Source organism: Budorcas taxicolor, chromosome X (genome assembly GCF_023091745.1).
Source record: "Budorcas taxicolor isolate Tak-1 chromosome X, Takin1.1, whole genome shotgun sequence".
Classification (NCBI taxonomy): Eukaryota; Metazoa; Chordata; class Mammalia; order Artiodactyla; family Bovidae; genus Budorcas; species Budorcas taxicolor.
The window spans coordinates 138,682,287-138,817,838 of NC_068935.1; positions in this window are offsets into that span (position 1 = coordinate 138,682,287).

The window sequence follows — 135,552 nt, forward strand, 5'->3', positions numbered from 1 at the left end:
AGCTCTGCCGTACTGGAGGCTCACTGGGTTCCGCCCAAGGAGTGATTGCAGACGCACGCAGCTGGGCTGCCTCCTCTCCTCCCAAGGAGGCTCGCTTCCCGCGTGCTGTGCACTAGGCTTCCAGGCGGGGGCGCCCCGCGCCTCCTACAGGTCTTGGCTCAGGGCCTGCTTCCCTGGAGCTGGGGCTGCCGGCGGGAGCCCAGACACGCAGGGGCAGGCCCCACCACCTGCACACGTCTCTGCTGGGGAGCAGAGCGCTAGGGACATGACGTCTGTCAGGCACCTGCTGGGCGCCCACGGAGTCAGCCTCCGGGAGTGTGGGGCTGCAGACCAGAGCCAGGGGACCTGGGAGCCTTGTGCTCTCCGTGCGGCGCTGAGTCTGGGCGGCCAACCAACCGATGGAGGAGCCCTGCACTTGCCCTCCCCTCCCCTCTACGAGAGGCCTCACTGCTGGAGGGCTTGGCAGTGTGCAAGCCACCGGCTCCTAAGCCTTCCCCAAGGACGCCCGGGGCCTAGATGCAAAGGCAAGGCAGGAGTGGAGCTGAGGCCAGGAAGGCGCCAGTGGCCTCTCCCAGCATCGCACAGCCTGCTCCTTCCTGGGCAGCAAGCCTAGCAGCGAGGCAAGCCTGGGCAAGTCTCGCCCAGGGCAGAGCAGCCTCGCGCAAGGCACTTGACTAGATCCGGCCTCTGAGCAGAGCTGGAGCTCTGCCGTACTGGAGGCACACTCGGCTCGGCCCAAGCAGGGATTGCAGCTGCACGCGGCTTGGCTCCCTCCACTCTTCCCAAGGAGGCTCGCTTCCAAGCGCACTGTGCACTTGGCTTCCAGGCAGGGACGCCCCGCGCCTCCTGCACGTCTTGGCACAGGGGCTGCTTCCCCTGAGCGGAGGCTGTGGGCGGCAGCCCAGACACGCAGGGGCAGGCCCCAACCACCTTCACAGGTCTCTGCTGTTTGGGAGAGCACTAGGGAAATGACGTCTGTCAGGCACCTTCTGGGCGCTCACGGAGTCAGCCTCCGGGTGTGTGGGGCTGCAGACCACAGCCAGGGGCCCTGGGAAGCCTGGTGCTCTCCGTGCTGTGCTGAGTCTGGGCGGCCAAACGACCGCTGGTGGAGCCCTGCACTTGCCATTCCCTTCCCTATGACAGACCTCTCATGGCTGGAGGGCTTGGCAGCGTGCACCCCACCGGCCCCTAAGCCCTCCGCAAGGACGCCTGGGGACTAGGTGCAAAGGCAAGGCAGGAGTGGAGCTGAGGCCAGGAAGGCGCCAGGAGCGTCTGCCTGTCTCGCGCAGCCTGCTCCTTCCCGGGCAGGAAGCCTAGCAGTGAGGCAATCTGGGCAAGGCTCGCCCAGGGCAGAGCAGCCTCACGCCAGCAACTCTGTCAGATCGGGCCTCTGAGCAGAGCTGGAGCTCTGCCGTACTGGAGGCTCACTGGGTTCCGCCCAAGGAGTGATTGCAGACGCACGCAGCTGGGCTGCCTACTCTCCTCCGGAGGAGGCTCGCTTCCCGCGTGCTGTGCACTAGGCTTCCAGGCGGGGGCGCCCCGCGCCTCTTACAGGTCTTGGCTCAGGGGCTGCTTCCCTGGAGCTGGGGCTGCCGGCGGGAGCCCAGACACGCAGGGGCAGGCCCCACCACCTGCACACGTCTCTGCTGGGGAGCAGAGCGCTAGGGACATGACGTCTGTCTGGCACCTTCTGGGCGCCCACGGAGTCAGCCTCCAGGAGTGTGGGGCTGCAGACCAGAGCCAGGGGACCTGGGAGCCTTGTGCTCTCCGTGCGGCGCTGAGTCTGGGCGGCCAAGCACCCGCTGGAGGAGCCCTGCACTTGCCCTACCCTCCCCTCTACCAGAGGCCTCACTGCTGGAGGGCTTGGCAGTGTGCAAGCCACCGGCTCCTAAGCCTTCCCCAAGGACGCCCGGGGCCTAGATGCAAAGGCAAGGCAGGAGTGGAGCTGAGGCCAGGAAGGCGCCAGTGGCCTCTCCCAGCATCGCACAGCCTGCTCTTTCCTGGGCAGCAAGCCTAGCAGCGAGGCAAGCCTGGGCAAGTCTCGCCCAGGGCAGAGCAGCCTCGCGCAAGGCACTTGACTAGATCCGGCCTCTGAGCAGACCTGGAGCTCTGCCGTACTGGAGGCACACTCGGCTCGGCCCAAGCAGGGATTGCAGCTGCACGCGGCTTGGCTCCCTCCACTCTTCCCAAGGAGGCTCGCTTCCAAGCGCACTGTGCACTTGGCTTCCAGGCAGGGACGCCCCGCGCCTCCTGCAGGTCTTGGCACAGGGGCTGCTTCCCCTGAGCGGAGGCTGTGGGCGGGAGCCCAGACACGCAGGGGCAGGCCCCAGCCACCTGCACACGTCTCTGCTGGTTGGGAGATCACTAGGGAAATGACGTCTGTCAGGCACCTTCTGGGCGCTCACGGAGTCAGCCTCCGGGTGTGTGGGGCTGCAGACCACAGCCAGGGGCCCTGGGAAGCCTGGTGCTCTCCGTGCTGTGCTGGGTCTGGGCGGCCAAGCAACCGCTGGAGGAGCCCTGCACTTGCCATTCCCTTCCCTATGACAGAGCTCTCACGGCTGGAGGGCTTGGCAACGGGTACCCCACTGGCCCCTAAGCCCTCCACAAGGACGCCTGGGGACTAGGTGCAAAGGCAAAGCAGGAGTAGAGCTGAGGCCAGGAAGGCGCCAGGAGCGTCTGCCTGTCTCGCGCAGCCTGCTCCTTCCCGGGCAGGAAGCCTAGCAGCGAGGCAAGTCTGGGCAAGGCTCGCCCAGGGCAGAGCAGCCTCACGCCAGCAACTCTGCCAGATCGGGCCTCTGAGCAGAGCTGGAGCTCTGCCGTACTGGAGGCTCACTGGGCTCCGCCCAAGGAGTGATTGCAGACGCACGCAGCTGGGCTGCCTCCTCTTCTCCCGAGGAGGCTCGCTTCCCGCGTGCTGTGCACTAGGCTTCCACGCAGGGCCGCCCCGCGCCTCCTACAGGTCTTGGCTCAGGGGCTGCTTCCCTGGAGCTGGGGCTGCCGGCGGGAACCCAGACACGCAGAGGCAGGCCCCACCACCTGCACACGTCTCTGCTGGGGAGCAGAGCGCTAGCTAGGGACATGACGTCTGTCAGGCACCTTCTGGGTGCCCACGGAGTCAGCCTCCGGGAGTGTGGGCTGCAGACCAGAGCCAGGGGACCTGGGAGCCTTGTGCTCTCCGTGCGGCGCTGAGTCTGGGCGGACAAGCACCCGCTGGAGGAGCCCTGCACTTGCCCTCCCCTCCCCTCTACGAGAGGCCTCACTGCTGGAGAGCTTGGCAGTGTGCAAGCCACCGGCTCCTAAGCCTTCCCCAAGGACGCCCGGGGCCTAGATGCAAAGGCAAGGCAGGAGTGGAGCTGAGGCCAGGAAGGCGCCAGTGGCCTCTCCCAGCATCGCACAGCCTGCTCCTTCCTGGGCAGCAAGCCTAGCAGCGAGGCAAGCCTGGGCACGGCTCGCCCAGGGCAGAGCAGCCTCGCGCAAGGCACTTGACTAGATCCGGCCTCTGAGCAGAGCTGGAGCTCTGCCGTACTGGAGGCACACTCGGCTCGGCCCAAGCAGGGATTGCAGCTGCACGCGGCTTGGCTCCCTCGACTCTTCCCAAGGAGGCTCGCTTCCAAGCGGACTGTGCACTTGGCTTCCAGGCGCACTGTGCACTTGGCTTCCAGGCAGGGACGCCCCGCGCCTCCTGCACGTCTTGGCACAGGGGCTGCTTCCCTGAGCGGAGGCTGTGGGCGGCAGCCCAGACACGCAGAGGCAGGCCCCAACCACCTTCACAGGTCTCTGCTGTTTGGGAGAGCACTAGGGAAATGACGTCTGTCAGGCACCTTCTGGGCGCTCACGGAGTCAGCCTCCGGGTGTGTGAGGCTGCAGAACACAGCCAGGGTCCCTGGGAAGCCTGGTGCTCTCCGTTCTGTGCTGAGTCTGGGCGGCCAAGCGACCGCTGGAGGAGCCCTGCACATGCCATTCCCTTCCCTATGACAGACCTCTCATGGCTGGAGGGCTTGGCAGCGTGCACCCAACCGGCCCCTAAGCCCTCCGCAAGGACGCCTGGGGACTAGGTGCAAAGGCAAGGCAGGAGTGGAGCTGAGGCCAGGAAGGCGCCAGGAGCGTCTGCCTGTCTCGCGCAGCCTGCTCCTTCCCGGGCAGGAAGCCTAGCAGTGAGGCAATCTGGGCAAGGCTCGCCCAGGGCAGAGCAGCCTCACGCCAGCAACTCTGACAGATCGGGCCTCTGAGCAGAGCTGGAGCTCTGCCGTACTGGAGGCTCACTGGGTTCCGCCCAAGGAGTGATTGCAGACGCACGCAGCTGGGCTGCCTCCTCTCCTCCCAAGGAGGCTCGCTTCCCGCGTGCTGTGCACTAGGCTTCCAGGCGGGGGCGCCCCGCGCCTCCTACAGGTCTTGGCTCAGGGCCTGCTTCCCTGGAGCTGGGGCTGCCGGCGGGAGCCCAGACACGCAGGGGCAGGCCCCACCACCTGCACACGTCTCTGCTGGGGAGCAGAGCGCTAGGGACATGACGTCTGTCAGGCACCTGCTGGGCGCCCACGGAGTCAGCCTCCGGGAGTGTGGGGCTGCAGACCAGAGCCAGGGGACCTGGGAGCCTTGTGCTCTCCATGCGGCGCTGAGTCTGGGCGGCCAACCAACCGATGGAGGAGCCCTGCACTTGCCCTCCCCTCCCCTCTACGAGAGGCCTCACTGCTGGAGGGCTTGGCAGTGTGCAAGCCACCGGCTCCTAAGCCTTCCCCAAGGACGCCCGGGGCCTAGATGCAAAGGCAAGGCAGGAGTGGAGCTGAGGCCAGGAAGGCGCCAGTGGCCTCTCCCAGCATCGCAAAGCCTGCTCTTTCCTGGGCAGCAAGCCTAGCAGCGAGGCAAGCCTGGGCAAGTCTCGCCCAGGGCAGAGCAGCCTCGCGCAAGGCACTTGACTAGATACGGCCTCTGAGCAGACCTGGAGCTCTGCCGTACTGGAGGCACACTCGGCTCGGCCCAAGCAGGGATTGCAGCTGCACGCGGCTTGGCTCCCTCCACTCTTCCCAAGGAGGCTCGCTTCCAAGCGGACTGTGCACTTGGCTTCCAGGCAGGGACGCCCCGCGCCTCCTGCAGGTCTTGGCACAGGGGCTGCTTCCCCTGAGCGGAGGCTGTGGCCGGGAGCCCAGACACGCAGGGGCAGGCCCCAGCCACCTGCACACGTCTCTGCTGGTTGGGAGATCACTAGGGAAATGACGTCTGTCAGGCACCTTCTGGGCGCTCATGGAGTCAGCCTCCGGGTGTGTGGGGCTGCAGACCACAGCCAGGGGCCCTGGGAAGCCTGGTGCTCTCCGTGCTGTGCTGGGTCTGGGCGGCCAAGCAACCGCTGGAGGAGCCCTGCACTTGCCATTCCCTTCCCTATGACAGAGCTCTCACGGCTGGAGGGCTTGGCAACGGGTACCCCACCGGCCCCTAAGCCCTCCACAAGGACGCCTGGGGACTAGGTGCAAAGGCAAAGCAGGAGTAGAGCTGAGGCCAGGAAGGCGCCAGGAGCGTCTGCCTGTCTCGCGCAGCCTGCTCCTTCCCGGGCAGGAAGCCTAGCAGCGAGGCAAGTCTGGGCAAGGCTCGCCCAGGGCAGAGCAGCCTCACGCCAGCAACTCTGCCAGATCGGGCCTCTGAGCAGAGCTGGAGCTCTGCCGTACTGGAGGCTCACTGGGCTCCGCCCAAGGAGTGATTGCAGACGCACGCAGCTGGGCTGCCTCCTCTTCTCCCGAGGAGGCTCGCTTCCCGCGTGCTGTGCACTAGGCTTCCACGCAGGGCCGCCCCGCGCCTCCTACAGGTCTTGGCTCAGGGGCTGCTTCCCTGGAGCTGGGGCTGCCGGCGGGAACCCAGACACGCAGAGGCAGGCCCCACCACCTGCACACGTCTCTGCTGGGGAGCAGAGCGCTAGCTACGGACATGACGTCTGTCAGGCACCTTCTGGGCGCCCACGGAGTCAGCCTCCGGGAGTGTGGGCTGCAGACCAGAGCCAGGGGACCTGGGAGCCTTGTGCTCTCCGTGCGGCGCTGAGTCTGGGCGGACAAGCACCCGCTGGAGGAGCCCTGCACTTGCCCTCCCCTCCCCTCTACGAGAGGCCTCACTGCTGGAGAGCTTGGCAGTGTGCAAGCCACCGGCTCCTAAGCCTTCCCCAAGGACGCCCGGGGCCTAGATGCAAAGGCAAGGCAGGAGTGGAGCTGAGGCCAGGAAGGCGCCAGTGGCCTCTCCCAGCATCGCACAGCCTGCTCCTTCCTGGGCAGCAAGCCTAGCAGCGAGGCAAGCCTGGGCACGGCTCGCCCAGGGCAGAGCAGCCTCGTGCAAGGCACTTGACTAGATCCGGCCTCTGAGCAGAGCTGGAGCTCTGCCGTACTGGAGGCACACTTGGCTCGGCCCAAGCAGGGATTGCAGCTGCACGCCGCTTGGCTCCCTCGACTCTTCCCAAGGAGGCTCGCTTCCAAGCGGACTGTGCACTTGGCTTCCAGGCGCACTGTGCACTTGGCTTCCAGGCAGGGACGCCCCGCGCCTCCTGCACGTCTTGGCACAGGGGCTGCTTCCCTGAGCGGAGGCTGTGGGCGGCAGCCCAGACACGCAGAGGCAGGCCCCAACCACCTTCACAGGTCTCTGCTGTTTGGGAGAGCACTAGGGAAATGACGTCTGTCAGGCACCTTCTGGGCGCTCACGGAGTCAGCCTCCGGGTGTGTGAGGCTGCAGAACACAGCCAGGGTCCCTGGGAAGCCTGGTGCTCTCCGTTCTGTGCTGAGTCTGGGCGGCCAAGCGACCGCTGGAGGAGCCCTGCACATGCCATTCCCTTCCCTATGACAAACCTCTCATGGCTGGAGGGCTTGGCAGCGTGCACCCAACCGGCCCCTAAGCCCTCCGCAAGGACGCCTGGGGACTAGGTGCAAAGGCAAGGCAGGAGTGGAGCTGAGGCCAGGAAGGCGCCAGGAGCGTCTGCCTGTCTCGCGCAGCCTGCTCCTTCCCGGGCAGGAAGCCTAGCAGTGAGGCAATCTGGGCAAGGCTCGCCCAGGGCAGAGCAGCCTCACGCCAGCAACTCTGACAGATCGGGCCTCTGAGCAGAGCTGGAGCTCTGCCGTACTGGAGGCTCACTGGGTTCCGCCCAAGGAGTGATTGCAGACGCACGCAGCTGGGCTGCCTCCTCTCCTCCCAAGGAGGCTCGCTTCCCGCGTGCTGTGCACTAGGCTTCCAGGCGGGGGCGCCCCGCGCCTCCTACAGGTCTTGGCTCAGGGCCTGCTTCCCTGGAGCTGGGGCTGCCGGCGGGAGCCCAGACACGCAGGGGCAGGCCCCACCACCTGCACACGTCTCTGCTGGGGAGCAGAGCGCTAGGGACATGACGTCTGTCAGGCACCTGCTGGGCGCCCACGGAGTCAGCCTCCGGGAGTGTGGGGCTGCAGACCAGAGCCAGGGGACCTGGGAGCCTTGTGCTCTCCGTGCGGCGCTGAGTCTGGGCGGCCAACCAACCGATGGAGGAGCCCTGCACTTGCCCTCCCCTCCCCTCTACGAGAGGCCTCACTGCTGGAGGGCTTGGCAGTGTGCAAGCCACCGGCTCCTAAGCCTTCCCCAAGGACGCCCGGGGCCTAGATGCAAAGGCAAGGCAGGAGTGGAGCTGAGGCCAGGAAGGCGCCAGTGGCCTCTCCCAGCATCGCACAGCCTGCTCCTTCCTGGGCAGCAAGCCTAGCAGCGAGGCAAGCCTGGGCAAGTCTCGCCCAGGGCAGAGCAGCCTCGCGCAAGGCACTTGACTAGATCCGGCCTCTGAGCAGAGCTGGAGCTCTGCCGTACTGGAGGCACACTCGGCTCGGCCCAAGCAGGGATTGCAGCTGCACGCGGCTTGGCTCCCTCCACTCTTCCCAAGGAGGCTCGCTTCCAAGCGCACTGTGCACTTGGCTTCCAGGCAGGGACGCCCCGCGCCTCCTGCACGTCTTGGCACAGGGGCTGCTTCCCCTGAGCGGAGGCTGTGGGCGGCAGCCCAGACACGCAGGGGCAGGCCCCAACCACCTTCACAGGTCTCTGCTGTTTGGGAGAGCACTAGGGAAATGACGTCTGTCAGGCACCTTCTGGGCGCTCACGGAGTCAGCCTCCGGGTGTGTGGGGCTGCAGACCACAGCCAGGGGCCCTGGGAAGCCTGGTGCTCTCCGTGCTGTGCTGAGTCTGGGCGGCCAAACGACCGCTGGTGGAGCCCTGCACTTGCCATTCCCTTCCCTATGACAGACCTCTCATGGCTGGAGGGCTTGGCAGCGTGCACCCCACCGGCCCCTAAGCCCTCCGCAAGGACGCCTGGGGACTAGGTGCAAAGGCAAGGCAGGAGTGGAGCTGAGGCCAGGAAGGCGCCAGGAGCGTCTGCCTGTCTCGCGCAGCCTGCTCCTTCCCGGGCAGGAAGCCTAGCAGTGAGGCAATCTGGGCAAGGCTCGCCCAGGGCAGAGCAGCCTCACGCCAGCAACTCTGTCAGATCGGGCCTCTGAGCAGAGCTGGAGCTCTGCCGTACTGGAGGCTCACTGGGTTCCGCCCAAGGAGTGATTGCAGACGCACGCAGCTGGGCTGCCTACTCTCCTCCGGAGGAGGCTCGCTTCCCGCGTGCTGTGCACTAGGCTTCCAGGCGGGGGCGCCCCGCGCCTCCTACAGGTCTTGGCTCAGGGGCTGCTTCCCTGGAGCTGGGGCTGCCGGCGGGAGCCCAGACACGCAGGGGCAGGCCCCACCACCTGCACACGTCTCTGCTGGGGAGCAGAGCACTAGGGACATGACGTCTGTCTGGCACCTTCTGGGCGCCAACGGAGTCAGCCTCCGGGAGTGTGGGGCTGCAGACCAGAGCCAGGGGACCTGGGAGCCTTGTGCTCTCCGTGCGGCGCTGAGTCTGGGCGGCCAAGCACCCGCTGGAGGAGCCCTGCACTTGCCCTCCCCTCCCCTCTACCAGAGGCCTCACTGCTGGAGGGCTTGGCAGTGTGCAAGCCACCGGCTCCTAAGCCTTCCCCAAGGACGCCCGGGGCCTAGATGCAAAGGCAAGGCAGGAGTGGAGCTGAGGCCAGGAAGGCGCCAGTGGCCTCTCCCAGCATCGCACAGCCTGCTCTTTCCTGGGCAGCAAGCCTAGCAGCGAGGCAAGCCTGGGCAAGTCTCGCCCAGGGCAGAGCAGCCTCGCGCAAGGCACTTGACTAGATCCGGCCTCTGAGCAGACCTGGAGCTCTGCCGTACTGGAGGCACACTCGGCTCGGCCCAAGTAGGGATTGCAGCTGCACGCGGCTTGGCTCCCTCCACTCTTCCCAAGGAGGCTCGCTTCCAAGCGCACTGTGCACTTGGCTTCCAGGCAGGGACGCCCCGCGCCTCCTGCACGTCTTGGCACAGGGGCTGCTTCCCCTGAGCGGAGGCTGTGGGCGGCAGCCCAGACACGCAGGGGCAGGCCCCAACCACCTTCACAGGTCTCTGCTGTTTGGGAGAGCACTAGGGAAATGACGTCTGTCAGGCACCTTCTGGGCGCTCACGGAGTCAGCCTCCGGGTGTGTGGGGCTGCAGACCACAGCCAGGGGCCCTGGGAAGCCTGGTGCTCTCCGTGCTGTGCTGAGTCTGGGCGGCCAAACGACCGCTGGTGGAGCCCTGCACTTGCCATTCCCTTCCCTATGACAGACCTCTCATGGCTGGAGGGCTTGGCAGCGTGCACCCCACCGGCCCCTAAGCCCTCCGCAAGGACGCCTGGGGACTAGGTGCAAAGGCAAGGCAGGAGTGGAGCTGAGGCCAGGAAGGCGCCAGGAGCGTCTGCCTGTCTCGCGCAGCCTGCTCCTTCCCGGGCAGGAAGCCTAGCAGTGAGGCAATCTGGGCAAGGCTCGCCCAGGGCAGAGCAGCCTCACGCCAGCAACTCTGTCAGATCGGGCCTCTGAGCAGAGCTGGAGCTCTGCCGTACTGGAGGCTCACTGGGTTCCGCCCAAGGAGTGATTGCAGACGCACGCAGCTGGACTGCCTACTCTTCTCCGGAGGAGGCTCGCTTCCCGCGTGCTGTGCACTAGGCTTCCAGGCGGGGGCGCCCCGCGCCTCTTACAGGTCTTGGCTCAGGGGCTGCTTCCCTGGAGCTGGGGCTGCCGGCGGGAGCCCAGACACGCAGGGGCAGGCCCCACCACCTGCACACGTCTCTGCTGGGGAGCAGAGCGCTAGGGACATGACGTCTGTCTGGCACCTTCTGGGCGCCCACGGAGTCAGCCTCCGGGAGTGTGGGGCTGCAGACCAGAGCCAGGGGACCTGGGAGCCTTGTGCTCTCCGTGCGGCGCTGAGTCTGGGCGGCCAAGCACCCGCTGGAGGAGCCCTGCACTTGCCCTACCCTCCCCTCTACCAGAGGCCTCACTGCTGGAGGGCTTGGCAGTGTGCAAGCCACCGGCTCCTAAGCCTTCCCCAAGGACGCCCGGGGCCTAGATGCAAAGGCAAGGCAGGAGTGGAGCTGAGGCCAGGAAGGCGCCAGTGGCCTCTCCCAGCATCGCACAGCCTGCTCTTTCCTGGGCAGCAAGCCTAGCAGCGAGGCAAGCCTGGGCAAGTCTCGCCCAGGGCAGAGCAGCCTCGCGCAAGGCACTTGACTAGAGCCGGCCTCTGAGCAGACCTGGAGCTCTGCCGTACTGGAGGCACACTCGGCTCGGCCCAAGCAGGGATTGCAGCTGCACGCGGCTTGGCTCCCTCCACTCTTCCCAAGGAGGCTCGCTTCCAAGCGGACTGTGCACTTGGCTTCCAGGCAGGGACGCCCCGCGCCTCCTGCAGGTCTTGGCACAGGGGCTGCTTCCCCTGAGCGGAGGCTGTGGGCGGGAGCCCAGACACGCAGGGGCAGGCCCCAGCCACCTGCACACGTCTCTGCTGGTTGGGAGATCACTAGGGAAATGACGTCTGTCAGGCACCTTCTGGGCGCTCACGGAGTCAGCCTCCGGGTGTGTGGGGCTGCAGACCACAGCCAGGGGCCCTGGGAAGCCTGGTGCTCTCCGTGCGGCGCTGAGTCTGGGCGGCCAAGCACCCGCTGGAGGAACCCTGCACTTGCCCTCCCCTCCCCTCTACGAGAGGCCTCACTGCTGGAGGGCTTGGCAGTGTGCAAGCCACCGGCTCCTAAGCCTTCCCCAAGGACGCCCGGGGCCTAGATGCAAAGGCAAGGCAGGAGTGGAGCTGAGGCCAGGAAGGCGCCAGTGGCCTCTCCCAGCATCGCACAGCCTGCTCCTTCCCGGGCAGGAAGCCTAGCAGTGAGGCAATCTGGGCAAGGCTCGCCCAGTGCAGAGCAGCCTCACGCCAGCAACTCTGCCAGGTCGGGCCTCTGAGCAGAGCTGGAGCTCTGCCGTACTGGAGGCTCACTGGGCTCCGCCCAAGGAGTGATTGCAGACGCACGCAGCTGGGCTGCCTCCGCTTCTCCCGAGGAGGCTCGCTTCCCGTGTGCTGTGCACTAGGCTTCCAGGCGGGGGCGCCCCGCGCCTCCTTCAGGTCTTGGCTCAGGGGCTGCTTCCCTGGAGCTGGGGCTGCCGGCGGGAGCCCAGACACGCAGGGGCAGGCCCCACCACCTGCACACGTCTCTGCTGGGGAGCAGAGCACTAGGGACATGACGTCTGTCAGGCAACTGCTGGGCGCCCACGGAGTCAGCCTCCGGGAGTGTGGGGCTGCAGACCAGAGCCAGGGGACCTGGGAGCCTTGTGCTCTCCGTGCGGCGCTGAGTCTGGGTGGCCAAGCAACCGCTGGAGGAGCCCTGCACTTGCCCTCCCCTCCCCTCTACCAGAGGCCTCACTGCTGGAGGGCTTGGCAGTGTGCAAGCCACCGGCTCCTAAGCCTTCCCCAAGGACGCCCGGGGCCTAGATGCAAAGGCAAGGCAGGAGTGGAGCTGAGGCCAGGAAGGCGCCAGTGGCCTCTCCCAGCATCGCACAGCCTGCTCCTTCCTGGGCAGCAAGCCTAGCAGCGAGGCAAGCCTGGGCAAGTCTCGCCCAGGGCAGAGCAGCCTCGCGAAAGGCACTTGACTAGATCCGGCCTCTGAGCAGAGCTGGAGCTCTGCCGTACTGGAGGCACACTCGGCTCGGCCCAAGCAGGGATTGCAGCTGCACGCGGCTTGGCTCCCTCCACTCTTCCCAAGGAGGCTCGCTTCCAAGCGCACTGTGCACTTGGCTTCCAGGCAGGGACGCCCCACGCCTCCTGCACGTCTTGGCACAGGGGCTGCTTCCCCTGAGCGGAGGCTGTGGGCGGCAGCCCAGACACGCAGAGGCAGGCCCCAACCACCTGCACACGTCTCTGCTGGTTGGGAGAGCACTAGGGAAATGACGTCTGTCAGGCACCTTCTGGGCGCTCACGGAGTCAGCCTCCGGGTGTGTGGGGCTGCAGAACACAGCCAGGGTCCCTGGGAAGCCTGGTGCTCTCCGTGCTGTGCTGAGTCTGGGCGGCCAAGCGACCGCTGGAGGAGCCCTGCACTTGCCATTCCCTTCCCTATGACAGACCTCTCACGGCTGGAGGGCTTGGCAGCGTGCACCCCACCGGCCCCTAAGCCCTCCGCAAGGACGCCTGGGGACTAGGTACAAAGGCAAGGCAGGAGTGGAGCTGAGGCCAGGAAGGCGCCAGGAGCGTCTGCCTGTCTCGCGCAGCCTGCTCCTTCCCGGGCAGGAAGCCTAGCAGTGAGGCAATCTGGGCAAGGCTCGCCCAGGGCAGAGCAGCCTCACGCCAGCAACTCTGCCAGATCGGGCCTCTGAGCAGAGCTGGAGCTCTGCCGTACTGGAGGCTCACTGGGTTCCGCCCAAGGAGTGATTGCAGACGCACGCAGCTGGGCTGCCTCCTCTCCTCCCGAGGAGGCTCGCTTCCCGCGTGCTGTGCACTAGGCTTCCAGGCGGGGGCGCGCCGCGCCTCCTACAGGTCTTGGCTCAGGGGCTGCTTCCCTGGAGCTGGGGCTGCCGGCGGGAGCCCAGACACGCAGGGGCAGGCCCCAACCACCTGCACACGTCTCTGCTGGTTGGGAGAGCACTAGGGAAATGACGTCTGTCAGGCACCTTCTCGGCGCTCACGGAGTCAGCCTCCGGGTGTGTGGGGCTGCAGACCACAGCCAGGGGCCCTGGGAAGCCTGGTGCTCTCCGTGCTGTGCTGAGTCTGGGCGGCCAAGCGACCGCTGGAGGAGCCCTGCACTTGCCATTCCCTTCCCTATGACAGAGCTCTCACGGCTGGAGAGCTTGGCAGCGTGCACCCCACTGGCCCCTAAGCCCTCCGCAAGGACGCCTGGGGACTAGGTGCAAAGGCAAGGCAGGAGTGGAGCTGAGGCCAGGAAGGCGCCAGGAGCGTCTGCCTGTCTCGCGCAGCCTGCTCCTTCCCGGGCAGGAAGCCTAGCAGCGAGGCAATCTGGGCAAGGCTCGCCCAGGGCAGAGCAGCCTCACGCCAGCAACTCTGACAGATCGGGCCTCTGAGCAGAGCTGGAGCTCTGCCGTACTGGAGGCTCACTGGGTTCCGCCCAAGGAGTGATTGCAGACGCACGCAGCTGGGCTGCCTCCTCTCCTCCGGAGGAGGCTCTCTTCCCGCGTGCTGTGCACTAGGCTTCCAGGCGGGGGCGCCCCGCGCCTCCTACACGTCTTGCCTCAGGGGCTGCTTCCCTGGAGCTGGGGCTGCCGGCGGGAGCCCAGACACGCAGGGGCAGGCCCCACCACCTGCACACGTCTCTGCTGGGGAGCAGAGCACTAGGGACATGACGTCTGTCAGGCAACTGCTGGGCGCCCACGGAGTCAGCCTCCGGGAGTGTGGGGCTGCAGACCAGAGCCAGGGGACCTGGGAGCCTTGTGCTCTCCGTGCGGCGCTGAGTCTGGGCGGCCAAGCAACCGCTGGAGGAGCCCTGCACTTGCCCTCCCCTCCCCTCTACGAGAGGCCTCACTGCTGGAGGGCTTGGCAGTGTGCAAGCCACCGGCTCCTAAGGCTTCCCCAAGACGCCCGGGGCCTAGATGCAAAGGCAAGGCAGGAGTGGAGCTGAGGCCAGGAAGGCGCCAGTGGCCTCTCCCAGCATCGCACAGCCTGCTCTTTCCTGGGCAGCAAGCCTAGCAGCGAGGCAAGCCTGGGCAATTCTCGCCCAGGGCAGAGCAGCCTCGCGCAAGGCACTTGACTAGACCCGGCCTCTGAGCAGAGCTGGAGCTCTGCCGTACTGGAGGCACACTCGGCTCGGCCCAAGCAGGGATTGCAGCTGCACGCGGCTTGGCTCCCTCCACTCTTCCCAAGGAGGCTCGCTTCCAAGCGGACTGTGCACTTGGCTTCCAGGCAGGGACGCCCCGCGCCTCCTGCAGGTCTTGGCACAGGGGCTGCTTCCCCTGAGCGGAGGCTGTGGGCGGCAGCCCAGACACGCAGGGGCAGGCCCCAACCACCTGCACACGTCTCTGCTGGTTGGGAGAGCACAAGGGAAATGACGTCTGTCAGGCACCTTCTGGGCGCTCACGCAGTCAGCCTCCGGGTGTGTGGGGCTGCAGACCACAGCCAGGGGCCCTGGGAAGCCTGGTGCTCTCCGTGCTGTGCTGAGTCTGGGCGGCCAAGCGACCGCTGGAGGAGCCCTGCACTTGCCATTCCCTTCCCTATGACAGAGCTCTCATGGCTGGAGGGCTTGGCAGCGTGCACCCCACCGGCCCCTAAGCACTCCGCAAGGACGCCTGGGGACTAGGTGCAAAGGCAAGGCAGGAGTGGAGCTGAGGCCAGGAAGGCGCCAGGAGCGTCTCCCTGTCTCGCGCAGCCTGGTCCTTCCCGGGCAGGAAGCCTAGCAGCGAGGCAAGTCTGGGCAAGGCTCGCCCAGGGCAGAGCAGCCTCACGCCAGCAACTCTGCCAGATCGGGCCTCTGAGCAGAGCTGGAGCTCTGCCGTACTGGAGGCTCACTGGGCTCCGCCCAAGGAGTGATTGCAGACGCACGCAGCTGGGCTGCCTCCTCTTCTCCCGAGGAGGCTCGCTTCCCGCATGCTGTGCACTAGGCTTCCAGGCGGGGGCGCCCCGCGCCTCCTACAGGTCTTGCCTCAGGGGCTGCTTCCCTGGAGCTGGGGCTGCCGGCGGGAACCCAGACACGCAGAGGCAGGCCCCACCACCTGCACACGTCTCTGCTGGGGAGCAGAGCGCTAGCCAGGGACATGACGTCTGTCAGGCAACTTCTGGGCGCCCACGGAGTCAGCCTCCGGGAGTGTGGGGCTGCAGACCACAGCCAGGGGACCTGGGAGCCTTGTGCTCTCCGTGCGGCGCTGAGTCTGGGCGGACAAGCACCCGCTGGAGGAACCCTGCACTTGCCCTCCCCTCCCCTCTACGAGAGGCCTCACTGCTGGAGGGCTTGGCAGTGCGCAAGACACCGGCTCCTAAGCCTTCCCCAAGGACGCCCGGGGCCTAGATGCAAAGGCAAGGCAGGAGTGGAGCTGAGGCCAGGAAGGCGCCAGTGGCCTCTCCCAGCATCGCACAACCTGCTCCTTCCCGGGCAGGAAGCCTAGCAGTGAGGCAATCTGTGCAAGGCTCGCCCAGGGCAGAGCAGCCTCACGCCAGCAACTCTGCCAGGTCGGGCCTCTGAGCAGAGCTGGAGCTCTGCCGTACTGGAGGCTCACTGGGCTCCGCCCAAGGAGTGATTGCAGACGCACGCAGCTGGGCTGCCTCCGCTTCTCCCGAGGAGGCTCGCTTCCCGTGTGCTGTGCACTAGGCTTCCAGGCGGGGTCGCCCCGCGCCTCCTACAGGTCTTGCCTCAGGGGCTGCTTCCCTGGAGCTGGGGCTGCCGGCGGGAGCCCAGACACGCAGGGGCAGGCCCCACCACCTGCACACGTCTCTGCTGGGGAGCAGAGCACTAGGGACATGACGTCTGTCAGGCACCTGCTGGGCGCCCACGGAGTCAGCCTCCGGGAGTGTGGGGCTGCAGACCAGAGCCAGGGGACCTGGGAAGCCTGGTGCTCTCCGTGCGGCGCTGAGTCTGGGCGGCCAAGCAACCGCTGGAGGAGCCCTGCACTTGCCCTCCCCTCCCCTCTACCAGAGGCCTCACTGCTGGAGGGCTTGGCAGTGTGCAAGCCACCGGCTCCTAAGCCTTCCCCAAGGACGCCCGGGGCCTAGATGCAAAGGCAAGGCAGGAGTGGAGCTGAGGCCAGGAAGGTGCCAGTGGCCTCTCCCAGCATCGCACAGCCTGCTCCTTCCTGGGCAGCAAGCCTAGCAGCGAGGCAAGCCTGGGCAAGTCTCGCCCAGGGCAGAGCAGCCTCGCGAAAGGCACTTGACTAGATCCGGCCTCTGAGCAGAGCTGGAGCTCTGCCGTACTGGAGGCACACTCGGCTCGGCCCAAGCAGGGATTGCAGCTGCACGCGGCGTGGCTCCCTCCACTCTTCCCAAGGAGGCTCGCTTCCAAGCGCACTGTGCACTTGGCTTCCAGGCAGGGACGCCCCGCGCCTCCTGCCAGTCTTGGCACAGGGGCTGCTTCCCCGGAGCGGAGGCTGTGGGCGGCAGCCCAGACACGCAGGGGCAGGCCCCAACCACCTGCACACGTCTCTGCTGGTTGGGAGAGCACTAGGGAAATGACGTCTGTCAGGCACCTTCTGGGCGCTCACGGAGTCAGCCTCCGGGTGTGTGGGGCTGCAGAACACAGCCAGGGTCCCTGGGAAGCCTGGTGCTCTCCGTGCTGTGCTGAGTCTGGGCGGCCAAGCGACCGCTGGAGGAGCCCTGCACTTGCCATTCCCTTCCCTATGACAGACCTCTCACGGCTGGAGGGCTTGGCAGCGTGCACCCCACCGGCCCCTAAGCCCTCCGCAAGGACGCCTGGGGACTAGGTGCAAAGGCAAGGCAGGAGTGGAGCTGAGGCCAGGAAGGCGCCAGGAGCGTCTGCCTGTCTCGCGCAGCCTGCTCCTTCCCGGGCAGGAAGCCTAGCAGCGAGGCAATCTGGGCAAGGCTCGCCCAGGGCAGAGCAGCCTCACGCCAGCAACTCTGACAGATCGGGCCTCTGAGCAGAGCTGGAGCTCTGCCGTACTGGAGGCTCACTGGGTTCCGCCCAAGGAGTGATTGCAGACGCACGCAGCTGGGCTGCCTCCTCTCCTCCCGAGGAGGCTCGCTTCCCGCGTGCTGTGCACTAGGCTTCCAGGCGGGGGCGCGCCGCGCCTCCTACAGGTCTTGGCTCAGGGGCTGCTTCCCTGGAGCTGGGGCTGCCGGCGGGAGCCCAGACACGCAGGGGCAGGCCCCAACCACCTGCACACGTCTCTGCTGGTTGGGAGAGCACTAGGGAAATGACGTCTGTCAGGCACCTTCTCGGCGCTCACGGAGTCAGCCTCCGGGTGTGTGGGGCTGCAGACCACAGCCAGGGGCCCTGGGAAGCCTGGTGCTCTCCGTGCTGTGCTGAGTCTGGGCGGCCAAGCGACCGCTGGAGGAGCCCTGCACTTGCCATTCCCTTCCCTATGACAGAGCTCTCACGGCTGGAGAGCTTGGCAGCGTGCACCCCACTGGCCCCTAAGCCCTCCGCAAGGACGCCTGGGGACTAGGTGCAAAGGCAAGGCAGGAGTGGAGCTGAGGCCAGGAAGGCGCCAGGAGCGTCTGCCTGTCTCGCGCAGCCTGCTCCTTCCCGGGCAGGAAGCCTAGCAGCGAGGCAATCTGGGCAAGGCTCGCCCAGGGCAGAGCAGCCTCACGCCAGCAACTCTGACAGATCGGGCCTCTGAGCAGAGCTGGAGCTCTGCCGTACTGGAGGCTCACTGGGTTCCGCCCAAGGAGTGATTGCAGACGCACGCAGCTGGGCTGCCTCCTCTCCTCCGGAGGAGGCTCTCTTCCCGCGTGCTGTGCACTAGGCTTCCAGGCGGGGGCGCCCCGCGCCTCCTACACGTCTTGCCTCAGGGGCTGCTTCCCTGGAGCTGGGGCTGCCGGCGGGAGCCCAGACACGCAGGGGCAGGCCCCACCACCTGCACACGTCTCTGCTGGGGAGCAGAGCACTAGGGACATGACGTCTGTCAGGCAACTGCTGGGCGCCCACGGAGTCAGCCTCCGGGAGTGTGGGGCTGCAGACCAGAGCCAGGGGACCTGGGAGCCTTGTGCTCTCCGTGCGGCGCTGAGTCTGGGCGGCCAAGCAACCGCTGGAGGAGCCCTGCACTTGCCCTCCCCTCCCCTCTACGAGAGGCCTCACTGCTGGAGGGCTTGGCAGTGTGCAAGCCACCGGCTCCTAAGGCTTCCCCAAGACGCCCGGGGCCTAGATGCAAAGGCAAGGCAGGAGTGGAGCTGAGGCCAGGAAGGCGCCAGTGGCCTCTCCCAGCATCGCACAGCCTGCTCTTTCCTGGGCAGCAAGCCTAGCAGCGAGGCAAGCCTGGGCAATTCTCGCCCAGGGCAGAGCAGCCTCGCGCAAGGCACTTGACTAGACCCGGCCTCTGAGCAGAGCTGGAGCTCTGCCGTACTGGAGGCACACTCGGCTCGGCCCAAGCAGGGATTGCAGCTGCACGCGGCTTGGCTCCCTCCACTCTTCCCAAGGAGGCTCGCTTCCAAGCGGACTGTGCACTTGGCTTCCAGGCAGGGACGCCCCGCGCCTCCTGCAGGTCTTGGCACAGGGGCTGCTTCCCCTGAGCGGAGGCTGTGGGCGGCAGCCCAGACACGCAGGGGCAGGCCCCAACCACCTGCACACGTCTCTGCTGGTTGGGAGAGCACAAGGGAAATGACGTCTGTCAGGCACCTTCTGGGCGCTCACGCAGTCAGCCTCCGGGTGTGTGGGGCTGCAGACCACAGCCAGGGGCCCTGGGAAGCCTGGTGCTCTCCGTGCTGTGCTGAGTCTGGGCGGCCAAGCGACCGCTGGAGGAGCCCTGCACTTGCCATTCCCTTCCCTATGACAGAGCTCTCATGGCTGGAGGGCTTGGCAGCGTGCACCCCACCGGCCCCTAAGCACTCCGCAAGGACGCCTGGGGACTAGGTGCAAAGGCAAGGCAGGAGTGGAGCTGAGGCCAGGAAGGCGCCAGGAGCGTCTCCCTGTCTCGCGCAGCCTGCTCCTTCCCGGGCAGGAAGCCTAGCAGCGAGGCAAGTCTGGGCAAGGCTCGCCCAGGGCAGAGCAGTCTCACGCCAGCAACTCTGCCAGATCGGGCCTCTGAGCAGAGCTGGAGCTCTGCCGTCCTGGAGGCTCACTGGGCTCCGCCCAAGGAGTGATTGCAGACGCACGCAGCTGGGCTGCCTCCTCTTCTCCCGAGGAGGCTCGCTTCCCGCATGCTGTGCACTAGGCTTCCAGGCGGGGGCGCCCCGCGCCTCCTACAGGTCTTGCCTCAGGGGCTGCTTCCCTGGAGCTGGGGCTGCCGGCGGGAACCCAGACACGCAGAGGCAGGCCCCACCACCTGCACACGTCTCTGCTGGGGAGCAGAGCGCTAGCTAGGGACATGACGTCTGTCAGGCAACTTCTGGGCGCCCACGGAGTCAGCCTCCGGGAGTGTGGGGCTGCAGACCACAGCCAGGGGACCTGGGAGCCTTGTGCTCTCCGTGCGGCGCTGAGTCTGGGCGGACAAGCACCCGCTGGAGGAACCCTGCACTTGCCCTCCCCTCCCCTCTACGAGAGGCCTCACTGCTGGAGGGCTTGGCAGTGCGCAAGACACCGGCTCCTAAGCCTTCCCCAAGGACGCCCGGGGCCTAGATGCAAAGGCAAGGCAGGAGTGGAGCTGAGGCCAGGAAGGCGCCAGTGGCCTCTCCCAGCATCGCACAACCTGCTCCTTCCCGGGCAGGAAGCCTAGCAGTGAGGCAATCTGTGCAAGGCTCGCCCAGGGCAGAGCAGCCTCACGCCAGCAACTCTGCCAGGTCGGGCCTCTGAGCAGAGCTGGAGCTCTGCCGTACTGGAGGCTCACTGGGCTCCGCCCAAGGAGTGATTGCAGACGCACGCAGCTGGGCTGCCTCCGCTTCTCCCGAGGAGGCTCGCTTCCCGTGTGCTGTGCACTAGGCTTCCAGGCGGGGGCGCCCCGCGCCTCCTACAGGTCTTGCCTCAGGGGCTGCTTCCCTGGAGCTGGGGCTGCCGGCGGGAGCCCAGACACGCAGGGGCAGGCCCCACCACCTGCACACGTCTCCGCTGGGGAGCAGAGCACTAGGGACATGACGTCTGTCAGGCACCTGCTGGGCGCCCACGGAGTCAGCCTCCGGGAGTGTGGGGCTGCAGACCAGAGCCAGGGGACCTGGGAAGCCTGGTGCTTTCCGTGCGGCGCTGAGTCTGGGCGGCCAAGCAACCGCTGGAGGAGCCCTGCACTTGCCCTCCCCTCCCCTCTACCAGAGGCCTCACTGCTGGAGGGCTTGGCAGTGTGCAAGCCACCGGCTCCTAAGCCTTCCCCAAGGACGCCCGGGGCCTAGATGCAAAGGCAAGGCAGGAGTGGAGCTGAGGCCAGGAAGGCGCCAGTGGCCTCTCCCAGCATCGCACAGCCTGCTCCTTCCTGGGCAGCAAGCCTAGAAGCGAGGCAAGCCTGGGCAAGTCTCGCCCAGGGCAGAGCAGCCTCGCGCAAGGCACTTGACTAGATCCGGCCTCTGAGCAGAGCTGGAGCTCTGCCGTACTGGAGGCACACTCGGCTCGGCCCAAGCAGGGATTGCAGCTGCACGCGGCGTGGCTCCCTCCACTCTTCCCAAGGAGGCTCGCTTCCAAGCGCACTGTGCACTTGGCTTCCAGGCAGGGACGCCCCGCGCCTCCTGCCAGTCTTGGCACAGGGGCTGCTTCCCCGGAGCGGAGGCTGTGGGCGGCAGCCCAGACACGCAGGGGCAGGCCCCAACCACCTGCACACGTCTCTGTTGGTTGGGAGAGCACTAGGGAAATGACGTCTGTCAGGCACCTTCTCGGCGCTCACGGAGTCAGCCTCCGGGTGTGTGGGGCTGCAGACCACAGCCAGGGGCCCTGGGAAGCCTGGTGCTCTCCGTGCTGTGCTGAGTCTGGGCGGCCAAGCGACCGCTGGAGGAGCCCTGCACTTGCCATTCCCTTCCCTATGACAGAGCTCTCACGGCTGGAGAGCTTGGCAGCGTGCACCCCACCGGCCCCTAAGCCCTCCGCAAGGACGCCTGGGGACTAGCTACAAAGGCAAGGCAGGAGTGGAGCTGAGGCCAGGAAGGCGCCAGGAGCGTCTGCCTGTCTCGGGCAGCCTGCTCCTTCCCGGGCAGGAAGCCTAGCAGTGAGGCAATCTGGGCAAGGCTCGCCCAGGGCAGAGCAGCCTCACGCCAGCAACTCTGCCAGATCGGGCCTCTGAGCAGAGCTGGAGCTCTGCCGTACTGGAGGCTCACTGGGTTCCGCCCAAGGAGTGATTGCAGACGCACGCAGCTGGGCTGCCTCCTCTCCTCCCGAGGAGGCTCGCTTCCCGCGTGCTGTGCACTAGGCTTCCAGGCGGGGGCGCCCCGCGCCTCCTACAGGTCTTGGCTCAGGGGCTGCTTCCCTGGAGCTGGGGCTGCCGGCGGGAGCCCAGACACGCAGGGGCAGGCCCCACCACCTGCACACGTCTCTGCTGGGGAGCAGAGCGCTAGGGACATGACGTCTGTCAGGCACCTGCTGGGCGCCCACGGAGTCAGCCTCCGGGAGTGTGGGGCTGCAGACCAGAGCCAGGGGACCTGGGAGCCTTGTGCTCTCCGTGCGGCGCTGAGTCTGGGCGGCCAAGCAACCGCTGGAGGAGCCCTGCACTTGCCCTCCCCTCCCCTCTACCAGAGGCCTCACTGCTGGAGGGCTTGGCAGTGTGCAAGCCACCGGCTCCTAAGCCTTCCCCAAGGACGCCCGGGGCCTAGATGCAAAGGCAAGGCAGGAGTGGAGCTGAGGCCAGGAAGGCGCCAGTGGCCTCTCCCAGCATCGCACAGCCTGCTCCTTCCTGGGCAGCAAGCCTAGCAGCGAGGCAAGCCTGGGCAAGTCTCGCCCAGGGCAGAGCAGCCTCGCGAAAGGCACTTGACTAGATCCGGCCTCTGAGCAGAGCTGGAGCTCTGCCGTACTGGAGGCACACTCGGCTCGGCCCAAGCAGGGATTGCAGCTGCACGCGGCGTGGCTCCCTCCACTCTTCCCAAGGAGGCTCGCTTCCAAGCGCACTGTGCACTTGGCTTCCAGGCAGGGACGCCCCGCGCCTCCTGCCAGTCTTGGCACAGGGGCTGCTTCCCCGGAGCGGAGGCTGTGGGCGGCAGCCCAGACACGCAGGGGCAGGCCCCAACCACCTGCACACGTCTCTGCTGGTTGGGAGAGCACTAGGGAAATGACGTCTGTCAGGCACCTTCTGGGCGCTCACGGAGTCAGCCTCCGGGTGTGTGGGGCTGCAGAACACAGCCAGGGTCCCTGGGAAGCCTGGTGCTCTCCGTGCTGTGCTGAGTCTGGGCGGCCAAGCGACCGCTGGAGGAGCCCTGCACTTGCCATTCCCTTCCCTATGACAGACCTCTCACGGCTGGAGGGCTTGGCAGCGTGCACCCCACCGGCCCCTAAGCCCTCCGCAAGGACGCCTGGGGACTAGGTGCAAAGGCAAGGCAGGAGTGGAGCTGAGGCCAGGAAGGCGCCAGGAGCGTCTGCCTGTCTCGCGCAGCCTGCTCCTTCCCGGGCAGGAAGCCTAGCAGCGAGGCAATCTGGGCAAGGCTCGCCCAGGGCAGAGCAGCCTCACGCCAGCAACTCTGACAGATCGGGCCTCTGAGCAGAGCTGGAGCTCTGCCGTACTGGAGGCTCACTGGGTTCCGCCCAAGGAGTGATTGCAGACGCACGCAGCTGGGCTGCCTCCTCTCCTCCCGAGGAGGCTCTCTTCCCGCGTGCTGTGCACTAGGCTTCCAGGCGGGGGCGCCCCGCGCCTCCTACAGGTCTTGCCTCAGGGGCTGCTTCCCTAGAGCTGGGGCTGCCGGCGGGAGCCCAGACACGCAGGGGCAGGCCCCACCACCTGCACACGTCTCTGCTGGGGAGCAGAGCGCTAGGGACATGACGTCTGTCAGGCACCTGCTGGGTGCCCACGGAGTCAGCCTCCGGGAGTGTGGGGCTGCAGACCAGAGCCAGGGGACCTGGGAGCCTTGTGCTCTCCGTGCGGCGCTGAGTCTGGGCGGCCAAGCAACCGCTGGAGGAGCCCTGCACTTGCCCTCCCCTCCTCTCTACCAGAGGCCTCACTGCTGGAGGGCTTGGCAGTGTGCAAGCCACCGGCTCCTAAGCCTTCCCCAAGGACGCCCGGGGCCTAGATGCAAAGGCAAGGCAGGAGTGGAGCTGAGGCCAGGAAGGCGCCAGTGGCCTCTCCCAGCATCGCACAGCCTGCTCCTTCCTGGGCAGCAAGCCTAGCAGCGAGGCAAGCCTGGGCAAGTCTCGCCCAGGGCAGAGCAGCCTCGCTCAAGGCACTTGACTAGATCCGGCCTCTGAGCAGAGCTGGAGCTCTGCCGTACTGAAGGCACACTCAGCTCGGCCCAAGCAGGGATTGCAGCTGCACGCGGCTTGGCTCCCTCGACTCTTCCCAAGGAGGCTCGCTTCCAAGTGCACTGTGCACTTGGCTTCCAGGCAGGGACGCCCCACGCCTCCTGCCAGTCTTGGCACAGGGGCTGCTTCCCCGGAGCGGAGGCTGTGGGCGGCAGCCCAGACACGCAGGGGCAGGCCCCAACCACCTGCACACGTCTCTGCTGGTTGGGAGAGCACTAGGGAAATGACGTCTGTCAGGCACCTTCTGGGCGCTCACGGAGTCAGCCTCCGGGTGTGTGGGGCTGCAGACCACAGCCAGGGGCCCTGGGAAGCCTGGTGCTCTCCGTGCTGTGCTGAGTCTGGGCGGCCAAGCGAGCGCTGGAGGAGCCCTGCACTTGCCATTCCCTTCCCTATGACAGAGCTCTCACGGCTGGAGAGCTTGGCAGCGTGCACCCCACCGGCCCCTAAGCCCTCTGCAAGGACGCCTGGGGACTAGGTGCAAAGGCAAGGCAGGAGAGGAGCTGAGGCCAGGAAGGCGCCAGGAGCGTCTGCCTGTCTCGCGCAGCCTGCTCCTTCCCGGGCAGGAAGCCTAGCAGCGAGGCAATCTGGGCAAGGCTCGCCCAGGGCAGAGCAGCCTCACGCCAGCAACTCTGCCAGATCGGGCCTCTGAGCAGAGCTGGAGCTCTGCCGTACTGGAGGCTCACTGGGTTCCGCCCAAGGAGTGATTGCAGACGCACGCAGCTGGGCTGCCTCCTCTCCTCCCGAGGAGGCTCGCTTCCCGCGTGCTGTGCACTAGGCTTCCAGGCGGGGGCGCCCCGCGCCTCCTACAGGTCTTGGCTCAGGGGCTGCTTCCCTGGAGCTGGGGCTGCCGGCGGGAGCCCAGACACGCAGGGGCAGGCCCCACCACCTGCACATGTCTCTGCTGGGGAGCAGAGCGCTAGGGACATGACGTCTGTCAGGCACCTGCTGGGCGCCCACGGAGTCAGCCTCCGGGAGTGTGGGGCTGCAGACCAGAGCCAGGGGACCTGGGAGCCTTGTGCTCTCCGTGCGGCGCTGAGTCTGGGCGGCCAAGCAACCGCTGAAGGAGCCCTGCACTTGCCCTCCCCTCCCCTCTACCAGAGGCCTCACTGCTGGAGGGCTTGGCAGTGTGCAAGCCACCGGCTCCTAAGCCTTCCCCAAGGACGCCCGGGGCCTAGATGCAAAGGCAAGGCAGGAGTGGAGCTGAGGCCAGGAAGGCGCCAGTGGCCTCTCCCAGCATCGCACAGCCTGCTCCTTCCTGGGCAGCAAGCCTAGCAGCGAGGCAAGCCTGGGCAAGTTTCGCCCAGGGCAGAGCAGCCTCGCGCAAGGCACTTGACTAGATCCGGCCTCTGAGCAGAGCTGGAGCTCTGCCGTACTGGAGGCACACTCGGCTCGGCCCAAGCAGGGATTGCAGCTGCACGCGGCTTGGCTCCCTCCACTCTTCCCAAGGAGGCTCGCTTCCAAGCGCACTGTGCACTTGGCTTCCAGGCAGGGACGCCCCGCGCCTCCTGCCAGTCTTGGCACAGGGGCTGCTTCCCCGGAGCGGAGGCTGTGGGCGGCAGCCCAGACACGCAGGGGCAGGCCCCAACCACCTGCACACGTCTCTGCTGGTTGGGAGAGCACTAGGGAAATGACGTCTGTCAGGCACCTTCTGGGCGCTCGCGGAGTCAGCCTCCGGGTGTGTGGGGCTGCAGACCACAGCCAGGGGCCCTGGGAAGCCTGGTGCTCTCCGTGCTGTGCTGAGTCTGGGCGGCCAAGCGACCGCTGGAGGAGCCCTGCACTTGCCATTCCCTTCCCTATGACAGAGCTCTCACGGCTGGAGAGCTTGGCAGCGTGCACCCCACCGGCCACTAAGCCCTCCGCAAGGACGCCTGGGGACTAGGTGCAAAGGCAAGGCAGGAGTGGAGCTGAGGCCAGGAAGGCGCCAGGAGCGTCTGCCTCTCTCGCGCAGCCTGCTCCTTCCCGGGCAGGAAGCCTAGCAGCGAGGCAATCTGGGCAAGGCTCGCCCAGGGCAGAGCAGCCTCACGCCAGCAACTCTGCCAGATCGGGCCTCTGAGCAGAGCTGGAGCTCTGCCGTACTGGAGGCTCACTGGGTTCCGCCCAAGGAGTGATTGCAGACGCACGCAGCTGGGCTGCCTCCTCTCCTCCCGAGGAGGCTCGCTTCCCGCGTGCTGTGCACTAGGCTTCCAGGCGGGGGCGCCCCGCGCCTCCTACAGGTCTTGGCTCAGGGGCTGCTTCCCTGGAGCTGGGGCTGCCGGCGGGAGCCCAGACACGCAGGGGCAGGCCCCACCACCTGCACACGTCTCTGCTGGGGAGCAGAGCGCTAGGGACATGACGTCTGTCAGGCACCTGCTGGGCGCCCACGGAGTCAGCCTCCGGGAGTGTGGGGCTGCAGACCAGAGCCAGGGGACCTGGGAGCCTTGTGCTCTCCGTGCGGCGCTGAGTCTGGGAGGCCAACCAACCGCTGGAGTAGCCCTGCACTTGCCCTCCCCTCCCCTCTACCAGAGGCCTCACTGCTGGAGGGCTTGGCAGTGTGCAAGCCACCGGCTCCTAAGCCTTCCCCAAGGACGCCCGGGGCCTAGATGCAAAGGCAAGGCAGGAGTGGAGCTGAGGCCAGGAAGGCGCCAGTGGCCTCTCCCAGCATCGCACAGCCTGCTCCTTCCTGGGCAGCAAGCCTAGCAGCGAGGCAAGCCTGGGCAAGTCTCGCCCAGGGCAGAGCAGCCTCGCGCAAGGCACTTGACAAATCCGGCCTCTGAGCAGAGCTGGAGCTCTGCCGTACTGGAGGCACACTCGGCTCGGCCCAAGCAGGGATTGCAGCTGCACGCGGCTTGGCTCCCTCCACTCTTCCCAAGGAGACTCGCTTCCAAGCGCACTGTGCACTTGGCTTCCAGGCAGGGACGCCCCACGCCTCCTGCAGGTCTTGGCACAGGGGATGCTTCCCTGGAGCTGGGGCTGCAGGCGGGAGCCCAGACACGCAGGGGCAGGCCCCAACCACCTGCACACGTCTCTGCTGGTTGGGAGAGCACTAGGGAAATGACGTCTGTCAGGCACAGTCCTGGCGCTCACGGAGTCAGCCTCTGGGTGTGTGGGGCTGCAGACCACAGCCAGGGTCCCTTGGAAGCCTGGTGCTCTCCGTGCTGTGCTGAGTCTGGGCGGCCAAGCGACCGCTGGAGGAGCCCTGCACTTGCCATTCCCTTCCCTATGACAGAGCTCTCACGGCTGGAGAGCTTGGCAGCGTGCACCCCACCGGCCCCTAAGCCCTCCGCAAGGACGCCTGGGGACTAGGTGCAAAGACAAGGCAGGAGTGGAGCTGAGGCCAGGAAGGCGCCAGGAGCGTCTGCCTGTCTCGCGCAGCCTGCTCCTTCCCGGGCAGGAAGCCTAGCAGTGAGGCAATCTGTGCAAGGCTCGCCCAGGGCAGAGCAGCCTCACGCCAGCAACTCTGCCAGGTCGGGCCTCTGAGCAGAGCTGGAGCTCTGCCGTACTGGAGGCTCACTGGGCTCCGCCCAAGGAGTGATTGCAGACGCACGCAGCTGGGCTGCCTCCGCTTCTCCCTAGGAGGCTCGCTTCCCTTGTGCTGTGCACTAGGCTTCCAGGCGGGGGCGCCCCGCGCCTCCTACAGGTCTTGCCTCAGGGGCTGCTTCCCTGGAGCTGGGGCTGCCGGCGGGAGCCCAGACACGCAGGGGCAGGCCCCACCACCTGCACACGTCTCTGCTGGGGAGCAGAGCACTAGGGACATGACGTCTGTCAGGCACCTGCTGGGCGCCCACGGAGTCAGCCTCCGGGAGTGTGGGGCTGCAGACCAGAGCCAGGGGACCTGGGAAGCCTGGTGCTCTCCGTGCGGCGCTGAGTCTGGGCGGCCAAGCAACCGCCGGAGGAGCCCTGCACTTGCCCTCCCCTCCCCTCTACCAGAGGCCTCACTGCTGGAGGGCTTGGCAGTGTGCAAGCCACCGGCTCCTAAGCCTTCCCCAAGGACGCCCGGGGCCTAGATGCAAAGGCAAGGCAGGAGTGGAGCTGAGGCCAGGAAGGCGCCAGTGGCCTCTCCCAGCATCGCACAGCCTGCTCCTTCCTGGGCAGCAAGCCTAGAAGCGAGGCAAGCCTGGGCAAGTCTCGCCCAGGGCAGAGCAGCCTCGCGCAAGGCACTTGACTAGATCCGGCCTCTGAGCAGAGCTGGAGCTCTGCCGTACTGGAGGCACACTCGGCTCGGCCCAAGCAGGGATTGCAGCTGCACGCGGCGTGGCTCCCTCCACTCTTCCCAAGGAGGCTCGCTTCCAAGCGCACTGTGCACTTGGCTTCCAGGCAGGGACGCCCCGCGCCTCCTGCCAGTCTTGGCACAGGGGCTGCTTCCCCGGAGCGGAGGCTGTGGGCGGCAGCCCAGACACGCAGGGGCAGGCCCCAACCACCTGCACACGTCTCTGTTGGTTGGGAGAGCACTAGGGAAATGACGTCTGTCAGGCACCTTCTCGGCGCTCACGGAGTCAGCCTCCGGGTGTGTGGGGCTGCAGACCAGAGCCAGGGGCCCTGGGAAGCCTGGTGCTCTCCGTGCTGTGCTGAGTCTGGGCGGCCAAGCGACCGCTGGAGGAGCCCTGCACTTGCCATTCCCTTCCCTATGACAGAGCTCTCACGGCTGGAGAGCTTGGCAGCGTGCACCCCACCGGCCCCTAAGCCCTCCGCAAGGACGCCTGGGGACTAGCTACAAAGGCAAGGCAGGAGTGGAGCTGAGGCCAGGAAGGCGCCAGGAGCGTCTGCCTGTCTCGCGCAGCCTGCTCCTTCCCGGGCAGGAAGCCTAGCAGTGAGGCAATCTGGGCAAGGCTCGCCCAGGGCAGAGCAGCCTCACGCCAGCAACTCTGCCAGATCGGGCCTCTGAGCAGAGCTGGAGCTCTGCCGTACTGGAGGCTCACTGGGTTCCGCCCAAGGAGTGATTGCAGACGCACGCAGCTGGGCTGCCTCCTCTCCTCCCGAGGAGGCTCGCTTCCCGCGTGCTGTGCACTAGGCTTCCAGGCGGGGGCGCCCCGCGCCTCCTACAGGTCTTGGCTCAGGGGCTGCTTCCCTGGAGCTGGGGCTGCCGGCGGGAGCCCAGACACGCAGGGGCAGGCCCCACCACCTGCACACGTCTCTGCTGGGGAGCAGAGCGCTAGGGACATGACGTCTGTCAGGCACCTGCTGGGCGCCCACGGAGTCAGCCTCCGGGAGTGTGGGGCTGCAGACCAGAGCCAGGGGACCTGGGAGCCTTGTGCTCTCCGTGCGGCGCTGAGTCTGGGCGGCCAAGCAACCGCTGGAGGAGCCCTGCACTTGCCCTCCCCTCCCCTCTACCAGAGGCCTCACTGCTGGAGGGCTTGGCAGTGTGCAAGCCACCGGCTCCTAAGCCTTCCCCAAGGACGCCCGGGGCCTAGATGCAAAGGCAAGGCAGGAGTGGAGCTGAGGCCAGGATGGCGCCAGTGGCCTCTCCCAGCATGGCACAGCCTGCTCCTTCCTGGGCAGCAAGCCTAGCAGCGAGGCAAGCCTGGGCAAGTCTCGCCCAGGGCAGAGCAGCCTCGCGCAAGGCACTTGACTAGATCCGGCCTCTGAGCAGAGCTGGAGCTCTGCCGTACTGGAGGCACACTCGGCTCGGCCCAAGCAGGGATTGCAGCTGCACGCGGCTTGGCTCCCTCCACTCTTCCCAAGGAGGCTCGCTTCCAAGCGCACTGTGCACTTGGCTTCCAGGCAGGGACGCCCCACGCCTCCTGCACGTCTTGGCACAGGGGCTGCTTCCCCTGAGCGGAGGCTGTGGGCGGCAGCCCAGACACGCAGAGGCAGGCCCCAACCACCTGCACACGTCTCTGCTGGTTGGGAGAGCACTAGGGAAATGACGTCTGTCAGGCACCTTCTGGGCGCTACGGAGTCAGCCTCCGGGTGTGTGGGGCTGCAGAACACAGCCAGGGTCCCTGGGAAGCCTGGTGCTCTCCGTGCTGTGCTGAGTCTGGGCGGCCAAGCGACCGCTGGAGGAGCCCTGCACTTGCCATTCCCTTCCCTATGACAGACCTCTCACGGCTGGAGGGCTTGGCAGCGTGCACCCCACCGGCTCCTAAGCCCTCCGCAAGGACGCCTGGGGACTAGGTGCAAAGGCAAGGCAGGAGTGGAGCTGAGGCCAGGAAGGCGCCAGTGGCCTCTCCCAGCATCGCACAGCCTGCTCCTTCCTGGGCAGCAAGCCTAGCAGCGAGGCAAGCCTGGGCAAGTCTCGCCCAGGGCAGAGCAGCCTCGCGCAAGGCACTTGACTAGATCCGGCCTCTGAGCAGAGCTGGAGCTCTGCCGTACTGAAGGCACACTCAGCTCGGCCCAAGCAGGGATTGCAGCTGCACGCGGCTTGGCTCCCTCGACTCTTCCCAAGGAGGCTCGCTTCCAAGTGCACTGTGCACTTGGCTTCCAGGCAGGGACGCCCCGCGCCTCCTGCCAGTCTTGGCACAGGGGCTGCTTCCCCGGAGCGGAGGCTGTGGGCGGCAGCCCAGACACGCAGGGGCAGGCCCCAACCACCTGCACACGTCTCTGCTGGTTGGGAGAGCACTAGGGAAATGACGTCTGTCAGGCAACTGCTGGGCGCCCACGGAGTCAGCCTCCGGGAGTGTGGGGCTGCAGACCAGAGCCAGGGGACCTGGGAGCCTTGTGCTCTCCGTGCGGCGCTGAGTCTGGGCGGCCAAGCAACCGCTGGAGGAGCCCTGCACTTGCCCTCCCCTCCCCTCTACCAGAGGCCTCACTGCTAGAGGGCTTGGCAGTGTGCAAGCCACCGGCTCCTAAGCCTTCCCCAAGGACGCCCGGGGCCTAGATGCAAAGGCAAGGCAGGAGTGGAGCTGAGGCCAGGAAGGCGCCAGTGGCCTCTCCCAGCATCGCACAGCCTGCTCCTTCCTGGGCAGCAAGCCTAGCAGCGAGGCAAGCCTGGGCAAGTCTCGCCCAGGGCAGAGCAGCCTCGCGCAAGGCACTTGACTAGATCCGGCCTCTGAGCAGAGCTGGAGCTCTGCCTTACTGGAGGCACACTCGGCTCGGCCCAAGCAGGGATTGCAGCTGCACGCGGCTTGGCTCCCTCCACTCTTCCCAAGGAGGCTCGCTTCCAAGCGCACTGTGCACTTGGCTTCCAGGCAGGGACGCCCCACGCCTCCTGCAGGTCTTGGCACAGGGGCTGCTTCCCTGGAGCTGGGGCTGCCGGCGGGAGCCCAGACACGCAGGGGCAGGCCCCAACCACCTGCACACGTCTCTGCTGGTTGGGAGAGCACTAGGGAAATGACGTCTGTCAGGCACAGTCCTGGCGCTCACGGAGTCAGCCTCTGGGTGTGTGGGGCTGCAGACCACAGCCAGGGGCCCTGGGAAGCCTGGTGCTCTCCGTGCTGTGCTGAGTCTGGGCGGCCAAGCGACCGCTGGAGGAGCCCTGCACTTGCCATTCCCTTCCCTATGACAGAGCTCTCACGGCTGGAGAGCTTGGCAGCGTGCACCCCACCGGCCCCTAAGCCCTCCGCAAGGACGCCTGGGGACTAGGTGCAAAGACAAGGCAGGAGTGGAGCTGAGGCCAGGAAGGCGCCAGGAGCGTCTGCCTGTCTCGCGCAGCCTGCTCCTTCCCGGGCAGGAAGCCTAGCAGCGAGGCAATCTGGGCAAGGCTCGCCCAGGGCAGAGCAGCCTCACGCCAGCAACTCTGCCAGATCGGGCCTCTGAGCAGAGCTGGAGCTCTGCCGTACTGGAGGCTCACTGGGTTCCGCCCAAGGAGTGATTGCAGACGCACGCAGCTGGGCTGCCTCCTCTCCTCCCGAGGAGGCTCGCTTCCCGCGTGCTGTGCACTAGGCTTCCAGGCGGGGGCGCCCCGCGCCTCCTACAGGTCTTGGCTCAGGGGCTGCTTCCCTGGAGCTGGGGCTGCCGGCGGGAGCCCAGACACGCAGGGGCAGGCCCCACCACCTGCACACGTCTCTGCTGGGGAGCAGAGCGCTAGGGACATGACGTCTGTCAGGCACCTGCTGGGCGCCCACGGAGTCAGCCTCCGGGAGTGTGGGGCTGCAGACCAGAGCCAGGGGACCTGGGAAGCCTGGTGCTCTCCGTGCGGCGCTGAGTCTGGGCGGCCAAGCACCCGCTGGAGGAACCCTGCACTTGCCCTCCCCTCCCCTCTACGAGAGGCCTCACTGCTGGAGGGCTTGGCAGTGCGCAAGACACCGGCTCCTAAGCCTTCCCCAAGGACGCCCGGGGCCTAGATGCAAAGGCAAGGCAGGAGTGGAGCTGAGGCCAGGAAGGCGCCAGTGGCCTCTCCCAGCATCGCACAGCCTGCTCCTTCCCGGGCAGGAAGCCTAGCAGTGAGGCAATCTGTGCAAGGCTCGCCCAGGGCAGAGCAGCCTCACGCCAGCAATTCTGCCAGGTCGGGCCTCTGAGCAGAGCTGGAGCTCTGCCGTACTGGAGGCTCACTGGGCTCCGCCCAAGGAGTGATTGCAGACGCACGCAGCTGGGCTGCCTCCGCTTCTCCCTAGGAGGCTCGCTTCCCGTGTGCTGTGCACTAGGCTTCCAGGCGGGGGCGCCCCGCGCCTCCTACAGGTCTTGCCTCAGGGGCTGCTTCCCTGGAGCTGGGGCTGCCGGCGGGAGCCCAGACACGCAGGGGCAGGCCCCACCACCTGCACACGTCTCTGCTGGGGAGCAGAGCACTAGGGACATGACGTCTGTCAGGCACCTGCTGGGCGCCCACGGAGTCAGCCTCCGGGAGTGTGGGGCTGCAGACCAGAGCCAGGGGACCTGGGAAGCCTGGTGCTCTCCGTGCGGCGCTGAGTCTGGGCGGCCAAGCAACCGCCGGAGGAGCCCTGCACTTGCCCTCCCCTCCCCTCTACCAGAGGCCTCACTGCTGGAGGGCTTGGCAGTGTGCAAGCCACCGGCTCCTAAGCCTTCCCCAAGGACGCCCGGGGCCTAGATGCAAAGGCAAGGCAGGAGTGGAGCTGAGGCCAGGAAGGCGCCAGTGGCCTCTCCCAGCATCGCACAGCCTGCTCCTTCCTGGGCAGCAAGCCTAGAAGCGAGGCAAGCCTGGGCAAGTCTCGCCCAGGGCAGAGCAGCCTCGCGCAAGGCACTTGACTAGATCCGGCCTCTGAGCAGAGCTGGAGCTCTGCCGTACTGGAGGCACACTCGGCTCGGCCCAAGCAGGGATTGCAGCTGCACGCGGCGTGGCTCCCTCCACTCTTCCCAAGGAGGCTCGCTTCCAAGCGCACTGTGCACTTGGCTTCCAGGCAGGGACGCCCCGCGCCTCCTGCCAGTCTTGGCACAGGGGCTGCTTCCCCGGAGCGGAGGCTGTGGGCGGCAGCCCAGACACGCAGGGGCAGGCCCCAACCACCTGCACACGTCTCTGTTGGTTGGGAGAGCACTAGGGAAATGACGTCTGTCAGGCACCTTCTCGGCGCTCACGGAGTCAGCCTCCGGGTGTGTGGGGCTGCAGACCAGAGCCAGGGGCCCTGGGAAGCCTGGTGCTCTCCGTGCTGTGCTGAGTCTGGGCGGCCAAGCGACCGCTGGAGGAGCCCTGCACTTGCCATTCCCTTCCCTATGACAGAGCTCTCACGGCTGGAGAGCTTGGCAGCGTGCAACCCACCGGCCCCTAAGCCCTCCGCAAGGACGCCTGGGGACTAGCTACAAAGGCAAGGCAGGAGTGGAGCTGAGGCCAGGAAGGCGCCAGGAGCGTCTGCCTGTCTCGCGCAGCCTGCTCCTTCCCGGGCAGGAAGCCTAGCAGTGAGGCAATCTGGGCAAGGCTCGCCCAGGGCAGAGCAGCCTCACGCCAGCAACTCTGCCAGATCGGGCCTCTGAGCAGAGCTGGAGCTCTGCCGTACTGGAGGCTCACTGGGTTCCTCCCAAGGAGTGATTGCAGACGCACGCAGCTGGGCTGCCTCCTCTCCTCCCGAGGAGGCTCGCTTCCCGCGTGCTGTGCACTAGGCTTCCAGGCGGGGGCGCCCCGCGCCTCCTACAGGTCTTGGCTCAGGGGCTGCTTCCCTGGAGCTGGGGCTGCCGGCGGGAGCCCAGACACGCAGGGGCAGGCCCCACCACCTGCACACGTCTCTGCTGGGGAGCAGAGCGCTAGGGACATGACGTCTGTCAGGCACCTGCTGGGCGCCCACGGAGTCAGCCTCCGGGAGTGTGGGGCTGCAGACCAGAGCCAGGGGACCTGGGAGCCTTGTGCTCTCCGTGCGGCGCTGAGTCTGGGCGGCCAAGCAACCGCTGGAGGAGCCCTGCACTTGCCCTCCCCTCCCCTCTACCAGAGGCCTCACTGCTGGAGGGCTTGGCAGTGTGCAAGCCACCGGCTCCTAAGCCTTCCCCAAGGACGCCCGGGGCCTAGATGCAAAGGCAAGGCAGGAGTGGAGCTGAGGCCAGGAAGGCGCCAGTGGCCTCTCCCAGCATCGCACAGCCTGCTCCTTCCTGGGCAGCAAGCCTAGCAGCGAGGCAAGCCTGGGCAAGTCTCGCCCAGGGCAGAGCAGCCTCGCGAAAGGCACTTGACTAGATCCGGCCTCTGAGCAGAGCTGGAGCTCTGCCGTACTGGAGGCACACTCGGCTCGGCCCAAGCAGGGATTGCAGCTGCACGCGGCGTGGCTCCCTCCACTCTTCCCAAGGAGGCTCGCTTCCAAGCGCACTGTGCACTTGGCTTCCAGGCAGGGACGCCCCGCGCCTCCTGCCAGTCTTGGCACAGGGGCTGCTTCCCCGGAGCGGATGCTGTGGGCGGCAGCCCAGACACGCAGGGGCAGGCCCCAACCACCTGCACACGTCTCTGCTGGTTGGGAGAGCACTAGGGAAATGACGTCTGTCAGGCACCTTCTGGGCGCTCACGGAGTCAGCCTCCGGGTGTGTGGGGCTGCAGAACACAGCCAGGGTCCCTGGGAAGCCTGGTGCTCTCCGTGCTGTGCTGAGTCTGGGCGGCCAAGCGACCGCTGGAGGAGCCCTGCACTTGCCATTCCCTTCCCTATGACAGACCTCTCACGGCTGGAGGGCTTGGCAGCGTGCACCCCACCGGCCCCTAAGCCCTCCGCAAGGACGCCTGGGGACTAGGTGCAAAGGCAAGGCAGGAGTGGAGCTGAGGCCAGGAAGGCGCCAGGAGCGTCTGCCTGTCTCGCGCAGCCTGCTCCTTCCCGGGCAGGAAGCCTAGCAGCGAGGCAATCTGGGCTAGTCTCGCCCAGGGCAGAGCAGCCTCACGCCAGCAACTCTGCCAGATCGGGCCTCTGAGCAGAGCTGGAGCTCTGCCGTACTGGAGGCTCACTGGGTTCCGCCCAAGGAGTGATTGCAGACGCACGCAGCTGGGCTGCCTCCTCTCCTCCCGAGGAGGCTCTCTTCCCGCGTGCTGTGCACTAGGCTTCCAGGCGGGGGCGCCCCGCGCCTCCTACAGGTCTTGGCTCAGGGGCTGCTTCCCTGGAGCTGGGGCTGCCGGCGGGAGCCCAGACACGCAGGGGCAGGCCCCACCACCTGCACACGTCTCTGCTGGGGAGCAGAGCGCTAGGGACATGACGTCTGTCAGGCACCTGCTGGGCGCCCACGGAGTCAGCCTCCGGGAGTGTGGGGCTGCAGACCAGAGCCAGGGGACCTGGGAGCCTTGTGCTCTCCGTGCGGCGCTGAGTCTGGGCGGCCAAGCAACCGCTGAAGGAGCCCTGCACTTGCCCTCCCCTCCCCTCTACCAGAGGCCTCACTGCTGGAGGGCTTGGCAGTGTGCAAGCCACCGGCTCCTAAGCCTTCCCCAAGGACGCCCGGGGCCTAGATGCAAAGGCAAGGCAGGAGTGGAGCTGAGGCCAGGAAGGCGCCAGTGGCCTCTCCCAGCATCGCACAGCCTGCTCCTTCCCGGGCAGGAAGCCTAGCAGTGAGGCAATCTGTGCAAGGCTCGCCCAGGGCAGAGCAGCCTCACGCCAGCAATTCTGCCAGGTCGGGCCTCTGAGCAGAGCTGGAGCTCTGCCGTACTGGAGGCTCACTGGGCTCCGCCCAAGGAGTGATTGCAGACGCACGCAGCTGGGCTGCCTCCGCTTCTCCCTAGGAGGCTCGCTTCCCGTGTGCTGTGCACTAGGCTTCCAGGCGGGGGCGCCCCGCGCCTCCTACAGGTCTTGCCTCAGGGGCTGCTTCCCTGGAGCTGGGGCTGCCGGCGGGAGCCCAGACACGCAGGGGCAGGCCCCACCACCTGCACACGTCTCTGCTGGGGAGCAGAGCACTAGGGACATGACGTCTGTCAGGCACCTGCTGGGCGCCCACGGAGTCAGCCTCCGGGAGTGTGGGGCTGCAGACCAGAGCCAGGGGACCTGGGAAGCCTGGTGCTCTCCGTGCGGCGCTGAGTCTGGGCGGCCAAGCAACCGCCGGAGGAGCCCTGCACTTGCCCTCCCCTCCCCTCTACCAGAGGCCTCACTGCTGGAGGGCTTGGCAGTGTGCAAGCCACCGGCTCCTAAGCCTTCCCCAAGGACGCCCGGGGCCTAGATGCAAAGGCAAGGCAGGAGTGGAGCTGAGGCCAGGAAGGCGCCAGTGGCCTCTCCCAGCATCGCACAGCCTGCTCCTTCCTGGGCAGCAAGCCTAGAAGCGAGGCAAGCCTGGGCAAGTCTCGCCCAGGGCAGAGCAGCCTCGCGCAAGGCACTTGACTAGATCCGGCCTCTGAGCAGAGCTGGAGCTCTGCCGTACTGGAGGCACACTCGGCTCGGCCCAAGCAGGGATTGCAGCTGCACGCGGCGTGGCTCCCTCCACTCTTCCCAAGGAGGCTCGCTTCCAAGCGCACTGTGCACTTGGCTTCCAGGCAGGGACGCCCCGCGCCTCCTGCCAGTCTTGGCACAGGGGCTGCTTCCCCGGAGCGGAGGCTGTGGGCGGCAGCCCAGACACGCAGGGGCAGGCCCCAACCACCTGCACACGTCTCTGTTGGTTGGGAGAGCACTAGGGAAATGACGTCTGTCAGGCACCTTCTCGGCGCTCACGGAGTCAGCCTCCGGGTGTGTGGGGCTGCAGACCAGAGCCAGGGGCCCTGGGAAGCCTGGTGCTCTCCGTGCTGTGCTGAGTCTGGGCGGCCAAGCGACCGCTGGAGGAGCCCTGCACTTGCCATTCCCTTCCCTATGACAGAGCTCTCACGGCTGGAGAGCTTGGCAGCGTGCAACCCACCGGCCCCTAAGCCCTCCGCAAGGACGCCTGGGGACTAGCTACAAAGGCAAGGCAGGAGTGGAGCTGAGGCCAGGAAGGCGCCAGGAGCGTCTGCCTGTCTCGCGCAGCCTGCTCCTTCCCGGGCAGGAAGCCTAGCAGTGAGGCAATCTGGGCAAGGCTCGCCCAGGGCAGAGCAGCCTCACGCCAGCAACTCTGCCAGATCGGGCCTCTGAGCAGAGCTGGAGCTCTGCCGTACTGGAGGCTCACTGGGTTCCTCCCAAGGAGTGATTGCAGACGCACGCAGCTGGGCTGCCTCCTCTCCTCCCGAGGAGGCTCGCTTCCCGCGTGCTGTGCACTAGGCTTCCAGGCGGGGGCGCCCCGCGCCTCCTACAGGTCTTGGCTCAGGGGCTGCTTCCCTGGAGCTGGGGCTGCCGGCGGGAGCCCAGACACGCAGGGGCAGGCCCCACCACCTGCACACGTCTCTGCTGGGGAGCAGAGCGCTAGGGACATGACGTCTGTCAGGCACCTGCTGGGCGCCCACGGAGTCAGCCTCCGGGAGTGTGGGGCTGCAGACCAGAGCCAGGGGACCTGGGAGCCTTGTGCTCTCCGTGCGGCGCTGAGTCTGGGCGGCCAAGCAACCGCTGGAGGAGCCCTGCACTTGCCCTCCCCTCCCCTCTACCAGAGGCCTCACTGCTGGAGGGCTTGGCAGTGTGCAAGCCACCGGCTCCTAAGCCTTCCCCAAGGACGCCCGGGGCCTAGATGCAAAGGCAAGGCAGGAGTGGAGCTGAGGCCAGGAAGGCGCCAGTGGCCTCTCCCAGCATCGCACAGCCTGCTCCTTCCTGGGCAGCAAGCCTAGCAGCGAGGCAAGCCTGGGCAAGTCTCGCCCAGGGCAGAGCAGCCTCGCGAAAGGCACTTGACTAGATCCGGCCTCTGAGCAGAGCTGGAGCTCTGCCGTACTGGAGGCACACTCGGCTCGGCCCAAGCAGGGATTGCAGCTGCACGCGGCGTGGCTCCCTCCACTCTTCCCAAGGAGGCTCGCTTCCAAGCGCACTGTGCACTTGGCTTCCAGGCAGGGACGCCCCGCGCCTCCTGCCAGTCTTGGCACAGGGGCTGCTTCCCCGGAGCGGATGCTGTGGGCGGCAGCCCAGACACGCAGGGGCAGGCCCCAACCACCTGCACACGTCTCTGCTGGTTGGGAGAGCACTAGGGAAATGACGTCTGTCAGGCACCTTCTGGGCGCTCACGGAGTCAGCCTCCGGGTGTGTGGGGCTGCAGAACACAGCCAGGGTCCCTGGGAAGCCTGGTGCTCTCCGTGCTGTGCTGAGTCTGGGCGGCCAAGCGACCGCTGGAGGAGCCCTGCACTTGCCATTCCCTTCCCTATGACAGACCTCTCACGGCTGGAGGGCTTGGCAGCGTGCACCCCACCGGCCCCTAAGCCCTCCGCAAGGACGCCTGGGGACTAGGTGCAAAGGCAAGGCAGGAGTGGAGCTGAGGCCAGGAAGGCGCCAGGAGCGTCTGCCTGTCTCGCGCAGCCTGCTCCTTCCCGGGCAGGAAGCCTAGCAGCGAGGCAATCTGGGCTAGTCTCGCCCAGGGCAGAGCAGCCTCACGCCAGCAACTCTGCCAGATCGGGCCTCTGAGCAGAGCTGGAGCTCTGCCGTACTGGAGGCTCACTGGGTTCCGCCCAAGGAGTGATTGCAGACGCACGCAGCTGGGCTGCCTCCTCTCCTCCCGAGGAGGCTCTCTTCCCGCGTGCTGTGCACTAGGCTTCCAGGCGGGGGCGCCCCGCGCCTCCTACAGGTCTTGGCTCAGGGGCTGCTTCCCTGGAGCTGGGGCTGCCGGCGGGAGCCCAGACACGCAGGGGCAGGCCCCACCACCTGCACACGTCTCTGCTGGGGAGCAGAGCGCTAGGGACATGACGTCTGTCAGGCACCTGCTGGGCGCCCACGGAGTCAGCCTCCGGGAGTGTGGGGCTGCAGACCAGAGCCAGGGGACCTGGGAGCCTTGTGCTCTCCGTGCGGCGCTGAGTCTGGGCGGCCAAGCAACCGCTGAAGGAGCCCTGCACTTGCCCTCCCCTCCCCTCTACCAGAGGCCTCACTGCTGGAGGGCTTGGCAGTGTGCAAGCCACCGGCTCCTAAGCCTTCCCCAAGGACGCCCGGGGCCTAGATGCAAAGGCAAGGCAGGAGTGGAGCTGAGGCCAGGAAGGCGCCAGTGGCCTCTCCCAGCATCGCACAGCCTGCTCCTTCCTGGGCAGCAAGCCTAGCAGCGAGGCAAGCCTGGGCCAGTCTCGCCCAGGGCAGAGCAGCCTCGCGCAAGGCACTTGACTAGATCCGGCCTCTGAGCAGAGCTGGAGCTCTGCCGTACTGGAGGCACACTCGGCTCGGCCCAAGCAGGGATTGCAGCTGCACGCGGCTTGGCTCCCTCCACTCTTCCCAAGGAGGCTCGCTTCCAAGCGCACTGTGCACTTGGCTTCCAGGCAGGGACGCCCCGCGCCTCCTGCAGGTCTTGGCACAGGGGCTGCTTCCCTGGAGCTGGGGCTGCAGGCGGGAGCCCAGACACGCAGGGGCAGGCCCCAACCACCTGCACACGTCTCTGCTGGTGGGGAGAGCACTAGGGAAATGACGTCTGTCAGGCACAGTCCTGGCGCTCACGGAGTCAGCCTCTGGATGTGTGGGGCTGCAGAACACAGCCAGGGGCCCTGGGAAGCCTGGTGCTCTCCGTGCTGTGCTGAGTCTGGGCGGCCAAGCGACCGCTGGAGGAGCCCTGCACTTGCCATTCCCTTCCCTATGACAGAGCTCTCACGGCTGGAGAGCTTGGCAGCGTGCACCCCACCGGCCCCTAAGCCCTCCGCAAGGACGCCTGGGGACTAGGTGCAAAGACAAGGCAGGAGTGGAGCTGAGGCCAGGAAGGCGCCAGGAGCGTCTGCCTGTCTCGCGCAGCCTGCTCCTTCCCGGGCAGGAAGCCTAGCAGCGAGGCAATCTGGGCAAGGCTCGCCCAGGGCAGAGCAGCCTCACGCCAGCAACTCTGACAGATCGGGCCTCTGAGCAGAGCTGGAGCTCTGCCGTACTGGAGGCTCACTGGGATCCGCCCAAGGAGTGATTGCAGACGCACGCATCTGGGCTGCCTCCTCTCCTCCCGAGGAGGCTCTCTTCCCGCGTGCTGTGCACTAGGCTTCCAGGCGGGGGCGCCCCGCGCCTCCTACAGGTCTTGCCTCAGGGGCTGATTCCCTGGAGCTGGGGCTGCCGGCGGGAGCCCAGACACGCAGGGGCAGGCCCCACCACCTGCACACGTCTCTGCTGGGGAGCAGAGCGCTAGGGACATGACGTCTGTCAGGCACCTGCTGGGCGCCCACGGAGTCAGCCTCTGGGAGTGTGGGGCTGCAGACCAGAGCCAGGGGACCTGGGAGCCTTGTGCTCTCCGTGCGGCGCTGAGTCTGGGCGGCCAAGCAACCGCTGGAGGAGCCCTGCACTTGCCCTCCCCTCCCCTCTACCAGAGGCCTCACTGCTGGAGGGCTTGGCAGTGTGCAAGCCACCGGCTCCTAAGCCTTCCCCAAGGACGCCCAGGGCCTAGATGCAAAGGCAAGGCAGGAGTGGAGCTGAGGCCAGGATGGCGCCAGTGGCCTCTCCCAGCATGGCACAGCCTGCTCCTTCCTGGGCAGCAAGCCTAGCAGCGAGGCAAGCCTGGGCAAGTCTCGCCCAGGGCAGAGCAGCCTCGCGCAAGGCACTTGACTAGATCCGGCCTCTGAGCAGAGCTGGAGCTCTGCCGTACTGGAGGCACACTCGGCTCGGCCCAAGCAGGGATTGCAGCTGCACGCGGCTTGGCTCCCTCCACTCTTCCCAAGGAGGCTCGCTTCCAAGCGCACTGTGCACTTGGCTTCCAGGCAGGGACGCCCCACGCCTCCTGCACGTCTTGGCACAGGGGCTGCTTCCCCTGAGCGGAGGCTGTGGGCGGCAGCCCAGACACGCAGGGGCAGGCCCCAACCACCTGCACACGTCTCTGCTGGTTGGGAGAGCACTAGGGAAATGACGTCTGTCAGGCACCTTCTGGGCGCTACGGAGTCAGCCTCCGGGTGTGTGGGGCTGCAGAACACAGCCAGGGTCCCTGGGAAGCCTGGTGCTCTCCGTGCTGTGCTGAGTCTGGGCGGCCAAGCGACCGCTGGAGGAGCCCTGCACTTGCCATTCCCTTCCCTATGACAGACCTCTCACGGCTGGAGGGCTTGGCAGCGTGCACCCCACCGGCCCCTAAGCCCTCCGCAAGGACGCCTGGGGACTAGGTGCAAAGGCAAGGCAGGAGTGGAGCTGAGGCCAGGAAGGCGCCAGGAGCGTCTGCCTGTCTCGCGCAGCCTGCTCCTTCCCGGGCAGGAAGCCTAGCAGCGAGGCAATCTGGGCAAGGCTCGCCCAGGGCAGAGCAGCCTCACGCCAGCAACTCTGCCAGATCGGGCCTCTGAGCAGAGCTGGAGCTCTGCCGTACTGGAGGCTCACTGGGTTCCGCCCAAGGAGTGATTGCAGACGCACGCAGCTGGGCTGCCTCCTCTCCTCCCGAGGAGGCTCGCTTCCCGCGTGCTGTGCACTAGGCTTCCAGGCGGGGGCGCCCCGCGCCTCCTACAGGTCTTGGCTCAGGGGCTGCTTCCCTGGAGCTGGGGCTGCCGGCGGGAGCCCAGACACGCAGGGGCAGGCCCCACCACCTGCACACGTCTCTGCTGGGGAGCAGAGCGCTAGGGACATGACGTCTGTCAGGCACCTGCTGGGCGCCCACGGAGTCAGCCTCCGGGAGTGTGGGGCTGCAGACCAGAGCCAGGGGACCTGGGAGCCTTGTGCTCTCCGTGCGGCGCTGAGTCTGGGCGGCCAAGCAACCGCTGGAGGAGCCCTGCACTTGCCCTCCCCTCCTCTCTACCAGAGGCCTCACTGCTGGAGGGCTTGGCAGTGTGCAAGCCACCGGCTCCTAAGCCTTCCCCAAGGACGCCCGGGGCCTAGATGCAAAGGCAAGGCAGGAGTGGAGCTGAGGCCAGGAAGGCGCCAGTGCCCTCTCCCAGCATCGCACAGCCTGCTCCTTCCTGGGCAGCAAGCCTAGCAGCGAGGCAAGCCTGGGCAAGTCTCGCCCAGGGCAGAGCAGCCTCGCGCAAGGCACTTGACTAGATCCGGCCTCTGAGCAGAGCTGGAGCTCTGCCGTACTGAAGGCACACTCAGCTCTGCCCAAGCAGGGATTGCAGCTGCACGCGGCTTGGCTCCCTCGACTCTTCCCAAGGAGGCTCACTTCCAAGTGCACTGTGCACTTGGCTTCCAGGCAGGGACGCCCCGCGCCTCCTGCCAGTCTTGGCACAGGGGCTGCTTCCCCGGAGCGGAGGCTGTGGGCGTCAGCCCAGACACGCAGGGGCAGGCCCCAACCACCTGCACACGTCTCTGCTGGTTGGGAGAGCACTAGGGAAATGACGTCTGTCAGGCACCTTCTGGGCGCTCACGGAGTCAGCCTCCGGGTGTGTGGGGCTGCAGACCACAGCCAGGGGCCCTGGGAAGCCTGGTGCTCTCCGTGCTGTGCTGAGTCTGGGCGGCCAAGCGACCGCTGGAGGAGCCCTGCACTTGCCATTCCCTTCCCTATGACAGAGCTCTCACGGCTGGAGAGCTTGGCAGCGTGCACCCCACCGGCCCCTAAGCCCTCTGCAAGGACGCCTGGGGACTAGGTGCAAAGGCAAGGCAGGAGTGGAGCTGAGGCCAGGAAGGCGCCAGGAGCGTCTGCCTGTCTCGCGCAGCCTGCTCCTTCCCGGGCAGGAAGCCTAGCAGCGAGGCAATCTGGGCAAGGCTCGCCCAGGGCAGAGCAGCCTCACGCCAGCAACTCTGCCAGATCGGGCCTCTGAGCAGAGCTGGAGCTCTGCCGTACTGGAGGCTCACTGGGTTCCGCCCAAGGAGTGATTGCAGACGCACGCAGCTGGGCTGCCTCCTCTCCTCCCGAGGAGGCTCTCTTCCCGCGTGCTGTGCACTAGGCTTCCAGGCGGGGGCGCCCCGCGCCTCCTACAGGTCTTGGCTCAGGGGCTGCTTCCCTGGAGCTGGGGCTGCCGGCGGGAGCCCAGACACGCAGGGGCAGGCCCCACCACCTGCACACGTCTCTGCTGGGGAGCAGAGCGCTAGGGACATGACGTCTGTCAGGCACCTGCTGGGCGCCCACGGAGTCAGCCTCCGGGAGTGTGGGGCTGCAGACCAGAGCCAGGGGACCTGGGAGCCTTGTGCTCTCCGTGCGGCGCTGAGTCTGGGCGGCCAAGCAACCGCTGAAGGAGCCCTGCACTTGCCCTCCCCTCCCCTCTACCAGAGGCCTCACTGCTGGAGGGCTTGGCAGTGTGCAAGCCACCGGCTCCTAAGCCTTCCCCAAGGATGCCCGGGGCCTAGATGCAAAGGCAAGGCAGGAGTGGAGCTGAGGCCAGGAAGGCGCCAGTGGCCTCTCCCAGCATCGCACAGCCTGCTCCTTCCTGGGCAGCAAGCCTAGCAGCGAGGCAAGCCTGGGCAAGTCTCGCCCAGGGCAGAGCAGCCTCGCGCAAGGCACTTGACTAGATCCGGCCTCTGAGCAGAGCTGGAGCTCTGCCGTACTGGAGGCACACTCGGCTCGGCCCAAGCAGGGATTGCAGCTGCACGCGGCTTGGCTCCCTCCACTCTTCCCAAGGAGGCTCGCTTCCAAGCGCACTGTGCACTTGGCTTCCAGGCAGGGACGCCCCGCGCCTCCTGCCATTCTTGGCACAGGGGCTGCTTCCCCGGAGCGGAGGCTGTGGGCGGCAGCCCAGACACGCAGGGGCAGGCCCCAACCACCTGCACACGTCTCTGCTGGTTGGGAGAGCACTAGGGAAATGACGTCTGTCAGGCACCTTCTGGGCGCTCGCGGAGTCAGCCTCCGGGTGTGTGGGGCTGCAGACCACAGCCAGGGTCCCTGGGAAGCCTGGTGCTCTCCGTGCTGTGCTGAGTCTGGGCGGCCAAGCGACCGCTGGAGGAGCCCTGCACTTGCCATTCCCTTCCCTATGACAGAGCTCTCACGGCTGGAGAGCTTGGCAGCGTGCACCCCACCGGCCCCTAAGCCCTCCGCAAGGACGCCTGGGGACTAGGTGCAAAGGCAAGGCAGGAGTGGAGCTGAGGCCAGGAAGGCGCCAGGAGCGTCTGCCTGTCTCGCGCAGCCTGCTCCTTCCCGGGCAGGAAGCCTAGCAGCGAGGCAATCTGGGCAAGGCTCGCCCAGGGCAGAGCAGCCTCACGCCAGCAACTCTGCCAGATCGGGCCTCTGAGCAGAGCTGGAGCTCTGCCGTACTGGAGGCTCACTGGGTTCCGCCCAAGGAGTGATTGCAGACGCACGCAGCTGGGCTGCCTCCTCTCCTCCCGAGGAGGCTCGCTTCCCGCGTGCTGTGCACTAGGCTTCCAGGCGGGGGCGCCCCGCGCCTCCTACAGGTCTTGGCTCAGGGGCTGCTTCCCTGGAGCTGGGGCTGCCGGCGGGAGCCCAGACACGCAGGGGCAGGCCCCACCACCTGCACACGTCTCTGCTGGGGAGCAGAGCGCTAGGGACATGACGTCTGTCAGGCACCTGCTGGGCGCCCACGGAGTCAGCCTCCGGGAGTGTGGGGCTGCAGACCAGAGCCAGGGGACCTGGGAGCCTTGTGCTCTCCGTGCGGCGCTGAGTCTGGGAGGCCAACCAACCGCTGGAGTAGCCCTGCACTTGCCCTCCCCTCCCCTCTACCAGAGGCCTCACTGCTGGAGGGCTTGGCAGTGTGCAAGCCACCGGCTCCTAAGCCTTCCCCAAGGACGCCCGGGGCCTAGATGCAAAGGCAAGGCAGGAGTGGAGCTGAGGCCAGGAAGGCGCCAGTGGCCTCTCCCAGCATCGCACAGCCTGCTCCTTCCTGGGCAGCAAGCCTAGCAGCGAGGCAAGCCTGGGCAAGTCTCGCCCAGGGCAGAGCAGCCTCGCGCAAGGCACTTGACAAATCCGGCCTCTGAGCAGAGCTGGAGCTCTGCCGTACTGGAGGCACACTCGCCTCGGCCCAAGCAGGGATTGCAGCTGCACGCGGCTTGGCTCCCTCCACTCTTCCCAAGGAGGCTCGCTTTCAAGTGCACTGTGCACTTGGCTTCCAGGCAGGGACGCCCCACGCCTCCTGCAGGTCTTGGCACAGGGGCTGCTTCCCTGGAGCTGGGGCTGCCGGCGGGAGCCCAGACACGCAGGGGCAGGCCCCAACCACCTGCACACGTCTCTGCTGGTTGGGAGAGCACTAGGGAAATGACGTCTGTCAGGCACCTTCTCGGCGCTCACGGAGTCAGCCTCCGGGTGTGTGGGGCTGCAGACCACAGCCAGGGGCCCTGGGAAGCCTGGTGCTCTCCATGCTGTGCTGAGTCTGGGCGGCCAAGCGACCGCTGGAGGAGCCCTGCACTTGCCATTCCCTTCCCTATGACAGAGCTCTCACGGCTGGAGAGCTTGGCAGCGTGCACCCCACCGGCCCCTAAGCCCTCCGCAAGGACGCCTGGGGACTAGGTGCAAAGGCAAGGCAGGAGTGGAGCTGAGGCCAGGAAGGCGCCAGGAGCGTCTGCCTGTCTCGCGCAGCCTGCTCCTTCCCGGGCAGGAAGCCTAGCAGCGAGGCAATCTGGGCAAGGCTCGCCCAGGGCAGAGCAGCCTCACGCCAGCAACTCTGCCAGATCGGGCCTCTGAGCAGAGCTGGAGCTCTGCCGTACTGGAGGCTCACTGGGTTCCGCCCAAGGAGTGATTGCAGAGGCACGCAGCTGGGCTGCCTCCTCTCCTCCCGAGGAGGCTCTCTTCCCGCGTGCTGTGCACTAGGCTTCCAGGCGGGGGCGCCCCGCGCCTCCTACAGGTCTTGCCTCAGGGGCTGCTTCCCTGGAGCTGGGGCTGCCGGCGGGAGCCCAGACACGCAGGGGCAGGCCCCACCACCTGCACACGTCTCTGCTGGGGAGCAGAGCACTAGGGACATGACGTCTGTCAGGCAACTGCTGGGCGCCCACGGAGTCAGCCTCCGGGAGTGTGGGGCTGCAGACCAGAGCCAGGGGACCTGGGAGCCTTGTGCTCTCCGTGCGGCGCTGAGTCTGGGCGGCCAAGCAACCGCTGGAGGAGCCCTGCACTTGCCCTCCCCTCCCCTCTACGAGAGGCCTCACTGCTGGAGGGCTTGGCAGTGTGCAAGCCACCGGCTCCTAAGGCTTCCCCAAGACGCCCGGGGCCTAGATGCAAAGGCAAGGCAGGAGTGGAGCTGAGGCCAGGAAGGCGCCAGTGGCCTCTCCCAGCATCGCACAGCCTGCTCTTTCCTGGGCAGCAAGCCTAGCAGCGAGGCAAGCCTGGGCAATTCTCGCCCAGGGCAGAGCAGCCTCGCGCAAGGCACTTGACTAGACCCGGCCTCTGAGCAGAGCTGGAGCTCTGCCGTACTGGAGGCACACTCGGCTCGGCCCAAGCAGGGATTGCAGCTGCACGCGGCTTAGCTCCCTCGACTCTTCCCAAGGAGGCTCGCTTCCAAGCGGACTGTGCATTTGGCTTCCAGGCAGGGACGCCCCGCGCCTCCTGCAGGTCTTGGCACAGGGGCTGCTTCCCCTGAGCGGAGGCTGTGGGCGGCAGCCCAGACACGCAGGGGCAGGCCCCAACCACCTGCACACGTCTCTGCTGGTTGGGAGAGCACAAGGGAAATGACGTCTGTCAGGCACCTTCTGGGCGCTCACGCAGTCAGCCTCCGGGTGTGTGGGGCTGCAGACCACAGCCAGGGTCCCTGGGAAGCCTGGTGCTCTCCGTGCTGTGCTGAGTCTGGGCGGCCAAGCGACCGCTGGAGGAGCCCTGCACTTGCCATTCCCTTCCCTATGACAGAGCTCTCATGGCTGGAGGGCTTGGCAGCGTGCACCCCACCGGCCCCTAAGCCCTCCGCAAGGACGCCTGGGGACTAGGTGCAAAGGCAAGGCAGGAGTGGAGCTGAGGCCAGGAAGGCGCCAGGAGTGTCTGCCTGTCTCGCGCAGCCTGCTCCTTCCCGGGCAGGAAGCCTAGCAGCGAGGCAAGTCTGGGCAAGGCTCGCCCAGGGCAGAGCAGCCTCACGCCAGCAACTCTGCCAGATCGGGCCTCTGAGCAGAGCTGGAGCTCTGCCGTACTGGAGGCTCACTGGGCTCCGCCCAAGGAGTGATTGCAGACGCACGCAGCTGGGCTGCCTCCTCTTCTCCCGAGGAGGCTCGCTTCCCGCATGCTGTGCACTAGGCTTCCAGGCGGGGGCGCCCCGCGCCTCCTACAGGTCTTGCCTCAGGGGCTGCTTCCCTGGAGCTGGGGCTGCCAGCGGGAACCCAGACACGCAGAGGCAGGCCCCACCACCTGCACACGTCTCTGCTGGGGAGCAGAGCGCTAGCTAGGGACATGACGTCTGTCAGGCACCTTCTGGGCGCCCACGGAGTCAGCCTCCGGGAGTGTGGGGCTGCAGACCACAGCCAGGGGACCTGGGAGCCTTGTGCTCTCCGTGCGGCGCTGAGTCTGGGCGGACAAGCACCCGCTGGAGGAACCCTGCACTTGCCCTCCCCTCCCCTCTACGAGAGGCCTCACTGCTGGAGGGCTTGGCAGTGCGCAAGACACCGGCTCCTAAGCCTTCCCCAAGGACGCCCGGGGCCTAGATGCAAAGGCAAGGCAGGAGTGGAGCTGAGGCCAGAAAGGCGCCAGTGGCCTCTCCCAGCATCGCACAGCCTGCTCCTTCCTGGGCAGCAAGCCTAGCAGCGAGGCAAGCCTGGGCAAGTCTCGCCCAGGGCAGAGCAGCCTCGCGCAAGGCACTTGACTAGATCCGGCCTCTGAGCAGAGCTGGAGCTCTCCCGTACTGGAGGCACACTCGGCTCGGCCCAAGCAGGGATTGCAGCTGCACGCGGCTTGCTCCCTCCACTCTTCCCAAGGAGGCTCGCTTCCAAGCGCACTGTGCACTTGGCTTCCAGGCAGGGACGCCCCGCGCCTCCTGCAGGTCTTGGCACAGGGGCTGCTTCCCTGGAGCTGGGGCTGCCGGCGGGAGCCCAGACACGCAGGGGCAGGCCCCAACCACCTGCACACGTCTCTGCTGGTTGGGAGAGCACTAGGGAAATGACGTCTGTCAGGCACCTTCTGGGCGCTCACGGAGTCAGCCTCCGGGTGTGTGGGGCTGCAGACCACAGCCAGGGGCCCTGGGAAGCCTGGTGCTCTCCGTGCTGTGCTGAGTCTGGGCGGCCAAGCGACCGCTGGAGGAGCCCTGCACTTGCCATTCCCTTCCCTATGACAGAGCTCTCACGGCTGGAGAGCTTGGCAGCGTGCACCCCACCGGCCCCTAAGCCCTCCGCAAGGACGCCTGGGGACTAGGTGCAAAGGCAAGGCAGGAGTGGAGCTGAGGCCAGGAAGGCGCCAGGAGCGTCTGCCTGTCTCGCGCAGCCTGCTCCTTCCCGGGCAGGAAGCCTAGCAGCGAGGCAATCTGGGCAAGGCTCGCCCAGGGCAGAGCAGCCTCACGCCAGCAACTCTGCCAGATCGGGCCTCTGAGCAGAGCTGGAGCTCTGCCGTACTGGAGGCTCACTGGGTTCCGCCCAAGGAGTGATTGCAGAGGCACGCAGCTGGGCTGCCTCCTCTCCTCCCGAGGAGGCTCTCTTCCCGCGTGCTGTGCACTAGGCTTCCAGGCGGGGGCGCCCCGCGCCTCCTACAGGTCTTGCCTCAGGGGCTGCTTCCCTGGAGCTGGGGCTGCCGGCGGGAGCCCAGACACGCAGGGGCAGGCCCCACCACCTGCACACGTCTCTGCTGGGGAGCAGAGCACTAGGGACATGACGTCTGTCAGGCAACTGCTGGGCGCCCACGGAGTCAGCCTCCGGGAGTGTGGGGCTGCAGACCAGAGCCAGGGGACCTGGGAGCCTTGTGCTCTCCGTGCGGCGCTGAGTCTGGGCGGCCAAGCAACCGCTGGAGGAGCCCTGCACTTGCCCTCCCCTCCCCTCTACGAGAGGCCTCACTGCTGGAGGGCTTGGCAGTGTGCAAGCCACCGGCTCCTAAGGCTTCCCCAAGACGCCCGGGGCCTAGATGCAAAGGCAAGGCAGGAGTGGAGCTGAGGCCAGGAAGGCGCCAGTGGCCTCTCCCAGCATCGCACAGCCTGCTCTTTCCTGGGCAGCAAGCCTAGCAGCGAGGCAAGCCTGGGCAATTCTCGCCCAGGGCAGAGCAGCCTCGCGCAAGGCACTTGACTAGACCCGGCCTCTGAGCAGAGCTGGAGCTCTGCCGTACTGGAGGCACACTCGGCTCGGCCCAAGCAGGGATTGCAGCTGCACGCGGCTTAGCTCCCTCGACTCTTCCCAAGGAGGCTCGCTTCCAAGCGGACTGTGCATTTGGCTTCCAGGCAGGGACGCCCCGCGCCTCCTGCAGGTCTTGGCACAGGGGCTGCTTCCCCTGAGCGGAGGCTGTGGGCGGCAGCCCAGACACGCAGGGGCAGGCCCCAACCACCTGCACACGTCTCTGCTGGTTGGGAGAGCACAAGGGAAATGACGTCTGTCAGGCACCTTCTGGGCGCTCACGCAGTCAGCCTCCGGGTGTGTGGGGCTGCAGACCACAGCCAGGGTCCCTGGGAAGCCTGGTGCTCTCCGTGCTGTGCTGAGTCTGGGCGGCCAAGCGACCGCTGGAGGAGCCCTGCACTTGCCATTCCCTTCCCTATGACAGAGCTCTCATGGCTGGAGGGCTTGGCAGCGTGCACCCCACCGGCCCCTAAGCCCTCCGCAAGGACGCCTGGGGACTAGGTGCAAAGGCAAGGCAGGAGTGGAGCTGAGGCCAGGAAGGCGCCAGGAGTGTCTGCCTGTCTCGCGCAGCCTGCTCCTTCCCGGGCAGGAAGCCTAGCAGCGAGGCAAGTCTGGGCAAGGCTCGCCCAGGGCAGAGCAGCCTCACGCCAGCAACTCTGCCAGATCGGGCCTCTGAGCAGAGCTGGAGCTCTGCCGTACTGGAGGCTCACTGGGCTCCGCCCAAGGAGTGATTGCAGACGCACGCAGCTGGGCTGCCTCCTCTTCTCCCGAGGAGGCTCGCTTCCCGCATGCTGTGCACTAGGCTTCCAGGCGGGGGCGCCCCGCGCCTCCTACAGGTCTTGCCTCAGGGGCTGCTTCCCTGGAGCTGGGGCTGCCAGCGGGAACCCAGACACGCAGAGGCAGGACCCACCACCTGCACACGTCTCTGCTGGGGAGCAGAGCGCTAGCTAGGGACATGACGTCTGTCAGGCACCTTCTGGGCGCCCACGGAGTCAGCCTCCGGGAGTGTGGGGCTGCAGACCACAGCCAGGGGACCTGGGAGCCTTGTGCTCTCCGTGCGGCGCTGAGTCTGGGCGGACAAGCACCCGCTGGAGGAACCCTGCACTTGCCCTCCCCTCCCCTCTACGAGAGGCCTCACTGCTGGAGGGCTTGGCAGTGCGCAAGACACCGGCTCCTAAGCCTTCCCCAAGGACGCCCGGGGCCTAGATGCAAAGGCAAGGCAGGAGTGGAGCTGAGGCCAGAAAGGCGCCAGTGGCCTCTCCCAGCATCGCACAGCCTGCTCCTTCCTGGGCAGCAAGCCTAGCAGCGAGGCAAGCCTGGGCAAGTCTCGCCCAGGGCAGAGCAGCCTCGCGCAAGGCACTTGACTAGATCCGGCCTCTGAGCAGAGCTGGAGCTCTCCCGTACTGGAGGCACACTCGGCTCGGCCCAAGCAGGGATTGCAGCTGCACGCGGCTTGGCTCCCTCCACTCTTCCCAAGGAGGCTCGCTTCCAAGCGCACTGTGCACTTGGCTTCCAGGCAGGGACGCCCCGCGCCTCCTGCAGGTCTTGGCACAGGGGCTGCTTCCCTGGAGCTGGGGCTGCCGGCGGGAGCCCAGACACGCAGGGGCAGGCCCCAACCACCTGCACACGTCTCTGCTGGTTGGGAGAGCACTAGGGAAATGACGTCTGTCAGGCACCTTCTGGGCGCTCACGGAGTCAGCCTCCGGGTGTGTGGGGCTGCAGACCACAGCCAGGGGCCCTGGGAAGCCTGGTGCTCTCCGTGCTGTGCTGAGTCTGGGCGGCCAAGCGACCGCTGGAGGAGCCCTGCACTTGCCATTCCCTTCCCTATGACAGAGCTCTCACGGCTGGAGAGCTTGGCAGCGTGCACCCCACCGGCCCCTAAGCCCTCCGCAAGGACGCCTGGGGACTAGGTGCAAAGGCAAGGCAGGAGTGGAGCTGAGGCCAGGAAGGCGCCAGGAGCGTCTGCCTGTCTCGCGCAGCCTGCTCCTTCCCGGGCAGGAAGCCTAGCAGCGAGGCAATCTGGGCAAGGCTCGCCCAGGGCAGAGCAGCCTCACGCCAGCAACTCTGCCAGATCGGGCCTCTGAGCAGAGCTGGAGCTCTGCCGTACTGGAGGCTCACTGGGTTCCGCCCAAGGAGTGATTGCAGAGGCACGCAGCTGGGCTGCCTCCTCTCCTCCCGAGGAGGCTCTCTTCCCGCGTGCTGTGCACTAGGCTTCCAGGCGGGGGCGCCCCGCGCCTCCTACAGGTCTTGCCTCAGGGGCTGCTTCCCTGGAGCTGGGGCTGCCGGCGGGAGCCCAGACACGCAGGGGCAGGCCCCACCACCTGCACACGTCTCTGCTGGGGAGCAGAGCACTAGGGACATGACGTCTGTCAGGCAACTGCTGGGCGCCCACGGAGTCAGCCTCCGGGAGTGTGGGGCTGCAGACCAGAGCCAGGGGACCTGGGAGCCTTGTGCTCTCCGTGCGGCGCTGAGTCTGGGCGGCCAAGCAACCGCTGGAGGAGCCCTGCACTTGCCCTCCCCTCCCCTCTACGAGAGGCCTCACTGCTGGAGGGCTTGGCAGTGTGCAAGCCACCGGCTCCTAAGGCTTCCCCAAGACGCCCGGGGCCTAGATGCAAAGGCAAGGCAGGAGTGGAGCTGAGGCCAGGAAGGCGCCAGTGGCCTCTCCCAGCATCGCACAGCCTGCTCTTTCCTGGGCAGCAAGCCTAGCAGCGAGGCAAGCCTGGGCAATTCTCGCCCAGGGCAGAGCAGCCTCGCGCAAGGCACTTGACTAGACCCGGCCTCTGAGCAGAGCTGGAGCTCTGCCGTACTGGAGGCACACTCGGCTCGGCCCAAGCAGGGATTGCAGCTGCACGCGGCTTAGCTCCCTCGACTCTTCCCAAGGAGGCTCGCTTCCAAGCGGACTGTGCATTTGGCTTCCAGGCAGGGACGCCCCGCGCCTCCTGCAGGTCTTGGCACAGGGGCTGCTTCCCCTGAGCGGAGGCTGTGGGCGGCAGCCCAGACACGCAGGGGCAGGCCCCAACCACCTGCACACGTCTCTGCTGGTTGGGAGAGCACAAGGGAAATGACGTCTGTCAGGCACCTTCTGGGCGCTCACGCAGTCAGCCTCCGGGTGTGTGGGGCTGCAGACCACAGCCAGGGTCCCTGGGAAGCCTGGTGCTCTCCGTGCTGTGCTGAGTCTGGGCGGCCAAGCGACCGCTGGAGGAGCCCTGCACTTGCCATTCCCTTCCCTATGACAGAGCTCTCATGGCTGGAGGGCTTGGCAGCGTGCACCCCACCGGCCCCTAAGCCCTCCGCAAGGACGCCTGGGGACTAGGTGCAAAGGCAAGGCAGGAGTGGAGCTGAGGCCAGGAAGGCGCCAGGAGTGTCTGCCTGTCTCGCGCAGCCTGCTCCTTCCCGGGCAGGAAGCCTAGCAGCGAGGCAAGTCTGGGCAAGGCTCGCCCAGGGCAGAGCAGCCTCACGCCAGCAACTCTGCCAGATCGGGCCTCTGAGCAGAGCTGGAGCTCTGCCGTACTGGAGGCTCACTGGGCTCCGCCCAAGGAGTGATTGCAGACGCACGCAGCTGGGCTGCCTCCTCTTCTCCCGAGGAGGCTCGCTTCCCGCATGCTGTGCACTAGGCTTCCAGGCGGGGGCGCCCCGCGCCTCCTACAGGTCTTGCCTCAGGGGCTGCTTCCCTGGAGCTGGGGCTGCCAGCGGGAACCCAGACACGCAGAGGCAGGACCCACCACCTGCACACGTCTCTGCTGGGGAGCAGAGCGCTAGCTAGGGACATGACGTCTGTCAGGCACCTTCTGGGCGCCCACGGAGTCAGCCTCCGGGAGTGTGGGGCTGCAGACCACAGCCAGGGGACCTGGGAGCCTTGTGCTCTCCGTGCGGCGCTGAGTCTGGGCGGACAAGCACCCGCTGGAGGAACCCTGCACTTGCCCTCCCCTCCCCTCTACGAGAGGCCTCACTGCTGGAGGGCTTGGCAGTGCGCAAGACACCGGCTCCTAAGCCTTCCCCAAGGACGCCCGGGGCCTAGATGCAAAGGCAAGGCAGGAGTGGAGCTGAGGCCAGAAAGGCGCCAGTGGCCTCTCCCAGCATCGCACAGCCTGCTCCTTCCTGGGCAGCAAGCCTAGCAGCGAGGCAAGCCTGGGCAAGTCTCGCCCAGGGCAGAGCAGCCTCGCGCAAGGCACTTGACTAGATCCGGCCTCTGAGCAGAGCTGGAGCTCTCCCGTACTGGAGGCACACTCGGCTCGGCCCAAGCAGGGATTGCAGCTGCACGCGGCTTGGCTCCCTCCACTCTTCCCAAGGAGGCTCGCTTCCAAGCGCACTGTGCACTTGGCTTCCAGGCAGGGACGCCCCGCGCCTCCTGCAGGTCTTGGCACAGGGGCTGCTTCCCTGGAGCTGGGGCTGCCGGCGGGAGCCCAGACACGCAGGGGCAGGCCCCAACCACCTGCACACGTCTCTGCTGGTTGGGAGAGCACTAGGGAAATGACGTCTGTCAGGCACCTTCTGGGCGCTCACGGAGTCAGCCTCCGGGTGTGTGGGGCTGCAGACCACAGCCAGGGGCCCTGGGAAGCCTGGTGCTCTCCGTGCTGTGCTGAGTCTGGGCGGCCAAGCGACCGCTGGAGGAGCCCTGCACTTGCCATTCCCTTCCCTATGACAGAGCTCTCACGGCTGGAGAGCTTGGCAGCGTGCACCCCACCGGCCCCTAAGCCCTCCGCAAGGACGCCTGGGGACTAGGTGCAAAGGCAAGGCAGGAGTGGAGCTGAGGCCAGGAAGGCGCCAGGAGCGTCTGCCTGTCTCGCGCAGCCTGCTCCTTCCCGGGCAGGAAGCCTAGCAGCGAGGCAATCTGGGCAAGGCTCGCCCAGGGCAGAGCAGCCTCACGCCAGCAACTCTGCCAGATCGGGCCTCTGAGCAGAGCTGGAGCTCTGCCGTACTGGAGGCTCACTGGGTTCCGCCCAAGGAGTGATTGCAGAGGCACGCAGCTGGGCTGCCTCCTCTCCTCCCGAGGAGGCTCTCTTCCCGCGTGCTGTGCACTAGGCTTCCAGGCGGGGGCGCCCCGCGCCTCCTACAGGTCTTGCCTCAGGGGCTGCTTCCCTGGAGCTGGGGCTGCCGGCGGGAGCCCAGACACGCAGGGGCAGGCCCCACCACCTGCACACGTCTCTGCTGGGGAGCAGAGCACTAGGGACATGACGTCTGTCAGGCAACTGCTGGGCGCCCACGGAGTCAGCCTCCGGGAGTGTGGGGCTGCAGACCAGAGCCAGGGGACCTGGGAGCCTTGTGCTCTCCGTGCGGCGCTGAGTCTGGGCGGCCAAGCAACCGCTGGAGGAGCCCTGCACTTGCCCTCCCCTCCCCTCTACGAGAGGCCTCACTGCTGGAGGGCTTGGCAGTGTGCAAGCCACCGGCTCCTAAGGCTTCCCCAAGACGCCCGGGGCCTAGATGCAAAGGCAAGGCAGGAGTGGAGCTGAGGCCAGGAAGGCGCCAGTGGCCTCTCCCAGCATCGCACAGCCTGCTCTTTCCTGGGCAGCAAGCCTAGCAGCGAGGCAAGCCTGGGCAATTCTCGCCCAGGGCAGAGCAGCCTCGCGCAAGGCACTTGACTAGACCCGGCCTCTGAGCAGAGCTGGAGCTCTGCCGTACTGGAGGCACACTCGGCTCGGCCCAAGCAGGGATTGCAGCTGCACGCGGCTTGGCTCCCTCCACTCTTCCCAAGGAGGCTCGCTTCCAAGCGCACTGTGCACTTGGCTTCCAGGCAGGGACGCCCCACGCCTCCTGCAGGTCTTGGCACAGGGGCTGCTTCCCTGGAGCTGGGGCTGCCGGCGGGAGCCCAGACACGCAGGGGCAGGCCCCAACCACCTGCACACGTCTCTGCTGGTTGGGAGAGCACTAGGGAAATGACGTCTGTCAGGCACCTTCTCGGCGCTCACGGAGTCAGCCTCCGGGTGTGTGGGGCTGCAGACCACAGCCAGGGGCCCTGGGAAGCCTGGTGCTCTCCGTGCTGTGCTGAGTCTGGGCGGCCAAGCGACCGCTGGAGGAGCCCTGCACTTGCCATTCCCTTCCCTATGACAGAGCTCTCACGGCTGGAGAGCTTGGCAGCGTGCACCCCACCGGCCCCTAAGCCCTCCGCAAGGACGCCTGGGGACTAGGTGCAAAGGCAAGGCAGGAGTGGAGCTGAGGCCAGGAAGGCGCCAGGAGCGTCTGCCTGTCTCGCGCAGCCTGCTCCTTCCCGGGCAGGAAGCCTAGCAGCGAGGCAATCTGGGCAAGGCTCGCCCAGGGCAGAGCAGCCTCACGCCAGCAACTCTGCCAGATCGGGCCTCTGAGCAGAGCTGGAGCTCTGCCGTACTGGAGGCTCACTGGGTTCCGCCCAAGGAGTGATTGCAGAGGCACGCAGCTGGGCTGCCTCCTCTCCTCCCGAGGAGGCTCTCTTCCCGCGTGCTGTGCACTAGGCTTCCAGGCGGGGGCGCCCCGCGCCTCCTACAGGTCTTGCCTCAGGGGCTGCTTCCCTGGAGCTGGGGCTGCCGGCGGGAGCCCAGACACGCAGGGGCAGGCCCCACCACCTGCACACGTCTCTGCTGGGGAGCAGAGCACTAGGGACATGACGTCTGTCAGGCAACTGCTGGGCGCCCACGGAGTCAGCCTCCGGGAGTGTGGGGCTGCAGACCAGAGCCAGGGGACCTGGGAGCCTTGTGCTCTCCGTGCGGCGCTGAGTCTGGGCGGCCAAGCAACCGCAGGAGGAGCCCTGCACTTGCCCTCCCCTCCCCTCTACGAGAGGCCTCACTGCTGGAGGGCTTGGCAGTGTGCAAGCCACCGGCTCCTAAGGCTTCCCCAAGACGCCCGGGGCCTAGATGCAAAGGCAAGGCAGGAGTGGAGCTGAGGCCAGGAAGGCGCCAGTGGCCTCTCCCAGCATCGCACAGCCTGCTCTTTCCTGGGCAGCAAGCCTAGCAGCGAGGCAAGCCTGGGCAATTCTCGCCCAGGGCAGAGCAGCCTCGCGCAAGGCACTTGACTAGACCCGGCCTCTGAGCAGAGCTGGAGCTCTGCCGTACTGGAGGCACACTCGGCTCGGCCCAAGCAGGGATTGCAGCTGCACGCGGCTTGGCTCCCTCCACTCTTCCCAAGGAGGCTCGCTTCCAAGCGCACTGTGCACTTGGCTTCCAGGCAGGGACGCCCCACGCCTCCTGCAGGTCTTGGCACAGGGGCTGCTTCCCTGGAGCTGGGGCTGCCGGCGGGAGCCCAGACACGCAGGGGCAGGCCCCAACCACCTGCACACGTCTCTGCTGGTTGGGAGAGCACTAGGGAAATGACGTCTGTCAGGCACCTTCTCGGCGCTCACGGAGTCAGCCTCCGGGTGTGTGGGGCTGCAGACCACAGCCAGGGGCCCTGGGAAGCCTGGTGCTCTCCGTGCTGTGCTGAGTCTGGGCGGCCAAGCGACCGCTGGAGGAGCCCTGCACTTGCCATTCCCTTCCCTATGACAGAGCTCTCACGGCTGGAGAGCTTGGCAGCGTGCACCCCACCGGCCCCTAAGCCCTCCGCAAGGACGCCTGGGGACTAGGTGCAAAGGCAAGGCAGGAGTGGAGCTGAGGCCAGGAAGGCGCCAGGAGCGTCTGCCTGTCTCGCACAGCCTGCTCCTTCCCGGGCAGGAAGCCTAGCAGCGAGGCAATCTGGGCAAGGCTCGCCCAGGGCAGAGCAGCCTCACGCCAGCAACTCTGCCAGATCGGGCCTCTGAGCAGAGCTGGAGCTCTGCCGTACTGGAGGCTCACTGGGTTCCGCCCAAGGAGTGATTGCAGAGGCACGCAGCTGGGCTGCCTCCTCTCCTCCCGAGGAGGCTCTCTTCCCGCGTGCTGTGCACTAGGCTTCCAGGCGGGGGCGCCCCGCGCCTCCTACAGGTCTTGCCTCAGGGGCTGCTTCCCTGGAGCTGGGGCTGCCGGCGGGAGCCCAGACACGCAGGGGCAGGCCCCACCACCTGCACACGTCTCTGCTGGGGAGCAGAGCACTAGGGACATGACGTCTGTCAGGCAACTGCTGGGCGCCCACGGAGTCAGCCTCCGGGAGTGTGGGGCTGCAGACCAGAGCCAGGGGACCTGGGAGCCTTGTGCTCTCCGTGCGGCGCTGAGTCTGGGCGGCCAAGCAACCGCTGGAGGAGCCCTGCACTTGCCCTCCCCTCCCCTCTACGAGAGGCCTCACTGCTGGAGGGCTTGGCAGTGTGCAAGCCACCGGCTCCTAAGGCTTCCCCAAGACGCCCGGGGCCTAGATGCAAAGGCAAGGCAGGAGTGGAGCTGAGGCCAGGAAGGCGCCAGTGGCCTCTCCCAGCATCGCACAGCCTGCTCTTTCCTGGGCAGCAAGCCTAGCAGCGAGGCAAGCCTGGGCAATTCTCGCCCAGGGCAGAGCAGCCTCGCGCAAGGCACTTGACTAGACCCGGCCTCTGAGCAGAGCTGGAGCTCTGCCGTACTGGAGGCACACTCGGCTCGGCCCAAGCAGGGATTGCAGCTGCACGCGGCTTAGCTCCCTCGACTCTTCCCAAGGAGGCTCGCTTCCAAGCGGACTGTGCATTTGGCTTCCAGGCAGGGACGCCCCGCGCCTCCTGCAGGTCTTGGCACAGGGGCTGCTTCCCCTGAGCGGAGGCTGTGGGCGGCAGCCCAGACACGCAGGGGCAGGCCCCAACCACCTGCACACGTCTCTGCTGGTTGGGAGAGCACAAGGGAAATGACGTCTGTCAGGCACCTTCTGGGCGCTCACGGAGTCAGCCTCCGGGTGTGTGGGGCTGCAGACCACAGCCAGGGTCCCTGGGAAGCCTGGTGCTCTCCGTGCTGTGCTGAGTCTGGGCGGCCAAGCGACCGCTGGAGGAGCCCTGCACTTGCCATTCCCTTCCCTATGACAGAGCTCTCATGGCTGGAGGGCTTGGCAGCGTGCACCCCACCGGCCCCTAAGCCCTCCGCAAGGACGCCTGGGGACTAGGTGCAAAGGCAAGGCAGGAGTGGAGCTGAGGCCAGGAAGGCGCCAGGAGTGTCTGCCTGTCTCGCGCAGCCTGCTCCTTCCCGGGCAGGAAGCCTAGCAGCGAGGCAAGTCTGGGCAAGGCTCGCCCAGGGCAGAGCAGCCTCACGCCAGCAACTCTGCCAGATCGGGCCTCTGAGCAGAGCTGGAGCTCTGCCGTACTGGAGGCTCACTGGGCTCCGCCCAAGGAGTGATTGCAGACGCACGCAGCTGGGCTGCCTCCTCTTCTCCCGAGGAGGCTCGCTTCCCGCATGCTGTGCACTAGGCTTCCAGGGGGGGCGCCCCGCGCCTCCTACAGGTCTTGCCTCAGGGGCTGCTTCCCTGGAGCTGGGGCTGCCAGCGGGAACCCAGACACGCAGAGGCAGGCCCCACCACCTGCACACGTCTCTGCTGGGGAGCAGAGCGCTAGCTAGGGACATGACGTCTGTCAGGCACCTTCTGGGCGCCCACGGAGTCAGCCTCCGGGAGTGTGGGGCTGCAGACCACAGCCAGGGGACCTGGGAGCCTTGTGCTCTCCGTGCGGCGCTGAGTCTGGGCGGACAAGCACCCGCTGGAGGAACCCTGCACTTGCCCTCCCCTCCCCTCTACGAGAGGCCTCACTGCTGGAGGGCTTGGCAGTGCGCAAGACACCGGCTCCTAAGCCTTCCCCAAGGACGCCCGGGGCCTAGATGCAAAGGCAAGGCAGGAGTGGAGCTGAGGCCAGAAAGGCGCCAGTGGCCTCTCCCAGCATCGCACAGCCTGCTCCTTCCTGGGCAGCAAGCCTAGCAGCGAGGCAAGCCTGGGCAAGTCTCGCCCAGGGCAGAGCAGCCTCGCGCAAGGCACTTGACTAGATCCGGCCTCTGAGCAGAGCTGGAGCTCTCCCGTACTGGAGGCACACTCGGCTCGGCCCAAGCAGGGATTGCAGCTGCACGCGGCTTGGCTCCCTCCACTCTTCCCAAGGAGGCTCGCTTCCAAGCGCACTGTGCACTTGGCTTCCAGGCAGGGACGCCCCGCGCCTCCTGCAGGTCTTGGCACAGGGGCTGCTTCCCTGGAGCTGGGGCTGCCGGCGGGAGCCCAGACACGCAGGGGCAGGCCCCAACCACCTGCACACGTCTCTGCTGGTTGGGAGAGCACTAGGGAAATGACGTCTGTCAGGCACCTTCTGGGCGCTCACGGAGTCAGCCTCCGGGTGTGTGGGGCTGCAGACCACAGCCAGGGGCCCTGGGAAGCCTGGTGCTCTCCGTGCTGTGCTGAGTCTGGGCGGCCAAGCGACCGCTGGAGGAGCCCTGCACTTGCCATTCCCTTCCCTATGACAGAGCTCTCACGGCTGGAGAGCTTGGCAGCGTGCACCCCACCGGCCCCTAAGCCCTCCGCAAGGACGCCTGGGGACTAGGTGCAAAGGCAAGGCAGGAGTGGAGCTGAGGCCAGGAAGGCGCCAGGAGCGTCTGCCTGTCTCGCGCAGCCTGCTCCTTCCCGGGCAGGAAGCCTAGCAGCGAGGCAATCTGGGCAAGGCTCGCCCAGGGCAGAGCAGCCTCACGCCAGCAACTCTGCCAGATCGGGCCTCTGAGCAGAGCTGGAGCTCTGCCGTACTGGAGGCTCACTGGGTTCCGCCCAAGGAGTGATTGCAGAGGCACGCAGCTGGGCTGCCTCCTCTCCTCCCGAGGAGGCTCTCTTCCCGCGTGCTGTGCACTAGGCTTCCAGGCGGGGGCGTCCCGCGCCTCCTACAGGTCTTGCCTCAGGGGCTGCTTCCCTGGAGCTGGGGCTGCCGGCGGGAGCCCAGACACGCAGGGGCAGGCCCCACCACCTGCACACGTCTCTGCTGGGGAGCAGAGCACTAGGGACATGACGTCTGTCAGGCAACTGCTGGGCGCCCACGGAGTCAGCCTCCGGGAGTGTGGGGCTGCAGACCAGAGCCAGGGGACCTGGGAGCCTTGTGCTCTCCGTGCGGCGCTGAGTCTGGGCGGCCAAGCAACCGCTGGAGGAGCCCTGCACTTGCCCTCCCCTCCCCTCTACGAGAGGCCTCACTGCTGGAGGGCTTGGCAGTGTGCAAGCCACCGGCTCCTAAGGCTTCCCCAAGACGCCCGGGGCCTAGATGCAAAGGCAAGGCAGGAGTGGAGCTGAGGCCAGGAAGGCGCCAGTGGCCTCTCCCAGCATCGCACAGCCTGCTCTTTCCTGGGCAGCAAGCCTAGCAGCGAGGCAAGCCTGGGCAATTCTCGCCCAGGGCAGAGCAGCCTCGCGCAAGGCACTTGACTAGACCCGGCCTCTGAGCAGAGCTGGAGCTCTGCCGTACTGGAGGCACACTCGGCTCGGCCCAAGCAGGGATTGCAGCTGCACGCGGCTTGGCTCCCTCCACTCTTCCCAAGGAGGCTCGCTTCCAAGCGCACTGTGCACTTGGCTTCCAGGCAGGGACGCCCCACGCCTCCTGCAGGTCTTGGCACAGGGGCTGCTTCCCTGGAGCTGGGGCTGCCGGCGGGAGCCCAGACACGCAGGGGCAGGCCCCAACCACCTGCACACGTCTCTGCTGGTTGGGAGAGCACTAGGGAAATGACGTCTGTCAGGCACCTTCTGGGCGCTCACGGAGTCAGCCTCCGGGTGTGTGGGGCTGCAGACCACAGCCAGGGTCCCTGGGAAGCCTGGTGCTCTCCGTGCTGTGCTGAGTCTGGGCGGCCAAGCGACCGCTGGAGGAGCCCTGCACTTGCCATTCCCTTCCCTATGACAGAGCTCTCATGGCTGGAGGGCTTGGCAGCGTGCACCCCACCGGCCCCTAAGCCCTCCGCAAGGACGCCTGGGGACTAGGTGCAAAGGCAAGGCAGGAGTGGAGCTGAGGCCAGGAAGGCGCCAGGAGTGTCTGCCTGTCTCGCGCAGCCTGCTCCTTCCCGGGCAGGAAGCCTAGCAGCGAGGCAAGTCTGGGCAAGGCTCGCCCAGGGCAGAGCAGCCTCACGCCAGCAACTCTGCCAGATCGGGCCTCTGAGCAGAGCTGGAGCTCTGCCGTACTGGAGGCTCACTGGGCTCCGCCCAAGGAGTGATTGCAGACGCACGCAGCTGGGCTGCCTCCTCTTCTCCCGAGGAGGCTCGCTTCCCGCATGCTGTGCACTAGGCTTCCAGGGGGGGCGCCCCGCGCCTCCTACAGGTCTTGCCTCAGGGGCTGCTTCCCTGGAGCTGGGGCTGCCAGCGGGAACCCAGACACGCAGAGGCAGGCCCCACCACCTGCACACGTCTCTGCTGGGGAGCAGAGCGCTAGCTAGGGACATGACGTCTGTCAGGCACCTTCTGGGCGCCCACGGAGTCAGCCTCCGGGAGTGTGGGGCTGCAGACCACAGCCAGGGGACCTGGGAGCCTTGTGCTCTCCGTGCGGCGCTGAGTCTGGGCGGACAAGCACCCGCTGGAGGAACCCTGCACTTGCCCTCCCCTCCCCTCTACGAGAGGCCTCACTGCTGGAGGGCTTGGCAGTGCGCAAGACACCGGCTCCTAAGCCTTCCCCAAGGACGCCCGGGGCCTAGATGCAAAGGCAAGGCAGGAGTGGAGCTGAGGCCAGAAAGGCGCCAGTGGCCTCTCCCAGCATCGCACAGCCTGCTCCTTCCTGGGCAGCAAGCCTAGCAGCGAGGCAAGCCTGGGCAAGTCTCGCCCAGGGCAGAGCAGCCTCGCGCAAGGCACTTGACTAGATCCGGCCTCTGAGCAGAGCTGGAGCTCTCCCGTACTGGAGGCACACTCGGCTCGGCCCAAGCAGGGATTGCAGCTGCACGCGGCTTGGCTCCCTCCACTCTTCCCAAGGAGGCTCGCTTCCAAGCGCACTGTGCACTTGGCTTCCAGGCAGGGACGCCCCGCGCCTCCTGCAGGTCTTGGCACAGGGGCTGCTTCCCTGGAGCTGGGGCTGCCGGCGGGAGCCCAGACACGCAGGGGCAGGCCCCAACCACCTGCACACGTCTCTGCTGGTTGGGAGAGCACTAGGGAAATGACGTCTGTCAGGCACCTTCTGGGCGCTCACGGAGTCAGCCTCCGGGTGTGTGGGGCTGCAGACCACAGCCAGGGGCCCTGGGAAGCCTGGTGCTCTCCGTGCTGTGCTGAGTCTGGGCGGCCAAGCGACCGCTGGAGGAGCCCTGCACTTGCCATTCCCTTCCCTATGACAGAGCTCTCACGGCTGGAGAGCTTGGCAGCGTGCACCCCACCGGCCCCTAAGCCCTCCGCAAGGACGCCTGGGGACTAGGTGCAAAGGCAAGGCAGGAGTGGAGCTGAGGCCAGGAAGGCGCCAGGAGCGTCTGCCTGTCTCGCGCAGCCTGCTCCTTCCCGGGCAGGAAGCCTAGCAGCGAGGCAATCTGGGCAAGGCTCGCCCAGGGCAGAGCAGCCTCACGCCAGCAACTCTGCCAGATCGGGCCTCTGAGCAGAGCTGGAGCTCTGCCGTACTGGAGGCTCACTGGGTTCCGCCCAAGGAGTGATTGCAGAGGCACGCAGCTGGGCTGCCTCCTCTCCTCCCGAGGAGGCTCTCTTCCCGCGTGCTGTGCACTAGGCTTCCAGGCGGGGGCGTCCCGCGCCTCCTACAGGTCTTGCCTCAGGGGCTGCTTCCCTGGAGCTGGGGCTGCCGGCGGGAGCCCAGACACGCAGGGGCAGGCCCCACCACCTGCACACGTCTCTGCTGGGGAGCAGAGCACTAGGGACATGACGTCTGTCAGGCAACTGCTGGGCGCCCACGGAGTCAGCCTCCGGGAGTGTGGGGCTGCAGACCAGAGCCAGGGGACCTGGGAGCCTTGTGCTCTCCGTGCGGCGCTGAGTCTGGGCGGCCAAGCAACCGCTGGAGGAGCCCTGCACTTGCCCTCCCCTCCCCTCTACGAGAGGCCTCACTGCTGGAGGGCTTGGCAGTGTGCAAGCCACCGGCTCCTAAGGCTTCCCCAAGACGCCCGGGGCCTAGATGCAAAGGCAAGGCAGGAGTGGAGCTGAGGCCAGGAAGGCGCCAGTGGCCTCTCCCAGCATCGCACAGCCTGCTCTTTCCTGGGCAGCAAGCCTAGCAGCGAGGCAAGCCTGGGCAATTCTCGCCCAGGGCAGAGCAGCCTCGCGCAAGGCACTTGACTAGACCCGGCCTCTGAGCAGAGCTGGAGCTCTGCCGTACTGGAGGCACACTCGGCTCGGCCCAAGCAGGGATTGCAGCTGCACGCGGCTTGGCTCCCTCCACTCTTCCCAAGGAGGCTCGCTTCCAAGCGCACTGTGCACTTGGCTTCCAGGCAGGGACGCCCCACGCCTCCTGCAGGTCTTGGCACAGGGGCTGCTTCCCTGGAGCTGGGGCTGCCGGCGGGAGCCCAGACACGCAGGGGCAGGCCCCAACCACCTGCACACGTCTCTGCTGGTTGGGAGAGCACTAGGGAAATGACGTCTGTCAGGCACCTTCTGGGCGCTCACGGAGTCAGCCTCCGGGTGTGTGGGGCTGCAGACCACAGCCAGGGGCCCTGGGAAGCCTGGTGCTCTCCGTGCTGTGCTGAGTCTGGGCGGCCAAGCGACCGCTGGAGGAGCCCTGCACTTGCCATTCCCTTCCCTATGACAGAGCTCTCACGGCTGGAGAGCTTGGCAGCGTGCACCCCACCGGCCCCTAAGCCCTCCGCAAGGACGCCTGGGGACTAGGTGCAAAGGCAAGGCAGGAGTGGAGCTGAGGCCAGGAAGGCGCCAGGAGCGTCTGCCTGTCTCGCGCAGCCTGCTCCTTCCCGGGCAGGAAGCCTAGCAGCGAGGCAATCTGGGCAAGGCTCGCCCAGGGCAGAGCAGCCTCACGCCAGCAACTCTGCCAGATCGGGCCTCTGAGCAGAGCTGGAGCTCTGCCGTACTGGAGGCTCACTGGGTTCCGCCCAAGGAGTGATTGCAGAGGCACGCAGCTGGGCTGCCTCCTCTCCTCCCGAGGAGGCTCTCTTCCCGCGTGCTGTGCACTAGGCTTCCAGGCGGGGGCGCCCCGCGCCTCCTACAGGTCTTGCCTCAGGGGCTGCTTCCCTGGAGCTGGGGCTGCCGGCGGGAGCCCAGACACGCAGGGGCAGGCCCCACCACCTGCACACGTCTCTGCTGGGGAGCAGAGCACTAGGGACATGACGTCTGTCAGGCAACTGCTGGGCGCCCACGGAGTCAGCCTCCGGGAGTGTGGGGCTGCAGACCAGAGCCAGGGGACCTGGGAGCCTTGTGCTCTCCGTGCGGCGCTGAGTCTGGGCGGCCAAGCAACCGCAGGAGGAGCCCTGCACTTGCCCTCCCCTCCCCTCTACGAGAGGCCTCACTGCTGGAGGGCTTGGCAGTGTGCAAGCCACCGGCTCCTAAGGCTTCCCCAAGACGCCCGGGGCCTAGATGCAAAGGCAAGGCAGGAGTGGAGCTGAGGCCAGGAAGGCGCCAGTGGCCTCTCCCAGCATCGCACAGCCTGCTCTTTCCTGGGCAGCAAGCCTAGCAGCGAGGCAAGCCTGGGCAATTCTCGCCCAGGGCAGAGCAGCCTCGCGCAAGGCACTTGACTAGACCCGGCCTCTGAGCAGAGCTGGAGCTCTGCCGTACTGGAGGCACACTCGGCTCGGCCCAAGCAGGGATTGCAGCTGCACGCGGCTTGGCTCCCTCCACTCTTCCCAAGGAGGCTCGCTTCCAAGCGCACTGTGCACTTGGCTTCCAGGCAGGGACGCCCCACGCCTCCTGCAGGTCTTGGCACAGGGGCTGCTTCCCTGGAGCTGGGGCTGCCGGCGGGAGCCCAGACACGCAGGGGCAGGCCCCAACCACCTGCACACGTCTCTGCTGGTTGGGAGAGCACTAGGGAAATGACGTCTGTCAGGCACCTTCTCGGCGCTCACGGAGTCAGCCTCCGGGTGTGTGGGGCTGCAGACCACAGCCAGGGGCCCTGGGAAGCCTGGTGCTCTCCGTGCTGTGCTGAGTCTGGGCGGCCAAGCGACCGCTGGAGGAGCCCTGCACTTGCCATTCCCTTCCCTATGACAGAGCTCTCACGGCTGGAGAGCTTGGCAGCGTGCACCCCACCGGCCCCTAAGCCCTCCGCAAGGACGCCTGGGGACTAGGTGCAAAGGCAAGGCAGGAGTGGAGCTGAGGCCAGGAAGGCGCCAGGAGCGTCTGCCTGTCTCGCGCAGCCTGCTCCTTCCCGGGCAGGAAGCCTAGCAGCGAGGCAATCTGGGCAAGGCTCGCCCAGGGCAGAGCAGCCTCACGCCAGCAACTCTGCCAGATCGGGCCTCTGAGCAGAGCTGGAGCTCTGCCGTACTGGAGGCTCACTGGGTTCCGCCCAAGGAGTGATTGCAGAGGCACGCAGCTGGGCTGCCTCCTCTCCTCCCGAGGAGGCTCTCTTCCCGCGTGCTGTGCACTAGGCTTCCAGGCGGGGGCGCCCCGCGCCTCCTACAGGTCTTGCCTCAGGGGCTGCTTCCCTGGAGCTGGGGCTGCCGGCGGGAGCCCAGACACGCAGGGGCAGGCCCCACCACCTGCACACGTCTCTGCTGGGGAGCAGAGCACTAGGGACATGACGTCTGTCAGGCAACTGCTGGGCGCCCACGGAGTCAGCCTCCGGGAGTGTGGGGCTGCAGACCAGAGCCAGGGGACCTGGGAGCCTTGTGCTCTCCGTGCGGCGCTGAGTCTGGGCGGCCAAGCAACCGCAGGAGGAGCCCTGCACTTGCCCTCCCCTCCCCTCTACGAGAGGCCTCACTGCTGGAGGGCTTGGCAGTGTGCAAGCCACCGGCTCCTAAGGCTTCCCCAAGACGCCCGGGGCCTAGATGCAAAGGCAAGGCAGGAGTGGAGCTGAGGCCAGGAAGGCGCCAGTGGCCTCTCCCAGCATCGCACAGCCTGCTCTTTCCTGGGCAGCAAGCCTAGCAGCGAGGCAAGCCTGGGCAATTCTGGCCCAGGGCAGAGCAGCCTCGCGCAAGGCACTTGACTAGACCCGGCCTCTGAGCAGAGCTGGAGCTCTGCCGTACTGGAGGCACACTCGGCTCGGCCCAAGCAGGGATTGCAGCTGCACGCGGCTTGGCTCCCTCCACTCTTCCCAAGGAGGCTCGCTTCCAAGCGCACTGTGCACTTGGCTTCCAGGCAGGGACGCCCCGCGCCTCCTGCAGGTCTTGGCACAGGGGCTGCTTCCCTGGAGCTGGGGCTGCCGGCGGGAGCCCAGACACGCAGGGGCAGGCCCCAACCACCTGCACACGTCTCTGCTGGTTGGGAGAGCACTAGGGAAATGACGTCTGTCAGGCACCTTCTCGGCGCTCACGGAGTCAGCCTCCGGGTGTGTGGGGCTGCAGACCACAGCCAGGGGCCCTGGGAAGCCTGGTGCTCTCCGTGCTGTGCTGAGTCTGGGCGGCCAAGCGACCGCTGGAGGAGCCCTGCACTTGCCATTCCCTTCCCTATGACAGAGCTCTCACGGCTGGAGAGCTTGGCAGCGTGCACCCCACCGGCCCCTAAGCCCTCCGCAAGGACGCCTGGGGACTAGGTGCAAAGGCAAGGCAGGAGTGGAGCTGAGGCCAGGAAGGCGCCAGGAGCGTCTGCCTGTCTCGCGCAGCCTGCTCCTTCCCGGGCAGGAAGCCTAGCAGCGAGGCAATCTGGGCAAGGCTCGCCCAGGGCAGAGCAGCCTCACGCCAGCAACTCTGCCAGATCGGGCCTCTGAGCAGAGCTGGAGCTCTGCCGTACTGGAGGCTCACTGGGTTCCGCCCAAGGAGTGATTGCAGAGGCACGCAGCTGGGCTGCCTCCTCTCCTCCCGAGGAGGCTCTCTTCCCGCGTGCTGTGCACTAGGCTTCCAGGCGGGGGCGCCCCGCGCCTCCTACAGGTCTTGCCTCAGGGGCTGCTTCCCTGGAGCTGGGGCTGCCGGCGGGAGCCCAGACACGCAGGGGCAGGCCCCACCACCTGCACACGTCTCTGCTGGGGAGCAGAGCACTAGGGACATGACGTCTGTCAGGCAACTGCTGGGCGCCCACGGAGTCAGCCTCCGGGAGTGTGGGGCTGCAGACCAGAGCCAGGGGACCTGGGAGCCTTGTGCTCTCCGTGCGGCGCTGAGTCTGGGCGGCCAAGCAACCGCTGGAGGAGCCCTGCACTTGCCCTCCCCTCCCCTCTACGAGAGGCCTCACTGCTGGAGGGCTTGGCAGTGTGCAAGCCACCGGCTCCTAAGGCTTCCCCAAGACGCCCGGGGCCTAGATGCAAAGGCAAGGCAGGAGTGGAGCTGAGGCCAGGAAGGCGCCAGTGGCCTCTCCCAGCATCGCACAGCCTGCTCTTTCCTGGGCAGCAAGCCTAGCAGCGAGGCAAGCCTGGGCAATTCTCGCCCAGGGCAGAGCAGCCTCGCGCAAGGCACTTGACTAGACCCGGCCTCTGAGCAGAGCTGGAGCTCTGCCGTACTGGAGGCACACTCGGCTCGGCCCAAGCAGGGATTGCAGCTGCACGCGGCTTAGCTCCCTCGACTCTTCCCAAGGAGGCTCGCTTCCAAGCGGACTGTGCATTTGGCTTCCAGGCAGGGACGCCCCGCGCCTCCTGCAGGTCTTGGCACAGGGGCTGCTTCCCCTGAGCGGAGGCTGTGGGCGGCAGCCCAGACACGCAGGGGCAGGCCCCAACCACCTGCACACGTCTCTGCTGGTTGGGAGAGCACAAGGGAAATGACGTCTGTCAGGCACCTTCTGGGCGCTCACGGAGTCAGCCTCCGGGTGTGTGGGGCTGCAGACCACAGCCAGGGTCCCTGGGAAGCCTGGTGCTCTCCGTGCTGTGCTGAGTCTGGGCGGCCAAGCGACCGCTGGAGGAGCCCTGCACTTGCCATTCCCTTCCCTATGACAGAGCTCTCATGGCTGGAGGGCTTGGCAGCGTGCACCCCACCGGCCCCTAAGCCCTCCGCAAGGACGCCTGGGGACTAGGTGCAAAGGCAAGGCAGGAGTGGAGCTGAGGCCAGGAAGGCGCCAGGAGTGTCTGCCTGTCTCGCGCAGCCTGCTCCTTCCCGGGCAGGAAGCCTAGCAGCGAGGCAAGTCTGGGCAAGGCTCGCCCAGGGCAGAGCAGCCTCACGCCAGCAACTCTGCCAGATCGGGCCTCTGAGCAGAGCTGGAGCTCTGCCGTACTGGAGGCTCACTGGGCTCCGCCCAAGGAGTGATTGCAGACGCACGCAGCTGGGCTGCCTCCTCTTCTCCCGAGGAGGCTCGCTTCCCGCATGCTGTGCACTAGGCTTCCAGGGGGGGCGCCCCGCGCCTCCTACAGGTCTTGCCTCAGGGGCTGCTTCCCTGGAGCTGGGGCTGCCAGCGGGAACCCAGACACGCAGAGGCAGGCCCCACCACCTGCACACGTCTCTGCTGGGGAGCAGAGCGCTAGCTAGGGACATGACGTCTGTCAGGCACCTTCTGGGCGCCCACGGAGTCAGCCTCCGGGAGTGTGGGGCTGCAGACCACAGCCAGGGGACCTGGGAGCCTTGTGCTCTCCGTGCGGCGCTGAGTCTGGGCGGACAAGCACCCGCTGGAGGAACCCTGCACTTGCCCTCCCCTCCCCTCTACGAGAGGCCTCACTGCTGGAGGGCTTGGCAGTGCGCAAGACACCGGCTCCTAAGCCTTCCCCAAGGACGCCCGGGGCCTAGATGCAAAGGCAAGGCAGGAGTGGAGCTGAGGCCAGAAAGGCGCCAGTGGCCTCTCCCAGCATCGCACAGCCTGCTCCTTCCTGGGCAGCAAGCCTAGCAGCGAGGCAAGCCTGGGCAAGTCTCGCCCAGGGCAGAGCAGCCTCGCGCAAGGCACTTGACTAGATCCGGCCTCTGAGCAGAGCTGGAGCTCTCCCGTACTGGAGGCACACTCGGCTCGGCCCAAGCAGGGATTGCAGCTGCACGCGGCTTGGCTCCCTCCACTCTTCCCAAGGAGGCTCGCTTCCAAGCGCACTGTGCACTTGGCTTCCAGGCAGGGACGCCCCGCGCCTCCTGCAGGTCTTGGCACAGGGGCTGCTTCCCTGGAGCTGGGGCTGCCGGCGGGAGCCCAGACACGCAGGGGCAGGCCCCAACCACCTGCACACGTCTCTGCTGGTTGGGAGAGCACTAGGGAAATGACGTCTGTCAGGCACCTTCTGGGCGCTCACGGAGTCAGCCTCCGGGTGTGTGGGGCTGCAGACCACAGCCAGGGGCCCTGGGAAGCCTGGTGCTCTCCGTGCTGTGCTGAGTCTGGGCGGCCAAGCGACCGCTGGAGGAGCCCTGCACTTGCCATTCCCTTCCCTATGACAGAGCTCTCACGGCTGGAGAGCTTGGCAGCGTGCACCCCACCGGCCCCTAAGCCCTCCGCAAGGACGCCTGGGGACTAGGTGCAAAGGCAAGGCAGGAGTGGAGCTGAGGCCAGGAAGGCGCCAGGAGCGTCTGCCTGTCTCGCGCAGCCTGCTCCTTCCCGGGCAGGAAGCCTAGCAGCGAGGCAATCTGGGCAAGGCTCGCCCAGGGCAGAGCAGCCTCACGCCAGCAACTCTGCCAGATCGGGCCTCTGAGCAGAGCTGGAGCTCTGCCGTACTGGAGGCTCACTGGGTTCCGCCCAAGGAGTGATTGCAGAGGCACGCAGCTGGGCTGCCTCCTCTCCTCCCGAGGAGGCTCTCTTCCCGCGTGCTGTGCACTAGGCTTCCAGGCGGGGGCGTCCCGCGCCTCCTACAGGTCTTGCCTCAGGGGCTGCTTCCCTGGAGCTGGGGCTGCCGGCGGGAGCCCAGACACGCAGGGGCAGGCCCCACCACCTGCACACGTCTCTGCTGGGGAGCAGAGCACTAGGGACATGACGTCTGTCAGGCAACTGCTGGGCGCCCACGGAGTCAGCCTCCGGGAGTGTGGGGCTGCAGACCAGAGCCCTGGGAGCCTTGTGCTCTCCGTGCGGCGCTGAGTCTGGGCGGCCAAGCAACCGCTGGTGGAGCCCTGCACTTGCCCTCCCCTCCCCTCTACGAGAGGCCTCACTGCTGGAGGGCTTGGCAGTGTGCAAGCCACCGGCTCCTAAGCCTTCCCCAAGGACGCCCGGGGCCTAGATGCAAAGGCAAGGCAGGAGTGGAGCTGAGGCCAGGAAGGCGCCAGTGGCCTCTCCCAGCATCGCACAGCCTGCTCCTTCCCGGGCAGCAAGCCTAGCAGCGAGGCAAGCCTGGGCAAGTCTCGCCCAGGGCAGAGCAGCCTCGTGCAAGGCACTTGACTAGATCCGGCCTCTGAGCAGAGCTGGAGCTCTGCCGTCCTGGAGGCACACTCGGCTCGGCCCAAGCAGGGATTGCAGCTGCACGCGGCTTGGCTCCCTCGACTCTTCCCAAGGAGGCTCGCTTCCAAGCGGACCGTGCACTTGGCTTCCAGGCAGGGACGCCCCGCGCCTCCTGCAGGGCTTGGCACAGGGGCTGCTTCCCCTGAGCGGAGGCTGTGGGCGGCAGCCCAGACACGCAGGGGCAGGCCCCAACCACCTGCACACGTCTCTGCTGGTGGGGAGAGCACTAGGGAAATGACGTCTGTCAGGCACCTTCTGGGCGCTCACGGAGTCAGCCTCCGGGTGTGTGGGGCTGCAGACCACAGCCAGGGGCCCTGGGAAGCCTGGTGCTCTCCGTGCTGTGCTGAGTCTGGGCGGCCAAGCGAGCGCTGGAGGAGCCCTGCACTTGCCATTCCCTTCCCTATGACGGAGCTCTCACGGCTGGAGGGCTTGGCAGCGTGCACCCCACCGGCCCCTAAGCCCTCCTCAAGGACGCCTGGGGACTAGGTGCAAAGGCAAGGCAGGAGTGGAGCTGAGGCCAGGAAGGCGCCAGGAGCGTCTGCCTGTCTGGCGCAGCCTGCTCCTTCCCGGGCAGGAAGCCTAGCAGCGAGGCACGTCTGGGCAAGGCTCGCCCAGGGCAGAGCAGCCTCCCGCCAGCCACTCTGCCAGATCGGGCCTCTGAGCAGAGCTGGAGCTCTGCCGTACTGGAGGCTCACTGGGCTCCGCCCAAGGAGTGAGTGCAGACGCACGCAGCTGGGCTGCCTCCTCTTCTCCCGAGGAGGCTCGCTTCCCGCATGCTGTGCACTAGGCTTCCAGGCGGGGGCGCCCCGCGCCCCCTACAGGTCTTGGCTCAGGGGCTGCTTCCCTGGAGCTGGGGCTGCAGGCGGGAGCCCAGACACGCAGGGGCAGGCCCCACCACCTGCACACGTCTCTGCTGGGGAGCAGAGCGCTAGGGACATGACGTCTGTCAGGCACCTTCTGGGCGCCCACGGAGTCAGCCTCCGGGAGTGTGGGGCTGCAGTGCACAGCCAGGGGACCTGGGAGCCTTGTGCTCTCCGTGCGGCGCTGAGTCTGGGCGGCCAAGCAACCGCTGGTGGAGCCCTGCACTTGCCCTCCCCTCCCCTCTACGAGAGGCCTCACTGCTGGAGGGCTTGGCAGTGTGCAAGCCACCGGCTCCTAAGCCTTCCCCAAGGACGCCCGGGGCCTAGATGCAAAGGCAAGGCAGGAGTGGAGCTGAGGCCAGGAAGGCGCCAGTGGCCTCTCCCAGCATCGCACAGCCTGCTCCTTCCCGGGCAGCAAGCCTAGCAGCGAGGCAAGCCTGGGCAAGTCTCGCCCAGGGCAGAGCAGCCTCGCGCAAGGCACTTGACTAGATCCGGCCTCTGAGCAGAGCTGGAGCTCTGCCGTCCTGGAGGCACACTCGGCTCGGCCCAAGCAGGGATTGCAGCTGCACGCGGCTTGGCTCCCTCGACTCTTCCCAAGGAGGCTCGCTTCCAAGCGGACCGTGCACTTGGCTTCCAGGCAGGGACGCCCCGCGCCTCCTGCAGGGCTTGGCACAGGGGCTGCTTCCCCTGAGCGGAGGCTGTGGGCGGCAGCCCAGACACGCAGGGGCAGGCCCCAACCACCTGCACACGTCTCTGCTGGTGGGGAGAGCACTAGGGAAATGACGTCTGTCAGGCACATTCTGGGCGCTCACGGAGTCAGCCTCCGGGTGTGTGGGGCTGCAGACCACAGCCAGGGGCCCTGGGAAGCCTGGTGCTCTCCGTGCTGTGCTGAGTCTGGGCGGCCAAGCGAGCGCTGGAGGAGCCCAGCACTTGCCATTCCCTTCCCTATGACGGAGCTCTCACGGCTGGAGGGCTTGGCAGCGTGCACCCCACCGGCCCCTAAGCCCTCCGCAAGGACGCCTGGGGACTAGGTGCAAAGGCAAGGCAGGAGTGGAGCTGAGGCCAGGAAGGCGCCAGGAGCGTCTGCCTGTCTGGCGCAGCCTGCTCCTTCCCGGGCAGGAAGCCTAGCAGCGAGGCACGTCTGGGCAAGGCTCGCCCAGGGCAGAGCAGCCTCACGCCAGCCACTCTGCCAGATCGGGCCTCTGAGCAGAGCTGGAGCTCTGCCGTACTGGAGGCTCACTGGGCTCCGCCCAAGGAGTGAGTGCAGACGCACGCAGCTGGGCTGCCTCCTCTTCTCCCGAGGAGGCTCGCTTCCCGCATGCTGTGCACTAGGCTTCCAGGCGGGGGCGCCCCGCGCCCCCTACAGGTCTTGGCTCAGGGGCTGCTTCCCTGGAGCTGGGGCTGCAGGCGGGAGCCCAGACACGCAGGGGCAGGCCCCACCAGCTGCACACGTCTCTGCTGGGGAGCAGAGCGCTAGGGACATGACGTCTGTCAGGCACCTTCTGGGCGCCCACGGAGTCAGCCTCCGGGAGTGTGGGGCTGCAGAGCACAGCCAGGGCACCTGGGAGCCTTGTGCTCTCCGTGCGGCGCTGAGTCTGGGCAGCCAAGCAACCGCTGGTGGAGCCCTGCACTTGCCCTCCCCTCCCCTCTACGAGAGGCCTCACTGCTGGAGGGCTTGGCAGTGTGCAAGCCACCGGCTCCTAAGCCTTCCCCAAGGACGCCCGGGGCCTAGATGCAAAGGCAAGGCAGGAGTGGAGCTGAGGCCAGGAAGGCGCCAGTGGCCTCTCCCAGCATCGCACAGCCTGCTCCTTCCCGGGCAGCAAGCCTAGCAGCGAGGCAAGCCTGGGCAAGTCTCGCCCAGGGCAGAGCAGCCTCGCGCAAGGCACGTGACTAGATCCGGCCTCTGAGCAGAGCTGGAGCTCTGCCGTCCTCGAGGCACACTCGGCTCGGCCCAAGCAGGGATTGCAGCTGCACGCGGCTTGGCTCCCTCGACTCTTCCCAAGGAGGCTCGCTTCCAAGCGGACCGTGCACTTGGCTTCCAGGCAGGGACGCCCCGCGCCTCCTGCAGGGCTTGGCACAGGGGCTGCTTCCCCTGAGCGGAGGCTGTGGGCGGCAGCCCAGACACACAGGGGCAGGCCCCAACCACCTGCACACGTCTCTGCTGGTGGGGAGAGCTCTAGGGAAATGACGTCTGTCAGGCACCTTCTGGGCGCTCACGGAGTCAGCCTCCGGGTGTGTGGGGCTGCAGACCACAGCCAGAGGCCCTGGGAAGCCTGGTGCTCTCCGTGCTGTGCTGAGTCTGGGCGGCCAAGCGAGCGCTGGAGGAGCCCTGCACTTGCCATTCCCTTCCCTATGACAGAGCTCTCACGGCTGGAGGGCTTGGCAGCGTGCACCCCACCGGCCCCTAAGCCCTCCGCAAGGACGCCTGGGGACTAGGTGCAAAGGCAAGGCAGGAGTGGAGCTGAGGCCAGGAAGGCGCCAGGAGCGTCTGCCTGTCTGGCGCAGCCTGCTCCTTCCCGGGCAGGAAGCCTAGCAGCGAGGCACGTCTGGGCAAGGCTCGCCCAGGGCAGAGCAGCCTCCCGCCAGCCACTCTGCCAGATCGGGCCTCTGAGCAGAGCTGGAGCTCTGCCGTACTGGAGGCTCACTGGGCTCCGCCCAAGGAGTGAGTGCAGACGCACGCAGCTGGGCTGCCTCCTCTTCTCCCGAGGAGGCTCGCTTCCCGCATGCTGTGCACTAGGCTTCCAGGCGGGGGCGCCCCGCGCCCCCTACAGGTCTTGGCTCAGGGGCTGCTTCCCTGGAGCTGGGGCTGCAGGCGGGAGCCCAGACACGCAGGGGCAGGCCCCACCACCTGCACACGTCTCTGCTGGGGAGCAGAGCGCTAGGGACATGACGTCTGTCAGGCACCTTCTGGGCGCCCACGGAGTCAGCCTCCGGGAGTGTGGGGCTGCAGACCACAGCCAGGGGACCTGGGAGCCTTGTGCTCTCCGTGCGGCGCTGAGTCTGGGCGGCCAAGCAACCGCTGGTGGAGCCCTGCACTTGCCCTCCCCTCCCCTCTACGAGAGGCCTCACTGCTGGAGGGCTTGGCAGTGTGCAAGCCACCGGCTCCTAAGCCTTCGCCAAGGACGCCTGGGGCCTAGATGCAAAGGCAAGGCAGGAGTGGAGCTGAGGCCAGGAAGGCGCCAGTGGCCTCTCCCAGCATCGCACAGCCTGCTCCTTCCCGGGCAGCAAGCCTAGCAGCGAGGCAAGCCTGGGCAAGTCTCGCCCAGGGCAGAGCAGCCTCGCGCAAGGCACTTGACTAGATCCGGCCTCTGAGCAGAGCTGGAGCTCTGCCGTCCTGGAGGCACACTCGGCTCGGCCCAAGCAGGGATTGCAGCTGCACGCGGCTTGGCTCCCTCGACTCTTCCCAAGGAGGCTCGCTTCCAAGCGGACCGTGCACTTGGCTTCCAGGCAGGGACGCCCCGCGCCTCCTGCAGGGCTTGGCACAGGGGCTGCTTCCCCTGAGCGGAGGCTGTGGGCGGCAGCCCAGACACGCAGGGGCAGGCCCCAACCACCTGCACACGTCTCTGCTGGTGGGGAGAGCACTAGGGAAATGACGTCTGTCAGGCACATTCTGGGCGCTCACGGAGTCAGCCTCCGGGTGTGTGGGGCTGCAGACCACAGCCAGGGGCCCTGGGAAGCCTGGTGCTCTCCGTGCTGTGCTGAGTCTGGGCGGCCAAGCGAGCGCTGGAGGAGCCCAGCACTTGCCATTCCCTTCCCTATGACGGAGCTCTCACGGCTGGAGGGCTTGGCAGCGTGCACCCCACCGGCCCCTAAGCCCTCCGCAAGGACGCCTGGGGACTAGGTGCAAAGGCAAGGCAGGAGTGGAGCTGAGGCCAGGAAGGCGCCAGGAGCGTCTGCCTGTCTGGCGCAGCCTGCTCCTTCCCGGGCAGGAAGCCTAGCAGCGAGGCACGTCTGGGCAAGGCTCGCCCAGGGCAGAGCAGCCTCACGCCAGCCACTCTGCCAGATCGGGCCTCTGAGCAGAGCTGGAGCTCTGCCGTACTGGAGGCTCACTGGGCTCCGCCCAAGGAGTGAGTGCAGACGCACGCAGCTGGGCTGCCTCCTCTTCTCCCGAGGAGGCTCGCTTCCCGCATGCTGTGCACTAGGCTTCCAGGCGGGGGCGCCCCGCGCCCCCTACAGGTCTTGGCTCAGGGGCTGCTTCCCTGGAGCTGGGGCTGCAGGCGGGAGCCCAGACACGCAGGGGCAGGCCCCACCAGCTGCACACGTCTCTGCTGGGGAGCAGAGCGCTAGGGACATGACGTCTGTCAGGCACCTTCTGGGCGCCCACGGAGTCAGCCTCCGGGAGTGTGGGGCTGCAGAGCACAGCCAGGGCACCTGGGAGCCTTGTGCTCTCCGTGCGGCGCTGAGTCTGGGCGGCCAAGCAACCGCTGGTGGAGCCCTGCACTTGCCCTCCCCTCCCCTCTACGAGAGGCCTCACTGCTGGAGGGCTTGGCAGTGTGCAAGCCACCGGCTCCTAAGCCTTCCCCAAGGACGCCCGGGGCCTAGATGCAAAGGCAAGGCAGGAGTGGAGCTGAGGCCAGGAAGGCGCCAGTGGCCTCTCCCAGCATCGCACAGCCTGCTCCTTCCCGGGCAGCAAGCCTAGCAGCGAGGCAAGCCTGGGCAAGTCTCGCCCAGGGCAGAGCAGCCTCGCGCAAGGCACGTGACTAGATCCGGCCTCTGAGCAGAGCTGGAGCTCTGCCGTCCTCGAGGCACACTCGGCTCGGCCCAAGCAGGGATTGCAGCTGCACGCGGCTTGGCTCCCTCGACTCTTCCCAAGGAGGCTCGCTTCCAAGCGGACCGTGCACTTGGCTTCCAGGCAGGGACGCCCCGCGCCTCCTGCAGGGCTTGGCACAGGGGCTGCTTCCCCTGAGCGGAGGCTGTGGGCGGCAGCCCAGACACACAGGGGCAGGCCCCAACCACCTGCACACGTCTCTGCTGGTGGGGAGAGCTCTAGGGAAATGACGTCTGTCAGGCACCTTCTGGGCGCTCACGGAGTCAGCCTCCGGGTGTGTGGGGCTGCAGACCACAGCCAGAGGCCCTGGGAAGCCTGGTGCTCTCCGTGCTGTGCTGAGTCTGGGCGGCCAAGCGAGCGCTGGAGGAGCCCTGCACTTGCCATTCCCTTCCCTATGACAGAGCTCTCACGGCTGGAGGGCTTGGCAGCGTGCACCCCACCGGCCCCTAAGCCCTCCGCAAGGACGCCTGGGGACTAGGTGCAAAGGCAAGGCAGGAGTGGAGCTGAGGCCAGGAAGGCGCCAGGAGCGTCTGCCTGTCTGGCGCAGCCTGCTCCTTCCCGGGCAGGAAGCCTAGCAGCGAGGCACGTCTGGGCAAGGCTCGCCCAGGGCAGAGCAGCCTCCCGCCAGCCACTCTGCCAGATCGGGCCTCTGAGCAGAGCTGGAGCTCTGCCGTACTGGAGGCTCACTGGGCTCCGCCCAAGGAGTGAGTGCAGACGCACGCAGCTGGGCTGCCTCCTCTTCTCCCGAGGAGGCTCGCTTCCCGCATGCTGTGCACTAGGCTTCCAGGCGGGGGCGCCCCGCGCCCCCTACAGGTCTTGGCTCAGGGGCTGCTTCCCTGGAGCTGGGGCTGCAGGCGGGAGCCCAGACACGCAGGGGCAGGCCCCACCACCTGCACACGTCTCTGCTGGGGAGCAGAGCGCTAGGGACATGACGTCTGTCAGGCACCTTCTGGGCGCCCACGGAGTCAGCCTCCGGGAGTGTGGGGCTGCAGACCACAGCCAGGGGACCTGGGAGCCTTGTGCTCTCCGTGCGGCGCTGAGTCTGGGCGGCCAAGCAACCGCTGGTGGAGCCCTGCACTTGCCCTCCCCTCCCCTCTACGAGAGGCCTCACTGCTGGAGGGCTTGGCAGTGTGCAAGCCACCGGCTCCTAAGCCTTCGCCAAGGACGCCTGGGGCCTAGATGCAAAGGCAAGGCAGGAGTGGAGCTGAGGCCAGGAAGGCGCCAGTGGCCTCTCCCAGCATCGCACAGCCTGCTCCTTCCCGGGCAGCAAGCCTAGCAGCGAGGCAAGCCTGGGCAAGTCTCGCCCAGGGCAGAGCAGCCTCGCGCAAGGCACTTGACTAGATCCGGCCTCTGAGCAGAGCTGGAGCTCTGCCGTCCTGGAGGCACACTCGGCTCGGCCCAAGCAGGGATTGCAGCTGCACGCGGCTTGGCTCCCTCGACTCTTCCCAAGGAGGCTCGCTTCCAAGCGGACCGTGCACTTGGCTTCCAGGCAGGGACGCCCCGCGCCTCCTGCAGGGCTTGGCACAGGGGCTGCTTCCCCTGAGCGGAGGCTGTGGGCGGCAGCCCAGACACGCAGGGGCAGGCCCCAACCACCTGCACACGTCTCTGCTGGTGGGGAGAGCACTAGGGAAATGACGTCTGTCAGGCACCTTCTGGGCGCTCACGGAGTCAGCCTCCGGGTGTGTTGGGCTGCAGACCACAGCCAGGGGCCCTGGGAAGCCTGGTGCTCTCCGTGCTGTGCTGAGTCTGGGCGGCCAAGCGAGCGCTGGAGGAGCCCTGCACTTGCCATTCCCTTCCCTATGACGGAGCTCTCACGGCTGGAGGGCTTGGCAGCGTGCACCCCACCGGCCCCTAAGCCCTCCGCAAGGACGCCTGGGGACTAGGTGCAAAGGCAAGGCAGGAGTGGAGCTGAGGCCAGGAAGGCGCCAGGAGCGTCTGCCTGTCTGGCGCAGCCTGCTCCTTCCCGGGCAGGAAGCCTAGCAGCGAGGCAAGTCTGGGCAAGGCTCGCCCAGGGCAGAGCAGCCTCACGCCAGCCACTCTGCCAGATCGGGCCTCTGAGCAGAGCTGGAGCTCTGCCGTACTGGAGGCTCACTGGGCTCCGCCCAAGGAGTGAGTGCAGACGCACGCAGCTGGGCTGCCTCCTCTTCTCCCGAGGAGGCTCGCTTCCCGCATGCTGTGCACTAGGCTTCCAGGCGGGGGCGCCCCGCGCCCCCTACAGGTCTTGGCTCAGGGGCTGCTTCCCTGGAGCTGGGACTGCCGGCGGGAGCCCAGACACGCAGGGGCAGGCCCCACCACCTGCACACGTCTCTGCTGGGGAGCAGAGCGCTAGGGACATGACGTCTGTCAGGCACCTTCTGGGCGCCCACGGAGTCAGCCTCCGGGAGTGTGGGGCTGCAGAGCACAGCCAGGGGACCTGGGAGCCTTGTGCTCTCCGTGCGGCGCTGAGTCTGGGCGGCCAAGCAACCGCTGGTGGAGCCCTGCACTTGCCCTCCCCTCCCCTCTACGAGAGGCCTCACTGCTGGAGGGCTTGGCAGTGTGCAAGCCACCGGCTCCTAAGCCTTCCCCAAGGACGCCCGGGGCCTAGATGCAAAGGCAAGGCAGGAGTGGAGCTGAGGCCAGGAAGGCGCCAGTGGCCTCTCCCAGCATCGCACAGCCTGCTCCTTCCCGGGCAGCAAGCCTAGCAGCGAGGCAAGCCTGGGCAAGTCTCGCCCAGGGCAGAGCAGCCTCGCGCAAGGCACTTGACTAGATCCGGCCTCTGAGCAGAGCTGGAGCTCTGCCGTCCTGGAGGCACACTCGGCTCGGCCCAAGCAGGGATTGCAGCTGCACGCGGCTTGGCTCCCTCGACTCTTCCCAAGGAGGCTCGCTTCCAAGCGGACCGTGCACTTGGCTTCCAGGCAGGGACGCCCCGCGCCTCCTGCAGGTCTTGGCACAGGGGCTGCTTCCCCTGAGCGGAGGCTGTGGGCGGCAGCCCAGACACGCAGGGGCAGGCCCCAACCACCTGCACACGTCTCTGCTGGTGGGGAGAGCACTAGGGAAATGACGTCTGTCAGGCACCTTCTGGGCGCTCACGGAGTCAGCCTCCGGGTGTGTGGGGCTGCAGACCACAGCCAGGGGCCCTGGGAAGCCTGGTGCTCTCCGTGCTGTGCTGAGTCTGGGCGGCCAAGCGAGCGCTGGAGGAGCCCTGCACTTGCCATTCCCTTCCCTATGACGGAGCTCTCACGGCTGGAGGGCTTGGCAGCGTGCACCCCACCGGCCCCTAAGCCCTCCGCAAGGACGCCTGGGGACTAGGTGCAAAGGCAAGGCAGGAGTGGAGCTGAGGCCAGGAAGGCGCCAGGAGCGTCTGCCTGTCTGGCGCAGCCTGCTCCTTCCCGGGCAGGAAGCCTAGCAGCGAGGCAAGTCTGGGCAAGGCTCGCCCAGGGCAGAGCAGCCTCACGCCAGCCACTCTGCCAGATCGGGCCTCTGAGCAGAGCTGGAGCTCTGCCGTACTGGAGGCTCACTGGGCTCCGCCCAAGGAGTGAGTGCAGACGCACGCAGCTGGGCTGCCTCCTCTTCTCCCGAGGAGGCTCGCTTCCCGCATGTTGTGCACTAGGCTTCCAGGCGGGGGCGCCCCGCGCCCCCTACAGGTCTTGGCTCAGGGGCTGCTTCCCTGGAGCTGGGGCTGCCGGCGGGAACCCAGACACGCAGGGGCAGGCCCCACCACCTGCACACGTCTCTGCTGGGGAGCAGAGCGCTAGGGACATGACGTCTGTCAGGCACCTTCTGGGCGCCCACGGAGTCAGCCTCCGGGAGTGTGGGGCTGCAGAGCACAGCCAGGGCACCTGGGAGCCTTGTGCTCTCCGTGCGGCGCTGAGTCTGGGCGGCCAAGCAACCGCTGGTGGAGCCCTGCACTTGCCCTCCCCTCCCCTCTATGAGAGGCCTCACTGCTGGAGGGCTTGGCAGTGTGCAAGCCACCGGCTCCTAAGCCTTCCCCAAGGACGCCCGGGGCCTAGATGCAAAGGCAAGGCAGGAGTGGAGCTGAGGCCATGAAGGCGCCAGTGGCCTCTCCCAGCATCGCACAGCCTGCTCCTTCCCGGGCAGCAAGCCTAGCAGCGAGGCAAGCCTGGGCAAGTCTCGCCCAGGGCAGAGCAGCCTCGCGCAAGGCACTTGACTAGATCCAGCCTCTGAGCAGAGCTGGAGCTCTGCCGTCCTGGAGGCACACTCGGCTCGGCCCAAGCAGGGATTGCAGCTGCACGCGGCTTGGCTCCCTCGACTCTTCCCAAGGAGGCTCGCTTCCAAGCGGACTGTGCACTTGGCTTCCAGGCAGGGACGCCCCGCGCCTCCTGCAGGGCTTGGCACAGGGGCTGCTTCCCCTGAGCGGAGGCTGGGGGCGGCAGCCCAGACACGCAGGGGCAGGCCCCAACCACCTGCACACGTCTCTGCTGGTGGGGAGAGCACTAGGGAAATGACGTCTGTCAGGCACCTTCTGGGCGCTCACGGAGTCAGCCTCCGGGTGTGTGGGGCTGCAGACCACAGCCAGGGGCCCTGGGAAGCCTGGTGCTCTCCGTGCTGTGCTGAGTCTGGGCGGCCAAGCGAGCGCTGGAGGAGCCCTGCACTTGCCATTCCCTTCCCTATGACAGAGCTCTCACGGCTGGAGGGCTTGGCAGCGTGCACCCCACCGGCCCCTAAGCCCTCCGCAAGGACGCCTGGGGACTAGGTGCAAAGGCAAGGCAGGAGTGGAGCTGAGGCCAGGAAGGCGCCAGGAGCGTCTGCCTGTCTGGCGCAGCCTGCTCCTTCCCGGGCAGGAAGCCTAGCAGCGAGGCACGTCTGGGCAAGGCTCGCCCAGGGCAGAGCAGCCTCACGCCAGCCACTCTGCCAGATCGGGCCTCTGAGCAGAGCTGGAGCTCTGCCGTACTGGAGGCTCACTGGGCTCCGCCCAAGGAGTGAGTGCAGACGCACGCAGCTGGGCTGCCTCCTCTTCTCCCGAGGAGGCTCGCTTCCCGCATGCTGTGCACTAGGCTTCCAGGCGGGGGCGCCCCGCGCCCCCTACAGGTCTTGGCTCAGGGGCTGCTTCCCTGGAGCTGGGGCTGCAGGCGGGAGCCCAGACACGCAGGGGCAGGCCCCACCACCTGCACACGTCTCTGCTGGGGAGCAGAGCGCTAGGGACATGACGTCTGTCAGGCACCTTCTGGGCGCCCACGGAGTCAGCCTCCGGGAGTGTGGGGCTGCAGAGCACAGCCAGGGCACCTGGGAGCCTTGTGCTCTCCGTGCGGCGCTGAGTCTGGGCGGCCAAGCAACCGCTGGTGGAGCCCTGCACTTGCCCTCCCCTCCCCTCTACGAGAGGCCTCACTGCTGGAGGGCTTGGCAGTGTGCAAGCCACCGGCTCCTAAGCCTTCCCCAAGGACGCCCGGGGCCTAGATGCAAAGGCAAGGCAGGAGTGGAGCTGAGGCCAGGAAGGCGCCAGTGGCCTCTCCCAGCATCGCACAGCCTGCTCCTTCCCGGGCAGCAAGCCTAGCAGCGAGGCAAGCCTGGGCAAGTCTCGCCCAGGGCAGAGCAGCCTCGCGCAAGGCACTTGACTAGATCCGGCCTCTGAGCAGAGCTGGAGCTCTGCCGTCCTGGAGGCACACTCGGCTCGGCCCAAGCAGGGATTGCAGCTGCACGCGGCTTGGCTCCCTCGACTCTTCCCAAGGAGGCTCGCTTCCAAGCGGACCGTGCACTTGGCTTCCAGGCAGGGACGCCCCGCGCCTCCTGCAGGGCTTGGCACAGGGGCTGCTTCCCCTGAGCGGAGGCTGTGGGCGGCAGCCCAGACACGCAGGGGCAGGCCCCAACCACCTGCACACGTCTCTGCTGGTGGGGAGAGCACTAGGGAACCGACGTCTGTCAGGCACCTGCTGGGCGCTCACGGAGTCAGCCTCCGGGTGTGTGGGGCTGCAGACCACAGCCAGGGGCCCTGGGAAGCCTGGTGCTCTCCGTGCTGTGCTGAGTCTGGGCGGCCAAGCGAGCGCTGGAGGAGCCCTGCACTTGCCATTCCCTTCCCTATGACGGAGCTCTCACGGCTGGAGGGCTTGGCAGCGTGCACCCCACCGGCCCCTAAGCCCTCCGCAAGGACGCCTGGGGACTAGGTGCAAAGGCAAGGCAGGAGTGGAGCTGAGGCCAGGAAGGCGCCAGGAGCGTCTGCCTGTCTGGCGCAGCCTGCTCCTTCCCGGGCAGGAAGCCTAGCAGCGAGGCAAGTCTGGGCAAGGCTCGCCCAGGGCAGAGCAGCCTCACGCCAGCCACTCTGCCAGATCGGGCCTCTGAGCAGAGCTGGAGCTCTGCCGTACTGGAGGCTCACTGGGCTCCGCCCAAGGAGTGAGTGCAGACGCACGCAGCTGGGCTGCCTCCTCTTCTCCCGAGGAGGCTCGCTTCCCGCATGCTGTGCACTAGGCTTCCAGGCGGGGGCGCCCCGCGCCCCCTACAGGTCTTGGCTCAGGGGCTGCTTCCCTGGAGCTGGGGCTGCCGGCGGGAGCCCAGACACGCAGGGGCAGGCCCCACCAGCTGCACACGTCTCTGCTGGGGAGCAGAGCGCTAGGGACATGACGTCTGTCAGGCACCTTCTGGGCGCCCACGGAGTCAGCCTCCGGGAGTGTGGGGCTGCAGAGCACAGCCAGGGCACCTGGGAGCCTTGTGCTCTCCGTGCGGCGCTGAGTCTGGGCGGCCAAGCAACCGCTGGTGGAGCCCTGCACTTGCCCCCCCCTCCCCTCTACGAGAGGCCTCACTGCTGGAGGGCTTGGCAGTGTGCAAGCCACCGGCTCCTAAGCCTTCCCCAAGGACGCCCGGGGCCTAGATGCAAAGGCAAGGCAGGAGTGGAGCTGAGGCCAGGAAGGCGCCAGTGGCCTCTCCCAGCATCGCACAGCCTGCTCCTTCCCGGGCAGCAAGCCTAGCAGCGAGGCAAGCCTGGGCAAGTCTCGCCCAGGGCAGAGCAGCCTCGCGCAAGGCACTTGACTAGATCCAGCCTCTGAGCAGAGCTGGAGCTCTGCCGTCCTGGAGGCACACTCGGCTCGGCCCAAGCAGGGATTGCAGCTGCACGCGGCTTGGCTCCCTCGACTCTTCCCAAGGAGGCTCGCTTCCAAGCGGACCGTGCACTTGGCTTCCAGGCAGGGACGCCCCGCGCCTCCTGCAGGGCTTGGCACAGGGGCTGCTTCCCCTGAGCGGAGGCTGTGGGCGGCAGCCCAGACACGCAGGGGCAGGCCCCAACCACCTGCACACGTCTCTGCTGGTGGGGAGAGCACTAGGGAAATGACGTCTGTCAGGCACCTTCTGGGCGCTCATGGAGTCAGCCTCCGGGTGTGTGGGGCTGCAGACCACAGCCAGGGGCCCTGGGAAGCCTGGTGCTCTCCGTGCTGTGCTGAGTCTGGGCGGCCAAGCGAGCGCTGGAGGAGCCCTGCACTTGCCAGTCCCTTCCCTATGACGGAGCTCTCACGGCTGGAGGGCTTGGCAGCGTGCACCCCACCGGCCCCTAAGCCCTCCGCAAGGACGCCTGGGGACTAGGTGCAAAGGCAAGGCAGGAGTGGAGCTGAGGCCAGGAAGGCGCCAGGAGCGTCTGCCTGTCTGGCGCAGCCTGCTCCTTCCCGGGCAGGAAGCCTAGCAGCGAGGCAAGTCTGGGCAAGGCTCGCCCAGGGCAGAGCAGCCTCACGCCAGCCACTCTGCCAGATCGGGCCTCTGAGCAGAGCTGGAGCTCTGCCGTACTGGAGGCTCACTGGGCTCCGCCCAAGGAGTGAGTGCAGACGCACGCAGCTGGGCTGCCTCCTCTTCTCCCGAGGAGGCTCGCTTCCCGCATGCTGTGCACTAGGCTTCCAGGCGGGGGCGCCCCGCGCCCCCTACAGGTCTTGGCTCAGGGGCTGCTTCCCTGGAGCTGGGGCTGCCGGCGGGAGCCCAGACACGCAGGGGCAGGCCCCACCAGCTGCACACGTCTCTGCTGGGGAGCAGAGCGCTAGGGACATGACGTCTGTCAGGCACCTTCTGGGCGCCCACGGAGTCAGCCTCCGGGAGTGTGGGGCTGCAGAGCACAGCCAGGGCACCTGGGAGCCTTGTGCTCTCCGTGCGGCGCTGAGTCTGGGCGGCCAAGCAACCGCTGGTGGAGCCCTGCACTTGCCCTCCCCTCCCCTCTACGAGAGGCCTCACTGCTGGAGGGCTTGGCAGTGTGCAAGCCACCGGCTCCTAAGCCTTCCCCAAGGACGCCCGGGGCCTAGATGCAAAGGCAAGGCAGGAGTGGAGCTGAGGCCAGGAAGGCGCCAGTGGCCTCTCCCAGCATCGCACAGCCTGCTCCTTCCCGGGCAGCAAGCCTAGCAGCGAGGCAAGCCTGGGCAAGTCTCGCCCAGGGCAGAGCAGCCTCGCGCAAGGCACTTGACTAGATCCGGCCTCTGAGCAGAGCTGGAGCTCTGCCGTCCTGGAGGCACACTCGGCTCGGCCCAAGCAGGGATTGCAGCTGCACGCGGCTTGGCTCCCTCGACTCTTCCCAAGGAGGCTCGCTTCCAAGCGGACCGTGCACTTGGCTTCCAGGCAGGGACGCCCCGCGCCTCCTGCAGGGCTTGGCACAGGGGCTGCTTCCCCTGAGCGGAGGCTGTGGGCGGCAGCCCAGACACGCAGGGGCAGGCCCCAACCACCTGCACACGTCTCTGCTGGTGGGGAGAGCACTAGGGAACCGACGTCTGTCAGGCACCTGCTGGGCGCTCACGGAGTCAGCCTCCGGGTGTGTGGGGCTGCAGACCACAGCCAGGGGCCCTGGGAAGCCTGGTGCTCTCCGTGCTGTGCTGAGTCTGGGCGGCCAAGCGAGCGCTGGAGGAGCCCTGCACTTGCCATTCCCTTCCCTATGACGGAGCTCTCACGGCTGGAGGGCTTGGCAGCGTGCACCCCACCGGCCCCTAAGCCCTCCGCAAGGACGCCTGGGGACTAGGTGCAAAGGCAAGGCAGGAGTGGAGCTGAGGCCAGGAAGGCGCCAGGAGCGTCTGCCTGTCTGGCGCAGCCTGCTCCTTCCCGGGCAGGAAGCCTAGCAGCGAGGCAAGTCTGGGCAAGGCTCGCCCAGGGCAGAGCAGCCTCACGCCAGCCACTCTGCCAGATCGGGCCTCTGAGCAGAGCTGGAGCTCTGCCGTACTGGAGGCTCACTGGGCTCCGCCCAAGGAGTGAGTGCAGACGCACGCAGCTGGGCTGCCTCCTCTTCTCCCGAGGAGGCTCGCTTCCCGCATGCTGTGCACTAGGCTTCCAGGCGGGGGCGCCCCGCGCCCCCTACAGGTCTTGGCTCAGGGGCTGCTTCCCTGGAGCTGGGGCTGCCGGCGGGAGCCCAGACACGCAGGGGCAGGCCCCACCAGCTGCACACGTCTCTGCTGGGGAGCAGAGCGCTAGGGACATGACGTCTGTCAGGCACCTTCTGGGCGCCCACGGAGTCAGCCTCCGGGAGTGTGGGGCTGCAGAGCACAGCCAGGGCACCTGGGAGCCTTGTGCTCTCCGTGCGGCGCTGAGTCTGGGCGGCCAAGCAACCGCTGGTGGAGCCCTGCACTTGCCCTCCCCTCCCCTCTACGAGAGGCCTCACTGCTGGAGGGCTTGGCAGTGTGCAAGCCACCGGCTCCTAAGCCTTCCCCAAGGACGCCCGGGGCCTAGATGCAAAGGCAAGGCAGGAGTGGAGCTGAGGCCAGGAAGGCGCCAGTGGCCTCTCCCAGCATCGCACAGCCTGCTCCTTCCCGGGCAGCAAGCCTAGCAGCGAGGCAAGCCTGGGCAAGTCTCGCCCAGGGCAGAGCAGCCTCGCGCAAGGCACTTGACTAGATCCGGCCTCTGAGCAGAGCTGGAGCTCTGCCGTCCTGGAGGCACACTCGGCTCGGCCCAAGCAGGGATTGCAGCTGCACGCGGCTTGGCTCCCTCGACTCTTCCCAAGGAGGCTCGCTTCCAAGCGGACCGTGCACTTGGCTTCCAGGCAGGGACGCCCCGCGCCTCCTGCAGGGCTTGGCACAGGGGCTGCTTCCCCTGAGCGGAGGCTGTGGGCGGCAGCCCAGACACGCAGGGGCAGGCCCCAACCACCTGCACACGTCTCTGCTGGTGGGGAGAGCACTAGGGAAATGACGTCTGTCAGGCACCTTCTGGGCGCTCACGGAGTCAGCCTCCGGGTGTGTGGGGCTGCAGACCACAGCCAGGGGCCCTGGGAAGCCTGGTGCTCTCCGTGCTGTGCTGAGTCTGGGCGGCCAAGCGAGCGCTGGAGGAGCCCTGCACGTGCCATTCCCTTCCCTATGACGGAGCTCTCACGGCTGGAGGGCTTGGCAGCGTGCACCCCACCGGCCCCTAAGCCCTCCGCAAGGACGCCTGGGGACTAGGTGCAAAGGCAAGGCAGGAGTGGAGCTGAGGCCAGGAAGGCGCCAGGAGCGTCTGCCTGTCTGGCGCAGCCTGCTCCTTCCCGGGCAGGAAGCCTAGCAGCGAGGCAAGTCTGGGCAAGGCTCGCCCAGGGCAGAGCAGCCTCACGCCAGCCACTCTGCCAGATCGGGCCTCTGAGCAGAGCTGGAGCTCTGCCGTACTGGAGGCTCACTGGGCTCCGCCCAAGGAGTGAGTGCAGACGCACGCAGCTGGGCTGCCTCCTCTTCTCCCGAGGAGGCTCGCTTCCCGCATGCTGTGCACTAGGCTTCCAGGCGGGGGCGCCCCGCGCCCCCTACAGGTCTTGGCTCAGGGGCTGCTTCCCTGGAGCTGGGGCTGCCGGCGGGAGCCCAGACACGCAGGGGCAGGCCCCACCAGCTGCACACGTCTCTGCTGGGACCAGAGCGCTAGGGACATGACGTCTGTCAGGCACCTTCTGGGCGCCCACGGAGTCAGCCTCCGGGAGTGTGGGGCTGCAGAGCACAGCCAGGGCACCTGGGAGCCTTGTGCTCTCCGTGCGGCGCTGAGTCTGGGCGGCCAAGCAACCGCTGGTGGAGCCCTGCACTTGCCCTCCCCTCCCCTCTACGAGAGGCCTCACTGCTGGAGGGCTTGGCAGTGTGCAAGCCACCGGCTCCTAAGCCTTCCCCAAGGACGCCCGGGGCCTAGATGCAAAGGCAAGGCAGGAGTGGAGCTGAGGCCAGGAAGGCGCCAGTGGCCTCTCCCAGCATCGCACAGCCTGCTCCTTCCCGGGCAGCAAGCCTAGCAGCGAGGCAAGCCTGGGCAAGTCTCGCCCAGGGCAGAGCAGCCTCGCGCAAGGCACTTGACTAGATCCGGCCTCTGAGCAGAGCTGGAGCTCTGCCGTCCTGGAGGCACACTCGGCTCGGCCCAAGCAGGGATTGCAGCTGCACGCGGCTTGGCTCCCTCGACTCTTCCCAAGGAGGCTCGCTTCCAAGCGGACCGTGCACTTGGCTTCCAGGCAGGGACGCCCCGCGCCTCCTGCAGGGCTTGGCACAGGGGCTGCTTCCCCTGAGCGGAGGCTGTGGGCGGCAGCCCAGACACGCAGGGGCAGGCCCCAACCACCTGCACACGTCTCTGCTGGTGGGGAGAGCACTAGGGAAATGACGTCTGTCAGGCACCTTCTGGGCGCTCATGGAGTCAACCTCCGGGTGTGTGGGGCTGCAGACCACAGCCAGGGGCCCTGGGAAGCCTGGTGCTCTCCGTGCTGTGCTGAGTCTGGCGGCAAAGCGAGCGCTGGAGGAGCCCTGCACTTGCCAGTCCCTTCCCTATGACGGAGCTCTCACGGCTGGAGGGCTTGGCAGCGTGCACCCCACCGGCCCCTAAGCCCTCCGCAAGGACGCCTGGGGACTAGGTGCAAAGGCAAGGCAGGAGTGGAGCTGAGGCCAGGAAGGCGCCAGGAGCGTCTGCCTGTCTGGCGCAGCCTGCTCCTTCCCGGGCAGGAAGCCTAGCAGCGAGGCAAGTCTGGGCAAGGCTCGCCCAGGGCAGAGCAGCCTCACGCCAGCCACTCTGCCAGATCGGGCCTCTGAGCAGAGCTGGAGCTCTGCCGTACTGGAGGCTCACTGGGCTCCGCCCAAGGAGTGAGTGCAGACGCACGCAGCTGGGCTGCCTCCTCTTCTCCCGAGGAGGCTCGCTTCCCGCATGCTGTGCACTAGGCTTCCAGGCGGGGGCGCCCCGCGCCCCCTACAGGTCTTGGCTCAGGGGCTGCTTCCCTGGAGCTGGGGCTGCCGGCGGGAGCCCAGACACGCAGGGGCAGGCCCCACCAGCTGCACACGTCTCTGCTGGGGAGCAGAGCGCTAGGGACATGACGTCTGTCAGGCACCTTCTGGGCGCCCACGGAGTCAGCCTCCGGGAGTGTGGGGCTGCAGAGCACAGCCAGGGCACCTGGGAGCCTTGTGCTCTCCGTGCGGCGCTGAGTCTGGGCGGCCAAGCAACCGCTGGTGGAGCCCTGCACTTGCCCTCCCCTCCCCTCTACGAGAGGCCTCACTGCTGGAGGGCTTGGCAGTGTGCAAGCCACCGGCTCCTAAGCCTTCCCCAAGGACGCCCGGGGCCTAGATGCAAAGGCAAGGCAGGAGTGGAGCTGAGGCCAGGAAGGCGCCAGTGGCCTCTCCCAGCATCGCACAGCCTGCTCCTTCCCGGGCAGCAAGCCTAGCAGCGAGGCAAGCCTGGGCAAGTCTCGCCCAGGGCAGAGCAGCCTCGCGCAAGGCACTTGACTAGATCCGGCCTCTGAGCAGAGCTGGAGCTCTGCCGTCCTGGAGGCACACTCGGCTCGGCCCAAGCAGGGATTGCAGCTGCACGCGGCTTGGCTCCCTCGACTCTTCCCAAGGAGGCTCGCTTCCAAGCGGACCGTGCACTTGGCTTCCAGGCAGGGACGCCCCGCGCCTCCTGCAGGGCTTGGCACAGGGGCTGCTTCCCCTGAGCGGAGGCTGTGGGCGGCAGCCCAGACACGCAGGGGCAGGCCCCAACCACCTGCACACGTCTCTGCTGGTGGGGGAGAGCACTAGGGAACCGACGTCTGTCAGGCACCTGCTGGGCGCTCACGGAGTCAGCCTCCGGGTGTGTGGGGCTGCAGACCACAGCCAGGGGCCCTGGGAAGCCTGGTGCTCTCCGTGCTGTGCTGAGTCTGGGCGGCCAAGCGAGCGCTGGAGGAGCCCTGCACTTGCCATTCCCTTCCCTATGACGGAGCTCTCACGGCTGGAGGGCTTGGCAGCGTGCACCCCACCGGCCCCTAAGCCCTCCGCAAGGACGCCTGGGGACTAGGTGCAAAGGCAAGGCAGGAGTGGAGCTGAGGCCAGGAAGGCGCCAGGAGCGTCTGCCTGTCTGGCGCAGCCTGCTCCTTCCCGGGCAGGAAGCCTAGCAGCGAGGCAAGTCTGGGCAAGGCTCGCCCAGGGCAGAGCAGCCTCACGCCAGCCACTCTGCCAGATCGGGCCTCTGAGCAGAGCTGGAGCTCTGCCGTACTGGAGGCTCACTGGGCTCCGCCCAAGGAGTGAGTGCAGACGCACGCAGCTGGGCTGCCTCCTCTTCTCCCGAGGAGGCTCGCTTCCCGCATGCTGTGCACTAGGCTTCCAGGCGGGGGGCGCCCCGCGCCCCCTACAGGTCTTGGCTCAGGGGCTGCTTCCCTGGAGCTGGGGCTGCCGGCGGGAGCCCAGACACGCAGGGGCAGGCCCCACCAGCTGCACACGTCTCTGCTGGGGAGCAGAGCGCTAGGGACATGACGTCTGTCAGGCACCTTCTGGGCGCCCACGGAGTCAGCCTCCGGGAGTGTGGGGCTGCAGAGCACAGCCAGGGCACCTGGAGCCTTGTGCTCTCCGTGCGGCGCTGAGTCTGGGCGGCCAAGCAACCGCTGGTGGAGCCCTGCACTTGCCCTCCCCTCCCCTCTACGAGAGGCCTCACTGCTGGAGGGCTTGGCAGTGTGCAAGCCACCGGCTCCTAAGCCTTCCCCAAGGACGCCCGGGGCCTAGATGCAAAGGCAAGGCAGGAGTGGAGCTGAGGCCAGGAAGGCGCCAGTGGCCTCTCCCAGCATCGCACAGCCTGCTCCTTCCCGGGCAGCAAGCCTAGCAGCGAGGCAAGCCTGGGCAAGTCTCGCCCAGGGCAGAGCAGCCTCGCGCAAGGCACTTGACTAGATCCGGCCTCTGAGCAGAGCTGGAGCTCTGCCGTCCTGGAGGCACACTCGGCTGGGCCCAAGCAGGGATTGCAGCTGCACGCGGCTTGGCTCCCTCGACTCTTCCCAAGGAGGCTCGCTTCCAAGCGGACCGTGCACTTGGCTTCCAGGCAGGGACGCCCCGCGCCTCCTGCAGGGCTTGGCACAGGGGCTGCTTCCCCTGAGCGGAGGCTGTGGGCGGCAGCCCAGACACGCAGGGGCAGGCCCCAACCACCTGCACACGTCTCTGCTGGTGGGGAGAGCACTAGGGAAATGACGTCTGTCAGGCACCTTCTGGGCGCTCACGGAGTCAGCCTCCGGGTGTGTGGGGCTGCAGACCACAGCCAGGGGCCCTGGGAAGCCTGGTGCTCTCCGTGCTGTGCTGAGTCTGGGCGGCCAAGCGAGCGCTGGAGGAGCCCTGCACGTGCCATTCCCTTCCCTATGATGGAGCTCTCACGGCTGGAGGGCTTGGCAGCGTGCACCCCACCGGCCCCTAAGCCCTCCGCAAGGACGCCTGGGGACTAGGTGCAAAGGCAAGGCAGGAGTGGAGCTGAGGCCAGGAAGGCGCCAGGAGCGTCTGCCTGTCTGGCGCAGCCTGCTCCTTCCCGGGCAGGAAGCCTAGCAGCGAGGCAAGTCTGGGCAAGGCTCGCCCAGGGCAGAGCAGCCTCACGCCAGCCACTCTGCCAGATCGGGCCTCTGAGCAGAGCTGGAGCTCTGCCGTACTGGAGGCTCACTGGGCTCCGCCCAAGGAGTGAGTGCAGACGCACGCAGCTGGGCTGCCTCCTCTTCTCCCGAGGAGGCTCGCTTCCCGCATGCTGTGCACTAGGCTTCCAGGCGGGGGCGCCCCGCGCCCCCTACAGGTCTTGGCTCAGGGGCTGCTTCCCTGGAGCTGGGGCTGCCGGCGGGAGCCCAGACACGCAGGGGCAGGCCCCACCAGCTGCACACGTCTCTGCTGGGGACCAGAGCGCTAGGGACATGACGTCTGTCAGGCACCTTCTGGGCGCCCACGGAGTCAGCCTCCGGGAGTGTGGGGCTGCAGAGCACAGCCAGGGCACCTGGGAGCCTTGTGCTCTCCGTGCGGCGCTGAGTCTGGGCGGCCAAGCAACCGCTGGTGGAGCCCTGCACTTGCCCTCCCCTCCCCTCTACGAGAGGCCTCACTGCTGGAGGGCTTGGCAGTGTGCAAGCCACCGGCTCCTAAGCCTTCCCCAAGGACGCCCGGGGCCTAGATGCAAAGGCAAGGCAGGAGTGGAGCTGAGGCCAGGAAGGCGCCAGTGGCCTCTCCCAGCATCGCACAGCCTGCTCCTTCCCGGGCAGCAAGCCTAGCAGCGAGGCAAGCCTGGGCAAGTCTCGCCCAGGGCAGAGCAGCCTCGCGCAAGGCACTTGACTAGATCCAGCCTCTGAGCAGAGCTGGAGCTCTGCCGTCCTGGAGGCACACTCGGCTCGGCCCAAGCAGGGATTGCAGCTGCACGCGGCTTGGCTCCCTCGACTCTTCCCAAGGAGGCTCGCTTCCAAGCGGACCGTGCACTTGGCTTCCAGGCAGGGACGCCCCGCGCCTCCTGCAGGGCTTGGCACAGGGGCTGCTTCCCCTGAGCGGAGGCTGTGGGCGGCAGCCCAGACACGCAGGGGCAGGCCCCAACCACCTGCACACGTCTCTGCTGGTGGGGAGAGCACTAGGGAAATGACGTCTGTCAGGCACCTTCTGGGCGCTCATGGAGTCAGCCTCCGGGTGTGTGGGGCTGCAGACCACAGCCAGGGGCCCTGGGAAGCCTGGTGCTCTCCGTGCTGTGCTGAGTCTGGGCGGCCAAGCGAGCGCTGGAGGAGCCCTGCACTTGCCAGTCCCTTCCCTATGACGGAGCTCTCACGGCTGGAGGGCTTGGCAGCGTGCACCCCACCGGCCCCTAAGCCCTCCGCAAGGACGCCTGGGGACTAGGTGCAAAGGCAAGGCAGGAGTGGAGCTGAGGCCAGGAAGGCGCCAGGAGCGTCTGCCTGTCTGGCGCAGCCTGCTCCTTCCCGGGCAGGAAGCCTAGCAGCGAGGCAAGTCTGGGCAAGGCTCGCCCAGGGCAGAGCAGCCTCACGCCAGCCACTCTGCCAGATCGGGCCTCTGAGCAGAGCTGGAGCTCTGCCGTACTGGAGGCTCACTGGGCTCCGCCCAAGGAGTGAGTGCAGACGCACGCAGCTGGGCTGCCTCCTCTTCTCCCGAGGAGGCTCGCTTCCCGCATGCTGTGCACTAGGCTTCCAGGCGGGGGCGCCCCGCGCCCCCTACAGGTCTTGGCTCAGGGGCTGCTTCCCTGGAGCTGGGGCTGCCGGCGGGAGCCCAGACACGCAGGGGCAGGCCCCACCAGCTGCACACGTCTCTGCTGGGGAGCAGAGCGCTAGGGACATGACGTCTGTCAGGCACCTTCTGGGCGCCCACGGAGTCAGCCTCCGGGAGTGTGGGGCTGCAGAGCACAGCCAGGGCACCTGGGAGCCTTGTGCTCTCCGTGCGGCGCTGAGTCTGGGCGGCCAAGCAACCGCTGGTGGAGCCCTGCACTTGCCCTCCCCTCCCCTCTACGAGAGGCCTCACTGCTGGAGGGCTTGGCAGTGTGCAAGCCACCGGCTCCTAAGCCTTCCCCAAGGACGCCCGGGGCCTAGATGCAAAGGCAAGGCAGGAGTGGAGCTGAGGCCAGGAAGGCGCCAGTGGCCTCTCCCAGCATCGCACAGCCTGCTCCTTCCCGGGCAGCAAGCCTAGCAGCGAGGCAAGCCTGGGCAAGTCTCGCCCAGGGCAGAGCAGCCTCGCGCAAGGCACTTGACTAGATCCGGCCTCTGAGCAGAGCTGGAGCTCTGCCGTCCTGGAGGCACACTCGGCTCGGCCCAAGCAGGGATTGCAGCTGCACGCGGCTTGGCTCCCTCGACTCTTCCCAAGGAGGCTCGCTTCCAAGCGGACCGTGCACTTGGCTTCCAGGCAGGGACGCCCCGCGCCTCCTGCAGGGCTTGGCACAGGGGCTGCTTCCCCTGAGCGGAGGCTGTGGGCGGCAGCCCAGACACGCAGGGGCAGGCCCCAACCACCTGCACACGTCTCTGCTGGTGGGGAGAGCACTAGGGAACCGACGTCTGTCAGGCACCTGCTGGGCGCTCACGGAGTCAGCCTCCGGGTGTGTGGGGCTGCAGACCACAGCCAGGGGCCCTGGGAAGCCTGGTGCTCTCCGTGCTGTGCTGAGTCTGGGCGGCCAAGCGAGCGCTGGAGGAGCCCTGCACTTGCCATTCCCTTCCCTATGACGGAGCTCTCACGGCTGGAGGGCTTGGCAGCGTGCACCCCACCGGCCCCTAAGCCCTCCGCAAGGACGCCTGGGGACTAGGTGCAAAGGCAAGGCAGGAGTGGAGCTGAGGCCAGGAAGGCGCCAGGAGCGTCTGCCTGTCTGGCGCAGCCTGCTCCTTCCCGGGCAGGAAGCCTAGCAGCGAGGCAAGTCTGGGCAAGGCTCGCCCAGGGCAGAGCAGCCTCCCGCCAGCCACTCTGCCAGATCGGGCCTCTGAGCAGAGCTGGAGCTCTGCCGTACTGGAGGCTCACTGGGCTCCGCCCAAGGAGTGAGTGCAGACGCACGCAGCTGGGCTGCCTCCTCTTCTCCCGAGGAGGCTCGCTTCCCGCATGCTGTGCACTAGGCTTCCAGGCGGGGGCGCCCCGCGCCCCCTACAGGTCTTGGCTCAGGGGCTGCTTCCCTGGAGCTGGGGCTGCCGGCGGGAGCCCAGACACGCAGGGGCAGGCCCCACCAGCTGCACACGTCTCTGCTGGGGAGCAGAGCGCTAGGGACATGACGTCTGTCAGGCACCTTCTGGGCGCCCACGGAGTCAGCCTCCGGGAGTGTGGGGCTGCAGAGCACAGCCAGGGCACCTGGGAGCCTTGTGCTCTCCGTGCGGCGCTGAGTCTGGGCGGCCAAGCAACCGCTGGTGGAGCCCTGCACTTGCCCTCCCCTCCCCTCTACGAGAGGCCTCACTGCTGGAGGGCTTGGCAGTGTGCAAGCCACCGGCTCCTAAGCCTTCCCCAAGGACGCCCGGGGCCTAGATGCAAAGGCAAGGCAGGAGTGGAGCTGAGGCCAGGAAGGCGCCAGTGGCCTCTCCCAGCATCGCACAGCCTGCTCCTTCCCGGGCAGCAAGCCTAGCAGCGAGGCAAGCCTGGGCAAGTCTCGCCCAGGGCAGAGCAGCCTCGCGCAAGGCACTTGACTAGATCCGGCCTCTGAGCAGAGCTGGAGCTCTGCCGTCCTGGAGGCACACTCGGCTCGGCCCAAGCAGGGATTGCAGCTGCACGCGGCTTGGCTCCCTCGACTCTTCCCAAGGAGGCTCGCTTCCAAGCGGACCGTGCACTTGGCTTCCAGGCAGGGACGCCCCGCGCCTCCTGCAGGGCTTGGCACAGGGGCTGCTTCCCCTGAGCGGAGGCTGTGGGCGGCAGCCCAGACACGCAGGGGCAGGCCCCAACCACCTGCACACGTCTCTGCTGGTGGGGAGAGCACTAGGGAACCGACGTCTGTCAGGCACCTGCTGGGCGCTCACGGAGTCAGCCTCCGGGTGTGTGGGGCTGCAGACCACAGCCAGGGGCCCTGGGAAGCCTGGTGCTCTCCGTGCTGTGCTGAGTCTGGGCGGCCAAGCGAGCGCTGGAGGAGCCCTGCACTTGCCATTCCCTTCCCTATGACGGAGCTCTCACGGCTGGAGGGCTTGGCAGCGTGCACCCCACCGGCCCCTAAGCCCTCCGCAAGGACGCCTGGGGACTAGGTGCAAAGGCAAGGCAGGAGTGGAGCTGAGGCCAGGAAGGCGCCAGGAGCGTCTGCCTGTCTGGCGCAGCCTGCTCCTTCCCGGGCAGGAAGCCTAGCAGCGAGGCAAGTCTGGGCAAGGCTCGCCCAGGGCAGAGCAGCCTCACGCCAGCCACTCTGCCAGATTGGGCCTCTGAGCAGAGCTGGAGCTCTGCCGTACTGGAGGCTCACTGGGCTCCGCCCAAGGAGTGAGTGCAGACGCACGCAGCTGGGCTGCCTCCTCTTCTCCCGAGGAGGCTCGCTTCCCGCATGCTGTGCACTAGGCTTCCAGGCGGGGGCGCCCCGCGCCCCCTACAGGTCTTGGCTCAGGGGCTGCTTCCCTGGAGCTGGGGCTGCCGGCGGGAGCCCAGACACGCAGGGGCAGGCCCCACCAGCTGCACACGTCTCTGCTGGGGAGCAGAGCGCTAGGGACATGACGTCTGTCAGGCACCTTCTGGGCGCCCACGGAGTCAGCCTCCGGGAGTGTGGGGCTGCAGAGCACAGCCAGGGCACCTGGGAGCCTTGTGCTCTCCGTGCGGCGCTGAGTCTGGGCGGCCAAGCAACCGCTGGTGGAGCCCTGCACTTGCCCTCCCCTCCCCTCTACGAGAGGCCTCACTGCTGGAGGGCTTGGCAGTGTGCAAGCCACCGGCTCCTAAGCCTTCCCCAAGGACGCCCGGGGCCTAGATGCAAAGGCAAGGCAGGAGTGGAGCTGAGGCCAGGAAGGCGCCAGTGGCCTCTCCCAGCATCGCACAGCCTGCTCCTTCCCGGGCAGCAAGCCTAGCAGCGAGGCAAGCCTAGCAGCGAGGCAAGCCTGGGCAAGTCTCGCCCAGGGCAGAGCAGCCTCGCGCAAGGCACTTGACTAGATCCGGCCTCTGAGCAGAGCTGGAGCTCTGCCGTCCTGGAGGCACACTCGGCTCGGCCCAAGCAGGGATTGCAGCTGCACGCGGCTTGGCTCCCTCGACTCTTCCCAAGGAGCCTCGCTTCCAAGCGGACCGTGCACTTGGCTTCCAGGCAGGGACGCCCCGCGCCTCCTGCAGGGCTTGGCACAGGGGCTGCTTCCCCTGAGCGGAGGCTGTGGGCGGCAGCCCAGACACGCAGGGGCAGGCCCCAACCACCTGCACACGTCTCTGCTGGTGGGGAGAGCACTAGGGAAATGACGTCTGTCAGGCACCTTCTGGGCGCTCACGGAGTCAGCCTCCGGGTGTGTGGGGCTGCAGACCACAGCCAGGGGCCCTGGGAAGCCTGGTGCTCTCCGTGCTGTGCTGAGTCTGGGCGGCCAAGCGAGCGCTGGAGGAGCCCTGCACTTGCCATTCCCTTCCCTATGACAGAGCTCTCACGGCTGGAGGGCTTGGCAGCGTGCACCCCACCGGCCCCTAAGCCCTCCGCAAGGACGCCTGGGGACTAGTTGCAAAGGCAAGGCAGGAGTGGAGCTGAGGCCAGGAAGGCGCCAGGAGCGTCTGCCTGTCTGGCGCAGCCTGCTCCTTCCCGGGCAGGAAGCCTAGCAGCGAGGCACGTCTGGGCAAGGCTCGCCCAGGGCAGAGCAGCCTCACGCCAGCCACTCTGCCAGATCGGGCCTCTGAGCAGAGCTGGAGCTCTGCCGTACTGGAGGCTCACTGGGCTCCGCCCAAGGAGTGAGTGCAGACGCACGCAGCTGGGCTGCCTCCTCTTCTCCCGAGGAGGCTCGCTTCCCGCATGCTGTGCACTAGGCTTCCAGGCGGGGGCGCCCCGCGCCCCCTACAGGTCTTGGCTCAGGGGCTGCTTCCTGGAGCTGGGGCTGCAGGCGGGAGCCCAGACACGCAGGGGCAGGCCCCACCACCTGCACACGTCTCTGCTGGGGAGCAGAGCGCTAGGGACATGACGTCTGTCAGGCACCTTCTGGGCGCCCACGGAGTCAGCCTCCGGGAGTGTGGGGCTGCAGAGCACAGCCAGGGCACCTGGGAGCCTTGTGCTCTCCGTGCGGCGTTGAGTCTGGGCGGCCAAGCAACCGCTGGTGGAGCCCTGCACTTGCCCTCCCCTCCCCTCTACGAGAGGCCTCACTGCTGGAGGGCTTGGCAGTGTGCAAGCCACCGGCTCCTAAGCCTTCCCCAAGGACGCCTGGGGCCTAGATGCAAAGGCAAGGCAGGAGTGGAGCTGAGGCCAGGAAGGCGCCAGTGGCCTCTCCCAGCATCGCACAGCCTGCTCCTTCCCGGGCAGCAAGCCTAGCAGCGAGGCAAGCCTGGGCAAGTCTCGCCCAGGGCAGAGCAGCCTCGCGCAAGGCACTTGACTAGATCCGGCCTCTGAGCAGAGCTGGAGCTCTGCCGTCCTGGAGGCACACTCGGCTCGGCCCAAGCAGGGATTGCAGCTGCACGCGGCTTGGCTCCCTCGACTCTTCCCAAGGAGCCTCGCTTCCAAGCGGACCGTGCACTTGGCTTCCAGGCAGGGACGCCCCGCGCCTCCTGCAGGGCTTGGCACAGGGGCTGCTTCCCCTGAGCGGAGGCTGTGGGCGGCAGCCCAGACACGCAGGGGCAGGCCCCAACCACCTGCACACGTCTCTGCTGGTGGGGAGAGCACTAGGGAAATGACGTCTGTCAGGCACCTTCTGGGCGCTCACGGAGTCAGCCTCCGGGTGTGTGGGGCTGCAGACCACAGCCAGGGGCCCTGGGAAGCCTGGTGCTCTCCGTGCTGTGCTGAGTCTGGGCGGCCAAGCGAGCGCTGGAGGAGCCCAGCACTTGCCATTCCCTTCCCTATGACGGAGCTCTCACGGCTGGAGGGCTTGGCAGCGTGCACCCCACCGGCCCCTAAGCCCTCCGCAAGGACGCCTGGGGACTAGGTGCAAAGGCAAGGCAGGAGTGGAGCTGAGGCCAGGAAGGCGCCAGGAGCGTCTGCCTGTCTGGCGCAGCCTGCTCCTTCCCAGGCAGGAAGCCTAGCAGCGAGGCACGTCTGGGCAAGGCTCGCCCAGGGCAGAGCAGCCTCACGCCAGCCACTCTGCCAGATCGGGCCTCTGAGCAGAGCTGGAGCTCTGCCGTACTGGAGGCTCACTGGGCTCCGCCCAAGGAGTGAGTGCAGACGCACGCAGCTGGGCTGCCTCCTCTTCTCCCGAGGAGGCTCGCTTCCCGCATGCTGTGCACTAGGCTTCCAGGTGGGGGCGCCCCGCGCCCCCTACAGGTCTTGGCTCAGGGGCTGCTTCCCTGGAGCTGGGGCTGCCGGCGGGAGCCCAGACACGCAGGGGCAGGCCCCACCAGCTGCACACGTCTCTGCTGGGGAGCAGAGCGCTAGGGACATGACGTGTGTCAGGCACCTTCTGGGCGCCCACGGAGTCAGCCTCCGGGAGTGTGGGGCTGCAGACCACAGCCAGGGGACCTGGGAGCCTTGTGCTCTCCGTGCGGCGCTGAGTCTGGGCGGCCAAGCAACCGCTGGTGGAGCCCTGCACTTGCCCTCCCCTCCCCTCTACGAGAGGCCTCACTGCTGGAGGGCTTGGCAGTGTGCAAGCCACCGGCTCCTAAGCCTTCCCCAAGGACGCCCGGGGCCTAGATGCAAAGGCAAGGCAGGAGTGGAGCTGAGGCCAGGAAGGCGCCAGTGGCCTCTCCCAGCATCGCACAGCCTGCTCCTTCACGGGCAGCAAGCCTAGCAGCGAGGCAAGCCTGGGCAAGTCTCGCCCAGGGCAGAGCAGCCTCGCGCAAGGCACTTGACTAGATCCAGCCTCTGAGCAGAGCTGGAGCTCTGCCGTCCTGGAGGCACACTCGGCTCGGCCCAAGCAGGGATTGCAGCTCCACGCGGCTTGGCTCCCTCGACTCTTCCCAAGGAGGCTCGCTTCCAAGCGGACCGTGCACTTGGCTTCCAGGCAGGGACGCCCCGCGCCTCCTTCAGGTCTTGGCACAGGGGCTGCTTCCCCTGAGCGGAGGCTGTGGGCGGCAGCCCAGACACGCAGGGGCAGGCCCCAACCACCTGCACACGTCTCTGCTGGTGGGGAGAGCACTAGGGAAATGACGTCTGTCAGGCACCTTCTGGGCGCTCACGGAGTCAGCCTCCGGGTGTGTGGGGCTGCAGACCACAGCCAGGGGCCCTGGGAGCCTGGGGCTCTCCGTGCTGTGCTGAGTCTGGGCGGCCAAGCGAGCGCTGGAGGAGCCCTGCACTTGCCATTCCCTTCCCTATGACAGAGCTCTCACGGCTGGAGGGCTTGGCAGCGTGCACCCCACCGGCCCCTAAGCCCTCCGCAAGGACGCCTGGGGACTAGGTGCAAAGGCAAGGCAGGAGTGGAGCTGAGGCCAGGAAGGCGCCAGGAGCGTCTGCCTGTCTGGCGCAGCCTGCTCCTTCCCGGGCAGGAAGCCTAGCAGCGAGGCACGTCTGGGCAAGGCTCGCCCAGGGCAGAGCAGCCTCACGCCAGCCACTCTGCCAGATCGGGCCTCTGAGCAGAGCTGGAGCTCTGCCGTACTGGAGGCTCACTGGGCTCCGCCCAAGGAGTGAGTGCAGACGCACGCAGCTGGGCTGCCTCCTCTTCTCCCGAGGAGGCTCGCTTCCCGCATGCTGTGCACTAGGCTTCCAGGCGGGGGCGCCCCGCGCCCCCTACAGGTCTTGGCTCAGGGGCTGCTTCCTGGAGCTGGGGCTGCAGGCGGGAGCCCAGACACGCAGGGGCAGGCCCCACCACCTGCACACGTCTCTGCTGGGGAGCAGAGCGCTAGGGACATGACGTCTGTCAGGCACCTTCTGGGCGCCCACGGAGTCAGCCTCCGGGAGTGTGGGGCTGCAGAGCACAGCCAGGGCACCTGGGAGCCTTGTGCTCTCCGTGCGGCGCTGAGTCTGGGCGGCCAAGCAACCGCTGGTGGAGCCCTGCACTTGCCCTCCCCTCCCCTCTACGAGAGGCCTCACTGCTGGAGGGCTTGGCAGTGTGCAAGCCACCGGCTCCTAAGCCTTCCCCAAGGACGCCCGGGGCCTAGATGCAAAGGCAAGGCAGGAGTGGAGCTGAGGCCAGGAAGGCGCCAGTGGCCTCTCCCAGCATCGCACAGCCTGCTCCTTCCCGGGCAGCAAGCCTAGCAGCGAGGCAAGTCTGGGCAAGTCTCGCCCAGGGCAGAGCAGCCTCGCGCAAGGCACTTGACTAGATCCGGCCTCTGAGCAGAGCTGGAGCTCTGCCGTCCTGGAGGCACACTCGGCTCGGCCCAAGCAGGGATTGCAGCTGCACGCGGCTTGGCTCCCTCGACTCTTCCCAAGGAGCCTCGCTTCCAAGCGGACCGTGCACTTGGCTTCCAGGCAGGGACGCCCCGCGCCTCCTGCAGGGCTTGGCACAGGGGCTGCTTCCCCTGAGCGGAGGCTGTGGGCGGCAGCCCAGACACGCAGGGGCAGGCCCCAACCACCTGCACACGTCTCTGCTGGTGGGGAGAGCACTAGGGAAATGACGTCTGTCAGGCACATTCTGGGCGCTCACGGAGTCAGCCTCCGGGTGTGTGGGGCTGCAGACCACAGCCAGGGGCCCTGGGAAGCCTGGTGCTCTCCGTGCTGTGCTGAGTCTGGGCGGCCAAGCGAGCGCTGGAGGAGCCCAGCACTTGCCATTCCCTTCCCTATGACGGAGCTCTCACGGCTGGAGGGCTTGGCAGCGTGCACCCCACCGGCCCCTAAGCCCTCCGCAAGGACGCCTGGGGACTAGGTGCAAAGGCAAGGCAGGAGTGGAGCTGAGGCCAGGAAGGCGCCAGGAGCGTCTGCCTGTCTGGCGCAGCCTGCTCCTTCCCGGGCAGGAAGCCTAGCAGCGAGGCACGTCTGGGCAAGGCTCGCCCAGGGCAGAGCAGCCTCACGCCAGCCACTCTGCCAGATCGGGCCTCTGAGCAGAGCTGGAGCTCTGCCGTACTGGAGGCTCACTGGGCTCCGCCCAAGGAGTGAGTGCAGACGCACGCAGCTGGGCTGCCTCCTCTTCTCCCGAGGAGGCTCGCTTCCCGCATGCTGTGCACTAGGCTTCCAGGCGGGGGCGCCCCGCGCCCCCTACAGGTCTTGGCTCAGGGGCTGCTTCCCTGGAGCTGGGGCTGCAGGCGGGAGCCCAGACACGCAGGGGCAGGCCCCACCACCTGCACACGTCTCTGCTGGGGAGCAGAGCGCTAGGGACATGACGTCTGTCAGGCACCTTCTGGGCGCCCACGGAGTCAGCCTCCGGGAGTGTGGGGCTGCAGAGCACAGCCAGGGGACCTGGGAGCCTTGCGCTCTCCGTGCGGCGCTGAGTCTGGGCGGCCAAGCAACCGCTGGTGGAGCCCTGCACTTGCCCTCCCCTCCCCTCTACGAGAGGCCTCACTGCTGGAGGGCTTGGCAGTGTGCAAGCCACCGGCTCCTAAGCCTTCCCCAAGGACGCCCGGGGCCTAGATGCAAAGGCAAGGCAGGAGTGGAGCTGAGGCCAGGAAGGCGCCAGTGGCCTCTCCCAGCATCGCACAGCCTGCTCCTTCCCGGGCAGCAAGCCTAGCAGCGAGGCAAGCCTGGGCAAGTCTCGCCCAGGGCAGAGCAGCCTCGCGCAAGGCACTTGACTAGATCCGGCCTCTGAGCAGAGCTGGAGCTCTGCCGTCCTGGAGGCACACTCGGCTCGGCCCAAGCAGGGATTGCAGCTGCACGCGGCTTGGCTCCCTCGACTCTTCCCAAGGAGGCTCGCTTCCAAGCGGACCGTGCACTTGGCTTCCAGGCAGGGACGCCCCGCGCCTCCTGCAGGGCTTGGCACAGGGGCTGCTTCCCCTGAGCGGAGGCTGTGGGCGGCAGCCCAGACACGCAGGGGCAGGCCCCAACCACCTGCACACGTCTCTGCTGGTGGGGAGAGCACTAGGGAAATGACGTCTGTCAGGCACCTTCTGGGCGCTCACGGAGTCAGCCTCCGGGTGTGTGGGGCTGCAGACCACAGCCAGGGGCCCTGGGAAGCCTGGTGCTCTCCGTGCTGTGCTGAGTCTGGGCGGCCAAGCGAGCGCTGGAGGAGCCCTGCACTTGCCATTCCCTTCCCTATGACAGAGCTCTCACGGCTGGAGGGCTTGGCAGCGTGCACCCCACCGGCCCCTAAGCCCTCCGCAAGGACGCCTGGGGACTAGGTGCAAAGGCAAGGCAGGAGTGGAGCTGAGGCCAGGAAGGCGCCAGGAGCGTCTGCCTGTCTGGCGCAGCCTGCTCCTTCCCGGGCAGGAAGCCTAGCAGCGAGGCACGTCTGGGCAAGGCTCGCCCAGGGCAGAGCAGCCTCACGCCAGCCACTCTGCCAGATCGGGCCTCTGAGCAGAGCTGGAGCTCTGCCGTACTGGAGGCTCACTGGGCTCCGCCCAAGGAGTGAGTGCAGACGCACGCAGCTGGGCTGCCTCCTCTTCTCCCGAGGAGGCTCGCTTCCTGCATGCTGTGCACTAGGCTTCCAGGCGGGGGCGCCCCGCGCCCCCTACAGGTCTTGGCTCAGGGGCTGCTTCCCTGGAGCTGGGGCTGCGGGCGGGAGCCCAGACACGCAGGGGCAGGCCCCACCACCTGCACACGTCTCTGCTGGGGAGCAGAGCGCTAGGGACATGACGTCTGTCAGGCACCTTCTGGGCGCCCACGGAGTCAGCCTCCGGGAGTGTGGGGCTGCAGAGCACAGCCAGGGCACCTGGGAGCCTTGTGCTCTCCGTGCGGCGCTGAGTCTGGGCGGCCAAGCAACCGCTGGTGGAGCCCTGCACTTGCCCTCCCCTCCCCTCTACGAGAGGCCTCACTGCTGGAGGGCTTGGCAGTGTGCAAGCCACCGGCTCCTAAGCCTTCCCCAAGGACGCCCGGGGCCTAGATGCAAAGGCAAGGCAGGAGTGGAGCTGAGGCCAGGAAGGCGCCAGTGGCCTCTCCCAGCATCGCACAGCCTGCTCCTTCCCGGGCAGCAAGCCTAGCAGCGAGGCAAGCCTGGGCAAGTCTCGCCCAGGGCAGAGCAGCCTCGTGCAAGGCACTTGACTAGATCCGGCCTCTGAGCAGAGCTGGAGCTCTGCCGTCCTGGAGGCACACTCGGCTCGGCCCAAGCAGGGATTGCAGCTGCACGCGGCTTGGCTCCCTCGACTCTTCCCAAGGAGCCTCGCTTCCAAGCGGACCGTGCACTTGGCTTCCAGGCAGGGACGCCCCGCGCCTCCTGCAGGGCTTGGCACAGGGGCTGCTTCCCCTGAGCGGAGGCTGTGGGCGGCAGCCCAGACACGCAGGGGCAGGCCCCAACCACCTGCACACGTCTCTGCTGGTGGGGAGAGCACTAGGGAAATGACGTCTGTCAGGCACCTTCTGGGCGCTCACGGAGTCAGCCTCCGGGTGTGTGGGGCTGCAGACCACAGCCAGGGGCCCTGGGAAGCCTGGTGCTCTCCGTGCTGTGCTGAGTCTGGGCGGCCAAGCGAGCGCTGGAGGAGCCCTGCACTTGCCATTCCCTTCCCTATGACAGAGCTCTCACGGCTGGAGGGCTTGGCAGCGTGCACCCCACCGGCCCCTAAGCCCTCCGCAAGGACGCCTGGGGACTAGGTGCAAAGGCAAGGCAGGAGTGGAGCTGAGGCCAGGAAGGCGCCAGGAGCGTCTGCCTGTCTGGCGCAGCCTGCTCCTTCCCGGGCAGGAAGCCTAGCAGCGAGGCACGTCTGGGCAAGGCTCGCCCAGGGCAGAGCAGCCTCACGCCAGCCACTCTGCCAGATCGGGCCTCTGAGCAGAGCTGGAGCTCTGCCGTACTGGAGGCTCACTGGGCTCCGCCCAAGGAGTGAGTGCAGACGCACGCAGCTGGGCTGCCTCCTCTTCTCCCGAGGAGGCTCGCTTCCCGCATGCTGTGCACTAGGCTTCCAGGCGGGGGCGCCCCGCGCCCCCTACAGGTCTTGGCTCAGGGGCTGCTTCCCTGGAGCTGGGGCTGCAGGCGGGAGCCCAGACACGCAGGGGCAGGCCCCACCACCTGCACACGTCTCTGCTGGGGAGCAGAGCGCTAGGGACATGACGTCTGTCAGGCACCTTCTGGGCGCCCACGGAGTCAGCCTCCGGGAGTGTGGGGCTGCAGAGCACAGCCAGGGGACCTGGGAGCCTTGCGCTCTCCGTGCGGCGCTGAGTCTGGGCGGCCAAGCAACCGCTGGTGGAGCCCTGCACTTGCCCTCCCCTCCCCTCTACGAGAGGCCTCACTGCTGGAGGGCTTGGCAGTGTGCAAGCCACCGGCTCCTAAGCCTTCCCCAAGGACGCCCGGGGCCTAGATGCAAAGGCAAGGCAGGAGTGGAGCTGAGGCCAGGAAGGCGCCAGTGGCCTCTCCCAGCATCGCAGCACAGCCTGCTCCTTCCCGGGCAGCAAGCCTAGCAGCGAGGCAAGCCTGGGCAAGTCTCGCCCAGGGCAGAGCAGCCTCGCGCAAGGCACTTGACTAGATCCGGCCTCTGAGCAGAGCTGGAGCTCTGCCGTCCTGGAGGCACACTCGGCTCGGCCCAAGCAGGGATTGCAGCTGCACGCGGCTTGGCTCCCTCGACTCTTCCCAAGGAGGCTCGCTTCCAAGCGGACCGTGCACTTGGCTTCCAGGCAGGGACGCCCCGCGCCTCCTGCAGGGCTTGGCACAGGGGCTGCTTCCCCTGAGCGGAGGCTGTGGGCGGCAGCCCAGACACGCAGGGGCAGGCCCCAACCACCTGCACACGTCTCTGCTGGTGGGGAGAGCACTAGGGAAATGACGTCTGTCAGGCACCTTCTGGGCGCTCACGGAGTCAGCCTCCGGGTGTGTGGGGGCTGCAGACCACAGCCAGGGGCCCTGGGAAGCCTGGTGCTCTCCGTGCTGTGCTGAGTCTGGGCGGCCAAGCGAGCGCTGGAGGAGCCCTGCACTTGCCATTCCCTTCCCTATGACAGAGCTCTCACGGCTGGAGGGCTTGGCAGCGTGCACCCCACCGGCCCCTAAGCCCTCCGCAAGGACGCCTGGGGACTAGGTGCAAAGGCAAGGCAGGAGTGGAGCTGAGGCCAGGAAGGCGCCAGGAGCGTCTGCCTGTCTGGCGCAGCCTGCTCCTTCCCGGGCAGGAAGCCTAGCAGCGAGGCACGTCTGGGCAAGGCTCGCCCAGGGCAGAGCAGCCTCACGCCAGCCACTCTGCCAGATCGGGCCTCTGAGCAGAGCTGGAGCTCTGCCGTACTGGAGGCTCACTGGGCTCCGCCCAAGGAGTGAGTGCAGACGCACGCAGCTGGGCTGCCTCCTCTTCTCCCGAGGAGGCTCGCTTCCTGCATGCTGTGCACTAGGCTTCCAGGCGGGGGCGCCCCGCGCCCCCTACAGGTCTTGGCTCAGGGGCTGCTTCCCTGGAGCTGGGGCTGCGGGCGGGAGCCCAGACACGCAGGGGCAGGCCCCACCACCTGCACACGTCTCTGCTGGGGAGCAGAGCGCTAGGGACATGACGTCTGTCAGGCACCTTCTGGGCGCCCACGGAGTCAGCCTCCGGGAGTGTGGGGCTGCAGAGCACAGCCAGGGCACCTGGGAGCCTTGTGCTCTCCGTGCGGCGCTGAGTCTGGGCGGCCAAGCAACCGCTGGTGGAGCCCTGCACTTGCCCTCCCCTCCCCTCTACGAGAGGCCTCACTGCTGGAGGGCTTGGCAGTGTGCAAGCCACCGGCTCCTAAGCCTTCCCCAAGGACGCCCGGGGCCTAGATGCAAAGGCAAGGCAGGAGTGGAGCTGAGGCCAGGAAGGCGCCAGTGGCCTCTCCCAGCATCGCACAGCCTGCTCCTTCCCGGGCAGCAAGCCTAGCAGCGAGGCAAGCCTGGGCAAGTCTCGCCCAGGGCAGAGCAGCCTCGTGCAAGGCACTTGACTAGATCCGGCCTCTGAGCAGAGCTGGAGCTCTGCCGTCCTGGAGGCACACTCGGCTCGGCCCAAGCAGGGATTGCAGCTGCACGCGGCTTGGCTCCCTCGACTCTTCCCAAGGAGCCTCGCTTCCAAGCGGACCGTGCACTTGGCTTCCAGGCAGGGACGCCCCGCGCCTCCTGCAGGGCTTGGCACAGGGGCTGCTTCCCCTGAGCGGAGGCTGTGGGCGGCAGCCCAGACACGCAGGGGCAGGCCCCAACCACCTGCACACGTCTCTGCTGGTGGGGAGAGCACTAGGGAAATGACGTCTGTCAGGCACCTTCTGGGCGCTCACGGAGTCAGCCTCCGGGTGTGTGGGGCTGCAGACCACAGCCAGGGGCCCTGGGAAGCCTGGTGCTCTCCGTGCTGTGCTGAGTCTGGGCGGCCAAGCGAGCGCTGGAGGAGCCCTGCACTTGCCATTCCCTTCCCTATGACAGAGCTCTCACGGCTGGAGGGCTTGGCAGCGTGCACCCCACCGGCCCCTAAGCCCTCCGCAAGGACGCCTGGGGACTAGGTGCAAAGGCAAGGCAGGAGTGGAGCTGAGGCCAGGAAGGCGCCAGGAGCGTCTGCCTGTCTGGCGCAGCCTGCTCCTTCCCGGGCAGGAAGCCTAGCAGCGAGGCACGTCTGGGCAAGGCTCGCCCAGGGCAGAGCAGCCTCACGCCAGCCACTCTGCCAGATCGGGCCTCTGAGCAGAGCTGGAGCTCTGCCGTACTGGAGGCTCACTGGGCTCCGCCCAAGGAGTGAGTGCAGACGCACGCAGCTGGGCTGCCTCCTCTTCTCCCGAGGAGGCTCGCTTCCCGCATGCTGTGCACTAGGCTTCCAGGCGGGGGCGCCCCGCGCCCCCTACAGGTCTTGGCTCAGGGGCTGCTTCCCTGGAGCTGGGGCTGCAGGCGGGAGCCCAGACACGCAGGGGCAGGCCCCACCACCTGCACACGTCTCTGCTGGGGAGCAGAGCGCTAGGGACATGACGTCTGTCAGGCACCTTCTGGGCGCCCACGGAGTCAGCCTCCGGGAGTGTGGGGCTGCAGAGCACAGCCAGGGGACCTGGGAGCCTTGTGCTCTCCGTGCGGCGCTGAGTCTGGGCGGCCAAGCAACCGCTGGTGGAGCCCTGCACTTGCCCTCCCCTCCCCTCTACGAGAGGCCTCACTGCTGGAGGGCTTGGCAGTGTGCAAGCCACCGGCTCCTAAGCCTTCCCCAAGGACGCCCGGGGCCTAGATGCAAAGGCAAGGCAGGAGTGGAGCTGAGGCCAGGAAGGCGCCAGTGGCCTCTCCCAGCATCGCACAGCCTGCTCCTTCCCGGGCAGCAAGCCTAGCAGCGAGGCAAGCCTGGGCAAGTCTCGCCCAGGGCAGAGCAGCCTCGTGCAAGGCACTTGACTAGATCCGGCCTCTGAGCAGAGCTGGAGCTCTGCCGTCCTGGAGGCACACTCGGCTCGGCCCAAGCAGGGATTGCAGCTGCACGCGGCTTGGCTCCCTCGACTCTTCCCAAGGAGCCTCGCTTCCAAGCGGACCGTGCACTTGGCTTCCAGGCAGGGACGCCCCGCGCCTCCTGCAGGGCTTGGCACAGGGGCTGCTTCCCCTGAGCGGAGGCTGTGGGCGGCAGCCCAGACACGCAGGGGCAGGCCCCAACCACCTGCACACGTCTCTGCTGGTGGGGAGAGCACTAGGGAAATGACGTCTGTCAGGCACCTTCTGGGCGCTCACGGAGTCAGCCTCCGGGTGTGTGGGGCTGCAGACCACAGCCAGGGGCCCTGGGAAGCCTGGTGCTCTCCGTGCTGTGCTGAGTCTGGGCGGCCAAGCGAGCGCTGGAGGAGCCCTGCACTTGCCATTCCCTTCCCTATGACAGAGCTCTCACGGCTGGAGGGCTTGGCAGCGTGCACCCCACCGGCCCCTAAGCCCTCCGCAAGGACGCCTGGGGACTAGGTGCAAAGGCAAGGCAGGAGTGGAGCTGAGGCCAGGAAGGCGCCAGGAGCGTCTGCCTGTCTGGCGCAGCCTGCTCCTTCCCGGGCAGGAAGCCTAGCAGCGAGGCACGTCTGGGCAAGGCTCGCCCAGGGCAGAGCAGCCTCACGCCAGCCACTCTGCCAGATCGGGCCTCTGAGCAGAGCTGGAGCTCTGCCGTACTGGAGGCTCACTGGGCTCCGCCCAAGGAGTGAGTGCAGACGCACGCAGCTGGGCTGCCTCCTCTTCTCCCGAGGAGGCTCGCTTCCCGCATGCTGTGCACTAGGCTTCCAGGCGGGGGCGCCCCGCGCCCCCTACAGGTCTTGGCTCAGGGGCTGCTTCCCTGGAGCTGGGGCTGCAGGCGGGAGCCCAGACACGCAGGGGCAGGCCCCACCAGCTGCACACGTCTCTGCTGGGGAGCAGAGCGCTAGGGACATGACGTCTGTCAGGCACCTTCTGGGCGCCCACGGAGTCAGCCTCCGGGAGTGTGGGGCTGCAGACCACAGCCAGGGGACCTGGGAGCCTTGTGCTCTCCGTGCGGCGCTGAGTCTGGGCGGCCAAGCAACCGCTGGTGGAGCCCTGCACTTGCCCTCCCCTCCCCTCTACGAGAGGCCTCACTGCTGGAGGGCTTGGCAGTGTGCAAGCCACCGGCTCCTAAGCCTTCCCCAAGGACGCCCGGGGCCTAGATGCAAAGGCAAGGCAGGAGTGGAGCTGAGGCCAGGAAGGCGCCAGTGGCCTCTCCCAGCATCGCACAGCCTGCTCCTTCCCGGGCAGCAAGCCTAGCAGCGAGGCAAGCCTGGGCAAGTCTCGCCCAGGGCAGAGCAGCCTCGTGCAAGGCACTTGACTAGATCCGGCCTCTGAGCAGAGCTGGAGCTCTGCCGTCCTGGAGGCACACTCGGCTCGGCCCAAGCAGGGCTTGCAGCTGCACGCGGCTTGGCTCCCTCGACTCTTCCCAAGGAGGCTCGCTTCCAAGCGGACCGTGCACTTGGCTTCCAGGCAGGGACGCCCCGCGCCTCCTGCAGGGCTTGGCACAGGGGCTGCTTCCCCTGAGCGGAGGCTGTGGGCGGCAGCCCAGACACGCAGGGGCAGGCCCCAACCACCTGCACACGTCTCTGCTGGTGGGGAGAGCACTAGGGAAATGACGTCTGTCAGGCACCTTCTGGGCGCTCACGGAGTCAGCCTCCGGGTGTGTGGGGCTGCAGACCACAGCCAGGGGCCCTGGGAAGCCTGGTGCTCTCCGTGCTGTGCTGAGTCTGGGCGGCCAAGCGAGCGCTGGAGGAGCCCTGCACTTGCCATTCCCTTCCCTATGACGGAGCTCTCACGGCTGGAGGGCTTGGCAGCGTGCACCCCACCGGCCCCTAAGCCCTCCGCAAGGACGCCTGGGGACTAGGTGCAAAGGCAAGGCAGGAGTGGAGCTGAGGCCAGGAAGGCGCCAGGAGCGTCTGCCTGTCTGGCGCAGCCTGCTCCTTCCCGGGCAGGAAGCCTAGCAGCGAGGCACGTCTGGGCAAGGCTCGCCCAGGGCAGAGCAGCCTCCCGCCAGCCACTCTGCCAGATCGGGCCTCTGAGCAGAGCTGGAGCTCTGCCGTACTGGAGGCTCACTGGGCTCCGCCCAAGGAGTGAGTGCAGACGCACGCAGCTGGGCTGCCTCCTCTTCTCCCGAGGAGGCTCGCTTCCCGCATGCTGTGCACTAGGCTTCCAGGCGGGGGCGCCCCGCGCCCCCTACAGGTCTTGGCTCAGGGGCTGCTTCCCTGGAGCTGGGGCTGCAGGCGGGAGCCCAGACACGCAGGGGCAGGCCCCACCAGCTGCACACGTCTCTGCTGGGGAGCAGAGCGCTAGGGACATGACGTCTGTCAGGCACCTTCTGGGCGCCCACGGAGTCAGCCTCCGGGAGTGTGGGGCTGCAGACCACAGCCAGGGGACCTGGGAGCCTTGTGCTCTCCGTGCGGCGCTGAGTCTGGGCGGCCAAGCAACCGCTGGTGGAGCCCTGCACTTGCCCTCCCCTCCCCTCTACGAGAGGCCTCACTGCTGGAGGGCTTGGCAGTGTGCAAGCCACCGGCTCCTAAGCCTTCCCCAAGGACGCCCGGGGCCTAGATGCAAAGGCAAGGCAGGAGTGGAGCTGAGGCCAGGAAGGCGCCAGTGGCCTCTCCCAGCATCGCACAGCCTGCTCCTTCCCGGGCAGCAAGCCTAGCAGCGAGGCAAGCCTGGGCAAGTCTCGCCCAGGGCAGAGCAGCCTCGTGCAAGGCACTTGACTAGATCCGGCCTCTGAGCAGAGCTGGAGCTCTGCCGTCCTGGAGGCACACTCGGCTCGGCCCAAGCAGGGCTTGCAGCTGCACGCGGCTTGGCTCCCTCGACTCTTCCCAAGGAGGCTCGCTTCCAAGCGGACCGTGCACTTGGCTTCCAGGCAGGGACGCCCCGCGCCTCCTGCAGGGCTTGGCACAGGGGCTGCTTCCCCTGAGCGGAGGCTGTGGGCGGCAGCCCAGACACGCAGGGGCAGGCCCCAACCACCTGCACACGTCTCTGCTGGTGGGGAGAGCACTAGGGAAATGACGTCTGTCAGGCACCTTCTGGGCGCTCACGGAGTCAGCCTCCGGGTGTGTGGGGCTGCAGACCACAGCCAGGGGCCCTGGGAAGCCTGGTGCTCTCCGTGCTGTGCTGAGTCTGGGCGGCCAAGCGAGCGCTGGAGGAGCCCTGCACTTGCCATTCCCTTCCCTATGACGGAGCTCTCACGGCTGGAGGGCTTGGCAGCGTGCACCCCACCGGCCCCTAAGCCCTCCGCAAGGACGCCTGGGGACTAGGTGCAAAGGCAAGGCAGGAGTGGAGCTGAGGCCAGGAAGGCGCCAGGAGCGTCTGCCTGTCTGGCGCAGCCTGCTCCTTCCCGGGCAGGAAGCCTAGCAGCGAGGCACGTCTGGGCAAGGCTCGCCCAGGGCAGAGCAGCCTCCCGCCAGCCACTCTGCCAGATCGGGCCTCTGAGCAGAGCTGGAGCTCTGCCGTACTGGAGGCTCACTGGGCTCCGCCCAAGGAGTGAGTGCAGACGCACGCAGCTGGGCTGCCTCCTCTTCTCCCGAGGAGGCTCGCTTCCCGCATGCTGTGCACTAGGCTTCCAGGCGGGGGCGCCCCGCGCCCCCTACAGGTCTTGGCTCAGGGGCTGCTTCCCTGGAGCTGGGGCTGCAGGCGGGAGCCCAGACACGCAGGGGCAGGCCCCACCAGCTGCACACGTCTCTGCTGGGGAGCAGAGCGCTAGGGACATGACGTCTGTCAGGCACCTTCTGGGCGCCCACGGAGTCAGCCTCCGGGAGTGTGGGGCTGCAGACCACAGCCAGGGGACCTGGGAGCCTTGTGCTCTCCGTGCGGCGCTGAGTCTGGGCGGCCAAGCAACCGCTGGTGGAGCCCTGCACTTGCCCTCCCCTCCCCTCTACGAGAGGCCTCACTGCTGGAGGGCTTGGCAGTGTGCAAGCCACCGGCTCCTAAGCCTTCCCCAAGGACGCCCGGGGCCTAGATGCAAAGGCAAGGCAGGAGTGGAGCTGAGGCCAGGAAGGCGCCAGTGGCCTCTCCCAGCATCGCACAGCCTGCTCCTTCCCGGGCAGCAAGCCTAGCAGCGAGGCAAGCCTGGGCAAGTCTCGCCCAGGGCAGAGCAGCCTCGCGCAAGGCACTTGACTAGATCCGGCCTCTGAGCAGAGCTGGAGCTCTGCCGTCCTGGAGGCACACTCGGCTCGGCCCAAGCAGGGATTGCAGCTGCACGCGGCTTGGCTCCCTCGACTCTTCCCAAGGAGGCTCGCTTCCAAGCGGACCGTGCACTTGGCTTCCAGGCAGGGACGCCCCGCGCCTCCTGCAGGGCTTGGCACAGGGGCTGCTTCCCCTGAGCGGAGGCTGTGGGCGGCAGCCCAGACACGCAGGGGCAGGCCCCAACCACCTGCACACGTCTCTGCTGGTGGGGAGAGCACTAGGGAAATGACGTCTGTCAGGCACCTTCTGGGCGCTCACGGAGTCAGCCTCCGGGTGTGTGGGGCTGCAGACCACAGCCAGGGGCCCTGGGAAGCCTGGTGCTCTCCGTGCTGTGCTGAGTCTGGGCGGCCAAGCGAGCGCTGGAGGAGCCCTGCACTTGCCATTCCCTTCCCTATGACGGAGCTCTCACGGCTGGAGGGCTTGGCAGCGTGCACCCCACCGGCCCCTAAGCCCTCCGCAAGGACGCCTGGGGACTAGGTGCAAAGGCAAGGCAGGAGTGGAGCTGAGGCCAGGAAGGCGCCAGGAGCGTCTGCCTGTCTGGCGCAGCCTGCTCCTTCCCGGGCAGGAAGCCTAGCAGCGAGGCACGTCTGGGCAAGGCTCGCCCAGGGCAGAGCAGCCTCCCGCCAGCCACTCTGCCAGATCGGGCCTCTGAGCAGAGCTGGAGCTCTGCCGTACTGGAGGCTCACTGGGCTCCGCCCAAGGAGTGAGTGCAGACGCACGCAGCTGGGCTGCCTCCTCTTCTCCCGAGGAGGCTCGCTTCCCGCATGCTGTGCACTAGGCTTCCAGGCGGGGGCGCCCCGCGCCCCCTACAGGTCTTGGCTCAGGGGCTGCTTCCCTGGAGCTGGGGCTGCAGGCGGGAGCCCAGACACGCAGGGGCAGGCCCCACCACCTGCACACGTCTCTGCTGGGGAGCAGAGCGCTAGGGACATGACGTCTGTCAGGCACCTTCTGGGCGCCCACGGAGTCAGCCTCCGGGAGTGTGGGGCTGCAGTGCACAGCCAGGGGACCTGGGAGCCTTGTGCTCTCCGTGCGGCGCTGAGTCTGGGCGGCCAAGCAACCGCTGGTGGAGCCCTGCACTTGCCCTCCCCTCCCCTCTACGAGAGGCCTCACTGCTGGAGGGCTTGGCAGTGTGCAAGCCACCGGCTCCTAAGCCTTCCCCAAGGACGCCCGGGGCCTAGATGCAAAGGCAAGGCAGGAGTGGAGCTGAGGCCAGGAAGGCGCCAGTGGCCTCTCCCAGCATCGCACAGCCTGCTCCTTCCCGGGCAGCAAGCCTAGCAGCGAGGCAAGCCTGGGCAAGTCTCGCCCAGGGCAGAGCAGCCTCGCGCAAGGCACTTGACTAGATCCGGCCTCTGAGCAGAGCTGGAGCTCTGCCGTCCTGGAGGCACACTCGGCTCGGCCCAAGCAGGGATTGCAGCTGCACGCGGCTTGGCTCCCTCGACTCTTCCCAAGGAGGCTCGCTTCCAAGCGGACCGTGCACTTGGCTTCCAGGCAGGGACGCCCCGCGCCTCCTGCAGGGCTTGGCACAGGGGCTGCTTCCCCTGAGCGGAGGCTGTGGGCGGCAGCCCAGACACGCAGGGGCAGGCCCCAACCACCTGCACACGTCTCTGCTGGTGGGGAGAGCACTAGGGAAATGACGTCTGTCAGGCACATTCTGGGCGCTCACGGAGTCAGCCTCCGGGTGTGTGGGGCTGCAGACCACAGCCAGGGGCCCTGGGAAGCCTGGTGCTCTCCGTGCTGTGCTGAGTCTGGGCGGCCAAGCGAGCGCTGGAGGAGCCCAGCACTTGCCATTCCCTTCCCTATGACGGAGCTCTCACGGCTGGAGGGCTTGGCAGTGTGCACCCCACCGGCCCCTAAGCCCTCCGCAAGGACGCCTGGGGACTAGGTGCAAAGGCAAGGCAGGAGTGGAGCTGAGGCCAGGAAGGCGCCAGGAGCGTCTGCCTGTCTGGCGCAGCCTGCTCCTTCCCGGGCAGGAAGCCTAGCAGCGAGGCACGTCTGGGCAAGGCTCGCCCAGGGCAGAGCAGCCTCACGCCAGCCACTCTGCCAGATCGGGCCTCTGAGCAGAGCTGGAGCTCTGCCGTACTGGAGGCTCACTGGGCTCCGCCCAAGGAGTGAGTGCAGACGCACGCAGCTGGGCTGCCTCCTCTTCTCCCGAGGAGGCTCGCTTCCCGCATGCTGTGCACTAGGCTTCCAGGCGGGGGCGCCCCGCGCCCCCTACAGGTCTTGGCTCAGGGGCTGCTTCCCTGGAGCTGGGGCTGCAGGCGGGAGCCCAGACACGCAGGGGCAGGCCCCACCAGCTGCACACGTCTCTGCTGGGGAGCAGAGCGCTAGGGACATGACGTCTGTCAGGCACCTTCTGGGCGCCCACGGAGTCAGCCTCCGGGAGTGTGGGGCTGCAGAGCACAGCCAGGGCACCTGGGAGCCTTGTGCTCTCCGTGCGGCGCTGAGTCTGGGCAGCCAAGCAACCGCTGGTGGAGCCCTGCACTTGCCCTCCCCTCCCCTCTACGAGAGGCCTCACTGCTGGAGGGCTTGGCAGTGTGCAAGCCACCGGCTCCTAAGCCTTCCCCAAGGACGCCCGGGGCCTAGATGCAAAGGCAAGGCAGGAGTGGAGCTGAGGCCAGGAAGGCGCCAGTGGCCTCTCGCAGCATCGCACAGCCTGCTCCTTCCCGGGCAGCAAGCCTAGCAGCGAGGCAAGCCTGGGCAAGTCTCGCCCAGGGCAGAGCAGCCTCGCGCAAGGCACGTGACTAGATCCGGCCTCTGAGCAGAGCTGGAGCTCTGCCGTCCTGGAGGCACACTCGGCTCGGCCCAAGCAGGGATTGCAGCTGCACGCGGCTTGGCTCCCTCGACTCTTCCCAAGGAGGCTCGCTTCCAAGCGGACCGTGCACTTGGCTTCCAGGCAGGGACGCCCCGCGCCTCCTGCAGGGCTTGGCACAGGGGCTGCTTCCCCTGAGCGGAGGCTGTGGGCGGCAGCCCAGACACACAGGGGCAGGCCCCAACCACCTGCACACGTCTCTGCTGGTGGGGAGAGCTCTAGGGAAATGACGTCTGTCAGGCACCTTCTGGGCGCTCACGGAGTCAGCCTCCGGGTGTGTGGGGCTGCAGACCACAGCCAGAGGCCCTGGGAAGCCTGGTGCTCTCCGTGCTGTGCTGAGTCTGGGCGGCCAAGCGAGCGCTGGAGGAGCCCTGCACTTGCCATTCCCTTCCCTATGACAGAGCTCTCACGGCTGGAGGGCTTGGCAGCGTGCACCCCACCGGCCCCTAAGCCCTCCGCAAGGACGCCTGGGGACTAGGTGCAAAGGCAAGGCAGGAGTGGAGCTGAGGCCAGGAAGGCGCCAGGAGCGTCTGCCTGTCTGGCGCAGCCTGCTCCTTCCCGGGCAGGAAGCCTAGCAGCGAGGCACGTCTGGGCAAGGCTCGCCCAGGGCAGAGCAGCCTCCCGCCAGCCACTCTGCCAGATCGGGCCTCTGAGCAGAGCTGGAGCTCTGCCGTACTGGAGGCTCACTGGGCTCCGCCCAAGGAGTGAGTGCAGACGCACGCAGCTGGGCTGCCTCCTCTTCTCCCGAGGAGGCTCGCTTCCCGCATGCTGTGCACTAGGCTTCCAGGCGGGGGCGCCCCGCGCCCCCTACAGGTCTTGGCTCAGGGGCTGCTTCCCTGGAGCTGGGGCTGCAGGCGGGAGCCCAGACACGCAGGGGCAGGCCCCACCACCTGCACACGTCTCTGCTGGGGAGCAGAGCGCTAGGGACATGACGTCTGTCAGGCACCTTCTGGGCGCCCACGGAGTCAGCCTCCGGGAGTGTGGGGCTGCAGACCACAGCCAGGGGACCTGGGAGCCTTGTGCTCTCCGTGCGGCGCTGAGTCTGGGCGGCCAAGCAACCGCTGGTGGAGCCCTGCACTTGCCCTCCCCTCCCCTCTACGAGAGGCCTCACTGCTGGAGGGCTTGGCAGTGTGCAAGCCACCGGCTCCTAAGCCTTCGCCAAGGACGCCTGGGGCCTAGATGCAAAGGCAAGGCAAGAGTGGAGCTGAGGCCAGGAAGGCGCCAGTGGCCTCTCCCAGCATCGCACAGCCTGCTCCTTCCCGGGCAGCAAGCCTAGCAGCGAGGCAAGCCTGGGCAAGTCTCGCCCAGGGCAGAGCAGCCTCGCGCAAGGCACTTGACTAGATCCGGCCTCTGAGCAGAGCTGGAGCTCTGCCGTCCTGGAGGCACACTCGGCTCGGCCCAAGCAGGGATTGCAGCTGCACGCGGCTTGGCTCCCTCGACTCTTCCCAAGGAGGCTCGCTTCCAAGCGGACCGTGCACTTGGCTTCCAGGCAGGGACGCCCCGCGCCTCCTGCAGGGCTTGGCACAGGGGCTGCTTCCCCTGAGCGGAGGCTGTGGGCGGCAGCCCAGACACGCAGGGGCAGGCCCCAACCACCTGCACACGTCTCTGCTGGTGGGGAGAGCACTAGGGAAATGACGTCTGTCAGGCACCTTCTGGGCGCTCACTGAGTCAGCCTCCGGGTGTGTGGGGCTGCAGACCACAGCCAGGGGCCCTGGGAAGCCAGGTGCTCTCCGTGCTGTGCTGAGTCTGGGCGGCCAAGCGAGCGCTGGAGGAGCCCTGCACTTGCCATTCCCTTCCCTATGACGGAGCTCTCACGGCTGGAGGGCTTGGCAGCGTGCACCCCACCGGCCCCTAAGCCCTCCGCAAGGACGCCTGGGGACTAGGTGCAAAGGCAAGGCAGGAGTGGAGCTGAGGCCAGGAAGGCGCCAGGAGCGTCTGCCTGTCTGGCGCAGCCTGCTCCTTCCCGGGCAGGAAGCCTAGCAGCGAGGCACGTCTGGGCAAGGCTCGCCCAGGGCAGAGCAGCCTCCCGCCAGCCACTCTGCCAGATCGGGCCTCTGAGCAGAGCTGGAGCTCTGCCGTACTGGAGGCTCACTGGGCTCCGCCCAAGGAGTGAGTGCAGACGCACGCAGCTGGGCTGCCTCCTCTTCTCCCGAGGAGGCTCGCTTCCCGCATGCTGTGCACTAGGCTTCCAGGCGGGGGCGCCCCGCGCCCCCTACAGGTCTTGGCTCAGGGGCTGCTTCCCTGGAGCTGGGGCTGCAGGCGGGAGCCCAGACACGCAGGGGCAGGCCCCACCACCTGCACACGTCTCTGCTGGGGAGCAGAGCGCTAGGGACATGACGTCTGTCAGGCACCTTCTGGGCGCCCACGGAGTCAGCCTCCGGGAGTGTGGGGCTGCAGTGCACAGCCAGGGGACCTGGGAGCCTTGTGCTCTCCGTGCGGCGCTGAGTCTGGGCGGCCAAGCAACCGCTGGTGGAGCCCTGCACTTGCCCTCCCCTCCCCTCTACGAGAGGCCTCACTGCTGGAGGGCTTGGCAGTGTGCAAGCCACCGGCTCCTAAGCCTTCCCCAAGGACGCCCGGGGCCTAGATGCAAAGGCAAGGCAGGAGTGGAGCTGAGGCCAGGAAGGCGCCAGTGGCCTCTCCCAGCATCGCACAGCCTGCTCCTTCCCGGGCAGCAAGCCTAGCAGCGAGGCAAGCCTGGGCAAGTCTCGCCCAGGGCAGAGCAGCCTCGCGCAAGGCACTTGACTAGATCCGGCCTCTGAGCAGAGCTGGAGCTCTGCCGTCCTGGAGGCACACTCGGCTCGGCCCAAGCAGGGATTGCAGCTGCACGCGGCTTGGCTCCCTCGACTCTTCCCAAGGAGGCTCGCTTCCAAGCGGACCGTGCACTTGGCTTCCAGGCAGGGACGCCCCGCGCCTCCTGCAGGTCTTGGCACAGGGGCTGCTTCCCCTGAGCGGAGGCTGTGGGCGGCAGCCCAGACACACAGGGGCAGGCCCCAACCACCTGCACACGTCTCTGCTGGTGGGGAGAGCACTAGGGAAATGACGTCTGTCAGGCACCTTCTGGGCGCTCACGGAGTCAGCCTCCGGGTGTGTGGGGCTGCAGACCACAGCCAGGGGCCCTGGGAAGCCTGGTGCTCTCCGTGCTGTGCTGAGTCTGGGCGGCCAAGCGAGCGCTGGAGGAGCCCTGCACTTGCCATTCCCTTCCCTATGACGGAGCTCTCACGGCTGGAGGGCTTGGCAGCGTGCACCCCACCGGCCCCTAAGCCCTCCGCAAGGACGCCTGGGGACTAGGTGCAAAGGCAAGGCAGGAGTGGAGCTGAGGCCAGGAAGGCGCCAGGAGCGTCTGCCTGTCTGGCGCAGCCTGCTCCTTCCCGGGCAGGAAGCCTAGCAGCGAGGCACGTCTGGGCAAGGCTCGCCCAGGGCAGAGCAGCCTCCTGCCAGCCACTCTGCCAGATCGGGCCTCTGAGCAGAGCTGGAGCTCTGCCGTACTGGAGGCTCACTGGGCTCCGCCCAAGGAGTGAGTGCAGACGCACGCAGCTGGGCTGCCTCCTCTTCTCCCGAGGAGGCTCGCTTCCCGCATGCTGTGCACTAGGCTTCCAGGCGGGGGCGCCCCGCGCCCCCTACAGGTCTTGGCTCAGGGGCTGCTTCCCTGGAGCTGGGGCTGCAGGCGGGAGCCCAGACACGCAGGGGCAGGCCCCACCACCTGCACACGTCTCTGCTGGGGAGCAGAGCGCTAGGGACATGACGTCTGTCAGGCACCTTCTGGGCGCCCACGGAGTCAGCCTCCGGGAGTGTGGGGCTGCAGTGCACAGCCAGGGGACCTGGGAGCCTTGTGCTCTCCGTGCGGCGCTGAGTCTGGGCGGCCAAGCAACCGCTGGTGGAGCCCTGCACTTGCCCTCCCCTCCCCTCTACGAGAGGCCTCACTGCTGGAGGGCTTGGCAGTGTGCAAGCCACCGGCTCCTAAGCCTTCCCCAAGGACGCCCGGGGCCTAGATGCAAAGGCAAGGCAGGAGTGGAGCTGAGGCCAGGAAGGCGCCAGTGGCCTCTCCCAGCATCGCACAGCCTGCTCCTTCCCGGGCAGCAAGCCTAGCAGCGAGGCAAGCCTGGGCAAGTCTCGCCCAGGGCAGAGCAGCCTCGCGCAAGGCACTTGACTAGATCCGGCCTCTGAGCAGAGCTGGAGCTCTGCCGTCCTGGAGGCACACTCGGCTCGGCCCAAGCAGGGATTGCAGCTGCACGCGGCTTGGCTCCCTCGACTCTTCCCAAGGAGCCTCGCTTCCAAGCGGACCGTGCACTTGGCTTCCAGGCAGGGACGCCCCGCGCCTCCTGCAGGGCTTGGCACAGGGGCTGCTTCCCCTGAGCGGAGGCTGTGGGCGGCAGCCCAGACACGCAGGGGCAGGCCCCAACCACCTGCACACGTCTCTGCTGGTGGGGAGAGCACTAGGGAAATGACGTCTGTCAGGCACATTCTGGGCGCTCACGGAGTCAGCCTCCGGGTGTGTGGGGCTGCAGACCACAGCCAGGGGCCCTGGGAAGCCTGGTGCTCTCCGTGCTGTGCTGAGTCTGGGCGGCCAAGCGAGCGCTGGAGGAGCCCAGCACTTGCCATTCCCTTCCCTATGACGGAGCTCTCACGGCTGGAGGGCTTGGCAGCGTGCACCCCACCGGCCCCTAAGCCCTCCGCAAGGACGCCTGGGGACTAGGTGCAAAGGCAAGGCAGGAGTGGAGCTGAGGCCAGGAAGGCGCCAGGAGCGTCTGCCTGTCTGGCGCAGCCTGCTCCTTCCCGGGCAGGAAGCCTAGCAGCGAGGCACGTCTGGGCAATGCTCGCCCAGGGCAGAGCAGCCTCACGCCAGCCACTCTGCCAGATCGGGCCTCTGAGCAGAGCTGGAGCTCTGCCGTACTGGAGGCTCACTGGGCTCCGCCCAAGGAGTGAGTGCAGACGCACGCAGCTGGGCTGCCTCCTCTTCTCCCGAGGAGGCTCGCTTCCCGCATGCTGTGCACTAGGCTTCCAGGCGGGGGCGCCCCGCGCCCCCTACAGGTCTTGGCTCAGGGGCTGCTTCCCTGGAGCTGGGGCTGCAGGCGGGAGCCCAGACACGCAGGGGCAGGCCCCACCACCTGCACACGTCTCTGCTGGGGAGCAGAGCGCTAGGGACATGACGTCTGTCAGGCACCTTCTGGGCGCCCACGGAGTCAGCCTCCGGGAGTGTGGGGCTGCAGAGCACAGCCAGGGGACCTGGGAGCCTTGCGCTCTCCGTGCGGCGCTGAGTCTGGGCGGCCAAGCAACCGCTGGTGGAGCCCTGCACTTGCCCTCCCCTCCCCTCTACGAGAGGCCTCACTGCTGGAGGGCTTGGCAGTGTGCAAGCCACCGGCTCCTAAGCCTTCCCCAAGGACGCCCGGGGCCTAGATGCAAAGGCAAGGCAGGAGTGGAGCTGAGGCCAGGAAGGCGCCAGTGGCCTCTCCCAGCATCGCACAGCCTGCTCCTTCCCGGGCAGCAAGCCTAGCAGCGAGGCAAGCCTGGGCAAGTCTCGCCCAGGGCAGAGCAGCCTCGCGCAAGGCACTTGACTAGATCCGGCCTCTGAGCAGAGCTGGAGCTCTGCCGTCCTGGAGGCACACTCGGCTCGGCCCAAGCAGGGATTGCAGCTGCACGCGGCTTGGCTCCCTCGACTCTTCCCAAGGAGGCTCGCTTCCAAGCGGACCGTGCACTTGGCTTCCAGGCAGGGACGCCCCGCGCCTCCTGCAGGGCTTGGCACAGGGGCTGCTTCCCCTGAGCGGAGGCTGTGGGCGGCAGCCCAGACACGCAGGGGCAGGCCCCAACCACCTGCACACGTCTCTGCTGGTGGGGAGAGCACTAGGGAAATGACGTCTGTCAGGTACCTTCTGGGCGCTCACGGAGTCAGCCTCCGGGTGTGTGGGGCTGCAGACCACAGCCAGGGGCCCTGGGAAGCCTGGTGCTCTCCGTGCTGTGCTGAGTCTGGGCGGCCAAGCGAGCGCTGGAGGAGCCCTGCACTTGCCATTCCCTTCCCTATGACAGAGCTCTCACGGCTGGAGGGCTTGGCAGCGTGCACCCCACCGGCCCCTAAGCCCTCCGCAAGGACGCCTGGGGACTAGGTGCAAAGGCAAGGCAGGAGTGGAGCTGAGGCCAGGAAGGCGCCAGGAGCGTCTGCCTGTCTGGCGCAGCCTGCTCCTTCCCGGGCAGGAAGCCTAGCAGCGAGGCACGTCTGGGCAAGGTTCGCCCAGGGCAGAGCAGCCTCACGCCAGCCACTCTGCCAGATCGGGCCTCTGAGCAGAGCTGGAGCTCTGCCGTACTGGAGGCTCACTGGGCTCCGCCCAAGGAGTGAGTGCAGACGCACGCAGCTGGGCTGCCTCCTCTTCTCCCGAGGAGGCTCGCTTCCCGCATGCTGTGCACTAGGCTTCCAGGCGGGGGCGCCCCGCGCCCCCTACAGGTCTTGGCTCAGGGGCTGCTTCCCTGGAGCTGGGGCTGCGGGCGGGAGCCCAGACACGCAGGGGCAGGCCCCACCACCTGCACACGTCTCTGCTGGGGAGCAGAGCGCTAGGGACATGACGTCTGTCAGGCACCTTCTGGGCGCCCACGGAGTCAGCCTCCGGGAGTGTGGGGCTGCAGAGCACAGCCAGGGGACCTGGGAGCCTTGTGCTCTCCGTGCGGCGCTGAGTCTGGGCGGCCAAGCAACCGCTGGTGGAGCCCTGCACTTGCCCTCCCCTCCCCTCTACGAGAGGCCTCACTGCTGGAGGGCTTGGCAGTGTGCAAGCCACCGGCTCCTAAGCCTTCCCCAAGGAGGCCCGGGGCCTAGATGCAAAGGCAAGGCAGGAGTGGAGCTGAGGCCAGGAAGGCGCCAGTGGCCTCTCCCAGCATCGCACAGCCTGCTCCTTCCCGGGCAGCAAGCCTAGCAGCGAGGCAAGCCTGGGCAAGTCTCGCCCAGGGCAGAGCAGCCTCGTGCAAGGCACTTGACTAGATCCGGCCTCTGAGCAGAGCTGGAGCTCTGCCGTCCTGGAGGCACACTCGGCTCGGCCCAAGCAGGGATTGCAGCTGCACGCGGCTTGGCTCCCTCGACTCTTCCCAAGGAGCCTCGCTTCCAAGCGGACCGTGCACTTGGCTTCCAGGCAGGGACGCCCCGCGCCTCCTGCAGGGCTTGGCACAGGGGCTGCTTCCCCTGAGCGGAGGCTGTGGGCGGCAGCCCAGACACGCAGGGGCAGGCCCCAACCACCTGCACACGTCTCTGCTGGTGGGGAGAGCACTAGGGAAATGACGTCTGTCAGGCACCTTCTGGGCGCTCACGGAGTCAGCCTCCGGGTGTGTGGGGCTGCAGACCACAGCCAGGGGCCCTGGGAAGCCTGGTGCTCTCCGTGCTGTGCTGAGTCTGGGCGGCCAAGCGAGCGCTGGAGGAGCCCTGCACTTGCCATTCCCTTCCCTATGACAGAGCTCTCACGGCTGGAGGGCTTGGCAGCGTGCACCCCACCGGCCCCTAAGCCCTCCGCAAGGACGCCTGGGGACTAGGTGCAAAGGCAAGGCAGGAGTGGAGCTGAGGCCAGGAAGGCGCCAGGAGCGTCTGCCTGTCTGGCGCAGCCTGCTCCTTCCCGGGCAGGAAGCCTAGCAGCGAGGCACGTCTGGGCAAGGCTCGCCCAGGGCAGAGCAGCCTCACGCCAGCCACTCTGCCAGATCGGGCCTCTGAGCAGAGCTGGAGCTCTGCCGTACTGGAGGCTCACTGGGCTCCGCCCAAGGAGTGAGTGCAGACGCACGCAGCTGGGCTGCCTCCTCTTCTCCCGAGGAGGCTCGCTTCCCGCATGCTGTGCACTAGGCTTCCAGGCGGGGGCGCCCCGCGCCCCCTACAGGTCTTGGCTCAGGGGCTGCTTCCCTGGAGCTGGGGCTGCAGGCGGGAGCCCAGACACGCAGGGGCAGGCCCCACCAGCTGCACACGTCTCTGCTGGGGAGCAGAGCGCTAGGGACATGACGTCTGTCAGGCACCTTCTGGGCGCCCACGGAGTCAGCCTCCGGGAGTGTGGGGCTGCACACCACAGCCAGGGGACCTGGGAGCCTTGTGCTCTCCGTGCGGCGCTGAGTCTGGGCGGCCAAGCAACCGCTGGTGGAGCCCTGCACTTGCCCTCCCCTCCCCTCTACGAGAGGCCTCACTGCTGGAGGGCTTGGCAGTGTGCAAGCCACCGGCTCCTAAGCCTTCCCCAAGGACGCCCGGGGCCTAGATGCAAAGGCAAGGCAGGAGTGGAGCTGAGGCCAGGAAGGCGCCAGTGGCCTCTCCCAGCATCGCACAGCCTGCTCCTTCCCGGGCAGCAAGCCTAGCAGCGAGGCAAGCCTGGGCAAGTCTCGCCCAGGGCAGAGCAGCCTCGTGCAAGGCACTTGACTAGATCCGGCCTCTGAGCAGAGCTGGAGCTCTGCCGTCCTGGAGGCACACTCGGCTCGGCCCAAGCAGGGATTGCAGCTGCACGCGGCTTGGCTCCCTCGACTCTTCCCAAGGAGGCTCGCTTCCAAGCGGACCGTGCACTTGGCTTCCAGGCAGGGACGCCCCGCGCCTCCTGCAGGGCTTGGCACAGGGGCTGCTTCCCCTGAGCGGAGGCTGTGGGCGGCAGCCCAGACACGCAGGGGCAGGCCCCAACCACCTGCACACGTCTCTGCTGGTGGGGAGAGCACTAGGGAAATGACGTCTGTCAGGCACCTTCTGGGCGCTCACGGAGTCAGCCTCCGGGTGTGTGGGGCTGCAGACCACAGCCAGGGGCCCTGGGAAGCCTGGTGCTCTCCGTGCTGTGCTGAGTCTGGGCGGCCAAGCGAGCGCTGGAGGAGCCCTGCACTTGCCATTCCCTTCCCTATGACGGAGCTCTCACGGCTGGAGGGCTTGGCAGCGTGCACCCCACCGGCCCCTAAGCCCTCCGCAAGGACGCCTGGGGACTAGGTGCAAAGGCAAGGCAGGAGTGGAGCTGAGGCCAGGAAGGCGCCAGGAGCGTCTGCCTGTCTGGCGCAGCCTGCTCCTTCCCGGGCAGGAAGCCTAGCAGCGAGGCACGTCTGGGCAAGGCTCGCCCAGGGCAGAGCAGCCTCCCGCCAGCCACTCTGCCAGATCGGGCCTCTGAGCAGAGCTGGAGCTCTGCCGTACTGGAGGCTCACTGGGCTCCGCCCAAGGAGTGAGTGCAGACGCACGCAGCTGGGCTGCCTCCTCTTCTCCCGAGGAGGCTCGCTTCCCGCATGCTGTGCACTAGGCTTCCAGGCGGGGGCGCCCCGCGCCCCCTACAGGTCTTGGCTCAGGGGCTGCTTCCCTGGAGCTGGGGCTGCAGGCGGGAGCCCAGACACGCAGGGGCAGGCCCCACCAGCTGCACACGTCTCTGCTGGGGAGCAGAGCGCTAGGGACATGACGTCTGTCAGGCACCTTCTGGGCGCCCACGGAGTCAGCCTCCGGGAGTGTGGGGCTGCAGACCACAGCCAGGGGACCTGGGAGCCTTGTGCTCTCCGTGCGGCGCTGAGTCTGGGCGGCCAAGCAACCGCTGGTGGAGCCCTGCACTTGCCCTCCCCTCCCCTCTACGAGAGGCCTCACTGCTGGAGGGCTTGGCAGTGTGCAAGCCACCGGCTCCTAAGCCTTCCCCAAGGACGCCCGGGGCCTAGATGCAAAGGCAAGGCAGGAGTGGAGCTGAGGCCAGGAAGGCGCCAGTGGCCTCTCCCAGCATCGCACAGCCTGCTCCTTCCCGGGCAGCAAGCCTAGCAGCGAGGCAAGCCTGGGCAAGTCTCGCCCAGGGCAGAGCAGCCTCGCGCAAGGCACTTGACTAGATCCGGCCTCTGAGCAGAGCTGGAGCTCTGCCGTCCTGGAGGCACACTCGGCTCGGCCCAAGCAGGGATTGCAGCTGCACGCGGCTTGGCTCCCTCGACTCTTCCCAAGGAGCCTCGCTTCCAAGCGGACCGTGCACTTGGCTTCCAGGCAGGGACGCCCCGCGCCTCCTGCAGGGCTTGGCACAGGGGCTGCTTCCCCTGAGCGGAGGCTGTGGGCGGCAGCCCAGACACGCAGGGGCAGGCCCCAACCACCTGCACACGTCTCTGCTGGTGGGGAGAGCACTAGGGAAATGACGTCTGTCAGGCACCTTCTGGGCGCTCACGGAGTCAGCCTCCGGGTGTGTGGGGCTGCAGACCACAGCCAGGGGCCCTGGGAAGCCTGGTGCTCTCCGTGCTGTGCTGAGTCTGGGCGGCCAAGCGAGCGCTGGAGGAGCCCTGCACTTGCCATTCCCTTCCCTATGACGGAGCTCTCACGGCTGGAGGGCTTGGCAGCGTGCACCCCACCGGCCCCTAAGCCCTCCGCAAGGACGCCTGGGGACTAGGTGCAAAGGCAAGGCAGGAGTGGAGCTGAGGCCAGGAAGGCGCCAGGAGCGTCTGCCTGTCTGGCGCAGCCTGCTCCTTCCCGGGCAGGAAGCCTAGCAGCGAGGCACGTCTGGGCAAGGCTCGCCCAGGGCAGAGCAGCCTCCCGCCAGCCACTCTGCCAGATCGGGCCTCTGAGCAGAGCTGGAGCTCTGCCGTACTGGAGGCTCACTGGGCTCCGCCCAAGGAGTGAGTGCAGACGCACGCAGCTGGGCTGCCTCCTCTTCTCCCGAGGAGGCTCGCTTCCCGCATGCTGTGCACTAGGCTTCCAGGCGGGGGCGCCCCGCGCCCCCTACAGGTCTTGGCTCAGGGGCTGCTTCCCTGGAGCTGGGGCTGCAGGCGGGAGCCCAGACACGCAGGGGCAGGCCCCACCACCTGCACACGTCTCTGCTGGGGAGCAGAGCGCTAGGGACATGACGTCTGTCAGGCACCTTCTGGGCGCCCACGGAGTCAGCCTCCGGGAGTGTGGGGCTGCAGTGCACAGCCAGGGGACCTGGGAGCCTTGTGCTCTCCGTGCGGCGCTGAGTCTGGGCGGCCAAGCAACCGCTGGTGGAGCCCTGCACTTGCCCTCCCCTCCCCTCTACGAGAGGCCTCACTGCTGGAGGGCTTGGCAGTGTGCAAGCCACCGGCTCCTAAGCCTTCCCCAAGGACGCCCGGGGCCTAGATGCAAAGGCAAGGCAGGAGTGGAGCTGAGGCCAGGAAGGCGCCAGTGGCCTCTCCCAGCATCGCACAGCCTGCTCCTTCCCGGGCAGCAAGCCTAGCAGCGAGGCAAGCCTGGGCAAGTCTCGCCCAGGGCAGAGCAGCCTCGCGCAAGGCACTTGACTAGATCCGGCCTCTGAGCAGAGCTGGAGCTCTGCCGTCCTGGAGGCACACTCGGCTCGGCCCAAGCAGGGATTGCAGCTGCACGCGGCTTGGCTCCCTCGACTCTTCCCAAGGAGGCTCGCTTCCAAGCGGACCGTGCACTTGGCTTCCAGGCAGGGACGCCCCGCGCCTCCTGCAGGGCTTGGCACAGGGGCTGCTTCCCCTGAGCGGAGGCTGTGGGCGGCAGCCCAGACACGCAGGGGCAGGCCCCAACCACCTGCACACGTCTCTGCTGGTGGGGAGAGCACTAGGGAAATGACGTCTGTCAGGCACATTCTGGGCGCTCACGGAGTCAGCCTCCGGGTGTGTGGGGCTGCAGACCACAGCCAGGGGCCCTGGGAAGCCTGGTGCTCTCCGTGCTGTGCTGAGTCTGGGCGGCCAAGCGAGCGCTGGAGGAGCCCAGCACTTGCCATTCCCTTCCCTATGACGGAGCTCTCACGGCTGGAGGGCTTGGCAGCGTGCACCCCACCGGCCCCTAAGCCCTCCGCAAGGACGCCTGGGGACTAGGTGCAAAGGCAAGGCAGGAGTGGAGCTGAGGCCAGGAAGGCGCCAGGAGCGTCTGCCTGTCTGGCGCAGCCTGCTCCTTCCCGGGCAGGAAGCCTAGCAGCGAGGCAAGTCTGGGCAAGGCTCGCCCAGGGCAGAGCAGCCTCACGCCAGCCACTCTGCCAGATCGGGCCTCTGAGCAGAGCTGGAGCTCTGCCGTACTGGAGGCTCACTGGGCTCCGCCCAAGGAGTGAGTGCAGACGCACGCAGCTGGGCTGCCTCCTCTTCTCCCGAGGAGGCTCGCTTCCCGCATGCTGTGCACTAGGCTTCCAGGCGGGGGCGCCCCGCGCCCCCTACAGGTCTTGGCTCAGGGGCTGCTTCCCTGGAGCTGGGGCTGCAGGCGGGAGCCCAGACACGCAGGGGCAGGCCCCACCAGCTGCACACGTCTCTGCTGGGGAGCAGAGCGCTAGGGACATGACGTCTGTCAGGCACCTTCTGGGCGCCCACGGAGTCAGCCTCCGGGAGTGTGGGGCTGCAGAGCACAGCCAGGGCACCTGGGAGCCTTGTGCTCTCCGTGCGGCGCTGAGTCTGGGCAGCCAAGCAACCGCTGGTGGAGCCCTGCACTTGCCCTCCCCTCCCCTCTACGAGAGGCCTCACTGCTGGAGGGCTTGGCAGTGTGCAAGCCACCGGCTCCTAAGCCTTCCCCAAGGACGCCCGGGGCCTAGATGCAAAGGCAAGGCAGGAGTGGAGCTGAGGCCAGGAAGGCGCCAGTGGCCTCTCGCAGCATCGCACAGCCTGCTCCTTCCCGGGCAGCAAGCCTAGCAGCGAGGCAAGCCTGGGCAAGTCTCGCCCAGGGCAGAGCAGCCTCGCGCAAGGCACGTGACTAGATCCGGCCTCTGAGCAGAGCTGGAGCTCTGCCGTCCTGGAGGCACACTCGGCTCGGCCCAAGCAGGGATTGCAGCTGCACGCGGCTTGGCTCCCTCGACTCTTCCCAAGGAGGCTCGCTTCCAAGCGGACCGTGCACTTGGCTTCCAGGCAGGGACGCCCCGCGCCTCCTGCAGGGCTTGGCACAGGGGCTGCTTCCCCTGAGCGGAGGCTGTGGGCGGCAGCCCAGACACACAGGGGCAGGCCCCAACCACCTGCACACGTCTCTGCTGGTGGGGAGAGCTCTAGGGAAATGACGTCTGTCAGGCACCTTCTGGGCGCTCACGGAGTCAGCCTCCGGGTGTGTGGGGCTGCAGACCACAGCCAGAGGCCCTGGGAAGCCTGGTGCTCTCCGTGCTGTGCTGAGTCTGGGCGGCCAAGCGAGCGCTGGAGGAGCCCTGCACTTGCCATTCCCTTCCCTATGACAGAGCTCTCACGGCTGGAGGGCTTGGCAGCGTGCACCCCACCGGCCCCTAAGCCCTCCGCAAGGACGCCTGGGGACTAGGTGCAAAGGCAAGGCAGGAGTGGAGCTGAGGCCAGGAAGGCGCCAGGAGCGTCTGCCTGTCTGGCGCAGCCTGCTCCTTCCCGGGCAGGAAGCCTAGCAGCGAGGCACGTCTGGGCAAGGCTCGCCCAGGGCAGAGCAGCCTCCCGCCAGCCACTCTGCCAGATCGGGCCTCTGAGCAGAGCTGGAGCTCTGCCGTACTGGAGGCTCACTGGGCTCCGCCCAAGGAGTGAGTGCAGACGCACGCAGCTGGGCTGCCTCCTCTTCTCCCGAGGAGGCTCGCTTCCCGCATGCTGTGCACTAGGCTTCCAGGCGGGGGCGCCCCGCGCCCCCTACAGGTCTTGGCTCAGGGGCTGCTTCCCTGGAGCTGGGGCTGCAGGCGGGAGCCCAGACACGCAGGGGCAGGCCCCACCACCTGCACACGTCTCTGCTGGGGAGCAGAGCGCTAGGGACATGACGTCTGTCAGGCACCTTCTGGGCGCCCACGGAGTCAGCCTCCGGGAGTGTGGGGCTGCAGACCACAGCCAGGGGACCTGGGAGCCTTGTGCTCTCCGTGCGGCGCTGAGTCTGGGCGGCCAAGCAACCGCTGGTGGAGCCCTGCACTTGCCCTCCCCTCCCCTCTACGAGAGGCCTCACTGCTGGAGGGCTTGGCAGTGTGCAAGCCACCGGCTCCTAAGCCTTCGCCAAGGACGCCTGGGGCCTAGATGCAAAGGCAAGGCAGGAGTGGAGCTGAGGCCAGGAAGGCGCCAGTGGCCTCTCCCAGCATCGCACAGCCTGCTCCTTCCCGGGCAGCAAGCCTAGCAGCGAGGCAAGCCTGGGCAAGTCTCGCCCAGGGCAGAGCAGCCTCGCGCAAGGCACTTGACTAGATCCGGCCTCTGAGCAGAGCTGGAGCTCTGCCGTCCTGGAGGCACACTCGGCTCGGCCCAAGCAGGGATTGCAGCTGCACGCGGCTTGGCTCCCTCGACTCTTCCCAAGGAGGCTCGCTTCCAAGCGGACCGTGCACTTGGCTTCCAGGCAGGGACGCCCCGCGCCTCCTGCAGGGCTTGGCACAGGGGCTGCTTCCCCTGAGCGGAGGCTGTGGGCGGCAGCCCAGACACGCAGGGGCAGGCCCCAACCACCTGCACACGTCTCTGCTGGTGGGGAGAGCACTAGGGAAATGACGTCTGTCAGGCACCTTCTGGGCGCTCACGGAGTCAGCCTCCGGGTGTGTGGGGCTGCAGACCACAGCCAGGGGCCCTGGGAAGCCTGGTGCTCTCCGTGCTGTGCTGAGTCTGGGCGGCCAAGCGAGCGCTGGAGGAGCCCTGCACTTGCCATTCCCTTCCCTATGACGGAGCTCTCACGGCTGGAGGGCTTGGCAGCGTGCACCCCACCGGCCCCTAAGCCCTCCGCAAGGACGCCTGGGGACTAGGTGCAAAGGCAAGGCAGGAGTGGAGCTGAGGCCAGGAAGGCGCCAGGAGCGTCTGCCTGTCTGGCGCAGCCTGCTCCTTCCCGGGCAGGAAGCCTAGCAGCGAGGCAAGTCTGGGCAAGGCTCGCCCAGGGCAGAGCAGCCTCACGCCAGCCACTCTGCCAGATCGGGCCTCTGAGCAGAGCTGGAGCTCTGCTGTACTGGAGGCTCACTGGGCTCCGCCCAAGGAGTGAGTGCAGACGCACGCAGCTGGGCTGCCTCCTCTTCTCCCGAGGAGGCTCGCTTCCCGCATGCTGTGCACGAGGCTTCCAGGCGGGGGCGCCCCGCGCCCCCTACAGGTCTTGGCTCAGGGGCTGCTTCCTGGAGCTGGGGCTGCAGGCGGGAGCCCAGACACGCAGGGGCAGGCCCCACCACCTGCACACGTCTCTGCTGGGGAGCAGAGCGCTAGGGACATGACGTCTGTCAGGCAACTTCTGGGCGCCCACGGAGTCAGCCTCCGGGAGTGTGGGGCTGCAGAGCACAGCCAGGGCACCTGGAAGCCTTGTGCTCTCCGTGCGGCGCTGAGTCTGGGCGGCCAAGCAACCGCTGGTGGAGCCCTGCACTTGCCCTCCCCTCCCCTCTACGAGAGGCCTCACTGCTGGAGGGCTTGGCAGTGTGCAAGCCACCGGCTCCTAAGCCTTCCCCAAGGACGCCCGGGGCCTAGATGCAAAGGCAAGGCAGGAGTGGAGCTGAGGCCAGGAAGGCGCCAGTGGCCTCTCCCAGCATCGCACAGCCTGCTCCTTCCCGGGCAGCAAGCCTAGCAGCGAGGCAAGCCTGGGCAAGTCTCGCCCAGGGCAGAGCAGCCTCGCGCAAGGCACTTGACTAGATCCGGCCTCTGAGCAGAGCTGGAGCTCTGCCGTCCTGGAGGCACACTCGGCTCGGCCCAAGCAGGGATTGCAGCTGCACGCGGCTTGGCTCCCTCGACTCTTCCCAAGGAGGCTCGCTTCCAAGCGGACCGTGCACTTGGCTTCCAGGCAGGGACGCCCCGCGCCTCCTGCAGGGCTTGGCACAGGGGCTGCTTCCCCTGAGCGGAGGCTGTGGGCGGCAGCCCAGACACACAGGGGCAGGCCCCAACCACCTGCACACGTCTCTGCTGGTGGGGAGAGCACTAGGGAAATGACGTCTGTCAGGCACCTTCTGGGCGCTCACGGAGTCAGCCTCCGGGTGTGTGGGGCTGCAGACCACAGCCAGGGGCCCTGGGAAGCCTGGTGCTCTCCGTGCTGTGCTGAGTCTGGGCGGCCAAGCGAGCGCTGGAGGAGCCCTGCACTTGCCATTCCCTTCCCTATGACGGAGCTCTCACGGCTGGAGGGCTTGGCAGCGTGCACCCCACCGGCCCCTAAGCCCTCCGCAAGGACGCCTGGGGACTAGGTGCAAAGGCAAGGCAGGAGTGGAGCTGAGGCCAGGAAGGCGCCAGGAGCGTCTGCCTGTCTGGCGCAGCCTGCTCCTTCCCGGGCAGGAAGCCTAGCAGCGAGGCACGTCTGGGCAAGGCTCGCCCAGGGCAGAGCAGCCTCCCGCCAGCCACTCTGCCAGATCGGGCCTCTGAGCAGAGCTGGAGCTCTGCCGTACTGGAGGCTCACTGGGCTCCGCCCAAGGAGTGAGTGCAGACGCACGCAGCTGGGCTGCCTCCTCTTCTCCCGAGGAGGCTCGCTTCCCGCATGCTGTGCACTAGGCTTCCAGGCGGGGGCGCCCCGCGCCCCCTACAGGTCTTGGCTCAGGGGCTGCTTCCCTGGAGCTGGGGCTGCAGGCGGGAGCCCAGACACGCAGGGGCAGGCCCCACCACCTGCACACGTCTCTGCTGGGGAGCAGAGCGCTAGGGACATGACGTCTGTCAGGCACCTTCTGGGCGCCCACGGAGTCAGCCTCCGGGAGTGTGGGGCTGCAGTGCACAGCCAGGGGACCTGGGAGCCTTGTGCTCTCCGTGCGGCGCTGAGTCTGGGCGGCCAAGCAACCGCTGGTGGAGCCCTGCACTTGCCCTCCCCTCCCCTCTACGAGAGGCCTCACTGCTGGAGGGCTTGGCAGTGTGCAAGCCACCGGCTCCTAAGCCTTCCCCAAGGACGCCCGGGGCCTAGATGCAAAGGCAAGGCAGGAGTGGAGCTGAGGCCAGGAAGGCGCCAGTGGCCTCTCCCAGCATCGCACAGCCTGCTCCTTCCCGGGCAGCAAGCCTAGCAGCGAGGCAAGCCTGGGCAAGTCTCGCCCAGGGCAGAGCAGCCTCGCGCAAGGCACTTGACTAGATCCGGCCTCTGAGCAGAGCTGGAGCTCTGCCGTCCTGGAGGCACACTCGGCTCGGCCCAAGCAGGGATTGCAGCTGCACGCGGCTTGGCTCCCTCGACTCTTCCCAAGGAGGCTCGCTTCCAAGCGGACCGTGCACTTGGCTTCCAGGCAGGGACGCCCCGCGCCTCCTGCAGGGCTTGGCACAGGGGCTGCTTCCCCTGAGCGGAGGCTGTGGGCGGCAGCCCAGACACGCAGGGGCAGGCCCCAACCACCTGCACACGTCTCTGCTGGTGGGGAGAGCACTAGGGAAATGACGTCTTTCAGGCACATTCTGGGCGCTCACGGAGTCAGCCTCCGGGTGTGTGGGGCTGCAGACCACAGCCAGGGGCCCTGGGAAGCCTGGTGCTCTCCGTGCTGTGCTGAGTCTGGGCGGCCAAGCGAGCGCTGGAGGAGCCCAGCACTTGCCATTCCCTTCCCTATGACGGAGCTCTCACGGCTGGAGGGCTTGGCAGCGTGCACCCCACCGGCCCCTAAGCCCTCCGCAAGGACGCCTGGGGACTAGGTGCAAAGGCAAGGCAGGAGTGGAGCTGAGGCCAGGAAGGCGCCAGGAGCGTCTGCCTGTCTGGCGCAGCCTGCTCCTTCCCGGGCAGGAAGCCTAGCAGCGAGGCACGTCTGGGCAAGGCTCGCCCAGGGCAGAGCAGCCTCACGCCAGCCACTCTGCCAGATCGGGCCTCTGAGCAGAGCTGGAGCTCTGCCGTACTGGAGGCTCACTGGGCTCCGCCCAAGGAGTGAGTGCAGACGCACGCAGCTGGGCTGCCTCCTCTTCTCCCGAGGAGGCTCGCTTCCCGCATGCTGTGCACTAGGCTTCCAGGCGGGGGCGCCCCGCGCCCCCTACAGGTCTTGGCTCAGGGGCTGCTTCCCTGGAGCTGGGGCTGCAGGCGGGAGCCCAGACACGCAGGGGCAGGCCCCACCACCTGCACACGTCTCTGCTGGGGAGCAGAGCGCTAGGGACATGACGTCTGTCAGGCACCTTCTGGGCGCCCACGGAGTCAGCCTCCGGGAGTGTGGGGCTGCAGAGCACAGCCAGGGCACCTGGGAGCCTTGTGCTCTCCGTGCGGCGCTGAGTCTGGGCAGCCAAGCAACCGCTGGTGGAGCCCTGCACTTGCCCTCCCCTCCCCTCTACGAGAGGCCTCACTGCTGGAGGGCTTGGCAGTGTGCAAGCCACCGGCTCCTAAGCCTTCCCCAAGGACGCCCGGGGCCTAGATGCAAAGGCAAGGCAGGAGTGGAGCTGAGGCCAGGAAGGCGCCAGTGGCCTCTCCCAGCATCGCACAGCCTGCTCCTTCCCGGGCAGCAAGCCTAGCAGCGAGGCAAGCCTGGGCAAGTCTCGCCCAGGGCAGAGCAGCCTCGCGCAAGGCACGTGACTAGATCCGGCCTCTGAGCAGAGCTGGAGCTCTGCCGTCCTGGAGGCACACTCGGCTCGGCCCAAGCAGGGATTGCAGCTGCACGCGGCTTGGCTCCCTCGACTCTTCCCAAGGAGGCTCGCTTCCAAGCGGACCGTGCACTTGGCTTCCAGGCAGGGACGCCCCGCGCCTCCTGCAGGGCTTGGCACAGGGGCTGCTTCCCCTGAGCGGAGGCTGTGGGCGGCAGCCCAGACACACAGGGGCAGGCCCCAACCACCTGCACACGTCTCTGCTGGTGGGGAGAGCTCTAGGGAAATGACGTCTGTCAGGCACCTTCTGGGCGCTCACGGAGTCAGCCTCCGGGTGTGTGGGGCTGCAGACCACAGCCAGAGGCCCTGGGAAGCCTGGTGCTCTCCGTGCTGTGCTGAGTCTGGGCGGCCAAGCGAGCGCTGGAGGAGCCCTGCACTTGCCATTCCCTTCCCTATGACAGAGCTCTCACGGCTGGAGGGCTTGGCAGCGTGCACCCCACCGGCCCCTAAGCCCTCCGCAAGGACGCCTGGGGACTAGGTGCAAAGGCAAGGCAGGAGTGGAGCTGAGGCCAGGAAGGCGCCAGGAGCGTCTGCCTGTCTGGCGCAGCCTGCTCCTTCCCGGGCAGGAAGCCTAGCAGCGAGGCAAGTCTGGGCAAGGCTCGCCCAGGGCAGAGCAGCCTCCCGCCAGCCACTCTGCCAGATCGGGCCTCTGAGCAGAGCTGGAGCTCTGCCGTACTGGAGGCTCACTGGGCTCCGCCCAAGGAGTGAGTGCAGACGCACGCAGCTGGGCTGCCTCCTCTTCTCCCGAGGAGGCTCGCTTCCCGCATGCTGTGCACTAGGCTTCCAGGCGGGGGCGCCCCGCGCCCCCTACAGGTCTTGGCTCAGGGGCTGCTTCCCTGGAGCTGGGGCTGCAGGCGGGAGCCCAGACACGCAGGGGCAGGCCCCACCACCTGCACACGTCTCTGCTGGGGAGCAGAGCGCTAGGGACATGACGTCTGTCAGGCACCTTCTGGGCGCCCACGGAGTCAGCCTCCGGGAGTGTGGGGCTGCAGACCACAGCCAGGGGACCTGGGAGCCTTGTGCTCTCCGTGCGGCGCTGAGTCTGGGCGGCCAAGCAACCGCTGGTGGAGCCCTGCACTTGCCCTCCCCTCCCCTCTACGAGAGGCCTCACTGCTGGAGGGCTTGGCAGTGTGCAAGCCACCGGCTCCTAAGCCTTCGCCAAGGACGCCTGGGGCCTAGATGCAAAGGCAAGGCAGGAGTGGAGCTGAGGCCAGGAAGGCGCCAGTGGCCTCTCCCAGCATCGCACAGCCTGCTCCTTCCCGGGCAGCAAGCCTAGCAGCGAGGCAAGCCTGGGCAAGTCTCGCCCAGGGCAGAGCAGCCTCGCGCAAGGCACTTGACTAGATCCGGCCTCTGAGCAGAGCTGGAGCTCTGCCGTCCTGGAGGCACACTCGGCTCGGCCCAAGCAGGGATTGCAGCTGCACGCGGCTTGGCTCCCTCGACTCTTCCCAAGGAGGCTCGCTTCCAAGCCGACCGTGCACTTGGCTTCCAGGCAGGGACGCCCCGCGCCTCCTGCAGGGCTTGGCACAGGGGCTGCTTCCCCTGAGCGGAGGCTGTGGGCGGCAGCCCAGACACGCAGGGGCAGGCCCCAACCACCTGCACACGTCTCTGCTGGTGGGGAGAGCACTAGGGAAATGACGTCTGTCAGGCACCTTCTGGGCGCTCACTGAGTCAGCCTCCGGGTGTGTGGGGCTGCAGACCACAGCCAGGGGCCCTGGGAAGCCTGGTGCTCTCCGTGCTGTGCTGAGTCTGGGCGGCCAAGCGAGCGCTGGAGGAGCCCTGCACTTGCCATTCCCTTCCCTATGACGGAGCTCTCACGGCTGGAGGGCTTGGCAGCGTGCACCCCACCGGCCCCTAAGCCCTCCGCAAGGACGCCTGGGGACTAGGTGCAAAGGCAAGGCAGGAGTGGAGCTGAGGCCAGGAAGGCGCCAGGAGCGTCTGCCTGTCTGGCGCAGCCTGCTCCTTCCCGGGCAGGAAGCCTAGCAGCGAGGCAAGTCTGGGCAAGGCTCGCCCAGGGCAGAGCAGCCTCACGCCAGCCACTCTGCCAGATCGGGCCTCTGAGCAGAGCTGGAGCTCTGCTGTACTGGAGGCTCACTGGGCTCCGCCCAAGGAGTGAGTGCAGACGCACGCAGCTGGGCTGCCTCCTCTTCTCCCGAGGAGGCTCGCTTCCCGCATGCTGTGCACTAGGCTTCCAGGCGGGGGCGCCCCGCGCCCCATACAGGTCTTGGCTCAGGGGCTGCTTCCTGGAGCTGGGGCTGCAGGCGGGAGCCCAGACACGCAGGGGCAGGCCCCACCACCTGCACACGTCTCTGCTGGGGAGCAGAGCGCTAGGGACATGACGTCTGTCAGGCAACTTCTGGGCGCCCACGGAGTCAGCCTCCGGGAGTGTGGGGCTGCAGAGCACAGCCAGGGCACCTGGAAGCCTTGTGCTCTCCGTGCGGCGCTGAGTCTGGGCGGCCAAGCAACCGCTGGTGGAGCCCTGCACTTGCCCTCCCCTCCCCTCTACGAGAGGCCTCACTGCTGGAGGGCTTGGCAGTGTGCAAGCCACCGGCTCCTAAGCCTTCCCCAAGGACGCCCGGGGCCTAGATGCAAAGGCAAGGCAGGAGTGGAGCTGAGGCCAGGAAGGCGCCAGTGGCCTCTCCCAGCATCGCACAGCCTGCTCCTTCCCGGGCAGCAAGCCTAGCAGCGAGGCAAGCCTGGGCAAGTCTCGCCCAGGGCAGAGCAGCCTCGCGCAAGGCACTTGACTAGATCCGGCCTCTGAGCAGAGCTGGAGCTCTGCCGTCCTGGAGGCACACTCGGCTCGGCCCAAGCAGGGATTGCAGCTGCACGCGGCTTGGCTCCCTCGACTCTTCCCAAGGAGGCTCGCTTCCAAGCGGACCGTGCACTTGGCTTCCAGGCAGGGACGCCCCGCGCCTCCTGCAGGTCTTGGCACAGGGGCTGCTTCCCCTGAGCGGAGGCTGTGGGCGGCAGCCCAGACACACAGGGGCAGGCCCCAACCACCTGCACACGTCTCTGCTGGTGGGGAGAGCACTAGGGAAATGACGTCTGTCAGGCACCTTCTGGGCGCTCACGGAGTCAGCCTCCGGGTGTGTGGGGCTGCAGACCACAGCCAGGGGCCCTGGGAAGCCTGGTGCTCTCCGTGCTGTGCTGAGTCTGGGCGGCCAAGCGAGCGCTGGAGGAGCCCTGCACTTGCCATTCCCTTCCCTATGACGGAGCTCTCACGGCTGGAGGGCTTGGCAGCGTGCACCCCACCGGCCCCTAAGCCCTCCGCAAGGACGCCTGGGGACTAGGTGCAAAGGCAAGGCAGGAGTGGAGCTGAGGCCAGGAAGGCGCCAGGAGCGTCTGCCTGTCTGGCGCAGCCTGCTCCTTCCCGGGCAGGAAGCCTAGCAGCGAGGCACGTCTGGGCAAGGCTCGCCCAGGGCAGAGCAGCCTCCTGCCAGCCACTCTGCCAGATCGGGCCTCTGAGCAGAGCTGGAGCTCTGCCGTACTGGAGGCTCACTGGGCTCCGCCCAAGGAGTGAGTGCAGACGCACGCAGCTGGGCTGCCTCCTCTTCTCCCGAGGAGGCTCGCTTCCCGCATGCTGTGCACTAGGCTTCCAGGCGGGGGCGCCCCGCGCCCCCTACAGGTCTTGGCTCAGGGGCTGCTTCCCTGGAGCTGGGGCTGCAGGCGGGAGCCCAGACACGCAGGGGCAGGCCCCACCACCTGCACACGTCTCTGCTGGGGAGCAGAGCGCTAGGGACATGACGTCTGTCAGGCACCTTCTGGGCGCCCACGGAGTCAGCCTCCGGGAGTGTGGGGCTGCAGTGCACAGCCAGGGGACCTGGGAGCCTTGTGCTCTCCGTGCGGCGCTGAGTCTGGGCGGCCAAGCAACCGCTGGTGGAGCCCTGCACTTGCCCTCCCCTCCCCTCTACGAGAGGCCTCACTGCTGGAGGGCTTGGCAGTGTGCAAGCCACCGGCTCCTAAGCCTTCCCCAAGGACGCCCGGGGCCTAGATGCAAAGGCAAGGCAGGAGTGGAGCTGAGGCCAGGAAGGCGCCAGTGGCCTCTCCCAGCATCGCACAGCCTGCTCCTTCCCGGGCAGCAAGCCTAGCAGCGAGGCAAGCCTGGGCAAGTCTC